Source organism: Haemorhous mexicanus, chromosome 1 (genome assembly GCF_027477595.1).
Source record: "Haemorhous mexicanus isolate bHaeMex1 chromosome 1, bHaeMex1.pri, whole genome shotgun sequence".
NCBI classification, from domain to species: domain Eukaryota; kingdom Metazoa; phylum Chordata; class Aves; order Passeriformes; family Fringillidae; genus Haemorhous; species Haemorhous mexicanus.
In genome coordinates, this window is record NC_082341.1 from 73,857,104 (window position 1) to 73,993,895 (window position 136,792).

General features: G+C 38.9%; 2 protein-coding genes across 4 annotated transcripts; one reads left to right on the forward strand and one right to left on the reverse strand.

Moving 5' to 3' along the window:
• Positions 1–38,286: 38,286 nt before the first annotated feature.
• On the reverse strand, positions 38,287–51,785 carry C1H5orf22 (chromosome 1 C5orf22 homolog). The gene is made up of 9 exons (XM_059854330.1): positions 51,642–51,785; positions 49,068–49,213; positions 47,046–47,195; positions 44,644–45,103; positions 43,966–44,028; positions 42,838–42,959; positions 41,894–41,960; positions 41,200–41,339; positions 38,287–39,998 (listed from the first exon to the last, which is right to left on the reverse strand). Exons 1-9 carry the CDS (start codon positions 51,726–51,728, stop codon positions 39,866–39,868), a joined length of 1,368 nt encoding a protein of 455 aa, XP_059710313.1. The 5' UTR covers positions 51,729–51,785; the 3' UTR covers positions 38,287–39,865.
• DROSHA (drosha ribonuclease III) lies at positions 51,781–121,624 on the forward strand. 3 transcript variants are annotated; one of them, XM_059854308.1, is made up of 33 exons: positions 51,801–51,847; positions 53,424–53,543; positions 54,679–55,536; positions 58,529–58,621; positions 59,543–59,774; positions 60,325–60,466; positions 62,903–63,057; positions 66,017–66,097; positions 67,805–67,891; positions 67,999–68,085; positions 70,964–71,035; positions 72,581–72,662; positions 73,845–73,919; positions 77,226–77,395; positions 81,987–82,111; positions 84,514–84,613; positions 87,531–87,638; positions 92,086–92,193; positions 94,543–94,681; positions 95,359–95,419; positions 97,311–97,370; positions 99,321–99,420; positions 101,686–101,788; positions 104,793–104,863; positions 105,924–105,968; positions 108,791–108,948; positions 110,467–110,572; positions 114,117–114,258; positions 115,204–115,286; positions 115,400–115,503; positions 117,511–117,603; positions 118,389–118,435; positions 121,374–121,624. In XM_059854308.1, the coding sequence occupies exons 3-33, from the start codon at positions 54,686–54,688 to the stop codon at positions 121,502–121,504; spliced, it is 4,011 nt and encodes a 1,336-aa protein (XP_059710291.1). In that variant the 5' UTR covers positions 51,801–51,847; positions 53,424–53,543; positions 54,679–54,685; the 3' UTR covers positions 121,505–121,624. The 3 variants fall into 3 exon arrangements, with proteins under 3 accessions (XP_059710298.1, XP_059710291.1, XP_059710282.1); XM_059854315.1 differs by lacking the exon at positions 53,424–53,543 and having other exon boundaries at positions 51,781–51,847; XM_059854299.1 differs by lacking the exon at positions 51,801–51,847 and having other exon boundaries at positions 53,403–53,543.
• Positions 121,625–136,792: the final 15,168 nt, after the last annotated feature.

Sequence of the window (136,792 nt, forward strand, 5' to 3'; positions counted from 1 at the left end):
GCATTCTGTCTTTTGCCACCCTTCAGCTGTTTAGTTCTCTTTCTCCACTAACATTTTCTTATTTTCCATAATAGTGAATGTATTTTTTAACAAAAGACTTGTCTCTCAAGGTCAGATACTGAGTAAAATTTGATGCCTTTTCCTCCACATTAGTTTCTCCGAATAAATGATGTGAAAGATGCTTTGAGCATAAAACTAGTATTTCAGACTATTAAATATTAATATTTCATCTCTCTCCCTCTCCCTCTCTCTCTCTCTTCCTTCATTTGACCATGTACAATGAGTTGGAGTCCTTTTTTGCCTTTCCAAGGTTGTAGTATTTGCTTTTTTCTCTGGAAAAGTTTGTTTTTTGAGAGTCTACCATGTGCAACAGTTATTTCCAAATTTGGTCATTGCGTGAATAGACACATACTGGTAACCAGGGTGACCACCAAACCACAGCTGAAATGCGAACAGTAGATTTGTTTCATTATCTTGCTAACAATGATGGCAACACAGAGATTTTCCATCTCATAGAGAGTCATGCCCAATATTTAAATGAGGAGGAGTTGTACAGGAGAGGCTGATCACAGCATGGGGAAGGCTGGCCATCACTCAGTGTGTGGTGAGCAATTGTATTGACCATCACTAGTTTTTCTTGGGTTTTAATACTTTCTCTCTCTTTATCTCCCTTTAAATAGTAGTACTGGTAGTAATAATAATAATATTTCCAAAAATAATTTACTTTTTTTCAGTTTTTAAACTGCTCCTATCTTGACCCATGTATGCTACACTTTTCTGATTCTCCTACCCATCCCACAGCAGGTGAGAGTAGCAGTCAGCTGCATGGTACTTGCTTGCTGGCTGGGGAAAAACCACAACAACCATATATCAAGTTTCTTCCTTACAGCTTACTGCAGATCCAACAAACAGTCACATTGACAATATATAGAGTATCTCAACCTTTGTGATAATCTAATAAATCACTCTTTCGAAGCTGTAAATTAAAAACAGAATTTCTCCCTTCTCTCTACAAGAAGTGCTTGTCTAGGCTAAGAGGAAAGTGTGTATCATTTATATTACAAAGAATTACTGAAAGAAATAAAATACTGAAGTCCAGCTTTTTTTTCTCCTCAACAAGGTCTTCATAACAGTTCTTTTGAATCTAGAATGAAACTGCAGTGTTTCAGTGAAAAAGAGGAGGGTCAAATAAATGCTAAGTGGATAACATGAGTTAAGGACTTCAGACAAAGTAGTAAGCATGTCCTTAAGCCAATCATTCTAGAAGCAGAGCTGTTCATTTTCAAATCTTCTTCTCACATGGATTAAAGACTGAGCAAGCAGGACAACTCTTTTCAGTATGGTGAGTTGGCTGGTGAGGACAACAGGAAGCCTCCTTTTTCCCACTGTGTTCAAAATCCTTCTAAATACATAAACTGCTAATTAATCCTGAGGAGACGCTTTTATTTTTTGCTTTAAACTAACATTGACTGGAGCTTCAGTGAAAGGATAAAGCATCTGTTATCAGATATATCTGTTGAAAAACATGCTGGAAAGAGGGAAAGAATATAATTCTAGTGTATTCATGTCATGGAAGTCAGGGAAAGCATTCTGGATAGAAAAGAACCCTTATTTCCTGAGTATCTGTTTCAGTTTTATTTTCATTTATATGTTTAATAGAGTTATTTGGAGATATTTTATCATGCATTAAAAGTCATTTGACCTGCTGCTCATACTGCAAGACTTTCCATATGCTGTTGCATCTAACTTTCCACGTGCTTTGCACCAGGTGATGAGTGTAGGCATCAAGTATTGCAGGGATTTGGAGACTGAGGTTTTTAACTGAGTTCAGTAGGAGCCTACTGGCTGGACTGCAGAGTAGGTATGAAGAATGCTCTTCCAACAAACTCTTCAACTGAACGAGGTGCCTTCATTCAGTTTTTCCCCAGAATTGTAAGTTTTAGAGATTTTGAACTGCTAAAATAAAACACTTATTTTTCCCATTCTCCAAAAAAGGTGCATCTAATGAAGCACCTTCTGATCTCTTCCTTTATCACAGCATCACTGAACATGCTGATATTTCTTATCTCTCTGCTGGTGGAAGAGCCCTGACACAGGGTAAAGCACCAATTTCTCCACCAGCGTAAGAACTGCTATTATTTCAGAAGAATGTAAGAGAAACCACAGAAAGCTCAGATCTAACATGCTGCTCATTTGACCTAAACATTAGGCAACTAACAGAACAGGAAATAGATTCTGGCCCTGGTGTCCCCTGAAGTACAGAGCCTCATATTTTGAAACTGAAAATCTCAGTCCTACTGTCACACTCTCCTTGCAAATCAACTGCAGACACTGCAATATATTTGCAACTGTTCATTTAACTCTTAGCAGTCTTGCACTTAGCAGTTTCCTACTCTCCAGGGATTAGTCAAACAAGGATTTCTGCTCTCCTTGCCACTGTCATGCTTTTCGAGTTTGTGCTTTTATGCTAAATTGGAACTGGAATATATGTCTTTAAAAACCTGATGTCTAGGCTTGAATCCAATTCATCAGGTGCTTTTAAAGAAGCTCCTGCTTGGAGTTCTAAATGATCTTTTCTTCAATGAGGATGGAAAGACAGGAAATTTCTGGTCCAACTATTACTCTATTGATTTAGATTCCGCCTTGAAGTTGTGGATAGTGGAAGAGGATAACTTCAGCTAACAAAGGCACCTGCAAGTCAAGATTTGTTCAAGAACCTGTCATCTGTGTTCCTAACAAAGAGCAGAGATATGACACAAGTCAATCAGAAGTACTGATTTTAAATATTAATTCTGAGCTATAGCAGTGTCATTTCTTTCCAGGTAAACAATCTTGTCCCCTCTCTTTTCCTTCCGAAACTAGGTGCCTTCTTGCTACAATCTTGCTCATGGGCATTTTAAAAAGAAGTGAGGAAAAAGATATGATTGATTATCAGCAGATGCTTGTGTTTTCCAATTGCTTCTCGTTTTGATGGAGACCTCCAAATATCACACTAAGGGACTATGCTAGACTGAGAAAATTGTCTGGACGAGTCTAGTTAAACCACCACAAGTATTTAATTTTCCTGGTGAACCAAGCAGATGAGCTCTCTAGAGAGGAATGGTCAACTCAGCACAGCAGAGCATTTCATCACAAAGGCTTCTGGGGCATCCTCATAAGCAAGAGGGGGAACTGTGCTAGGCCAGGGGAGAAGGTGTGTTTGCAACAATACTGTTGTATAAATAACTCTATGACCCAGAACTGCGCCGTCATCATGGGCAGTGTCATGGGAAAGCTACATCATTTCCTTCAGGGCTGCAAATCTTCATCTATTCATGTATTTACCAAATACAGACTTTAACAAGCCTTGGACTTCTCTGGGGTTAGGCATTGGCCCAGCAGTCACAGGCCTCTTGATTGCTTTTTCAGGTGTCTTAGTTCGAAGTCTGGTAGTACTAATATGCTCAAGCCTGTGTTGGATTATATCAAAGGGGCTAATAACCTGCTGCTGAGCAAAACCAATAAAATCCATTTCCTTCCTCTCCAAAACACTGAGTAATTTAAGAGATGCCAGTGGGAGGAACTAATGAATTCTTAATTTCGGGTTGTTGCTATAGCAATACACTCAACATTTACACCAATGAGCTGAAAGGAAACCAGGTTTTTTATTCCCTGTACATTGGCCAGCTATCACACAGCAATAGCTCATCCACTGGAGTGTAAACAAAATAATCGTGTTTGCTACCTGAAGAGCTGAGGTCACTTTATAAAAAGCTGAAGAAGGCTAATATGTTTGTAGGTGTTCTTCGGTACAAAACAGCTGGAAACAGTGCATTATGAATATAAACAACAAATAATTCGTTTGTACTTTAGTTACGTAAACTGTACACCAAAGAATGAACGACAGTGGGTGCTAATAATGTGGAAACTTCCAAGAATGCACAAAGGATTCCAGAAACATGACTGACTTTGATTCAGTAGACCTTTTTCATGTTTTACCTTCACTGAGGTAGCTTTACTCTGACAGTTCCTTTGTTATTGGTGAGACAGCTGAAAAACTGCTCACGGTTCTGCGCAGTTGGAAATTCTCATTAATAGAAATGACAATATTCCCTTTAGACTTCTCACCTTACTGAACAACATCTAAACACAATAGTTATGCCTATGACAGGATGCAGTACTGGTGCAACAGAGAAATCTTGTTTTCAATTCCTATTTATCTGGAGAAATATTTCATTGTGACTTGTATTTTATTATGAAACTTGGCCAAAAAGTCAGTGCCAAAATTCAAAACAGTGAAAATTATTAGAAAGATATTAAAATGGAATAAGGTGGAAAAAATTTTTTTATTAGATATTCAAAATAAAGTAGCATATGAGTCTCACCCCTGAATAAAATAAAATTTCTCGGCTTGTTTTTTCAGAATGTACACTGAAGCACTGTTACATCTCTATTGTCATAAGAAGCTTAAATGACAGTAGTTATTTTTGCTGTACACTAATAGATGATACATCACAAACTCTGCTTCAAGATGTTTGTATAGAAGTTCACACAAATACCTTTGGGGATAGAGACCCAATTCTCACACTTCACAGCATTTTTGCATCACCAAGAATAACCACTCTGCCCATTCCTGTTTGAGAGCCTCTGAAACTCTTTCACAATACTAGAAAGAGAGCCTATTTTCAGATTTGCCAGAACAAATCTTGTTTGGTGTAGTAAGTTGGTAGAAAAGGAAAGAAAAACACCATTGTTTTTATACTGGAAGGTAATTAATAGAAAGTGACTCAGTGGTATACCCTTTATAAACCACTTTTTGGAGGGTCAGGAAGAAAAATTTCTCACTGGAATATAGGCAAGTTTCAACCTCATGACCTAATGCTCTAGTGCTATGTTTAAGAAAGGTGTCTGTGGTTTGAAAAAGAGTAAGCCATAGCTCCATTTGATGAGCTGTGTGTTCTAGTTGATATCTCAGACATAGTAATGAGTTGATATCTCAGACATAATATCCAGACAAGGACCCTGGCGGGAGATACTGAGGAACACCTAGGACCTGTACTAGGACCTTTAGCTCTAGGTCTAAACTCTACAAGAGCATCACCATGCCAGGTCTAAATACGAGACCATCAAGTGGCTCTCAGTAGAGCAGCTCTGGGCATGCTTACAGGGATTTTGGTACATGGGGAGCTCACCCACCCACCCAGCTGGCTGTGAGTGCCCTGGGTTAGGCAGCAGTTGAGAAGCCATCCTCTGCCAGGAAAGGAGAAGGGCATGGATACATCTTCTTGGCATGGATGTGCCAGTGAAGACATCATCATCTCAAGTGTACCGCCAGCTTTCCTCATTCGAGGGAGCATTGCTCTCTATAGGATGAGCTCACGGTTTCCCTAAACTAGACCAGTCAGGAAGAACTAAACCACCAGAGACTTCCCATTTGAAGCAATTCCTCTGTTTTTTGCTTAGGTGGGTTAAGACAAGCTCACACAAATAGCTTTGCTAGCAGGTGGGTGTCAGAGTTAAGTGCAAGCCACAGGGCACAGGTCAGCTGTGACAGCAGATGCCAACAACAGCAGGACCCTACCTTCCTCTCTCATGAGGCACAGCCCCACCATGCCCCAGTAAACCAAGGTTAAGGAGGGCTGGTACCATGCCTGGGGCCGAGGGCTGGTTGCAGTCCAGCAATTGCCAGGTTAAGCTGCAGCCATGAGATCTCAAGAGAGAAAACAAAGAGGGAAAAACAAAGCTGGGGTCAGCAATGAAAAGGCAGGGCATGGGCATTCCTTCAAGAAAGCATGGGTGAGGGAGGCTGACAGGCAGCAGAGAGAGTAACAAGGACTGTCTGTGGTCAAATCTCAGGTCTTGAACTAATCTGACCTTCCTTCCCAAACATATACAGCCTGAGGGAGACACATCTTTTTCTTGTTAGAGAAGTGTGATAAATAAGCAGAAGGCAAAAGGACCCTGCTGTGCAGTAGTATCCAATACAGAATGGATTTGATTTACCCAACTATGCTCCTTCCCTGTAAATTTTCTCCCTGATTGCATTTTCAAGAAGCAAGGTGAGAAACTGTTGTGGTTTAACTCCAGTCAGCAACAAGCACCACAGCCTCTCACTCACTCAAACACCCCCCACCACACTCATGGTGGGGAGTAGAATTGGAAAGAAAAGGGAAAATTTTGTGTGTTAAGATAAGAATGCTTTAAAATAAAGTACTACGATTACTACTGTTACAAATGATACTAATATTTTTAATGAAAAGGAGAGAGAAATAAAGATCAAGAAAAACAAGTGATGCACAACACAATTGTTTGCCACCTGCTGACTGATACCCAGCCTGCCCCTGAGCATCAATCGGATCCCTATCTGGATAACTCCCCCAGTTTATACACTATGCATGGCACTCTCTGGTATGGAACATCTCTTTGGCCAGTTGGGGTCAGCTGGGGTCAGCTGGGCTCCTGGCCATGCTCCCTTCCAGCTTCTTGTGCAGCTCCTCACTGGCAGATCATGGGAAACTGAAAATCCCTGACCTGGGGTAAGCTCTACCGAGCAACAGCCAAAGCATCAGTATGTTATCAGCTCTACTGTCAGCCTAGGCGCAAATTACAGCACTATACCAGCTACCAAGAGGAAAATTAGCTCCATCCCAGTTGAAACCAGGACAGAAACTTGCAGTGAGGAGAAAAGGGTTTAATTTCCACCTTGATGGGCCATGCAGAGAAGCATTTTCACATGTGGAAAACTGTTCCCAAAGTGAGAAGAGTTTCAAAGATTAATAGCCAAATTTTCTTGATCACCTGTTCCACTAGGCAGACTCCTGATCTCCCATTTAAGAACACGTTATCTTCTGCATTATCAGATTTCTTCTCACACAGTGAATTCTCATCAGCTCATAGAAGCAATATGTTCCTCATCAAGTCTGTTCATTTTAATGATTTTTAATAGGCTTTGCATCTTTGCCCAAGTCTCATCCCCAGTGCCTCTTCAGCAAGCTGTATCAAGGTAAAAAGGAGTTTCCCTTTCAAATTAATTCAGCTAGCACAGTCTCCTGAAATCTGGAAGTACCAAATCAATTTGGACTCTTTACAACATTCGCAGTATTAGATATGGTGTGTGGTTTGTCAGCAGTGCTCAGACAAGTATTTCCATGACTCTGCATGCAGAATGCAATATTTCTGAAAGCACAGAGGAGCTTCTGCCCTGGTACACTGCCATCCATATAAGCTACTGGAAAAGAAGATAATATGGGACTGTAAAGGACTGTGCTGTTTCACCTGCAGAATGCTTCTGCTGAACTACAACTCATTACAACATGCTCAGACTGTGCCACTTACGTGAAACCCACATCCTGCTCCTGGTTTAGGTATTCATTGTTAGTCTTGCTCTTGCTTCATTTGCTGGAATAATACATTTCTACCCACTTGTGTTTTTCTTCTCTTGAAAAAAACTGTTGAACTTTATATGACCTGATTGAGATAAACACTGTTATACTTCATATAATAGTGCAGAGACACAGGCTAACTTAAGTAAATATGACGTTATACAGAGAAATATTGAAAATCACCCAGTCTTCTGTACCACCAGGTGTCACCGACATGTTTTATGAAAAATCCTTTCCTTAGGATTTTTCCCTCCTGAGAAGCTGAGAGGCCTCAGGAACAAACTGTAAACAATTCTTATCTGCTGCTGTGGAATGCACCAGGTGGATCTGTGATTGGTCTCATCTGGTTGTTTCCCATTAATGGCCAATCAGAGATCACCTGTGCAGACTGTCTCAGTCAGAGACAAGCCTTTGTTATTCATTCCTTTTCTATTCTTAGCTTAGCCTTCTGATGAAATCCCTTCTTCTGTTCTTTTAGTATAGTTTTAATATATTATCTATCATAAAATAATAAATCAAGCTTTCTGATACATGGAGTCAACTTTCTGGTCTCTTCCCTCATCCTGGGACCCTTGTGGACAATACCACAACCAGGAAGCTTATTATCACCAAATTTTCTTCATTTTCAATCTTCTGTCTCTGCACTGGCACCATTGAGTGGAAGGAGCCTTCTAAGGATCTAGTTCCATTTCACTGGTCTCACTCAAATCCTGCCTCATAGTTCTCCTTGGAATCAATGGCTCTCCCATAGACAAGTGGAAATGGAGCTCTTGTCTCACTTCTCCTGAGTAATCTCTTTCAAAGTGCTTATTTGCTGTCTTGTCTTAGTCTCTACATATGAACTTTCAACTACCTTTTCTTTATTTTAATGGTATTTTGCATCGAGAGGCAAGAAGTATTAGTAGCAAAAGAAAAAAGTCTTGATAAAAAGAAGCAAAACAATAGCATCTCTACCCGACTGGCTTCAGCTGTTGTCAGTATCAAAAAACTCTTACCTCCAAAGTATGAGATTTGGTAGAAAAATCAAGCTGTTTGATTCATATTTTGTAAACATGAATTAATAATCTCAATGCCACAGTTACCACTAGCTACAACTCTTGACTAAATGTGAATGAAGATTGATCATGCTCTGTATACCCAGCTCAAATAACTCAACACTGAATTTGTCGAGCAAAAGCATTTGATTAATATTCAAGAGGCTTCAGATGGGTGAAAAAAAACTAGTACAACAACAACAACAACAAACAACAACAAAGCAAAAATGCAAACATTTTGTGTTATCAGCTCCCTCTCTGGTTCCAGCATTCAGTGGGATCAGGCTACTCACAGTGTCAATGACTGCTTATTTGAATATTTTTCTCCTGTGGGGTAACTAGTTATGTAAACATGGCTCTCTTAAGAGAGTAGAGATGCATGGTGAGCTATGACCCAGAAAACACCTTCTACAATTTTCTGGTAGAAGAACCCTTAACCCTTCAGTGCAGTTAAACAGAAAACGTGAATCTTACCAAAACCTGTGTCACCCAGGGTCTTGAGGGGAATTCTGCTCACCACAAACCTTAGGCATAACACTAAACAGGAACTATGGATAAAAAATTGTCCCACATTCACACTTCAAGGGTTCAAACTCTCCTCCCTTTTCTTTTCCAGAATTTTATTAATCAGTGCATTGCTCATTTCATCTTTGGTTATGTAGAAATGGAAAAGAGGGGAGGAGTGGATAATTTTATATATTTTGTTAATGTTACATTGCAGTAGGATGCATGGCAAGGTTTTGATAGTGAGGCGGTGGTGAGATTACAGGGTTCTGTAAGGAGCTGCCAGAAGCTTTCCCTCTTTCTGGTAGAGCTCATGCTTGCTGGCTCCAAGGAAGAGCCACTTGGCCAAGGCCAAGGCCAAGCCCTGCCCATGGTTACACTTCAGGATAATGTACTCAAGAAGGAGGAAAATAACACAGAGTAGCTGCAGCCAGAGAAAAGAGTGAGAATATGTGAGAGGAACAGCTCTGCAGACAGCCAGGTCAATGCAGAAGGAGGGGGAGGGAGGGGTACTGCTGGTGCAAGAGCTGAGATTTCCCTACAGCCCGTGGTGCAGACCGTGGTGAGGCAGCTGTGCCCTGCAGCCCGTGGAAGTCCATGGTGGGTCAGATATCCACTGCAGCCCAGTGGGGACCCCACCTTGCAGCAGGGAAATACTGTGAGGAAACCTCCCCCAGAGGAAGGGCAGAGAGAACATGTGATGAACTAATCAGAGCCCCCATTCCCTGTACTCCTCTCTCACTGAGGAGGATGAGACAGAAAATTCTGAATGCAGTTGAGTTCAGGAAGAAAGGGAAAGTTGGAAGAGAAGGTGTTTTAATATTTAATTTCTCACTATCCTACACTGAATTGATTGATAATAAATTAAATTAATTTCCCTGAAGTTGAGTCTGTTTTGCTACTGATGGTAATTGGTGAATTTTCTCTCTCTGTTCTTATTTCAAACACTTCACAGGAGAATGCAGGAATAGAAGGCATCAAAAAGGACCCCAACCTAAAATCAACATAATCATGTAGTTAATGACCTTACAGAAGGGCAAAGTATTAAAGGCATTTATTTCAGTGGTCTGTCTCCAGGTTTAAAAAAACTGAACCTCCTGTACTGAAAATGTTTTGACTAATCCAGTTTGTTTTGTTTACATTTTCATTATTTGAACAGGAGTCACTCAAACAGTCATTAAACAGCTACCTCTTGAAAATTTTTATCAAAAGAGCTCTAATAACATATCTCAGTGTATTCCTCAGTCTCCTCACTTCCGTTTCATAGCTTCCCTGTCACTTTCTGAGCACAGATGCCACTGTTACTTCATCTAGCTGAAACTCCTGCCAAACCCGTCTCTTGTTCTTGAACTGCTATCCCGGTTATTTTTCACACAGCTGCTTAAAGTTCCTTTCTTGTTATCCATACTGAATTTCCTCTGAATCTATTCAGTTTATTATGGATTACATTAAGCTCATTGCAAATTATGTAAGCCAAACCCCAGGCTCTATTAGGAGTAAGATGACCAGCAGGCTTAGGAAAGCTTTTATCCCCACTCTGCTCACTGGTGAGACTGCCCTGGAAGACTGCAAACCAGTCATGTGCCTCCCTACTCAAAAGGGATATGGAGAAATAGGAAAAGGTCCTTCAGGGAACAAGAATGATGGACAGAGGCTGTGGGCAAGTGTCCTGTAGGGACAGGTGGAGAGAGCTGAATTGGTTAAACTGGTTGAGAGGGAGCTAAGGGACATGTTGTTCTATTTTTAGAGCCGAACCAGGATTATGGGCCCAAATGTCTCCTGGCAGCACCAAATGACACACCAGGAAGCAGCAGTCACAAACTGTTGCCTCACCGGCTCAGATTTGAAAAACCTTTTCGGTGACAGAGTAGTCCAAGCTTTGGAACACCTGGTTAGACATAGCCACAGCTGGTCCAGACTCAGCAGCAGTCCTGACTTTGAGCAGGAGGTTGATCTAGATGACCTCCAGTACTCAGCTTGTGACCTGAGATTTGATCAAGCCATGCCAGCATCAGCCAACAGCTAGAAAGTTTATTTTCAGTTCTAGGGAGCAGGTAATGCTGTGAGCCACAACGACCCCTAACTCATTTTCAGTGATAGACTCAGAATTAGCGAAATGAAACCTCAGAACAGAGACAATAATTAAGGGTAGAAAGATATTCTGACTTACCAAACATCTCAAAAGTTCATCAGCTATTCACTCTTATGTTTATTATAGGTAGGGAGAGAAATGTGTCATTCTCTTTTCATTATTTTTTATTTTAGTTCTTTTAAGTTTTGGCTTGTTATTCATTTGTCTTTGCTAATGGGCTGCCCAGGTTGGTTCCTTTTGATGAAGCTATAAAGGTGGATTAAGTAATTCTTCATAGTTATTTAAGTTCTGTCTTGTTTTCAGCCCAGACAAGCAAACATTTTATTCTTTTGAATAAAAGATATAAACAGGAGAATTTAATTTTTTTTTAATTAGGATGGGTGATTAGATTTACTGGAGAACATACATCAGTCTCTGCTGGCACAGGCTGGACTAATTGACAGAAATTAAGCATTAGACTTCTATCTGGACTAATTGATAGAAATTAAGCATTAGACTTCTATCCTTTACAATAAATTCTTTAGCTTTTGGTTAGATTTCAGCCCTGACATACCATTGTCACTTTCATCTCACTGATAACATACACAGTGAATCAAAAATGGACTTATTTTGCAACTTCCAAACAATAGGATGGTATTGGAAAAGCCTTTTTAAAAGTAAATAGTTTCCAATAAGTAAGGCTCAATTTCAAACCCCTTGACTAAATGTTCAGATAATGGATTATAAAATGAGAGATTAGCAGTGGTCAGGTTTTCCACTAAGCTAAGATAGCCAAGCTAAAGAAAATATACTCAGCACCTCCCAAGGATAAGTGAGTATTTAGTAAATACTCTAAATGACACATGAGAAATGTGATTCACCAGCACAAATCAAAACTGAATTTTTCAGCAACATTTTTATGGAGCAGTAATTCAAATGTTTTTTAACTTTTTTCAAAGTTCTATTGGACTGGGAGTGGAGTCATCTCAAAGCACATAGAAGCCTAATTGTTACTGCATTTTTGAAGAAAATATGCAAAGTGTACTTCTGCACCTTTAGCTATAAAATAGCTACCTAATTGTTGGGTTAAATTTAGTTTATCTCAGGTATGAGGTCCCCAGAACATTAAGACACTACTGAAATATATATATATATGTGTGTGTGTGTGTGTGTGTGTGTGTGTATATATATATATACATATATATATATATATATAAAAGAAAATTTCATAATACTTAATTTCATATATATGAAATTTTCCAAGATCAAAGCTGACGGAAAGCATGAGGAGACAGAATCAAATGACAAAAGCACCTTTTGCTCCTGTCTTGTACAGATGTTGTTCACCCACCCCTGCCCAGAGTGCCTCACCAATTAAATTGTCATTTCATGTTGTTTTCCTGCTGTGATTTGGCATTGCACTTTTCTGCTAGAGTGGTTTTTCCTATTTGGCCCAAATGTGAGCCTTTTGTCTGAGATCCATTTTATAGAATGAGCTCAATTCTATAGACAGCTGGTTGATTATTGCCCTCATGAGTGGGGCTAATCATGAAGCAGTTATTGGTCTGGATTTACTGTCTTGCAAAGAGATTTATAGAGGAAGGAGATCAGCATTGTAACAGTTATTTTCCACTATATTGAGAGAGTTGGTTCCCTGTCCCCAGCTGCCTTTTCCCTCCTAAATATGCTTCCATGGTAACATACACAGAGCTGCTGCAATGGTGAAGTTAATCTCAAAGTTTGGCTTTCACAGTTGCTAATATTCTGAACCAAATCTTACTTGAAATCCTAGAAGCACACAGAAAAAAATAATATTTGGCAATCTTCATGTTACTTTTGCTTCCTGATCTATTTTGAATTATCTTCTATTTCAGGTAGTATTTTAAAAAGGACCGCTGTACAAAAGAGACTCGTATTTGAAAAAAAAATACAATTAATATAAACTTAAAGGTAAATACTCTAAGGGAAATTAGGATAATTCATGCTTTACAGCTGATGCACCATAGAAATGTCATAAGTATTCCAAGGGAGGGGTGGCAGTTGAGTAGGTGGATAATATATTGATAGAGAAGCTCTTGGTATCCTGGGTGCTGGGCACAGTCAAATTCCAGAGCACCTTCTGATAACGCTTGTGGAAAATGTCAGCCAACATATGTTGTTCATATCAGAGTTGTTCCTTTTTACTGGGAGGACAGCAACAAGCTCTTTATTGAATAGATTTGATAATAGGTGAGCTATATGATTTTGCTATTGAGAATAGAATTTTCTGTGTGATATGTCATCAGTATTGATGCAGAACATCCAGAAAGAACTGGCTAGAATCATAAGTACTAAAAGTATCGTACATCTTTAATCCCTGTCAGTGCAAAATTTAATTTGTTCACTATTTACACACTTTATTTACTTGACAGGATTTGAAGGTGAAGTTTATGAACAATTGCAACTGTCTTCCAACTAAGGAACTATACTTCTGGTACTGTTATGAACACTTATATTATGCAAAATGTGTTTTAGGTTTGCTCAAAATCTTCTTAATTCTAGAGAATCTCAGGTTAGCATAAATGTAGCTGGGTGAGTTTAGTCACATAGAACACAGGGCACATGCTGTTAGTGAATATTCACAAAAATACTTGAAGAAATTTCCAAACACCTAATAGGAACTCTGATGCAAAGTAAGGATCTTCAGAGGGGCATTTAGTACCTTCTTTAACAAAAAACTTTTTCCTTATTGTCTTACTGCAGATGGATTCCAAAACAAGCATCAAATAGGAACTGTGTCCAACAGATTTTTTCACTGTACCTCCATTTTTAACATTCTAAACAAGAGCCACAGCAAGCCAGTGGTCCTGCTGAAGGTAGGATATGATCAGTTTGTGTAGGAATTATAAATAAAGATTAATTGGAATTGCATGAGCAATCTGATTTTTGTTACTCTAAATTTAAAATTGCCTTTTGTTATATAAATCTGGTCCCTTCCTAATCTGCAAGTGTGAGAGAGAACAGTGCTTGTCTGTTTTGGTTGCAAAGACTACCTTTCCAAACATGAACAGCTGCTATTTTGTCCTGGCCTGAAAAGCTGAGCTTTGGGCTGCATGAGCATTTTCCATTACATCAGCATGACATTAACCTGCAAGTAAAGTCATAGCTAAGGGTCACATCTGCAAACAGATGAGACATACACATAAATGGACATTTCTGTTTGCAGCCAAGCTGAATGTCAATTAGGCGGTTGCCTGTGTAGAAAGGCAAGTGAGCAAATGATAGAAAGTTTTCAGCACATTTTCCCTCCCCAGAGAGAAACTCTGAATGAAGCACTAAATATACTAACAGATGAAAATTGCTAATGCTTTATCATGTCCATCCTTCCATTGGCAGTGAATGGAATCAGCTGGGAATGGTTATTGCCATTCATACTGCTGCTCATGTGCTTTGTTCTCTGCCAACACCTTAGGTGAGTCAGACTCTCTGCTTCCATGGTTAGGAAAGTGGAATTTTGGAGCCCTTTGAGAGTTTTGCTTGTAGTAAAATACTGACATATTCAGCCTAAAGTCATTCTTCACCATTATTGTTGCTACTAAGATGCTTTGTAAACAGTTTAAACTGATGTGACAGACTTCTGTATTATACAGAAATGTATTAAAAATATATTTTATTGGGTGAAAACAATGGAAGGAATCATAATGAAGACTAAGGCATAGTAACAAGTAGGGTCAGTTTAGTTTTAGGTAGTAAAAGAATGGCATTAAAAATAAAATATTATCCCTGACCTAGCATATAGGAACAAATGAGGGTTTTTACTGAGCTAACTTCAGTTTAAAACTGTTAGAAATGTATATATGCAATCCTTTAAAATCAATATGCTACCTTATTCTTTTCTTTTTAAAATGCAACTGAAGAAGGACAGACAGTAGGGAAGAAAATTATGAAAGACTTCAGGATGGTTGACAGAAGCAACTGTATTTTTTAAAAATCTGTTATATCCGATGCAGTACAGATCAAATGATGGTAATAAAGGATATGGGACATTGCTCTCCCAAAGTTTCAGTAAAAGGGTCCTATATTTTATCAGCAAGTGATCTTTCTCTTCATTTTCATGTTTTAGCAACAGTGAAAAAGGCTGTAGAATAACTGCACATTAGCTGTACACACAATAGTAACTTTCTATGAGCAGCAACTATATAATCTTAACTGAGCCTATAGAGTCAATGGGTTTTCTACATGTAGCCTTACAAACTACTTGTAAAGACTGAAGTCCAATTATTCAAAGAATCAATGTCCTCCTCATATATTCCTTATTCCTTAAATTCACCATATATTGCCTTCTTGATAGTCTGGTATCAAGCTTTACAATTACAGGCAACTAATGTCAAACATATTTAATGGCTGAGCAGAAAATAATTTTTTTTTGCATTTTGATACATGATACTATTAGTGGATTTTCATGATCTTTGGTAGAAGAAACTGAATTTCCCAGTACAATGTAGAATTATAGTAACCACATCAAATAATAACTGTCTAAAAATGAAAAAATATGCATCACACACATGCTCATTTCATTTTTACAGCTCTGATTAATTCTTGTCCCTGTCCTTCCATTTATTTGTCAAATAAAATTGTATGCCTATTATAAAAAAGGATATATCCATTTACTGTTGGTAAATCTGTGTCAACTATATAAAATTGCATAATAAATGAAAGTAAAATTATCCTTGTAAAGTCATTATGAATTTCAGTAGGGACAAAAAATATATTTTACATATATATAATACATTTATTTCTCCCCTTTTGCTTCCTTCTTTCCTCCTTTTCAACCTTTGCTCTAGCAGCAGAGCTAAAAAATACTTTTCAGAGCAGATGAGAGCAGACATTGTAGTTTGCTGAACTATTTGATGTAATACACCAAAATGGATAAAATAAGAAGAGAAACATGCAATTTAACACATTTCTGCCCAGCAAGGTGTCACAGAAAAAGCTTGGAGGCTTATCAGCAATGGGAGTTGGATTTTCTATAATTATCTCATAGACAATATCATTGTGGTAGTAAAATGATCCATGTCCAATGACTTTCAATGTTTTAAAGGAATAGGAATATATCAACAAAATTTTACTTTGAGTCCATAAATGATAACAAAAACCCTTTTGTGAAGTCTTGTAATCATTTTGCAATAGTTCTTTTTGTTCAGCCAGACTGAAGTATTACAAGCATACATTAATGCTATTTATAAAGTAAACTTTTAATAGGCAATACTCCTTTAAGGAACAGCTCCAACAGATATCTCCAAGTGGCCCTTTGCAAAAAAAAAAAAAAAAAAAAAAAAAAAAAATCGGGAGAATTGGGAAAAAGTCCACAAAGTTTACTCACTGGAAGGATATTTACTGGAAAATGAGAGATGGCAACCCATGAGTTTTCTACTTTTTTGCTATGAGAAGTGATGCGTGACTTTCTGATCACTAGGCTTGAAAATTTAGTCCTATTAAGAGAGCCTTAAACCTTTTGGAGGAACACAACAAGGAAGATGGTCAATCAGGCATATTTTTTCTCATAGTGGGACATAAAACTGATAGAACCTCATCTCAGAATATTTCTCAATATCTTTCTGCAAAATCGGGGCTGTTTAACATCCGTCCTCTGGTTGTTTTCTTAGTTGAGCTTCCTGATGATTCTAAATACTAGAAGTAAACAGAGGTTTTAGTGGAGTGGTTTTGTGACAGTTCAAAAGCAGAGCAATTACTTTTCAGCAGTTTGGGCACTCTGGAATGCAGGCTCAGAATATCAAAGAGTCAATAGTATCTGGAAATTTGAGTCTGAGGATTTTGGAAGAGCTGCGAAGCTGTAACTTGGGCTGACAGCACTACATTTAGGAAGTGAAATTACTTGCCTTTTTATTCCACTGCAGTAAAACAGTCTGTTTTGTTCAGCTTGCATCAGCATGCACCAAGCACAGTATTTAATCTCGAGATAATCAAGAATTATTATCTAATATAAAAAACCTTTGGCAGTCATTAAATTTTTTTTTTTAATTGCACACTTATGTATGTGTGTGTTTTCAGTGCCTACAATTCATTTGAAAAAGCAACCCACATGGAGAGGCAACAAACAGTCACTGAAATTATTGATAAGGAAATACAACAGCAACCAGTTCCCTCATCCTGATTTTAAAATCAGATCCATAATTTTGTGTATCAAACTTCTCTTGTGGATCAGTCAACTCATGAGTTTCCCACATGGGGATTTAGAGCAACAGCCCAGATGTGCTGAAGCCAAGATCCTCCCACTCCCCAAGCTGGCACGGAAAGATGTTAGGATGGCATTTTCCCCCGATTCTGGCTGTTTTCCCTCTGAATTATAAGGAGAAAGCATGTCATTCCCACTCTGAGAAAGCAGAGAAACTGTAGGGGGATAGAATATAAGAAAATAAAGATAGTGTAGAAAGTAATTTTACCCCTAAGGAGTTGCAGCTGGGCCAGTTATCAAAGATTAGGAACAGGCCTGACTTTAACAGCCACAGCTGTAACCAGTGAGAAGAAGAGTGCTATAAAAGAGTGGGTTAGGTGGTTGAGAGGGGAACTGGAGTCAGCTGGCTCTTTTGTGAAGAAAAAAGAATCAGCGCTTGGAGGAGAAGCTTGAGAGAAAACACCAAGAAGATATGAAGCTTTTTTGCAATAAAGACAACAGTATGGAACTCCTGCAATAAGATGATAACAGGAAACAAAGCAGCCAACCACAGCCATCTGAGTGTGCTTTCCTATAGAATGATGAGTTGCATATTATGGTCCATGTGAGTATTATCCAGGCAGGAGGAAGGAAAAGATGGTGAGCTAGGACAGCTGACTTGCTTAGGAAGATTTAACAAGGCTTCTAACTGCTGAGAATGGAAGGTGTCACAAAAAAAGGATTTGCTCTGTCTCCTGAAAATCCTTTTCAGTGGGATGCAGGTCAGCACCTTTTCCCCTATAGTTATCACCGTGGCCTTTCCTTTATTCAGGGCTCCCAATGTCCTGGTGAGATGATGGTGTGGTGGGGGCCAGGCCAGGCTTGGCAGTCATGGAGGCCAGTGGCTGGGACAGGAGCAGGGCTTGGGGCTCCGAGGCAGCTCCCAAGCATGAAGTGCTTTCCCTGCCTCAGGAAGTCCAGCCACTGGTGCAGTCACCTCTGTCTTGCTGCTGGTCCCTACAGGATGAGTGCCTGCAGGAGTTTCCAGTGTGCAGCTCAGTGAGGGATAGGAAATTTGATTGTACTGTGTACTTTGTAAAGCCAAGCCTTGTGTCGAGCTAGAGCATTAAACAGTTCCAAGGGACTGAGATAGAGGAAGAACAGCTTTCTACTTAACTAAGAACCTAAAGAAAGCAGACTTGAACAAGCTGTTTTGCAATGTACAGTGTGTCAGCCAGACCTGCACTCACCACCCTGTAACAGGCACAAGGCAAGGGTGCACATCCAGAATGATCCCAGATGTAAGCAAATGGGTCCTCTCCTGCTGTGGATGTCTTGCCATCTCCTGGGATGTGCTGCAGCAGTGGGGAGGAGCGCCAGCTGGAAATACTAGGGTGCCTCAGCTATGAACTCATAATTCACAGGTAGGGCTGTGCCCAGCAGTGCATCTCAACACAAAACACAGAGCTTGTATTCTTTTCAAAACAAGGCTTGTTTATTTTAGTTGCCACCAAAAAAAAAAAAAGAAAAATCCACAATGCCACAACAAAAAGGCACAAGCATCCCAAAAAACAAAACAAGAAACTAAAACAAAACTAACTGAAACTACCCCTGAAATAAAGGAAAACAACAGAATCCCCACGCCAAAACAAACCAACCATACTATAAAGCCCACAAAAACCACACCACAAAAACCTCCATATAAAATATACCTCCCCACCCTGCAATATCTCTGTATCTTTCTGTTTTCTTAGATAACTGATAATTTTGAGGTAGACAGTTTAGGGAATGTGTGCACTTCTGCTTCTAACCTTGTTTACCAGCTTGGTGCCACAAAATCCACTGGAGATTTGTGTAGTCTGCACTAAGCCTCAGCAACCACTCAGCAAGAGACTTGTGTGAAGGATGTCAAAACTCCAGTGGTGCCTTTGGGGTAGGAAGAACATGCAAAGTCTCACAACAAGATTAATATTTCATATATTTAGTTGCAGCTTCTGGGTGGCACTTCAGAAGAACTCATCAATTCATTTGCTGATGTATTCATTTTAATCTCTCCTCCTGCTTTTCAGTCTGTGTGATAAGGAGTAAATCACCCATAGCCCTGCATGACTATTGACATCTGACTGAACCTGAAATAATTAGCTTTTGTGAATGGACCTATGTTGCAATGTGAACAGGTATACAGATTCTAAGTATAATGCAGGCAAGAGAATTTAGCTCGTAGAACTAAACTCCAGCAAATGTTGGTCTCAATGAGAGTTCACCACCACCACCAGCTTGTCAATATCAACCAGAAAAACTTTGACTGCCAGGAGTAAAAGAAGTAGTTGGAATCACCCCTGCCACAGTGCAGTGAAGATGCTCAGTAACAAAGCTGCTTTTGCAACAAAGGCAGCTTTTGTTCCTAGATCTTCATGTTTACTGAAAGGTTGTTATGATGCACACAAGAAACAATTCATTTTGCAGAGACTGAAAAGTGAGCTATTGGTGGGGTCTCCATTTCTCTGTTTAGACTAATCTATAATGTGAATTCCTAAGGTTCACTTGGAACATATAGTCAAGGTAAATATGTAGAAGTAGCTTGGAGAACCAACCCCATTATTTATGTTTGAACTTACCAGACTTTAAAGTAAAGTCCATCTTACTTGCACCTAATTTCTTTCCCCTGCAATGCAGCCTTTCTGGTTTTATAGTTTCCCAGACACAGCTGCACTTCTGTAACTGCTCTGTGACAATCAATTTTTATTTTTGTTCATTGTGAGAGAAGCTTTCTGCTTGCCTGGTATGTCAAAATCTTCTTCATAGGCTTGAAGAATTACCAAGTACTCCTTATCTATTCTGAGAGTAATGGTTTTCTTGGTATCTCAGCTGAGCATGTTTAAGCCACAGCAAGGCAATTCTTTTGAATCTCTTAGATAAATGGCTAGCCCAAATTCTGTAGATGTTTGAAGAAAATTCTCATAGTTTTGCATTCAGAGTGGTGTTTGAAGTTTGAGTATAAAGTGTTTTCCTTACCCCTGTGTCTCTTTTCATCAAGCTCTACAAGTAACAACAGACAGGGAAGAATAATAATGAAAATTCAGTTTCCTGAAGGTTTAGTATAAAGCTTTTCTTGAACAATGTAAGGTATTTTGAAATGAAGATAAATTTTAAAAAAACCCAAAATAACCACAAATGACAAAAAACCAACTGCCTTTTGTTTCTAGCTGTGTCAGGCAGCTATAAGGTACATTTACTTACATATATAGAAGTTTTAGATCAACAAAGAAAGAGTGGCTGGGAGCTGTGATATATAGGTTAGCCAGAGTAAATTCACATCCTTCTGAAGTTATAAGGCAGCTGAAATGTTACCTGTTGACTATGACTATGTGATTCAGAGGCTCAAAGGACTATAAGCTGAAGACTCCAAGTTATTTTATCTCCAGTGATTTTCAGCTATCAAACTGTAGCTTTGCTACAGTGCAGTTTTGTGGTCCACGTGTCTGTGCCTTTGGAAGCTGAGCAGACAGACAGAAGCTAATAATGACAAAGAACACCACAATTTTCTGGTTTATTAATATCTGTGTGTTTATAATACAGGTTGCCTGGATGAATCTTACAGATGTACATCTGATGAAATAACTCAGAGTAAGCATTTACACAGTGGGTTTAGCTGGGCTGGAGTGCATTTTCCCCACAGTAGATGGTATGAAGCTGTTTTTTGGATTTGTGCTAAAAACAGAGTTGCTAATCTCGATGTGTTTTTGTTCTTGCTGATCAGGGCTTACACAGAGCCAAGGCCTTTTCCACTTTTCACCCCACCTCACCAGTGAAGAGTCTGAGGGTGCAAAAGGGTTGGAAGGGGACACAGCTGGGACAGCTGACCCTAATGATCCAAGGGATATTCTAGACCATATGTTGTCATGCTCAAAATATAAAGCTGGGGAAAGAAGAGGAAAGGAGGGCATATTTGGAGTTCTGGTGTTTGTCTTCCTAAGTCACTACTACCAGAGGGGAATCCCTGCTTTCCTGGAGATGGCTGAACACCTGTCTGTCCAAAGGAAGTGTTAAATGAGCTCATTGTTTTGCTTTGTTTGTGTATGTGGCTTTTGCTTTGCCTATTAAACTGTCTTTATCTCAACCTACAAGTTTTCTCACTCTTATCTCACTGGTTTTCTCTCCCATCCCACTGGTGGGACAGTGAGACGGCAACAGCATGGTGCCGAGTTGCTGGTTGGGTTTGAACCATAACACTGTTGGCACAAACACAACCCCTAGCAGAGCCCTGAAGGTCACTGGCTCCACTGTTACCATGGGACTGAGAGCTTTTAGCCTTGAGAAATTGTATCTAATGGAAGCCATAAATCTCCAGTAAAGCTGAATCTGGTTTGCACTATACACCACTGCTCACAATCTTTTCCCAGGTCTTGTCTTCTGTGTTATTACCCCCACTCGAGCATTTAACCAAAGTAGCAGTTAGTATTTAACTAGAGGGTTTGGCACTTTTTTATCATATCCCTCAGCATTAAAATAATGTTTGCATTACAATTATCATCTGTTATTAGGTTTGCTAGGTCACTAATATAACAGTTTTACATAGTCTTCTCAATAGGGGTTATTTTGATGTACTAAAACAAACTCTTTTTGAATGGAAGACATAAGAATCCACAATTCTAGGACATTAATTGTGTAGCATTTACTGATTTTTTAGATCATTATGAATTAATTTATTACAGTAAAGTAATTTTGGTAGAGGTTTTAAATTCTACCTATCACACACATTAAATATAACACCGTACAGAAAAGTTAAACATGACAACCTGACTTTAATGCTACTAAAACTAAGAAAACAGATTATTATAGCTGTACAGGAAGTGTATTCAAATGTATGAGCACACAGGTTTAGCTGAATTTGAAGCCATTGTGTTAATTTGTGGTTTAGAAGTATTGTAGTCTATAGTTGATCTGGGTGTTGAAGTAAAGATAAATCTTAACAGATGTTATTTCTTGTGGTAAACTGACAGCTCTACATCCAGCTCCACTGGACTTCTAACTTACTGTACAGAGGTGTGACATTTAAACAATTCTTAAGAGCTTGTTACATTTCACTGAGGCACTCTGAACTGTCAAGAAAGTCCTACAAGGATATCTAGATTTTCAGACTAGAGCTGCCAAAAACCTCTTGGCTGGTAGAATTTGCAGTAGCACAATGCATCACTGTGAAGCCCAATCAATTGATTCTTAAGCAACCATTATTGGGAAGTAGGGAGTCTGTTCATTAGTGGAACTGAGAGAGGTTCTAACAGAGAGCACTTTACTGCCAGTTTTCAGAGCTGCAAGAGGAATATGCAGAAGGAAATTGGGCCTTCAGAATCTTGATTCCTCGTCATTACAGCTACGCCCTCAGAAATGCAAAGAAAACAGAGGACCAGTTTTGATGACTTGCCAAAGGTTGCCTTTTACAGCCATTCATGCCTCGGATAGCTTAATCATATCATGTGCTTTTCTTCAAATGTCAGTTTGGCAAAAGTCTAGTCACTAGGCTCTTATACCTATATTTAGCCTTGATTTATCAGAAGTTGCTGCTGGAAAAAAACCCAGACTTCTAAAAAATGCACAACTATGAACACACTCACAGCACTGCTCTCTTCTAGTGGTGGGAGGTACATGTCCTTCTTTCACAGCCCTACACAAAAATGGACTCGATACCACTCCTCAAGGGTTGTCAGGGTATATGAGAAGTAACTATATTCTACTTTCATCTCTTCAAAGGTTAGTTCTTCTGATGCAGTTATAAAACCTCCTTCCTGACTTCAAAGCCCCATTGCAATCAGGTTTTGACTCTGAACCTTCAGAAGTATGGTACAGAAAACTAGAGTTTAAGATAAGAACTCCTTACCAAAGACTGTAACAGTAAAATTCAAATTTAAAATGTCAGTACTGGTTCTTAAAGACTTTATTTTTAAGTTGTTGATATGGCTTCTTTTCTACCACCTCTGCTCAGAAACCTGAGAATACAAAGGGCAAGATGATGGAACTTTCCACGTTTAACGAATAATTGGATCAATTGTCAGTCGTGCTCTTCTTCTCCAGCCTTGGCAGGGAGCTTCAGCTCAGGCAAAAGAATATCTAGATCTAAGGTGTTCTGCAAGAAGACATCACCCCAGGATTTTTCTTTTTTCCATGAAGCTCTAGAAATTACTAGTGCTTTTGGATGTTATGTTGACAGCATGAACGAAACTGCAGCATTTGATTACGCTTTTGAGAGGGTGACACATCACAGCGTCAGACAGGAAGTTAGAAACAAAAATTACCATACCCTATTTCAGTACATTTGAGATACTTGGTGAATAGACTTTTGGGGTGAGCCTTTTTCCCTTGCTTGCCACGACATGCCATGTAAATACACTTGGAAAAGACTGCAACAACATTTTAATGTTGAAAATTTTAGTTAACTGATCTGTTAAGTTCTCAGTCCAAACATGCTTCAACTTTTCAAGGTCAGATAAACTTGCACTTATAGATGATAAATTTTAAGCTCATTTGTGACATTTTGACAACCATGATAATTTCTTCAGGTCATATCTTCCAGTCAATATATCATGAGATTTGCAGAATTTACACAATTGCCACATGACATGTAGCACACATTTCATTAATATTTCAGATTCTCAGAGACCAGCAAGGGATCCTATTAATTACAAGTGCCCCAGGACCTGGAAAAGAAGCTCTAATATATCCATTATCTCTGCAAATCTGTGTTTTAGATATAATCTATTATTTCTGCTATATTTTTCCTCTGTTCATAGTTTTGGTTTATATCTGTTTCATGCTGCAGTTTTCTATGCTTTTATGCCAAGCGGTATTATGTTTAAATAGATCTGCAGTTTATTATTTATTTAAGCAATCTTGGAAAGATTAATATTTTTTCTTACGTTCAGCAACATATCCTGCACCCTCCTTGTGTCTCTGTAAAAGACTGCTTGAAATGTGAGAACTTGGTGAGAACTGAACACTTTCTTCCCTTTGCTTTTAATTATACTTTTCAGTACATACCCAGAGGTAGATGTAAAATAAGATTACAAGGGGATGCAAGTATGTTTAGAGTCATTTGTTTTGCTAGAAATTGGACAAGCTCAATGGATTGTAATATCACAATTTCCTTTTCAATGCAGATTGTGTGCAATGGTGAAATACATACATTACATCTGATGATCTGAAAAGTGTTAAGCAATTGTCATGGCATTGACAAATCACCACACAGCACAACATCAAATACAACTGCTAGGGGCCTGTATTTTCCTGCAGAAATAATAAAGAGGTTTCAGACTCATCTATTCAACAAGCCTCAGGTTCTCATTTCCGAGTAGTTTCTTTCAGTAAGAAGTCAGCCCATCCATTACTGAAGTATATTGACCTACAGTTATTTCTTCTCCATTAGAAAAACAAATCAACAGAATGACCTGTCTCAGTCTGTTCACACTGAAGTACTGTAGTGTAGAGTCTTTCTTCTGAATAAATAAATTGTACTGACTAGATTAGAACCTCTTGCTTCAGGCTCCTGACATCAGACCCAGTAAAGGCAACACAACTCTTTCTGTCAAGGAGATGATGGGTGAGAAGTTATGTTCCAATATGCATAAATACATCAATTTATTATTTTCTAGAAATAGGCTCTTAAACTTATGCCATCATCTTCTCAGCACAAAAAAAAATGAGGACAAGTTCATCCTCAGCTGCCCTTGAGGATTACTGCTAATTTTGTTTCTCATGAGTATATGTGATTCTGCTATAAATCAAATGACAGCACAGTTGGGAATTGAAGGATGATCTGTACATCTCAAGGAAATGCACTGGCTACAAAATGGTGCCACTACTTCTGCCAAGAGGTTTGAAGTGACACTTGATTAAATTAGCTTCAGGCAGGAGTTCTACTTCCTCCAAAGCAACTAATGATGCTAAGTCCATAACTGAACAGCTACAAGCAAAACACTACAAAGCACAGTAATTTTAAAGGGAATGCATATCTTGCAAAACAGATGACCTGTAACTTAATGATCTTGTTAATTGAAGTCAGAGATCTATTATTCTGTATTTTAAGGTGTGCTGAAGAACTCATACTCCAGCCCATCAAAATCACATCTATGTTTACTGCTCAAAGATCTCCACATTAAGGCAGATAACACTGTAAAAAGAAAGGGATTATGCAGTCTCTTCACTGCATGTATCAACTGATTAAGAAAATTTATAAATGTTATCAGGGCCATGAATGGACGCACAGTGTTACTGTGTTGTTGACAGAAGCAGCAAATTTAATGAGTTATGCTTTTACTCAATGTATTCTTATGACTTTGGGAAGTCCATAGCATTTCTGGACTTGTTTGGCTTGGGGGTTCTACTCAAGAGAGTAACACAGTCACTACTCCTTAATGTACACTGTGACTAACAATTTTCTTTCCTTTAAAAGAACATGTAGGCATAAAACAAGGTACAGAAACTTAAAGATTCAGATATTTCTGCTATAAGCACACATGTTGAACCACAATGTGAATATTTAATCAAAGCCATCAATTTAGTCTGTGACCAAGTAAATGCCCTGATTATATTGAGAAAGTCTGCCCTGAAGTTTCTAGTTATGAAGCACAATTCACAAATTTAGATGAATTACAGTTCTGACAACTTTGGTTATTTCTTTAGTTATGTCACCACTTTTTATCAAGAGCCAAAAATGTGCAATAAGTTTCAATTACAGGTGTCTGTCCTAGCCAGGAAGAATTTTGAGGTGTGATTGTAAATAATTATTTTTGTAATAAATAATGATGTATGGAAAGAACTGGATGGCAGGTGGCAAAAAATCAATTCCTCTCAACATCATTTCACATATATTTTAGCTTCCTTCAGATTTAAACCCTGATTTACAAAGTTAAACATTTGCAAAGTTAAGACAATGAAAAAAGAAACTTTGCAGACATTTTTATTTTACAAGACAAACACAAGCAAAGACATGTTTTAGAATTATAACTGAAATACACTGAAATAGAACCAAAAGGCAATTTTTTCCCTTGCCCTTCCAAACTAATAACAGCAGCATCCCAGAGGTATGTTTTCTGTTGCAAGAAAACATTCAGATAGATTCCGCAGAGAATAAATAACCTTTTTCAAACTGGGGTGTTCATCTCTGACATAAGACCTGTCCCATGCCATGGGCAATAGTCTGCCTTTAGTGTCTGCTTTATAGTTTTGCCAGGGCTTGCAACTTAGTTTTGTTCAGTCTTTGAAGAATCTTCTGCAAGAGGTGATTTATTTCCCCCCTGATTCAGATGTCACTATTTAAAATGCATTCTGGTGAACTTTAAATGAAAGCATAACAAATTAAACAAGAGCAGGCCCTAGGCTTTTATAATATAAACAGCTGGAGAACTAACTAATATTTTTCCAATTAAAACAACTCTAGCTCATTAAGTGTGAGGGAAAATTAATTTCAGATCTTCAAATACAACAGGCTACTAAACAGCCAGTTAACTTTTGAGTCATGTCTTGTCCTCCAAAGTGAATGTTAATACCACTTTATTACTTGAACATTATATCTAAGAAAGAACAATCCAGTTCAGACCTAGTAATTTTTTTAATGAGGCCACTTACAGGCCACTGCTAATGCCACATATGTTACATTCCTATGTTCCATGTACCTACTGCCTGCACTGTTGACTTTGAGTTTTAAGTTCTGTGCAATAACCAAAAAAATGATTATGCTGCAATAGTGAGAGTGATGGATACAGATAGTAAAAGTTACATTTCCTTTCACTTTCATATAAGTAAACTAACCATTTTCCAAGTTTTATGCATCACTTACTGCTTTCAGTCCTGCACATTGCAGTTGGTAGACCTCTCAACATGCCCAGAGTACACATCTTAAAAAAATGCACTCAGGGATAAGAAATGCAGGTTGAAATACAGCTTGAAGTGCAGCATGGTTTCTAGTCAGCTGAACCAAGTGCTTTACTGGAAGGAGTAGAATTAAAATGGCTGAAAAATTTTCTAAAATGTACTCAGAAAAAAAATAAATCCCAGAAGTACAAGTAAGGAGTTGATAATTTGCGAAAAAACTTTTAAACAGAAAGGTACCATGGGCAGAGTTTCAGCTCAGACAGACTACTATAAAGTAGAGAGTAGCTCCTTGTGGACAGAGGATAAAACTAGATGAAGAAATGTGACACTTCATCTGTGACTGTAGGCTAAAGATCTGCACAGCCAAACTCAGGGTTTGTGGAGACAGTTTCTGAACTCCGTAATTTCTCCTTACTTATGAAAGAGTCATACAACATCCTGAATTGGAAGGGACCCAAAAAGATAATCAATTCCAACTCCTGAAATGAAGACAGAATATTAACTGAAGAGGGAAACTTCTTAGATTTGAGAGAGGAAGATATTTACAGTAATGAACGGGCGTGCACAGAAATGTTGAGATTCCAGAAATATATAACATGTTATCTTTAAGAGCAACAGCTACTGCTTAACTGTTAAAGGAAGATAATTTTTATCACACATGTTTCATGGATATGCAACAGTGGACAGATATATTTTGAAAAAGAACTTTTTAAGAAGAAAGTAATGAAGAAAACCCTGCTCACCAAAGATAACTGCAGCCAGTTATCATAGCCCTCCTGACAGGTTGGATACTGGGAGATCTGAGCCTGAACAGGGATATTTTTTGAGAAACTTTTCCCCAGGCATAGTAAGACAAAAACAACTTCAAAAGATTTTGGTTTAACCCTCCTTCGTTTCATTTTTTGTTTCAGGAAACAAGAATCGCAGGGTCAGAAATCATTAATCTCAATTGAGGCTGCAAAGATAGAGATGGGGACCACCCTGAGGGTTCAACACTGTAGCATGGCACTTGGGAACTCCCTCTAGCCTGGGAAATAGCCTTCAGTTCCAGGATGTCTGTCTGCTTTTCCTTTGGAGCTAGTGACACTATGCCCAGACTCAACCCCTATCCACATGGCAGCAAATTCTGATTTAGCCAACATGACTCCTACTTGCTGCCCTGTTCCAAAACTCAGAAAGCATATCACATTTTGAGACAGCATGTACAACCATATAGAGAACAAAATCCATAAAGCTGTGTTGTCCAGAACAAGAACTATGATAATTTATACCTTGGAGAAATCAAAGTTCACTGTTGAATTTAATGCCAATTAAATAGACAATTCATGTGCAGCAGCAGCTTTTACAAAAAGAAGAGTGAAAATAGCCCATTTTTAGTTTTTCTCTGCAGTGCACTCTTCTTTCTCTATTTCTAGAGCCCAAAAACACATCTTAAAAATGTTATTCCCTTCTATATATTTCTGGAAAGAAAACCCACCTCTATTTTCAGTCTTATATTTAATTGCTATAGCCTTTTACTGGGTGCTATACCTTTTCAAACAAGCAACACAGATCTGAATTTCTCTTGTGAAAATCTAATCCTACTCTATCAAGTTTATGGGTTCCAGTAACATTTTCATACTTGTTCTGTGTCAAAATGTAATGGTGGTTTTAAATTGCTTTTACTTGAAACTGAGGAACAATTGGTAAGCATTAAAGGCACTTTTCTCTTTATCCTGAAGAATAATTTATCTTGGTACAGTACTGTAGAATTGAAAAATGCCAGCTTCATTCAACCTGTCTCCACAGGAGAGATTCAGTACAGATGGATTTCAAAATAACAATGAAAATTAAATGAATGTTAAAGAGCAATTCACTTTTTGTGTGCAATCTCAAGCTACTCTACACTCTTAATATTCCTATTTGAATGTAATTTGCTGCAGTTATTCTAGTATAATTTTATTCTCATAAGCATTCAGACAAGAACCTCTTGAACAGTGAACAAAGATAACAAGAACTGTTTAACCTGGAATGTTAAAATTGTATCTGAAGACATTGTGTCTGTTCCTGCGGGGACAATTGCCTCAATAAGTGGGTACCAGGAGAAATGTTTCCTAGCAAAATGTTTTTACATCATGACAGTTCTTTCCCAATTCTTGAGCCATTTCAGCTAAACACAGTCTGAACCAGTACTTACACATATTTTAAAAAATAAGAAAGCTACCATATTTCCTGGTAAGTTTCCTTGTCTGTTTTGGTGGGCTCAAAACTCTCAAAGTTTTACACAGATGCACCAGGATGGATTAGTACAAGACAAAATTTCTTGGGACAATGAGGAATCTCCTGGGATCCTTCAAAGAATTCTGGTATACTTAGTGAGAGACAATGCTTTCTAAAACCTTCCTGAAATTTCACTCAGAATAATCTCCCTTAAATGTATTTCACTGACATTTACATCCAGAGGGAAACAAGCAATGAGAGGAAACAGGATGAATATACATTTTCTCAAGGTAAGCATCCTAATTTTAAAAAAAATTGAAGAAATTCCAGGTCCCCTAGAAAAGTCTGTAAGACCTAGTAAGTAAAGACTTGAACGTGCAATATATTTTTGCAGACCTGTGGAGGTTTCTGTCTGATCTGAAATAGATATTCTTACCCTTACCATTATTACTTCACTGACATTTCCATTCATAGCTTAGGAGTACCTCCTGGACAGCTGTCAGCAGAGGGAAGTAAGACTTGGAACTCACATGGGATCTTCCCTTGAACTTTTAGTCCACAAACATCCCCTATTCCTTTCCCCCATGGCTGCTCTCAATCCCTTCTCCGCCCAGCCTACATCTTTTCTTGGCATTGCCCCAACACACATGTAGGACCTGGCACTTGATCCTGTTGAACCAGCTCTTGTTAGTAATAGGCTAACTCCCCAAGAAACATTGGGTTAGAGGACCTAAGAGTTCTCCCTCAACTCTTTCAGGGCTCAGTGAAACAACTTGATTCTTTCCGTTCGGTGTTTGGGATCTCTTTGTTCCTGAAAGCTAATGTAGGGAGAGTCTGAAGTCAGACTGGGCTTCCAGGTTGTGTTACTCTGCTATAAACTGTACACTAAAGTGCTTCTGCCTGAGAAGACGGGCATCAAGTACCATTTAACCTCATCAGTAATCAGAAGATTTCATATGCCAAGTCTCTGCATGATTTAAGTTCTCTTACTTCAGAAATAGTGGCCAATCCCCCTAACTAGTGAGCAGTAGAAGAGTATGTGCCATTGTTCAAGGACATGAAAAGCAGGCAGAGCAATTTATGACCAACAATGATGAAGTAGTACAGGAAATAAAACCTCATTTAGGTATAATTAATATGAGACAGATCTCAGTGACAAGAACACAATGCACACATTTTGCAAACAATAGCTCATTTTTTCTTTCTACCAGGAATTTAGTGGTACATGACATCGAGTGTCTCAACTATCAAATACAGGAAAAAACTTTTGTGAAACAGTCTCATGTTAATTTCCCTCATGGAATAGAATGATAAAATACAATGGGTTAGGAAAAGCCTTTAAAAGCCTTAGTTCAACATCCCTGGAAAGACCAGGACACCTTCAACTTTTTCAGTTTGCTCAGAGCCACATCCAGTCTGACCTTTAACTTTTCCTGGTAGGGGACACCTAAGTATCAGGGTCTTTGCTGTCCCTCACTGCACTCACCCAGAGAGGCAGCTGACTTTCAAGCAGCTCCTGAGACCCACACCACAGCTTCTTCACCCTCTTCTGCTTTTCCCTTCTCACTGTGTCACACGTCCTCCTCATCAGCTACCTCTTGTTACAGCCACTAAAAACCACTTCTGCCTCATGTAACTCCCAATTCACACACTGAACTCCCTGGACCCTCAATTATATGATTTACCCAGCAGAAGCAGAGCTTGGGGCATCTCCTTTGAAAGGTCTATCACCATCCTTAACATGCTATTTCCTTTTCATCAGAGAAATGTTAAACTATATACACATTTAATGAAGTGTAAAAAAACTAAAAAGAGATCTATAACTAGTTACACTGAGCTGGGGAAACAGAAAGAAAAAAAATTAAACCCCCTGGTGAAGCAGCTGTTGCCCTTACAGCAGGTGCTTTAATGACTGCAATTGCTTAGTACCCAGACATTGCTAAGTGGCACACTGAGCACTGCAAGCAAAAGTAAATGAAGCATTAAGGTAGCCATTGAAAAGCCTTTCATTTCCTCAAGTCAGCAAAGAGGTAGAAGATCGCATAAAACCAAAGTAATTTTATTTACAGATCTGGAAGCTTCCAGGTGGTCAAAATAGGAAAGCCTGACATAAATTAGCACAACAATTTATTACTCCAGGAGATTAAAAAAAAGGCTGGCTATTTTTTTTTTTTTTGTGATCTCCTCCCAAATTTTGCATCTCAGTGTGCAATTTAAAACTAGTGGAAATGAAATTTGCTGTACATAATATTACTGATTACTTAATTTTTGTAGGAGGCAATGTCCAGCCCTTTTAAATTTCTTGAAGTCCTATGTTCCACTTTGCAAGGCAAATTGGTGAGACAACCTTTAGCAGCTGTTTTATTTTCCAATAAAATAGTCTTCTAAAGTAAAAAAATGGCTCAATTTGCAAAAGGATCATGCTGGTTCATTTAACCCATAGAAAATAACTTGTCTTCAGTAAAGGGCTGATTCAGATGGTTTTGCCTTTGCTGCTGCTGTTGTTAAGATGCCCAAGATTCTCCTCAGACTGTCAGACAATTTATTCTCAATCTCCAGCAATGTGAAACTCATCAATTTCAGATTACCTGGAAAACACTGTGCAAGAGTCCACAGTGTTTTCTATCATCTCTCTATCCAGTTGTTAGGAAAAACCTCCAAACCTAGTAAAAGTATATTCACAGATAAGTGTTATCAAAGCATGTATTTTTCACAGGCTCAGTGTTGCATGGAAATGCCTTACCTTGGGCAACCTGTGTTTCAGAGAACAGCTTTGTCCATTGCATGTGTTGTTGCTGATTTGACCTTAACTGTGTTTTCCCACTGCAGATGTTCTGGAGCTGTCTTTGGTTCCAAAAACTCTGGATCCATGAATTTCCTATTCACCTCTGCTAATCCACCCCAGAATTTCCTGGAAGAAGATCTACAGAGCCAGCCAGCACTCATCAGGGGAAAGGGAAGAGGGAGAACAATAGTCACATTCAGTCCCACCATATGGTGGTGATAGATGTCTCATTTCTTTAGAAGGCTACACATTTTTGAGAACTTCTCTAGCTCTGCTATAGACCAATTTGTTTCTCTTGGTCTTCCATCTATGGATGAACAGGGCTTAAAGTGTTAATTTGCATCCTTTCACATTGTGGTTTATTACATAGGTAGGTCTGTTATTGTCTTTTCCTTCCAGGACTGGACAATCACCACCAACATCCTTTGTTGTCCTGAAATCTTCCTCAGTTTATGATGTAGTTAAAACTTCCAGACTAAAGCTGGGATTATTTTTCTGCCCCATCAAATACCAATTGATTTGTGTGTCAGACTATATAGAATTCTTGCTCCTGGGAAAACATAGAAAATTGTTTTGTCCAGAAATATCTTCTCAGGCGTATGCTTTTCAACTGGAAAATCAGTTTTCCCAACATGCCAAATACAAACAACACATTGTTTTCCTTTTGTGTTTCATTTTATGTTCTTATCATCTAAAGAAAATAAATGTTTTCCTTCTCTATAGCTATCATTGTTTAAAAAGAAATACATATACAACTTGACCTTTACCAGCAGACTGATTGCATCTAACATTATACCAGCCTCAGGAAATACATAATTCTGAAAATCAAAATTGTACCATCAAAGCATAGCCACAGCATTGGTCCTACTGGCCATGGGGAGAACTCTAAGAGCATAAACAAATTTGAGATAATGTCAAAGGTACTTAGTCGTCATCTTTCATAAACAACTTAAAAGATCCTGTGTTTTCACTTCTAAATCACAAATACAAAGAATCACAGACACAAAAATTTTGCCTTAACAAACATGAAACATAATGGAATTATGTTTCCCTCTTCCTTTTCTCCTTTACTCAGTGGAGCACTCACTGTGATTGTGAAGGTTCAGTGAAGTATAGGTTGATGAAGATTGATGTATGCTTAAAATTAGTCTTAATAAAAGATGCACTGCTGTGCACTGCATCATTACAGATTGTGAGTACAGTTACAGGTACACACTGATGTACTCATCAGGGATTGCATTCTACAGATTCCAGCTATGGAATTTAGCTACAACATCTTCTAGAAGCAGAGACCAATAAGCTGTTGATAACTCTTTAAAATGCTTTCTCTGGCCAAGTATCTAAAGACATTGATGACATACTTGTCATACCTACCCTATGTTTACAAGTTAAATTGCATATTTACTTGTCTTAATTGATTAGTAATATGCCATACAGTACAATGATGATTTTCTTTGTATACCTAGGTATGAAAAGTGCTGCCACTTGCCCATGACAGAATGGGAAGGAGAATCTGGAAAAAAAAATTAAAATCCTGTGTTTAGATAAAAACAGTTTAATAATTATAGCAAAAGAAAATATAATGATGTTAATAATAATAATGATCATGACAGCAACAATAATACCAAAGGAGAAGAAGAGAGATAAAACCCAATTGAAACAAATTATACACAATCCAATTGCTCAACACCTGCTTGCTGATACCCAGCCTGTCCCTGAGCATCAATCAGACTCTTTTCTGTGTAATGCCTCCAGTTTGTATCCTAGGCATGGCATTCTGTGTTATGGAACAGCCCTTTGGCCATTTCAGGTCAGCTGTCCCAGGAATACTCTTGTTCTTAGCTACTGTTAGGATTTTTTTTTTTTTAATATATTTTTCTTCTGAAGTATGCAAGTTGTAACATTTTAATCTTATTTCAATTAATATACTAAATTTTTCAGATGAAAATACTTATATTCATACATTTCTTTAATCATACAAAAATTTAGACCCCACATTGAAGCAAATATATTTAAAACATACACAATATTGACCAACCCACTATGAAAAATTTTTACAGATTAATAAAATTACAGATGAAAATGTCAGAGTTTCATTTTTGCCAGTGAATCAACAAAGAGGTGAATTTTTCTAGTTACCTAAACAATAATTACCAATTATTAATTATAAAATTAGGCACCAAAAATAAGACTGCAAACTACAAAAGGGAGAAGTGGAAATTTGAGGAAGTATCTTTGGCAGGTTGGGAAAAGATGTAAGACACAAAAAAAAAGGGATTATAGATCACATTTATATTTGGAATTTTCTCCTAAAAAATCTTTAAGCAAGCAGACTCTTCTGTTTCCAGACACTTTCCAAACATTTATTGACCTGCGACAGGCATTTACCAGGATTTCCTCAGAAACATGATGAATCACAAGCAACAGCAAAAACAAACATACTAGTGGGAATTCATCCCCAATAGCATTCAGTGCTTCAAAAGTGTTTCTTCTCCATTAAGCCAGTCCCAGGTATTTTGTTCACTGAATGGTCTTTCGTTTCAGCTGTTGGACCTAATTATGAGGATATTTTGGCAACAGGCTTAAGCAGCATGGCTGTATAAATAGATTCTTAGTAAGACTTCTTGTCTGATTATTTTAGTGTTACTTACTCTACATTGTGCACAAAGTTATGGTTTAAAGAATGAGGCATTTAGGGCATAGAGGTGTTTTGTGCCTTATGTGTTTTTAAAGTTTAGTATTGATGTGTTGTCTAGAACGAGAAAATAACAAGAGAATTAAAGGCTTAGAAGGAAAAAAAGGAGAGAATCAAGACAAGGAAGCAGATTTTAAAACTCCAAGAATGAGTATCTGGGAGGGGAGGGAACAGAGTCTTGTTACTAAAATTGCTAGGCTCCTTGAAACCTGAGAAACAGAGAAAAGGGAACTACTATATTCTTGAACTGTCTAATGATACATGGTGTTACTTGTTAGAAAAGAAGCAGCATCCATAGCCTCCTCAAAGGCAGAACTTTTAATCTGCAGATTTCATTCTGTCAAATTTCCCATTAAAAAAAACAGAGTACCATATGTACTTTACAAGTGTGTTTCTATTACTGAAACTTATAAACAAGGAAACTAAAAGTCATATATGTGAAGTGTTTCTGTCTGACATGATATTGTTACATTCACTGACACTTTTGGACTATCTGGGAAATGGAAGTCACTAATGCATCAGCTTTTGACTTGAACTTCTAATGAGCTTTTATGAGCTAGCTTTGAGCAGTGCCATATTAACTGAAGTAAAATAGCACCTAGAAGTATGGAAAACAAAAGCATCCATATTCTGACTTTAGTTACAGACTTATCTAAAATGCCACTTAAAAAGAAAAAAAAAATCAGGATTTACTGCTGGTCTCATTTTAATGACTGGCCTAGAGCTAAGGTAGGGAGTAACTCAGAGAAGCTAGTGGTCTTACTGGAACAAGGGGCATCTGAGTCTGGGCAACTGGAATTACAAAAATGATATCAGACATTCAGTGTTAGTAGGAATTGGGTAGCTGGTAACGTGTGCTTAGAGTGAGAAAATAAATAAAGTTGAAGTAAAAAGAAGAAAGTCCCAAGGCAGGCTTTGATGCATTGAAGTCAGGGATTTGAGTTAGCTTGGCCATCAGTATTCAGAGCTGAGCAAAATCAAGCAGCGGGGAAGGACCACCTGGTGCAGGGCACAGTGTTCCAGAAGGCTTTTGTACACCTTGGAGTCTTATTAAATTTGTGTTGTCCAAAACATGTTTAGAAGCAATTACAAGAAAGGCTGGAAGAAATGCTGGGTAGCAAGCAGAGTACAAAGGATATAAACACTAGAAAATAATGTAGTACAGTGATATTCAGTATAATATTTGTATTAGTAACTCTGCTGGCAGATATTTATTGACTGTACATTGTGACACCACACATTAAATAAATGTAAGATTTAGTATTGCCTAGGGCAGGCAAGAGATGGACTTATTTTAGACTTGTTTTGGGAGACCTTGCCCTAAGTTTGCAATGGACCTCATTCTGTAAAGCAGTGAAAGACAAACACAAATTAGTACTTGTTTGTTTTGGCAAGGACCTTGAGTAAAACGGTGTGCTAACAATTCTGCTAAAGGCATGAAATCCCTAGGAATGCAGCCCAGCAGACAGTGCAATCCCCTGTGGTAGAAGAGATGCAAAACCATCGGGACATTCATGGAAGCTGCTGAAAATACATAACTAGCATTTAGCAAGGGAAGACTGGAATGATTTTTCTCTCTCCAGTAAGATGGCTCCTTGTTAAAAAAATTGTTTAAGCTCAAAGGAAATTGCAATAAAACTGTAAAAAAAAAATACCCTACCACTACACAAAACCAGACCAAAATTCAGACCAGAGCCACTTGAATGTTTGGGACTACAGTGAGTAAGCTTTCCTTTGCAGATGAGAGCTCCCTTCTCTGAGAGGGGGCGGAGCTGGGAGTCCCTTTAAGTCTGCGGGGACGTGAGCACCAGTGAAGGGACCCAGCACCTTCCAGAGCTGTGCTTGTGACAGAGAAGCAGGGCAGACAGTGGTCCACAGCCTCAAAGGCAAGTGAGGAATAAAAATAGCTTTTGGGGCTGATAAGATTCTCTGTTGGGGTCGCTGTAGACCTAAGACAGACTGCCTCTCTCCCAGGACTGGTCTGTGGCTGAACCTGATGCCAGTGAGGGAATTTGTGCCAAAGTAGGAGCTGGGACTGGGTTTACTGGGTCCCTGACTATCTACACTGGGGGGTGGGAGCTGCACCTCTGCTGTGATGACAGAGGATTTCCTCTTGCAAGAGAAATTGAAAGCTGAAGGCAGAAAATTAATGTCTTTCAGCCTTCCTCCTGGGAGTGGGTGGGACTTACAAAAGGTTTGTGGCACTGATGGGGACAACAGGGGCCATCAAACAGGACAGGAGGGGACCTTCCAGTGCTCTTCCTTGGATGTTCCTTGGATAAGGAGAAAGGACCCATATTCTGGGTCTCCTAGAAATAGTTATAGAACTGTTTTGACTGGAAAATACCTCTAAGATCATAGAGTCAAATAATTGAGAGCACTACCAAGTTCACCACTAAACCATAGCCCTAAGTGCCACATATGCAGATCTTTTAGATACCTCTAGGGAAGGGTCTCTTCCCCCAAGACTCATCTTGCTGGAGAATCATCTTCTTCTTCCTCAGTAGCAGCAGAAAGAAGATATTTATGGAGTTGACTCCACAGTCCAGCTCTGACCAAGTCTAGGGTGACTGACTCACAGCATCATTACCAACAGACAGGAAGGGACAGAGCTGCCACAGACACTGAGACAGAAGCCTGAAGGAGGGGAAGAAATGGTAACAGAGAAAACAGAGAACACAGTAACCTCCACCATTTGACTCATCACCTGCTCATTCTTCTTGGAAAAGCTCATTTTGTTCCACAGTGACAAGCTGGGAATCCACAGAGCGGCTGGGGTGCAGAGCTGATGATGCACAGGGAAGGCAGAGGCTGCTCAGCATATCTGGTTTAAGGCCCTATTTCATTCTGCACATAAATGTGTGCAACTGCTCAGGCTGATGGTGCATCTTGGAAGCTGAGTCACAATTACAACAGAACTATCTCCACCAATGGGGAGTATCTGCACCTGCCCTCCAAAGTGGGCATCCTTACTCCTCCATGCTGCCAAAGGGAGCAGCAGAGCAGGCAGAGGCACGTAGAGAAATAGACAAGAGACAATATGAAGCTGCCGACTTAGACAGTGCTGCTATGCTTGTGCTAATATCCTCAGGTGGGTTTATTCCTAATGGGCCTTCACGTCCCATCCTTGCAGCGCTGATTAGAGGAGTGATGCACTGCCATTTCACTGCCTTGTTCTGCATAATACATTATTCTGAAATAAGCTGAGAAGAAAATGAGGCAGACACAGGAAATGCAGGATTTGTGCATCTGGTTAATAAAGAAGCCATATAGGGCAAAAGCAAGAAATAAGAGGCACCTGTTTCTGGCTTGGCTTGATTACTTTTCACCAAAGTAAAAAACAACCTTGCAAATGTCCTTAATGTAGAAATTAATGTCTTTGTTATTATGCAAGACTGGGATTTTACGGCATATACAGAGCCTGTGTTAGTCAGAGATTTCAGATGATAACAATTTGACATTCATAAACAAAAACTATGCTTGAAAGGAAGATTTCTTAATTAACTTGGAAAACAAATAGACAATTCAGGATGCTATCTTGATTCTGTAAAACTGTGGTAAACATGTGTGCATGAACCAGCATAGGCAGTGCACAGGAACAACACAAGACCACAGATAAAATGCAAAGAAATAAGTTTAATTTCATTACCTCACTAAACAAGGCACCCCAGAGCAGCATCCAGGCAGAGATGCAGGCACTGCTGGGTTTGGTCCATACTAAAGGTTCCCCCACTTGGATCCCTCAGCCCTGGCTGGCAGGCAGCATTTTGCCCTCCCTTGCCCAGGCTTTCCCCAAGGAAAATGGGTTCTCACCTGCCCACACAGGAGGGGCTCAGCCATGCCCCACATGGGTTTTTTGTTTTCTACAACCTTATGAAAAGCCCAGCAGGAGGGATCTTTAACTTGAAAAAAACGCAATCCTTTCACAAGCAGCACAAAATCTGACTGTACTTCATTGCTGTATGGGATGTATGGCTGTTGATATTGGCTCCAAGGCTCCTTGTGACAGACACATCACAAAACCACAAATAAAACGGATCCACGGTCATGGAATTTATTCTACTAGAACAAATATTTTAAATGAATGATATATTTACAATCTACAATATAGTCATTTTGACCAACAACAGAAGTAGTAAAAAACTCTAAAAGTGCACAAAATCTCTGTAAAGCAAAGAGTAAAGTTAGCAAATGAACTCTGTTATTTTAGAAGAAATTAGAAGCAAAATTTATTCATAATAAAAGGCCATATTCTAGGTAGCATTTCCTTTCCTGTTTCAGTTTCACTCCCAATAAATCCTGTGGGGTTTTTTCCTCTGAAAGTGCCAGTTTTCTCTGCAGCTGTATTAATTTCTAAATTAAGTAGTTCTAAAACTGTTATTTCCTAAATAGCAATACTGAAATGAGTGAAAACCTGGTACAGAATGTTTTGCTCCTGACTTCAGTGAAGCAAAATCTTTGTTTCTGAAGAAGCCATAAATTCCTTACAGGATTTAAAACACAAAAGCATGCATATGCATGCATACTTTTTATCCTCAAAATAATGTGAAAGTGAAAATACCAAGCCCAATGTCTGTACATTTGGGATATTATCTAAGCCACCAATAAAATACCCTAAGGCAAAATAAGACATTAGCGAAACAGAAAATAAACATAAATGATATTCTGTGGATGGGGTAGAAGCCATGAGCTGCTCTAGAGAAATAAGAAGGTCATCTCAGCACAACAGATAGAAAAGATCACAATATAGACCAACAGTTTTAAGGGCATTTTTAAGACCAGTTTATAAAAGACATATTACAACTCAGGAGCAAATCTGTTACCAAATTACAAAAAACATACATAATAGAAAACCATTTTAAGAAATTATATATATGTATATATTTTTTTTTTTTACAGACATAAAGAAATGGGACAAAACCCCCCAATTTATAGACAAAAACTCGTTTCTCTTGCACCAATTTTAAGAAACAAGACAGTAAAAATAAGAATTACAGCACTAATCTGAACAAAGCCAAGCAGGTAACAGTTCAGATACAGCTGAGGTGGAGAAAGCAATGCAACTCAAACCCTAGATGGGTCAGCTTGGGTTCTAGTGCCACCTGCTGAAATAACAGCAGTCTTTCCCTTGCAATCACAGCTAATGAACAACTTAAATTAATCCTCTGCATTAGACAGCAACAGATGAGGAAAGGTCACGAAGAAGACGAAGTGCTTGAGTAATCTAAGTGCACATCCAGTGTGCCATACACTGAACGCAGTAAATCGAGAACCTTCTCTTGAATGATGTCAACCTGCTCTGAAGGGCAGTAGTCATCCAAACTTGATCTATAAAGAAAAAAAAAAAAAAAAAACCAAAAGAAAAGAAGCAACAGATATTACAACCATAACCACAGTGTGTACTCCTGCAATGCTCCGTGGCTGGGCTGAAGCCTCTTTCAAATTGTGGCAAGTTTTGCCTCCCAGTATCCCTTCCAAGCATAGTGCTATGCTTCTTATCACTACATTTTAAGTTTAATAGAAAGTCTGCAGCAGATCAGGAGCACAATCTAATTTTTCCTGTTCTACTCTGTTCCTGAATCTGGTACAGAACACACTGGCAGTCAAAGGTCAAGCAAATTATCTAATTAAAGGACACATGAAAAATTTAGATTGAAAAATTGAAATGCTACTGTAGGTAAAGTAGGCAGGAAAACTTGAAAAACATCTTCACCATACCTGGCATATAGCATTTTTTACAGTGTCTATTAATGAACTTCAAAGAGATACTAGTAAAAACTGGGTTCCTGAATTTTTTATCTGTTAAGATTTACAGAGATGATTCTGGTTTCTCCACAGCAGTGGATAATAACTCTGCAATTGGCCCAGGGAATAGAGTTTTATTTTATTGCAGGCATTAGCCATACTAGTTCTTGTTGTCAAAACCAGTTTCATATCAGCTTCTGCTATTGTTGCTGGCACTTTAAGAGCACAATTTGTATTTCCGACTGATTAAATTGCAATAATTTGTCAAGAGGTACACTGTGGTCTTCAAATTAGATTTTTTTCAGGCCATTTCTTTGGTTCTCCCAGGTCCCTGGCCTCAAACTTCACTCTGTTATTCTAAATAAAACCCTTACAGGCTTGGAAGCCTAACTTTTAACCCATAATAAAGTTTTACTAGAACTTTGAAGAATATAAACGCCTTTCAGTCTACTAGACGAAAACTTGTTCCAGCAAAAGTTTCACTGAAAAAAGAAATCCTATCTGTAGTCCAATGAACCCTAGAGCAAGAAAGTAAGGAAGGTGGGATTTCAGCCCAAGCCAGCTTTGCTCTAATTAGCTCAAGTAGAGATGTATGAACTCCAGTGACAGCTATCAATCCCAACATAAATAAGGCCTCATCACAGGCTTTACATAACCTGTGCTGAAGCACTGTAAGGCTTCCACTTTAACAGACCTTAAGACAGGACTAGTGCTATATTGACAGGATCATTTATCTTCATAAGCACAGTCTGGACATTAAGTGAAAGTATCTGAACAGTCTTACCGAGCAACTGTCACCAGTATGGGCTTGGGCAGATCTGTCAGTAGAACTTTAATGGATTGTATGAGGCCTTCAATCTCATCTTCAGTGCTAACATGGTGAGGAAGCTCCACATAATCACAGGTCAGACCAGCTTGATGGACCTGTGGGTAAATTAAAAAGAGATTTAATTTCTGTTGATGAATTATAGATACAGCTTATGCATGTAGAAAGTCTTTAGGATACCATTCCTAGCCCATCTGGTAACTTGCACCTCTTAAACAAGTAAAATTCTGGAGATTGTATGGATTATTTTGTTATCTCCAGTACCCTGTACCTCTTCTTATGAATTCATAGTATGCTGCAGTCCTTGAAGATGATACAGCTCTGATACGTTATAAAAAGGTACCTTATTTTAAGTTCTACAAAGGAGACCAACAGACCGGTGAAATTTAGCCTCCGTTCACAGGATGCAGCCAAAGACATCACAGTCCTGGGAGATCACACTAAAGTTGCCTAAATATAGACAGACGAGCAGACTAGAATTTTAGCAGCTTTGAAAGGAAAAGCTGGTCTAAGACATAAAACCTGAGGAAAATTACCAAAATCGCAGGAAGTCCTGAATCAAGAAGCAAGTCTGAAAGGAAGTATGACTCTCTCCCTCTCTGTTGAAGCTACGCTTTTGACATCTGTCTGCTTTTTGCTTTTTGACACCTACCATTTCATAGTCTGGGCTTTCCATCCTGGTTTTCAAACTGTGAACTAATTGAACAAGTGGCTTCATTCTGGAGTTAAAACAAAACCAAAATTTTATTACAAGCAGTTGGAAACATTTATATACCTTAAATAATTAGGAAAAAAAAAAAGTCGAGGAAAAAAGAGGGAAGTAGAAATGATGGCCTAGGAAATTTGAAAAGGAAACCTTGCACCTGCAAAAATGGAAATTGTCAGTATTATCGTACTGTTTCACCAGGTCTTTCTTATAAAGGCCCTATATTTATACCTGCCTCTGGCAAGTCTTCCTTGTGCATCTTTTAGGGTATATCTGCAGAGAAGCTGTTGCAGCTCAAAAGTCATATGAACTTTTTGGAAATACTTCTTGTCATTGCTACAGGGGTCATACAGTAACTGCTGCATTTGATGTGGAAAATGAGTGATTTTCCTGTCAAGGAAAAGCTCAGACTCTCCCTGTCTCTTTTCACCTGAAAACCTTTCATGTGAAAACATCTAGCTTAAAACGAGAGTGACACAGTTCAGATGTTTAGTGGAGACTGTTGCTTAGGTACAGCTCCATTAACTTCCATTTTTCCAAAGAAAGCAGAACCTTTGGGAGCACCAAAGAACTGCTTCTCCATGTCCTCCTTGGTTTGTTGCCTTTTTTGAGAGCTGCGCTACACACTGATAACCAAATTTTAGTCACCAAATATGCCTCCATCCATAGATAACAAAACTTGCATGAAGCTGTACAAGACTGAACTTCCAAAGCTTACAGTAGTGCTGAAGACAGCAGACTCCCTTTCCTTTTGTTTTGTCTCTTTTTCCTCTAGAACTAAAGGAAAAAGTGTGTACTTGCATAGATCCTATCCTTTTCTGTAATTAAAATGCTGGCTAATCAGTTCTCAAACTTCTATTTGCAATTTAGGCCTTTTAGAAACCTCCTACCCAGGATATGAAGCCCATTTCTGTAGGGTTTCTTCGTCATCACTGTCACACAAATCCGCAAATGCTGCTTCCAGGTCTTCCAGCTGATGAACACGGTTTTCAACACAATCCAGCAAGTCTTCCTTTAAATAAGCATACACAAAAGTATGTTAGGAAAAAAAAGAGGTAAGAACATCATGACTTATCCTATGATTTAATTTCTGTAATGACTGATCTACTGGAGGTGGGGAATCAGAAACAACCAATTCAGTCCTACAGCACATCTTTTCAAGAGGATCATAACAAATGCCTGCAGAAACTGTTAAACTTTCAGAATAAATACTCTCACTTTGTTCTGGTTTTCCCATTACAAATTTTAAAAAGCCACCTTTTAAATCTGTACCTGTTTTTATTCCTGATTAACTAAGAAATATAAAAATCAATCTGCCAATATTCAACATATCTTTATTTCTTTATTCACACATATTAATTAGGTTTCATTTATTTGTGACAATTAAATGTGTTGAATGTCTCTGTATTAGTGTTCAGATGACATTCTGAAAGCCCGTATTTCCATGTTTTTGAAGCACACAGCACATAAAATGAAAAGTACATTACAGTACCTTTTGGCAGTACCTAAAGTACTGCAAATACCATAACACCATCCTTTCCACATCTGAACAAAAAGGTAAAATACCAATTACACATTCATCACAGCTCTGACTATCAAGAGCAACAAGGGAATGGGAGAGCCTGGAGGGAGGAATAAACAAAAAGAAAAAAGAACCAGCCACCAAAAAAACCAAAAAAGAAACACCCCACCAAACCTAAGCCCTCTTAAACCACAAAAAGAACAAGTTTGCTGGTGACTTACTAGGTTTTCATTCCTTCCATGCCAATTACCATTTTATTTACAGAAACACTTTCTTACACTCATACTAAATATTTATGCAATTCACATGTTTAATCAAAACACTTAATAGAAAAAAAAAATCTAAGATGCTGCTGATTAGCATTCAGCTGCACAGCTTAATGTGAGACCACTTCATTAAGCACCTTTGATAGGTTCCTTCCTGTTGTCGTAACTCATTTTCATTGGGTAAATAAAAAGAATCATTCCTTCATACTGTCCACAAGGAAGCATCATACCTCTGTTGCATTTTTATGTGGCTTCTTGAAATTGTACAACTCTTGCAAAAGCTCATATTCTGTCTTTGAAAAAGAAAAAAAAAAGAGGAAGAAAATGACTCTTCAAATGAGAAACCCAATCCTCAAAGCCTTCAAAAAGATCATTTCCCTACTCTAGTATGGCAGACAATAATGAGCATAACAGCCTCTCATCAGGACAAGCTACCACTCTTTGGACAATCAAAACAACTGTGCCTTTTGAAAGGCAGTCTCCTGATACCATCATGGCTTTCTAAGCACAGGTTAGAGAGGGTAAAAAGACAATAAAGGCTCTCATCTCCCCCGATGAATCTTGCTGCAGGTATATTTGGAAGGTAATCTCTGGAAACCCAACCATAGCTTTTATGTCCCAAGTAAAAAGCAGAAGTTGAGTATACCCCTGAGCTTGAACATACACTCAGTACTGATACCAAATGTAAGAAACTCCCCTTATTTGGTGGCTGAAATTTTTTAGCACATACACTCCCGTAGAAATATTTCTTTAAAATGGAAATATCTCTTTAAAATATTACCATGAATCATTAACCATGGTCAGCTAATCTGCTAATTTAGCTTAGATGAGAGTTTATCCATAGACATAAATATTAAGGCTGGGACTCTTCTGTGAGGGATACAAGGCAACTCAATTTCCATACTTACCTGTGTGTACATTTCTTTAAATGGATTTTTAACTGAAAAAAAATCTAAGTCGATGTCCAAAACATATGCATCCCCCTTCTGGAGTACTTGGAGGACATCTTTAGCAATGTCCCTTATTGGGCATTCACTGTTTTTAAGACAGCTTGAAGCTGAGCCCTCTGCGAAAGTTTCTGCCCCATTAAGGGCACCTGCATTTTGTATTTCCTTTTCCTTCACACTCGGGATGATGTGATCAAAGTCAGCAGGAGCCACTGAAGAGGCAGAAGTGGCACTTGCTGTGTCATCTGTATTTAGCTTCAGTCTTTTAGCAGATGCTACTTCGCCACTTCCTTCATGGCTGTTTGATGATTCAGTAGGACTGATGAGAATGACGTGCAAATTTAAAGGCTTCTGGTTTTCTAGCTGATCAGCAGGAACATAAAGACCATCACTTAAGAAGTAATTATCCGTGCCTGTAACCCTACAATTGACAATAACTCCCAGTTAATACACATCTTAGCAAAGAGCTTAGGAAAAAGCATTTTATACTTTAGGGATCCACAGAAGAATGAATAGATGCATGATGGCTAATAAAAGCAATAAAACTGTGTAGACAAAATTATTTATTTTAATCCTCGAGTTTAAATTATATTAAAGTTATTTCTACTTATTTATTGTGGAATATATTAAAATTCACTCTATATTTATTATGATAGCCCTATAAGGTTTTAATGGATAAGAAAAAGATAATGCATTACGTGCTACTAAGATTAATTTGAAATTGAATTGCACTTTAAAGACAACATCCAGAACTGACAAGATATTATCAATACTATGGCACATAAGATTGCAAACTTATGGATATTTTGTCTTGGTATTATAATTTTCGGAGAAAATTATGATAGTTGGGTTTGTGAAGTGCCCTGAAATGCATAAATATTGACTTAGTGTAAGTACAATATTATAAATTCATAAGCAGAATTTAACTTTTTTTTATCCCAAACACATTCCCTAAGTGATAAACATGGTAACTAGAGGATAAATAGCTAACTATCAATTGAATCCACTTTAAAAAATCCACAAAACAACTAACCAACCAAAAGCAACACTAAAACTTCTGCTTACAGTGAAAATTTAAAGAACAGAATTTTCAACCTGTATTGCAGTACATTAAGCCCTAATCATCATAAACTCAAATTACAAATAAGAATAAGAAGTGTGAACTGCTCGCTTGTGGTAAGGCCTTATTTGAATACAGGGTATCACCATCAATCAACCACAAAGATAAATCATTTCCTAAGCAGGAGAAATTTGAAGTTCAGTTCCCCAGTGTCTTGTGGATGGATCACCCTCAGTTTGTCAAGGTCAGGGGCTGGATTACAACCCCATCTTGTTGACTAGGCAATCACAGCACATCTCAGAAATTCTGCAGGGTTCACCATGAGCTCATAGTACTTTAGTGTCCACTAATCGTGAGGCTGTATCTGTTGCCTATCCATCTCTTCTCATCAAAACTTCTAGACAGTTGTATTTATAAGGACTCTTTCCCTTTCTTCATTCATGGTTTTGGCAAGCCTAGAACCTGAAGAAAATGTACCCAACAGTCTTCAAAAGGAAGTCTGAAATGCTGTTTTCATGCCTGCTAAGGCCACCAGTGAGAAAGCTATTTGACCATCGTGAATTATTCCTATATATTGGCTGATTAAATGTAACAGAAAGCACTAGTTTTTTTAGAAAAAACATTTAGGTTCCCTTTAGGGTTCAGATTCAGAATTGTAGAGCTTTAAGTGTTTTATTTAAGGTGGTAAAACAAAGCATTTCTCTGCTGTTTTCTGTTAAACTTGCTTCACAAGATTTATTTTGCTATGCTCACAAGAGACATGATTTGCAAATATCCCCTAAAGCTGCACAAAATCACAACACTGTGAATATGGTGAATGCAAAATCATTATGGACTGCATCCTGCAGAATGATGAGGGGCTCTGATTCAAACTTGAATCACAGAATAATTAAGATTCAAAGAGACAACTGGAAGTTTCTAGTCAATCATCTGATCAAAGCAGAACTGACTTCAAAGCTAGATGAGGCTGCTCAGGTGAATTGTCCTTTGTCAAAAGCTGGGGAATTCACTACCTGAATGCCTGTTTCAGCGCTTAACTAAATTAACTTCAAAAAACCAAAAAAACTCCAAACAAACGAAAAAACCCACCCCACACTAGAAAAAGTCATGGCTGATACCAAATAACAATTTTACTAGTTAGACCAACGTCTAAAATGATACAAGTGTAACTGCATTAGGTTCTAAGGAAATTAAAAATACAAATTAAATGTTCATCTTTATCCAAGAAAACAAACAAAAAAATCCAATGAAAAGCTACAGAGATGGCTTTTATATTACTAGTAAATGTCAAAAGACAATTTACCTGATCGTTGTTGTTGATACATCTTTCCCAACTAGAAAACTGTGTTTCCCTTCCGAGATCTGCTGAGCCCAGCGTGGGTGAAGCCACAGTACTTGAGAAATATGGCCAGCATAAACAGCAGGCATAATCCAGTTTTCAATACTTAATTCACTGTAATCAGTAGAGAAAGACAGAAGATAGCAATGTTACTTTCCCTATAAATAAAAATGGTCAAGAACACCACAAGGCTCCCATGCAAATCACCTAAAACTAGTACTCCATGTAAGGGTAACATCAACAAAGAAACAAAGAGAGGGAAATCTTTACCCATAAGACAAACCAAGAATGTCTGTAATAGGTATAAAAAAAGTTTGGATGTAGAGTGGAATTGGCTTCACTCGTAGCTTTGATTATAAACTCCTTAGTGGTGGACCTGGCAGTGTTAGGTTAATGGCTGGACTCGGTAATCTTAGAGGCCTTTTCAACCTTACTGATTCTGTGATTCTGTGCCCTTTACCTCTTGATACATCAGACAGATGAAAGTGCAAGGAACATCATCAACATTGTTGTAAATAACTTCAAACTGACCTCATGAGAGTGCTTTATTGTAAACTGCTCCAAGTGTATTTTAAATACCATCCCAATAATTAAAGTGAGTGAATCTACTTCCACAGGATTAGCATCTTTCCTCATTATCAAGACCCTATTTTTTTAGGTGTATGATGCCAACTGTATCCTGGGCTGCTGCAAAAGAAGCATGATGAGCAGGTCACAGGAGGGGATTCTTCCCCCCTATTCTGCTCTTGTGAAACCACACATCTGCACTGCTGCATCCAGCTCTGGGCTCCCCACATAACAATTACATGGACCTGTTCATGGTCCAGAGAAGGCCACCAAGATGATCAGAGGGCTGGAATACCTCTCCTATGAGGACAGGTTGAGAGAGTTGGGGTTGTTCAGCCTGGAGGCTGCACAGAGACCTTATAGTACCTTCCAATACCTCAAAAGGCATTACAAGAAAGCTGGAGAGGGACTTTTTAAAGGGCATGCAGGGACAGGACAAGGGTTTGAACTGACAGAGTGTGTGTTTAGATTAGATAATAGGAAGAAATTCTTCACTGTGAGTGTGGTGAGACACACCACATGGGCTGTCCAAGCAGTTGTAGGCGACCCATGGCCACAATTGTTCAAGGCCAGGTGGGATGGGGACCTAAGCAACCTGGTCTAGTGGAAAGTGTCCCTGCTCATGGAGGGGGAATTGGAACTAGATGATCTTTAAGGTTCCTTCCAACCCAAAGCATTCAATGATTTTGTGAGAGTCCACAAAACCTTTTAGTCATCCAATAAAGAGAACAAAATATTGACTCCGGCTAAGGCAATTCAAGTACACCAAATGCATCAGCTTGTAATTGCTGTAAGTCACCATTATACTGAAGCAAACAGTATTTTAAATACTGTTTATTTATTTTAAAATTTTATTTTAAAATATTTATTTTAAAATAAATATTTATTTATTTTAAAAGAGAAGAGCGAGACAACAGCAGAGATCATAGCAGCTTATTACCTACCTACCTTAGAAGGTGGGGGAAAATAGTGGTCTTTATGATTGTAATAGGAACATCTCGCTCTACTTCACATATTCACCATGCCAACAAAGGATGTGCTATTTCAATCTCAAAGTCAGTTTTTCAGTGTGACGAGAGAACTGTTGTTGCTGTTTTATAACTACAGCTTTTCAGACAAAGCATCCATGCAGAGTGCTTTCCTGTTACCCAGAGGAACCACTTGGGATAATACCATCATACACTATTGAGCCAATACACAAAGCAAACTCATACATCTTAACCAGCTTGATATGCAAGGTAACTTTTGCCATGAAAAAATAAAGTTTCAGCAAAAGTGAAAAGACAGAAGATACAACTTGAATCTGACTTATATCTCTTTTGTTCATCCTTCCTACGCAGTCACAGCAATATTCACTGTGAACCAAAGGCAGCAAGAATTAGAATTAAAGTCTACTCTGAAGCAGTACCCATGACATACCTAAAAAGAGCTTCTTTGTCAAACACGGTGTCCGCAGGCATATTCACAGGAATAAGAAGGTCTGGATGGGAATCAAGATGAACAAAACTGATGTTACTGGCAGGAAGATGCTTTGAACCAATGGCACGATAGATGAAAGGCAGCACCTAAAGCAACACAAATAAAAACATTTTAATGACAGCCTGTGGGCTGAAAAATGCAACAGCTTTAGCAGCAAAACCACCAGTACCACTTTTATTCCTTTAGAATTTGGATTAGAGGGAGGAGGAGACAGAAAACAATACAAAGGGGAAATAACTCCAGTGGCAAGACAATTCATGAACAGTAATCATTATAAGCCCAAGAGTTCCAGATGAAAAACTGCTGAAGAGTCACAGCTTTACACCCTTTTTCCCTCTTTATAGGAAGTCTTGTTTGCAGTAGCTCTTCTCACTAGCCATTCAACTCAATTCCTAGAAGTTTGAGGAGTTTTTTTCAATTTACAACTAAGACCCAGGAATGCCTTTCCTCTTCTGCAGATCATTGCCTTCTTTCTCCATGATATAAGGCTTCCTCACCATGCACTGGTGCTATTGAAATAAAAAGAGTTTGCTCCTTATAAGTTAACTGATACAGATTGAAAACTGACCCCACCATGGTTTAAATTTTAGCTGACCATTAAATCTATTCCTCTTGAAGAATTAATTCCTAATCCCTCCATGACTGTTCGCAATAGAGACTACCTTTCTCAACTGCCCAACTTTATTCCCTGCTGAAGTTCTTCACTCACAAGTGTGAAAAATGGATGAGGCAACCCACCAATTTACAGCACAGCAAACCACTGAACTGCAATAACGTAGGGTGGTAAAAATGAGAAAACTGATGGCTGATTCCTCTTGGAGTTGCACTACACAGAGTCTCTTCCACAGTTAGAAGGCATCAACTGCCTTGGCTACCAGAGCAAATCCAACAAGGATTGTGAAGCACAGCCCTATTATACAGGGAATGTGAAGAGTGTAAGATGCAAAAAAGATTATGTGTGACCTCTGCATTACAACAGCAACTGAGCTACTTTTTTTGGCATAAAACTAATTAAGATGACAAACCCTGCATACTGCATAGGTATAACTGTAAAACATATGTATATTATTGCAATAGTAGATAAAACAAAACTAAAACCATCATGGTTCCCTGACCCATGGCTTTTACTTCTTCGTAAAAAAGAAGCAATCTGGCCTACTAAACAACCTACAGTATTTTCAATTAAAATTGAAGCTTCACCTCAGGTAAGTGCAACTACCAATTGCAAGAGACAAGAGAGACTACATTCTCTAACCTTGCATGTTCTCCTGATTTGGATTACAAACAAAATTTCCTTATTGACAGTTGTTAGTATTAATTAGTACATGATGCAGCTACTGACAACTTGCTTGGGAGGAACATCACTGTCAGCAAGGCTGATATAAAATTTTCTGTGAAGTTCTTACACTTTGGGACAAAAAGCCACTTACGTTTTATGCAAGATAGACCAATTCACCCACATTCCTACATTGAAAACATTTTAAATTAAAGATATAGTATTAATAGAACTTTAGGCTAATTAAAAACAGAAATATAGAGACTAAATAAAGAAGGATCATTAAGAGGCATTATGTCAGAATTCCTACCACAGTGACACTCTAAGTCCTTGGCTACCATGAAAAACCAGCTATCACAGCATCACATATTCAGTGAGTCTTGGCAGAAATTGGAGTCTTGGATTGTATTAAGCGACTTAAAAATTTGTCAAATTATTGTCTTTAATAAACTTTACTACACTAATATTTTACCTTTGCAAAGATTCTAGTAAAGAATATGTTATTTTAGGATTAAAGCCTCAGTTCATGCTATTATAAAAAACCCCATGAGAAACCAGATGCAGCAGTTCAAAAGCAATTCCTCCTTCACTCCCTTTTTCAATGACTCCACGAAAAAAAGCAAAGCTCCAGATTTTTAACACTTCTCATCAAGTGGGAGTCAATCTAGCTGGGATGGGATATTTATATTTACTTATCCTCTGCTGACATGTCATACACTAGGTAGGGTTGAATTTCCAAGCACCCCACTAATAGCCAGCAAATTATAACAGCAGTGTAACGTAGGCATCTCCTTTAAATCGCAGCAATTATTGATACAAGGAAGAAAAAAGCATTCGGCAATGATTGCTTTAAAAGATGGCAAAATGCGATCATGGCAATAAGTAGCTCAGTCGCTGAATCGGGAACGAAAATCAGATCAGCTGGGGGCTGAAGTTCTTTGATGTCTCAGCAGCGGAAGGGAAGGCAGCTCTAGGGTTTGTGTGCGGCTGAGGAGGAGAGGGCCATTCCCAAGGAAGCGCCCGGAGAACCCGCACACAAGACGGGCAAGAGCATCTCCCGGGGAGACCGCCAGTGACCGCACCGGCCATCTCTCTTATCATCTATCTGCCCCACCGATCATCCGCGCCGCGCAGAAACACACCAACAAACTCACACAAACAGAAACAAACGAAACCCCTCCCCATGCCGCACCCGAGGGAGTCCCCATCCCGCCGGCAGCCCAGCGCGGGGTACTCACGTCCTGGTGGTCCTCCACCACCCACACGGGCAGGGCCGGGTAATGCCGCCGGGAGGCCCCGCCGGGCCGCGGCTCCGCTCCGCTCATGCCGTCGCTCCCCTCGGGCGGGCGGCGCTTCCGCCCGCAGCGCCTCCCACCGCTTTCCTGTTCCGGAGCCGGGGCGCTGCGGGCGGCGCTGGCCTCGGCGGCGGCGGCGAGGGCGCCAGGTGGGCTCGGCGTGCCGGGCTGCCCGCCGAGGGGCTGCGGGGCCGCCTCTGGGCCGCTCCGCGCTGCTCGCGGGGCTCCGCAGGGGGCGCGGCCGGGGCGTGGCGGGGGCGCGGGTCCCGGCGTCGGGAGCGCGGCGGGGCTGGCGGGGCCGTGCGGCCGAGCAGAGCCCGGAGCGGGGAGCGGGAAGCGGGGCCCGGCCGGGGGTGGCTCAGCGGCTCCGTGCCCCCGCCCCCCGGGCCGTCGGGGGGCGGCGGTGGGGTGAGGCTGGGTGGCACTGGATGGGTCAGGTTGGAAGGGACCACAGTGGGTCATCTGGTTCAATATTCCTGCTCCAGCAGGGTCATTCCAGAGCACATGGCACAGGATTGTGTCCAGACAGTTCTTGAATATCTCCAGTGAGGGAAACTCTGCTGCCTCTCTGTGGAATCCGTTCGGTGCGCGGGCACCCGCACACTTAAAGAAGTTCTTCCTCATGTTCAGGTGGAATTTCCTGTGCATCAGTTTCTGCCCATTCACTCCCGTGCTGTTGTATGGCACCGCCGAGAAGAGCCTGCCTCCCTCCTCTTTGGTACCTCTCTTAGACACTTAGAGACATTGATGATGTCACCTCTCAGTGCTCTCTTCTCCATCTGTCAGTGCCCCGTTGCTGTCAGCAGTGCATCTGCAGGGAGAGGCGAGTTTATTCAGTGTTTTTTAGGGGACCAGTGCTGCTTTAGAAGGGAATGGCTCCCGTCAGTGCAATAAAATTCCTCTTTAGGTGTCAGGGGAAGGAGAGGTTGTCCTTTTCAGTGTTTTCGAACTTAGTTAACTTTAAATGAAAGTTTAATGTGACTTGCGTTTGCATCAGAGGGAGCTTTAAAATAATTTGGGCATGTAAAATAGTTTCTTGTCTTTTTGAATCTTTTTTTCCAGTTGTGGTTCTGTGCATCCCTGAAGGACTGAAATTAAAGTGGTAGAACAAGAGCAGTTCTCTGGTGTCAGGGGGGATGTGAGAGCTGATAAACCAGACCGTTTATTTGCATGCTGTGACATGTTAGAAAGAAGCACACCTAAAGACAAGGCACTGTGGTACAGCCTGTTTAAATAAAACGTGTATGTGAACATTAGCAAAGTCTAGAACAGTCTTCTATTGCAAGCCTGAGTTGTGTAAGAGCGCAGCAGGAGAACCAAAGCAAAATTAATTTAGCATCTGATGGATTATAGTTAGTAATATCAAAGGGGTGCTCTATTGCCACACAAAATTGACATTGACTTTCTTTTTTTCTCTCCTGGTTCGTTGTGGCTTTTTCTTTTTTTTTTTTTTTTTTTTTGAGAGCCCTTACAATATTGGAGGGTACTGAGGAGGTACAGGCTGACTGGAAGGAACAAGCAAGTGGCTTTATGCCGTCATGGCTGCTGTCTCCTCACTGTGTGGGATTCTCACTCACATTGGCCCTTGGCTGTTCTGGAGAGGGAATGATCACCACCAATTCCAGTGTTTCCACTAAGCCCTACATGTGTAAGGAAGGTCCTCTTGATTCTTCCTCTTTGATATCAGTCCTTTGTCCCTGTGTTTCTTTTCCTTTCTCCCTCCAGTTCACCAGAAGCTGTCTACTTTCTCTCAGCAAGTGCTGCATCTTTTACTGCAGTGTCACCGGAATGCGGCTGAGAGTAGTGCTCTGAGCAGTCCAGGTTGGCCATGTTGCACTGCAGCAGGTGGGAGAATATTCTCTGCATGTACTTCAGCATCAGCAAAGCCTCAGTGAAAGGGAGCCTTTGTTTCCTTTTTCTGGTGATCTTTTCAATTGTGTGTGTCTCTCCTTTCTTTCTCACTTTCCCTTACGGAAAGCAGGATTTGACTTCTGGAGGTGCTTAGATCATTTTTTTTCACCTCTACTTCCATTCCACCCATAGATTTTCTTTAGTGTTTTTCCCCTTTTTTCAGGTTTTGAAACTTAACATTGTTATTAAAGAATCAGTTTAAACTTTAATGAAAAACAGTGCTTTCATTTATAAATGTTAATGCCTTAAATACATGCCTAGTTTTCAGCAACACTTAAGCCTACTTTTAAGGAGCAATAGCTTCTTGAGGGTAACAAGGCCGAGGAGGCAGTTGAGGTATTTCTTGGGAATCATTTATTTCAATGGAAATTAAGGAATAGCACAGTTTACATGATTTTTTTTTTTCATGACCTGTAAGATGTGTAACCTGCTTTTCCACAAAAATATACCTACCTCACTTAAAACACTTTGAAGAATGTGTTGAATTCAGTCCTTTAGTGCACTGGGGACTCAATAGTGAGTGTCAGTTGCTAGTATTTAATTTAAAATGTACATGATTTGTTGGGCAAATTGGGCAGGTGGCATGCAATGAGGTGTTAGTCAAGTCATTCTGCCTAAAGTTTAGAATTGTGTTCTAGAGAGAGCTCTTTGTTATGCAACTTTGGATGACCACTGCAGTATTTAGTAATGAGGGGTTTCTTTGGTGTGGGGTATCCAAAAGTTTTATATCAAAGTGTCTAAGTACTAGTGGAGGTGCTTGTATCCTTCACCTGTCATCATAACAATAATTTTTTGAAATTACATTGCCCTAACTCGTAAAGCATGACCCAGCTTGGGTTCCGGCTTGAAGGCAGTAAGTGCTTTCATAGATTAGAGGCTTGAAGGAATCAGAAGGGGCATAAATGGCCTGCACTAAAGGTCTGAGGAGCACAAAGCTCCTAGTGAAAGTGGATATCATTTACTGCTTCTGTTAAAGGAAACTGCAGTTTCAGCACTTCAGGAGTGCAGATGCATTGAGGACCTCTTACAAAAATTGTGTGACTCTGGATTTTTATTCTCCTCAATAAAGGTGAGCCATGTCTTTCCATTCTGGGCGAGGATGTCCCCGTGGCCAGGGGGGACCAGGAGCAAGAACTTCAACACAGACCTACCGCCCTCAGAACCTGCGGCAGCTCCACCCGCAGCAGCCCTCCGTGCAGTACCAGTATGAGCAGCAAACTGCCCCTCCGACAACCTACTCCAACCCTCCAACCACCGGTTACATGCCTCCCAGGCCAGACTTTGTGCCCTATCCTCCTCCAGTGCCCCCTTCCACACAAAATCCCATCAGCCAGTGTCCCATGAGGCCACCGTTTCCAAACCACCAGATGAGGCAGAGCTTCCCAGTGCCTCCATGTTTCCCTCCCACTCCTCCACCAGTGCCAAACCCTAGCAACACTCCCGTGCCAGGAACACCTGCTGGACAAAGCACCTTTCCTTACATGATGCCTCCCCCCACAGTACCACACCCTCCCCCCCCTCCAGTCATGCCACAGCAAGTCAGCTACCAGCCCGTGTACTCGGCGGGGTACTCGCAGCAGTCCTTCCCGCCGCCCAGCTTCAACAGCTACCAGCACGGCTCCGGCTCCTTCCCGAGCAGCACTGCCAGCGGCAGCGCCGGCAGCAGCCACTTCCGGCACACGGGGCAGTACCAGGGAGAGAAGTCCCAAAGTGACCGGCGCTCCCCGGACAGGAGCAAGCACTACGATGAGCACCGACACCGCGAGCACGGGCACATTCACGGCGACAGGCATCGCTCCGCTAACCACGGGGATCGTCGGGATCGCGGCCGCAGCCCGGATAGGAGGAGGCAGGAGAGCAGTCGGCACCGGACGGATTATGACAGAGGAAGGATATCGCCTCATCACAGAAGTTATGAGCGAAACAGGTAACTGTTATCTGCCTGCAGGGGTAGATGTCATCATCAGTATGTGTTTGCATCAAGGTTCTTCCCTTACCCTTGTTTGTCCCTCTCGCTCAGGAAGTAGCCAGTAGTCAGGTCTCATGGAAAAGTTACTGGTTAGACACCTTTCAGGTACAGTTGTGAGCTGGCAGACTTGTTGCTCTTGTCCATGGAGACAGTTTTCAGACAAGAGCTTCGTTGCTTCCCAGAGTGGATTGCTGAGTAGTGCTCAACATACTTACCTTAGAAATTTATGCACATGTGGCAGGAAAATAGAGTTGGCACTCTAAGACTATAGAAAGTTGAGTCTTACAGACAATTAAGCACCAGCACTTCAAATTTCAAAATTTAGGTACCAGAGTTAGGGTGCCAGGTGTTACTTTCTTTCAGTAAGCCTTGTATTTGCAGAGAATACTGACTTGGTGAGATTTATAGTCTGATAGTGCCCCATAGCTAATACTTGGCAGTAAGGTGTTTTAGTGAAGAGCATGTTGTGTTCAGGGTGAAGACCTCAGCAAGCCAGCCTCAAGAGAGGACTGAGGTGAAAATGAGCATGGGTGAGTCATAGGCTTCCCTGATGTCATTCAGATGTCAGAGCGGGCACTACTTCTTTTGGGATTTATCATGAAATGTCTGTCCCTCTTCTTCATGGACACAAAGGGCTTGGAAATTATGGCCTGACCTGATGTAATCTGCTGTGCTGCCTTTTTGAAGCAACCACCGTCAGTTAAATATTTCTCATGTCTTAGATTTGTTCTGTTTGTAGTCTTTATATTTCTAATGTGCTTTGCCAAAGTATTCAAAGAGCTATTGGAAAGTTAAGTATTTATCAGAGTTCCTGGATCACATGCTCTTAATTTTAAAAGCTCAGAATTTTTTCATACCACTTGTGGAACATGAATTTATACATAAAGCCTGTGTAAATGAAGCCTCTTTGATTTAGATATGGAGAGACTTAATTACAGAATCTTAGGTGCCTACATTCAAAAAAATAACCCAAGCCTCACATTCAGTAGGTTTACTTTGATTTTCAAAAAAGAAATTTCCTAAAACTGAATGCAACTGGCATTAAGGCATTGGCCTTTTCTGTTTAACGTGCTTGTGGAGTTTTCTGCTTTTTTTTCTGCATAATTTCAAGCTTCAGTTTTAAGTCTGGAAAATGCATGTTTTCAGTAGCTTCTTTCTCAAAAACTTTTGTATTGCTGCTTTAGGCCAACAGCTTCCAGACCTACTTTATAATGTATCTACTTATTTTGTTTCAGAACTGTTTGCCAGACTTGGGGTTGATTTTTTTGTGCAGCATCTGTCTCTCAAGCAAATCAGATGGCGTAGAGTATGCTCTCTCTGAAGACTGAATCTATGCCTGAACAAGGCACCAACAAATGGGGCTGGGGAAAAACAATAGATAATTTATCTGAACTTTTTGCTTTGTAAATTTGCATTGTTTCATATTATGAGCATGGAAACAAACATTATATATATATATATAAAATTTTGACTCATTCTGTTAACCCACCAAGCCGCTTGAGGCAGCTGTTTATAATTCCTAGTGTATCAGCAGACTAGAAGTTTTAACACATGCACAATGACTTACCAGCTGTTAGGGGAGTATAAAAGCTGCCTGTGATCTTTCCTGCCTGATAAATACAGTAATTTCATAGAATCATTTAGGTTGGAAAATGTCCTTAAGATCATCAAGTCTTACTTGTAACCTAATGCAGCTAACTCCTCCACTTAATTGTGTCCTTGGGTGTCACATCTACATCTCTTTAAAGTGCCTTCAGGGATGATGATACCACCACTTTCCTGGGGAGCTGTTCCATTGCTCGATAACCCTTTGGGTGAAGAAATTTTTCCTGCTATCCAAATAAAATCTCCCCTAGAGCAACATGAAGCTGTTTCCTTTTATTCTGTCGCTTGTTACCTGGCAGAAGAGGCTGACCCTCCACCTGGCTACATCCCCTTTTCAGGCAGCAGTAGGGAGCAACAAGGTCTTCCCTGAGCCTCTTTTCTCCAGGACATACAACCCCAGGTCCCTCAACTGCTCCTTTTAGGGCTCACTCTCTAGACCCTTCACCAGCTCCACTGCCCTTCTTTGGACTCGCTTCAGATCCTCAATGTCCTTCCAGCTGTGAGGGTCCCAGAAGTGGACACAGCATTCACCAGTGCTGAGTACAGGGGGACAATCAGTGCCCTGCTCCTGCTGGCCACACTATTGCTGATACAGGCCATGATGCCCTTGGCCTTTCTGGCCACTTGGGCCTGTGCTGGCTCATGTTCAGCTGCCTGTGACCAACATCCTCATTTGTTCTGCTGCGCAACTTTCTAGCCACTCTTCCCAAAGACTTCAGTTAATTTAAAGCTCTTTGACCCAAGAAATGTGTTTGGGTTGTGAGATTCTTTATGTGCACATGCAAGCTGAGTCTTGGAGATGAGAGTCATAGTTTCAGCATTGTGCAGATTGTCTCTATCTCTCTGGTTTTTGTGTCTGCTTGAAGTTGCTGTAAGGAAGAGAGGGCTTGCCTCAAACACTTGTATGACTGCTGTGCATGCAAAACTATTGTGCTTGAAATAAGTTTTTTTTCCTTCCTTGAGGCATTTAGAATGGTTAGATATGATGATCTTAGATAGATTGTATCAATAGATACAATAATCTTACCCTTTGCCATTTGTAACAGGAGAAGAGGAAAAATGGTAATAAGTCCTGTGGGGAATTCATAGATGTCGCCTCTGCATGGTGTGAATTAACTCTCCTATTGAGATAGATGGCTTTGTGACAAAGGAGGAGGACATGGATGCTTGACTGTCTTTTACAAGTTTCTTGAAGGTCATTGTTAAGAACATCTGGGGTTTTAGCAGTCAGCATGTGGATGTCATTTTGCATACATGATCTTCGGCTGCTTTTGTGTTCCTTTTCTGGTGCAGACTGTATGAAATGCCAGATTTCTAATTTAACTTATTTTTTGAACTTTTCAAGGGAGCGGGAGAGGGAGAGGCATCGGCACCGTGACAGCAGAAGATCACCATCACCAGACAGATCCTACAAAAAGGATTACAAGAGAGCAGGAAGGTAAGGAAGGCTGCATGTGGTCTCATGAGCATTTGAGGCTCTGTGCATCCACTCACACGAGGTTTTATGTATGCATCTGACACCCAGAAAAAATGAGTGTCTTAAATTTATAATCATCTACTGATACATGCCATTTGTCTCAGACCTTGTAGAGTTAGAAACAGGATTAATTTCTGGAGAGAGAGAGAGAGAGAGTTTCACTGCTGTGTCCTAAAGACTTTCGCTTAAGTCTTTTAGTCTGTAAAGTACCAAAATTATTTAAAGTCACTCTATCTTTAGATTATCTTTTAGAGGCTTTTCTTATATTGCTGTTCTTTCTGAATGATGGATAGTTGAAAATATTGCAACATTATTGGTTTTGTAGGCAGAGGAGATTAAAAAAAAAGTAGGTAGTTTCCTTATTCTTCTTTCAAAAGCATTACTCTTGTGGTGCACCTTGTGTTGTTCAGAGGTGTATTAGAGTAACAGAAGTGTGGGTTCTGTATAATCCTTTTAATAAAACTCAAGTTTTTTTGTCATACCAATAGTTTGTGGACTGTGCTTTGAAACTTCTTACTGTAACTTCTTGTTGTGATAATGTGACTTAGTTTTTACCAATCAGTTCCTAACTTAAAATAAAAGAAGTTCACCTAGAATGCAAGTAAGAATTTTAATTTAAAATGACATGTATTTTTAATTTTAATTCTTGAATATGGCTTAAAATAAAAGGCACATCAAATTTTAAGTCATTTCTATAGTAGTTCACAACTACAAATTACTCTTGTACTCTTTATGGTGCAAGAGTAAAAAACTTTAAAAGCTGGAAAGGCAACTGGATTTTGCTGCAATTTATATGATAGAATGACTTACCAATCTGAAGCAAACTGTTTCTCATTTTAAAATAATAAAGAGAATTGCTTTTGTTTTCTTTCTCCCACTAAGCCGGTCTCCAAGCAGAGAGAGAAAGAGAACCCGGTGGGAGGAGGACAGAGAAAGGTGGTCTGAGAACCAGAGCTCCAGTAAAGAGAAAAATTATACTGCTGTCAAAGACAAAGAATCAGAAGAGAATGCATCTGAAAAAAATGAAGAGGAAGATGAGGAATTGCTTAAACCAGTCTGGGTTCGCTGTACCCATTCTGAAAGCTATTATTCCAATGACCCTATGGATCAAGTGGTATGTCAGTGAGAACTCCAAAATGACTGCAGACAGTCCTTTATAATATGAGCCCTTCAGCAGGATCATCATTTTGTGTCATTTAATTCTTCTCTCTTCCCAATCATCTCAGTCCTTTAACTCTGTTAGGGACTTAATTTGTTGCTATTCTCTGTTTTCATCAGTTCCTTCTGTCTGTTAGCATTCAGATAAGTGGTGCATAGAAGAGGTGTACTTTTTTCTTTTTTTGTCTTCAGGATTGAAAGATCTATTTTTCCCTGTTATACACTGTGTTTAACCTGTGAGCAAAGATGCCTCAAGCACTGTATATTCCTGCAAGCTTGGAGAAGTGCTATACCAGCAAATGAGATAATTTCTCTGCTAGTTTACCTGGTGAAGAAATGCAATAATATGCTAAAGTGTTATTAGGTATTCCCATGTTTCACTGAAATATCTGTCTTTCCCACCTTTTTGGTTTTTTTCATGAAATGCTGATAGATGTAGACTTCTTGTGCTATTTTACACTGTCCTTTTTTTGTTCTGTTCTTATTCTAATTTTTTTTATTAACAGGGGGACTCTACTGTGGTAGGAACAAGCAAGCTCCGGGATCTGTATGAAAAGTTTGATGAGGAGTTAGGAAAGCGACAGGCAAAGGCCAAAGCAGCCAGGCCACCATGGGAGCCACCAAAAACCAAGCTAGATGAAGATTTAGGTAGGCTGAAATGATGACAAAACTCTGAAATGCACTAATCTGTAGTTAGCCTGTTTTGGCAGTTGTGTGTATATAATAACGTTGGTAAGTCATTTTAAATCCTCTGTATTTTATATCCATGAGAGTTTTACTGTAGCTTTTGATGGAAGCAGGGCTAGATTCTTTACCCGGAAAGCCTAGGGGGAAATAGAGAATATTGAGCACTACCAAATGCTATTTTATTCCATGGCATAAAACACCCTGAGTGTGATCAGATAGTCCAGAGAATGGCAAATGAGAGGCTTTAAGGAGCTCCTGGTTTTACATTTCTAAAGAGCAAGCAAGAGTAGTGGTGATAGACTCTGTGCTGTAAAAGCAAACATCTGAGTTTTTCTTCACTATTGCATTTTTGTTGTGTAACTCTGCTTAGTATGATCAGACATCTGCAAAACTATTAGTTTTCATAACATACATTATCTGCATTAGCTTGTTCCACCTATATGGATCTTCTGACAGTGAAATACAGTGAAGATCCTATATGGATCTTCTGACAGTGAAAATCCAGCAGCATCAAGTACTGGGGAAATACTGGTTGAATTAGCGGGGCAGAGGTTTTTATAGCAATTTGTCTCCTCAGAAGTCAGTGAAAGCTATTTTTCTTGGTTTGTTTTGTGAAAATTGTTGTTCTTTTCATACTTCCAGCATTTCAGTGTTTCATAGTGTGTTTTTTAGTCAGTTGCTTTAGTTCAAGAAATTTGTAGGTACGGTAATTTAGATACTCTGTTGGGTTTATTTTTTAAATATTGCTTCATGTTGGCCAGGTTAGCTGCTTCAAACTCTCAGGTCTCATCTAAGTAGCTCATTAAAAAGTCCCATATCGAAAATTCCAGAGCTGAAATACAGGCATAATTACATGGTTACATGCGGATAGTATAAAAGGATGCAATGAAGAGGAAAGAAAAAAACTAAATACAGATGAAATAAAATGTGAACTTACTTTTGTAGAGGAGTTCTTCACATTTTTTTGAGGAGTGAATTTGCATATATTTAAACTCCTTCAAGAATGTCTAGCAAAGTTAACTGTAGGGTTTTTTTGGAGGTGTTTTTTCACGTGTGGATGAATCAAGGACATGGCTGCTACACTCAACATACCTGTGTAAAGCCCTCATTCCTTAGATCTCTGAGGAAGAAAGCCTGCTGCTCCAGGCTAAAATATAATAGGGCCAAGAGCAACTTCTGCATTTTCTTTTTCCACTCTTTCTGGAGAACCCTAAGGCTCTATGTCTTCACTATTCCCCTGGGCTAACTTGGTGTCCGTGCCAGCTTCTCCTACAGCCATGTAGTGTCTAGTAGTTTGTGTTATTTTGTACTTCAGTAAAGGCTGTCTCTGTTCTGGCTTGTGTTAGCAGCAATCACGTGTTGCAGTGGGAAAGCAATGTGCTTCAGGAGCACTTTTAGATCATGAAAGGCTGATGATGGAAGAAATTCTTTACTGTGAGGGCAGTAAGGCACTGGAACAGGTTGCCCAGAGAAGTTATGGATGTCCTATCCCTAGCAATGTTCAAAGCCAGGCTAGATGGGGCACTTTGCAACCTGGTCTAGTGGGAGGTGTCCCTCTCCGTGGCAAAGGAATTGGAATTACATAGTCTTTAAGGCTCCTCCCAATATGATTGTCTAATTTCAATACATTACATTGAAAAGTTCTATGTGAGTCTTTTGAAATTCTAGCTTACTCTTACAGGTTCCATGCATATTTTGCACCTGAAAATAGACTTCAGTATTAACCAGATGTATATAGAGAACTTTTGAAACTTGAATTATTTGTAGGAATACGCGTGCACACTTTGTGAGGAAACTCTTATTTCAGCTGATCATAGATGACCTATGTAAAACATGTGTTCCAAGGACGTATTTTAATAACACCTTGTGCCAAGTTATGAACTGTGTAAAAATGCATCTTGAAAAAAAAAAAGGGGAATCATTTTCCTAGTGATGTTCTCTCCTTTTCTCTCTCTCCTTTTTCTTTCAGCTAAGGAGAGTCTTAAATTCAGTAAAAATGTGTTCTTTGAAATCCTAGTTTCACAGTATTTGAATAGTAATATATTTGCTCGTATGTCAAAACTTAAAAAATGGAAGAAACTTTACATTTTATTCCAAGAATATAATAAGCTTTACTTGCATACTGGTAAATGTCTTGGCTATGAAGGCATTTATTTAAATTGGAGCTGAGGATATCTGTGGAAATGAGTGACTAGAATTATGTGCATAAGAAAGGGAATCACTCCACAGTTCCACAGAGGATTAGAGATACTGAGATCAAGGTTTTTGTGTGGGTTTTTTGGTTGTTTTTTTAATGTTAACTCCAGACTGTAATTCATGATAGAGAGTACATTGCTATGGAGAAGAGAGCATGTGGAAGTGTTTTTCAGCCATCTTTATTTCTTCTGTGTGAATCAGAGAGCTCCAGTGAGTCAGAGTGTGACTCCGAGGATGACAGCAGCTGCTCCAGCAGTTCAGATTCGGATGTTATTGACGTCATTGCAGAAATTAAGCGTAAAAAAGCACACCCTGATCGTCTCCACGAGGAATTGTGGTACAATGATCCAGGACAGGTAGGGTGGGAGGGAAAAGTACTGGATGTCCAAAGGTCATTCTCCTAGTACATTGAAAATTTTGTTGTCAAGCATGCAGAGTGACTTCTATTTCAAAATGCTTTCTTTACCCCTGTTTTCCCTTTCCTCTCATCTTCTTCAAAGCACTTCTCTTTTGATTTCAAGAGCATGGTTCTAGCTAATTAATCCTGGGGATTATTTAGTTGGAACAGTGTTAATAAAAACTGAATGCTAACAATGTGCTAATGCTGTCCTTTTAGCCTTGAGATAAAGGTACACAACTGGAGAAAAGGCAATATGTTTACATCCTTTACAAATTTTTCACCTTAAGCTCTCAGCTCATAATGATAAATAATGTTTTAAATATGCAGTTAATGCTTCTAATTTCTTGTCTAATGGTTCTTTTGTAATTGCATGGAGATTGTAGTTCTCATTAAATGTAATTGCTGAGCTCATGAAGTGCTGTTTTGAATGTAGACATTGCATAGAAGACTAGTTTTTGTTTGCAAATCCACCATCTTCATCTTTCTTACTTAAGTATTTTACAATCTATTCTCTCATTTCATGTGGCACCTCAGTAAATTTATTTTTCCGTCACTTTGTGTGATGTATGAGTTTAGCATGCAGCGAATCATAATGTGAAGAGATACTGGAATGCATATTGCCACTGTGGTAATTCAAAAGTCTGTTGAATATTCTATTACAGATTCATATTTATGCTTCTAGTTAAAAAAATGATTGAGCATAGCTAGCTGTTTTTATTTGTATGGAAAACAAAATTAGCAAACTGTTTAGATATTTAACAGAAAAAATTGTGTAGCTCTTGGGCACACTTCAAAGTAATGTTCTATGAAGAATATTAACAGTAAAAAAAAGTGAAATAACTGTAGAAGAAATAGGTCCAGGAATGTTTGGTATATGAATTTCCTGCTAAAAACGTACTTTAACAAAAAACTTTATTGAGACTGACTCTTTATCTTTTTTGAAAAGGCTAAAATCAATCATGGTGAGCCTGTCAGTGCTGTACTACTTCTGTGTAGATTTTATTTGAAAACATTTTATGAAGTTTTCATAGGTATTTATCTGCTTTCTGTCAATAAATAAAACAGGAATGACTGCAGTGCGCTCTGACATGTACAGGTACACCATCTGACATGGAACTAGATTTGTGGGATGGATCTTCCCAACTCTTCAATCTGAGAAGCTTGTTTGTTAATTTGGATGATCTCCAGCAGTTGCCAGAAAATAAATTGTTAAATTCAATGCCACCACGGTGGCTCTTGCCTTACAAATGCGATCTGCTTGTTTGTGTTGCTCTGTTGGTCAGAGAAGGCATTGCCTATGTAAATTTGTGATCTTTCACCATCATTTTCCCATCAATTCATGATTGCTCTCTGCAATCTCTGCATTTTTTTTCTATGAGCAGTGTTGTTAGGGACAAGATAGATATGTGTCTGATTGCTTCTCAAGTCTTGGGCTTTACAGGTGCTTCACATCTCTCTCAGTTTTGGCATCTGTGTTTAAAATAACAGAGGCCATATTCGTGCTGAACAGTTCCAAGAATTAAGGATGAGATTTTCAGAAGTATGTGATAATTATTTAAATAGCCTCAGTAGATGGTGAGTTTTGGAGCACTGATGAGCAATTAGCTATTGACTGCTTTTTTAGTTCTCTTCTGTCTTGTTGCTGTACAAGCCAGTGAGAAAGTATGCCTCTGCCTATGAGCATGATTCTATTTCTTTGAACCTGTTCTTTCCTCAAGGGTCTCAGAGTATGGGAAAAACTGAAAACTGTGTGAACAACAAGCTGTCACGTCGCTCCTTTGTTAAGACTGTGTGACTAAGTTTCCAAAGGAGTGGGAAGTGTCCTGCTTCTTCTATTCCTTTGCACATTTGCATTGTGCAAGTCTGAAGAAACTGAGCTTAGCATCAAAACTTAAAGGTTGCATCCCTATCCCAGCTGCCTAAAGCTAACAATGACAGTGGTTTTGTGATTCTTGCTTCCTGTGGTATCTTCACATTATATCTATCATGTCATGATGCCATTTAGCCCCACCGTGGATGCTGTTTGTGTTTTCAGACTGCTTGTAATAACATGGAAAGTTCTGCTGGTTTTTCTATTGCATTGCAAGTTTATTGTTTGTTTGGTTGGTTTTTTTCTGTAAGGCTAAAAGAAGCTTTGCTTAAAAACTGGGGTTGGGAACTTAATTTGTTTTTCTGCTTTGTTTCTGGACTTCTTATGTTGGATTCCTGCAATGAGCATAATGTAAGAGCAGTAAGCTTAAGGCTGTTGCAGTAGTTGATAGTCTGCATTGATCTTTGTCCTAAAAGTGAAAAGAAAGACACCAGCTTTATGATGCATTGCATTGGCCCTTTTTGGTGTAGGCACTTGATGCGCCCATACAGAATACTCAAGTGGGTATTTTTTCCTCTTTTATTTTTTTTACTGATCTATTCGGAGAATGGATTTGAAGTGTTCCCATCAGTTCTTTAAAGCACCAAGTAAAATATTTGAATGGCCTGCGTTTTAGAGGACAGCCTTGTTCCTTGGCAGAGGGCTTAGTCGAGGATGGGTTTTCCATCAGAGAACTCAGTGGAACTGTTTGAATATGGAGAATTCAGCATGTAAATATTGACACATGCATGTTTAGGACCTGAATTTTGTTTCAGGCAGTCAGCAGGCTGTTTGTGTGTATAAGCAATGGAAAAGAGGAATATTATAGCAGGGTAGTAGAATTCTGCTGAGAATGTTTTTCTATCTTGTGCTTCTGAAACAGTGATGAAGTTCTGATGCTGCTGTGCATTAGTCTGCAGTGTTTTTGGTTTTATTGGCTTAAGAACATCCACTTAATCTAAGCATGACAGGCTTTTAGAAGCATCAGCACTCAGGGCATTAAAACCAACATACTTTTCCAAAACCACTTTTCAATAAAACCAGAATCCTATTTTGTTTTTGACAGATGAATGATGGACCTTTGTGCAAATGCAGTGCTAAAGCCCGGCGAACAGGCATAAGACATGGCATTTATCCTGGTGAAGAGGTATTAGTAATTCTAAGGATTGCAATTATGAATACAAACTTGCAGCTGTATACTCCTGCTTGGGTTGATTTGAGGGGGTTTTCCCATGATTTATGAGCTGAGTGAAAGAACATCTTGTGCAACTTTAAATCTCTTAGTATGCATAACCTCATATTTAAAATGCAATACTGGTAATGGAATCCACCTGGAAACGATTGAAAACTTTTGCCTGTGTTTCTTTAGTTTTAGGATTGTTTAGGGTTTCTTTTTAAGTTTCTAAAACATGATTGTGTTAATAGAACTTGTGATCAAAGATCTGCTATCTTCAAGTGGATGAATGTGTTGTGAAGGGCCCACTTTGTGAAGCTGATTGCTTTAAAAGAAAAGTAAATAGTAATTCTGCTGCTGAAAGAAGCCAAAGGCTTTTCAGGAGGCATTCTTGCCTTAGCATGTAGGCTTTACTGTTTATCTTCATACTTTTTCTTGAAAAATTTTATTTTTCAGTTGGACTTCTTACATACATTTACTAAAACAACTGTTTATTTGTCTGCAGTTAAGGAGTAATGAACATTTCTGTGAATTATTTGAGTTCAGAAAATTCGCTTTGGTCTGAAGCTTACTATAACTTTCTCCAGTTCAGGATCTATTCCTCCCCATGTTGCATCTAGGGTTCTTCTTGCAGAAAAGGAAGAAACTTTAGGAGGAGAAAACTACTATGTATAAAACTTGCTGCATGAGGGCAGCTGCTCCCTGGAGCAATGCCATCTGGGAATCCCACGTTTTACAAAATCTCCTTGGATATAATATTTTTCACAGTGTTCTGTAGGTGAAGCTGCCTACTTTTGAACTAGCTTATTTGCAGCTGCCTTGTTGCAGCTGTGAGAAGCTTTTTTTGGGGTTGAAGAACCACCTTCCTTACTGGCAGAGCAGTGTAGTGGTGTAGCTGTCTTGCCATCACCACAGGCCAGCTTTTGTCCTGCAGTTCATAGTAGTACCCTGCTCACTGCAGTGGCTTTGTTAGTTTTCCCAGTGTATTCCAAACAGGCTAGTGGCAGCCTCTGAACTGCAATTTGTATGTAGGGCATATGAAAAAGTGGTTTTGTCTGACTGTTGAGGGGTTTAGGTCTTTACACAGGACTGCTTCAGAACAAGCTGGAAGGAAACATCAAATCACAGGTGTCTGGCTGCCTTTGGACCTCAAAGTCAAGCATTACAACCTGGGAGATAAGAGTGGTGTTACCAGTGCCACCTCTGTGGTGATAGACTAATCCCCTGTCTTCAGGCCTCAGATTTCCCCCAAGCAAATGAGCTGATACCTATCTGTCTTGATGATGTACCTTGAGATCTTCTCATGATGTCCAGGCTCCTCTTTGTGAGCTTTTAAAATGTGTTTCCTGAAGCAGAGTTATATAGGAGGGGAAATCAGTCTGGAATGTAAACAGCTAACTGTTGTGTGTAAGAGAGATGGAGAGTTAAATGCAAAATGAAAAAAAGAAAAAGACAAAACCCACTTTTTTTTGCTTTTGTATAGCTTTAAAAATATTTCTTAATGTGAAAACAGAGATAAGACCACACTTTCATCCTTCCCAGAATGCTTAATTATGACTACCTGCTTTTATTTAATTTTTCTTAATGCATATTTCATGGCTATTAGAAATGCTTTATTCTCTCTTTTAATCTAAATTTGCCTTGACTCTACACATAATTCTACTTATCTCTTTCTTTAAGCCCATTAAACCATGTCGTCCCATGACCAACAATGCTGGAAGACTATACCACTACCGAATTACTGTGTCACCTCCCACAAATTTCTTAGTAAGTACTTTATAAATAATTTGAACTAGGATTCTGATTTTGTTTTCTGTGACAGAAGTCATACTGCTTCTTGCTTACTCCCTGATGGTTTTGTTTGCTTTTTTAAGACAGACAGACCTACTGTTATTGAGTATGATGACCATGAATATATCTTTGAAGGCTTCTCCATGTTTGCACATGCCCCTCTGACAAACGTAAGTGTGGTCACTGCTACATACTTTCAAGTTTCATAGAGGGGATTTCTTTAGAAGGTGCTTATTCTGCCTTGAAGCAAAACATTGCTAAAACAACAATACATGTGTGCTACAAACATCTTACCAGCACTGGGCACAGAGGAAAATAGTTGTGCTAATTAATCTCAGGTTTTGTCTTGACTGATTGTAGTAGGCAGCATCTTTGAACTGTGACTGAAGCTGTGATGTGCATCAAAGTAATGTTTTTATGTGTTTCACAGTTTGGAAGTGAATTAAACCATGGAAAAACTTTTCAAGACTGCTAATTGGATTTAAATTGGCTGAGTGGGTTTATTAAGTTGGCAAAGTTTAAAAAATAGCAATAACAACAAAAAAAGGTTTTCCTTAAAAGTGACAAATGAAATTTTTCAGAGATCCATTCTAAAGGGTTTCTCTCTTAAAACTTACCTAGATGTATCCAATACTTTGTAACAGCTGTTCAGCTTCTTCAGGATCTAGCAAGTTACAATTTTTTACTAAAAGTTGTAGATATGTACAGGTGTTTAATTTTGTCTTTTGAAAGCACACCTAACAAGAAAAGCACATGATTGGTACCTGACTGCCTTGCTTTTCCAGTATAAGCTGAGTTAGCCTAACATGAATGGAAAATATGCAGAGTCTTAATTTCTGTACACTTGAAGATTTGTTATCTTGGTAATTTCAAGGTTGTCTCAAAAAGTTCAGTGTGTGTTAGTTTCTATGATTTTTATGCCTATTACTAGCTACATCACCAGTGCCACAACTCAGTGTAAGAATGGTTATGAACACAAGATGGAACAGTTTGCTTACATAATGGATATGATAACACTTCACTTCTGGTGGTCAGAGGAAGGGAGTCTTGTTGAGAAGTCAGTAAGAGAGTGGAGTTCAGCCTCTGGCATGGCAATGGGAAGCACTGCTGCCCAGTAGCATTAACTCAGCCTCGGGGTTCAAGGCAAATTTATCTCAAGGCCCTATGTTTTCACTTTGCAAATGAGCAAAAAGGAGCAGGTTTTTTTTACTCACATTAAATAATAAAGAGTCCCCCTTATCTTTCAAATTTTTGTGTCTACTTTATGACAGGAAGGTAGAGAATTATGGAAATCTTCAATATACAGGCAACAAGGAAAACTCTTCTTTGATATCAGTAGTTGGCAAAGCTGTTAAGCTTACTGTAAAATGCATGTTTACATGCACTTTCAGATAGGGGAAGTGATCAGCTACAAATTATTCTTTTTGACAGAGTTGAATACAAAGCCATACTGTGGTGCCAATTCCTGTTAATAACAGATATAAAGCCCTTTGGAAGGAATCCCTTGATGTCATAAGATGATTTTGGCATACAACATAAAATCTGCTCTTTGAGGGACACTTCAGAATATATTTGATAAAATGGAGGTAGCAGAAGGTAGTAAAAATGGAGATCTGAACACTAACATCTTTGCATTAATCAAATTTCTGTAGTATGGAATCGTAAGTTTGCATAGTTAGGATTATTACTGAGTTACCACTGTTATTACTGAGTAATAACTGAGCAGTTCAAGTATTAGGGAAAATGATTAGTACAGTCATAGAAAAAATTATTTTCTTATTATAAATACCAAACCAATTTTATAGTACCAACCATGTGGTCCTTTAATGTGTATTTGCTTGTGTACATGGAACTCCAATCCAAGGAGATCTTAGTTGTGGTCACTTCTCTAAAGTATTCAACTTCTAGTTCATGTTTTAAACTAGAAGTTTATGTGTTAGAAAGTCAGTAAACAATCCCTGTGCTTTTTTTAAAGCCTCACTGATTTCAGTGTGACAGGTTTTCATCTGCTCAGATTCTAAATGGTATATTTAGCTTCCAAGGTTTTGGGAGGGTTTTGTATTCACATTTAATACTGTATCAATTGTAAGAAATGCAGTTTTGTTTGGTGCAGCTTCGTAATTTATCATGCAGATATCAATAGATTTTTGTAGTCAAAATAGTCAAAAGTTTAACAGTTGGCTCTAAGAAGATGGAAGCAGAATATTGCACTTAATCTATGTACATTGATTTCATTGCAACCCCAGCACAGTTCAGATATTTATTTGTGTGCTTATAAATGTAAAGTAACCTTGGGTTGCTTCACTTTCAGAGATCATGGAATTGTTCTAACATTCTTTCATACCTTTGAGACTAGTGAGTAGTAAAATTTGGTAAGAGCTGTAGATGTGTAAGGGAAAATTAGGCATTTTTGTAGTCTTTTAGGAATTTTGCTTTTTTCCTCAGAAAATCCCACTAAAAAAAATAAAACACCTTCAGCAAATTATGGACTCTAAAAAGGTGAAAAAAAGGAATTAAATGTCTGTCTTGCTAGCTAGTTGGATGAAATGGAGAATATTTGCGGCATGAATTTAGTATAAAACTGCAATTTATAACATTTCACTAAAACTGCATTTTAAGACAGTACAGCTGACACAATTGGCAGTGTGCTAAAAACACCTTGCTTTCAGATCACTCTGTCAATCTGACATGATGTGTCACAGACAAATTCACTTGTGAGAGAAGATCCAAGTGAGAGAAGATAGAGGTTTACTGGGGTTTACAAGTGTACTTTTTCTCTGAAAGAAAATTTCATCTCCAGTAGATGGCATTATTTAACTTTCCTTCACCATCCCTCCTGTCAGCACTGTGTTTTATTGTTGAGGTGGAGGCTGGAGCTGGCACTCCCTTTACATGTGCTTGTGTTCTTGTCTTTGCATGGTCCCCCAGAGCAGCTATTTTAGTAAGGGCCCTTTTCAGCAGACAATAGTACCTTTGCATACAAAATTGTATCAACTATACATTTGATGCTGTATAGTTTTTAATGCTGAATTTCTCTTTTCCTTACAGATTCCTCTATGCAAAGTAATCAGGTTTAACATTGACTATACAATTCATTTCATTGAGGAGATGATGCCTGAGGTAAGATGGAAAATAAGTCTGAAAGTCACAGTGGGTTGTGAGTTGTTGGTATGTTTAATGGGTTAAACTCTTTAGTGTCCCACCTTGTGAGGTCTGAAGAGACTGGCTCTGTTCTGAACGAGTGGCTGAAACAGAACTTGAACTTATAGGTACTAGCCTAAATCCATCTACCTGGGCCATCAGATATTAAAATCAAGCAATAAGAAGTGCTTATATCATAGGTTCCTTTCATTTTAAGTTATATGCAATATCTGTAAATTGAAGTAGACATTACCCTTCTCTTACATCTGACAAAAATAAGGCATGTGGACGTACTCCTTTGCCAGGACCGCATAAGACAGTGGTGGAGCTGAAACTTAATCAAAAGTTTGAAGCTCTGAAGATTGCTTATCAGTACTTAATATAAGCTGTTGCCAAAACAAATTTCCTGTGGTTACAAACAAAGCACATAGAGTTCATAATCTGTTTGTGGTGGGGTTTTTTATTACTAATTAATGCCTGGTGGAGCCAGTTTGCGAAGTAAATTGCTGCAGTGGAACAGTGTGTATAGGTACAGAAGCACCCCTGCATATTAACTACAGAGATTGGATAAATATTTAATTTAGTAATATATATTTACATTTTTCTTTCCAGTTTTCTCCTGTTTTGTTGCTCAACAGCATCTAAATTTGTGCAACAGCCCTGAAATGCCTCAGAAAGAATAATGTGATGAAACAATTAATTTCTTGTTAGTGAATGTACTATGTTGTCTGCAGATCTTGAACAGAAACAACAAATGGCCACTAAGCAAAATAGGAAAGTCACCATTTGGGAGGGCTTCTGGATGAATGCCTGCAGCATTGTTTGCAGACTATCTTTACTAATGATTTTTGAAAGATATTGTGGTGTTGAGTTTGGAATTTACGGCCAATATCATACATGCACAATTTATATCAAGCTGGCCTGATTCTGTTTGTTCAGGAAAGTTTGTGTGTTCGTTCGCTGAAGTAGCCACTTCCTCACTTGATGAAAAGAATCTGGTTTTGGGGTTTTTTTTCCCCATTTCATCTTTTTTCTTTATCTTCTGTTGGCTATTTAGGTCATAATCCTCAATTTGTGTTGTACTCATACTTGCTATAGAAGTGATTGTGATACCGATAATCACAGATTGTGATTTATAAATATATATTATGAGCATATGGGAAAAAGTGAACTATGAGAAGAAATGTGTCATCTGCTTAGCTTGCTCAGGTGAAAAGGGGTTTTAGTGCTTGGCACATTATTGCAGATTTATAATTTTTGCCAATACTGTTGATTTGGACATTGAGTGAAAAGAGTTCAGTACCATTCTTTCTTGACAGTGCTTTCAGAAGAGACCACTCTGCTACCTTAGAGTAGATGATCACAAATATATCAATACTGTTTCCAGAACCCAGTATCTAGTGGTTGGCAGATATGAAGACACTGGTTTTTTTCACTGTGTTTTATTTAACTATAGATAAATGGCATTATTTGTATTGCAGTATTATATATTTATAATTTTATTCTCCTTTTTTGTTTCCCCAGAATTTTTGTGTGAGAGGCCTTGAACTGTTCTCTTCATATCTATTCAAAGATATTTTGGAGTTGTATGACTGGAATCTTAAAGGTAGTGTTCTCTTTGAGAGGGTCCTCAAAATAGCAGTGTAACTGCTGTTTTCCATGAGAGGGACAAATTTAATCTATTCTTCAAGAAGCTGAAATTAGAGTTCAGTAGTGTGAGCTGTAGCAATGAAAATGCACAAACCTGGCACTGTATTCTCACAAATAAACTGAATTTCTACCTTGATCCAGAACTTTTATATTTAGTCAAACAGTAAATATTACTCCATGTTGAATATTACAGAGTATCATATGTGTGGTATTTTGAAAGTCAAGGTGTCAGGTAGAGTATTCTCTTATTTTACAAGCTAACAACAAGTTGCTCATACAGTATTTCTCTGCAGTCAACTCAGAAAGCAGTGTCATACAGACAGCTGTGGAGAGTTAAGGTTATCATTATAGGTGAATGTTTTTGTCTTTTGACAAGATGAAAATGCGTGTTTCTGTGAAGACTGCAACAAAGGAGAATACTTCCCATGGTCTAAAGGGGAAATGAGAGTATTAGAGAAATTGCATTTCAGTATCTGGAGGGTGTCTTGACTTTGTCTGTGGAGTTGCACTCTGCACTTTATGCAATTAAACAGAGTAGCACACAGGTTTAATAGATTTTGTGCAGCCTTTGGTTTGATACTAAATATATTCTAATATCAGTATTGTCTCTCCTGTCACTGCTTCTGATTGTTCTTTCTTTTTTTAACACCAGGTACTTACAGGTTTAGTTTTTATTTTATTGCAAAGCTTTATATGATGAGTAGGAAAATAGAAAAAAAGACCCACAAAACAGTACTGTGGAAATTTTCATGTTCTCTTTGTTGTGGTGGACAAAAACCACCCCACTAATGGGGAGGAGATAAACTTGTGCTTGTACCTGTAAGGCTTAAGTGTAATAATTAATTGATTATATAAACCAATCTTTTTTTATTACTGTTTTATTTAAAAGTACTGGGGTTTTTTGTTAGGTTCTCATTATTTTTAAATTATTTGGATTTCTGTTGAATTGTCTGTGTGAAAACTTTCACCACAAGTTGCTTCTCTGTTCTTTTTTTTTTGGTTACCTTTTGGATTGAGACTTAACCCCTATCCAGTATAATCACCGTTCATTGATTTTATCTGCAGCAAAGTTCCCTCTCTCCTCCTTTTACAAATATATTGCTGTTCATAAATTTTCTGTATTTTTTTTGTATTTAAGGTCCTTCACTTGAAAATGATTCTGTTTCTTGTCCCAGATATCACTTCATGCCGCGGTTTGTGAGATTTCTCCCAGGTAATGTTCGTATTACATAGCTTTATACAAATTAAATCTAAAAATCTTATTTTAAAAACCCAAAACAAAACAGAAAACAACCCTATCCCCCATAAGAAAAACCTCCACAAAAAACCCTTTATTGCAAGTCAAATAGTTCAGTCAGTGCAGAGATCTGGTGCTGCTTCCTGAGGTGCTTGCTGGCAGTGTGGATGGTTTACTCAGAACAGGAATTCAGATGGACAGGCTGAGTCTTGCTTCCAGCTTTTGTGTCTGTAGTCACTTTAGGCAGTGCTGGGTCCTCCTTGGCAGGCTCAGTGATGGAGCTGTGACATTTGAGGAGTGTTATTATCTAATCTTGCACATTTCATGTGCCCCCAGCTCTTCAGGGTACCATGTGGTTAGATCACAATTCTTGGTGAGCAAGGATCAGCATCATTGGCACTCCTGAGCACGTTTTTCTGATTGTTTCTTTATCCTAATGCAAGCTTAGACCTTGTAGCAAATAGTGAGAGACAAAAGCCATCCTTCCAACACAGTTCAACCCTGGCCTGCCAGCCAAGGACAAGATTCCATGTGGAGCATTGCTCTTGTTTTGGGCGGACAGCTTACGTAGGCATTTAACGCATCCTAAGACACCAGGACAGACTTTCAGTTGATGTAAATGTCATGGCTCCATGGAAAACATGTCCTGCTGAGATCCTGCCAGTGATTGCTCCAGGAGGGTTGTGTGGACAGAAGGATGTGTTTCAGATGTGGGATTTAGGGTGCAGATGAAACATGCAACAACCTTCATCAAGAGGGCTGTGACCTGGAGGTGCTTTCTGATCTGGGCTTTGAAATTTTATTGGGATATTAATTATAGTGTTTACTATAGTAAAAAGGCAAATGAGTTTTGGCTTTTTACTGTGGAGAGTACTGATGGCTAGATGCCTGTATTTCTAATTGTTGTTCCTTCCTGGATACACAGTACTCAATCAGAAGCAGAGCTCTGAGGCTTGCTAGCAAACATTGATTTGGTTTTGCTGAAGCAATTTGCAAAATAAGCCATCAAGCCACATGTGGCTGATTAACTTGACCTCATCACAAAATGAGAACAAGTTTGTCCTGCCTAGTTTGTGTAGCTTGAGGGTGCTTTCCTGTTAAGGATTTTTATATTCTGATTTATTTTTTTTTTAATTTTAGATTAGAAGTCAGCTCTTTCTGTGCTGTTGGGTTGTTTACTGATAGGGAGAGATAAGTCTCTGTAATATGTATTCCTGTGTGCTGCTTCTTCTTTAAGGTCCCCAGCCTTCTAACTCTTTTTTAAAAATGTCTTTCTCCTGATGTTTCTGCATGTGTAGTTGCCTTTTAACATCTTTTTGACAGTTTTTTTTTTAATCAAGCTTTCATTTTTTATTGATTATTTTTTGAAGTATCCTTGAAGATTTTTAATTTTCAGAGAGTGGAAATCTATTTCCTTCAGGTATGTTTGCAGAACACTTCTTAAGTCTAATCAAAGAAGATGTTGGTGCATCAGATCTCCACACATGCATCAGCTCTCTCTTTAAAGATAGGATTGAATTGCTGATTTCCCATCCCTTCTACTTTTTCTTTTTTACTTTCCTAACATTGTCTAAAAATAATGAGGTTTGGGATGTCAGGTTTTCTATGTGGATTTACTGAGAGACAGGCCTTGGAGTAGCTCTGACCTAGTCATATCTGAGATGCATAGCATGCAGAACAGTTGCTGTGTTGTATTCATTTTCATAGGTTTTATGATGGCAAATATATTCAGAGAGTAAAAGCCTAGAAAAAGCGCATTTGGGTCCCAAGTACTGCATATTCTGATTTAGAAAGGGTGTCTGACTTTCACTTAGCACAGCTGTCTATAGCAACCTGTACATAATCTTCCACAGATAAGGATACACTTATATTTTAGTGATTGGTGGGTGGGGGCTACCTCTTGCATAAGAGTATAATCCAGTTGTTGACAAAGAATGGTCTTGTAAGTGGAGTCCCCCTTTAATTTGAAGGAAAACTTTGCACATTTAAAAATCTGTCCCTGTAGCCACTTAGAAGTATTGTCTATTTCCAGTGAGGTTTGGGGTGTATTTTCCCCACTTAAGATTCCGTCTTGGAGTTTGAGTGAGTTAGCTGTTCTGAGAGGCCAAGTTACACCATTGCCTGTCATCATTTCCATGCAGTAGTGCTGTACTCCCAGCAGAAGTCAGAGAAGGGCTTGGTTCCTCACATACCTTGTAGAGGACTTAGAGCAGCTCTGCAGGGCTTTTCCATCCTGCCTGGGATCACACTTCTTGTGCTGTGGTGTGTCATCCCCCATACTGCTCTAAGGTTTTACTTCTGGTTTGTCACCATTTCTCTTTTGTGGGTGTAGTGATAGAGAGAATATACTCAGTGGCTGGACTTGATTGTTTCTGCTCCCTCAGGGAAATCAGCATTTGTATTCTGTGGGGCTGAAACTCAGAGATTCTTCCATACCTGCAAATTAGCACTGTTATTAAAGGAGGGAATTAGAGAGATGTATGTCAAAATTAAAGCATTGTGGGAACATGCAGTGACTTTTTACTGACATGAGCAGATATACTGGATTTGAATAGTCAGTGATCTGAGTGATCACTGAGTGGTGATTTGTCAGAACCATCACTCACTTTCCCTGTTTGCATATTCACATCTGTACCTGGCTACCTGAAGCCTGTCAGATGATGGTGTTTTCTTTTGTTACAAGCAGCCTTTGTTGTGCATTTTTCCTGAGGTCTCAGAGGTGTTTAGTAATTTTCACATGCCCTTGATTCATTTAGTGACAGAAGACAGCATGAGGCTCTTTAGTCTTCATTACTGCAGTTATGGCATGTAAACACTACAGATGAGTTTAAAGTGCAGGGATAGCTTACTACATTCTTCCAGAAGTATCCTGTAAAATTTTGAGTGTACTTTAAAAAAGCTGCCTAACATCTAAAGGCTTTTTAACTGCTGTTGTGAAAAGAATGATAAAATTGTGAAAAGGAAGATATCACTGGACAGCATAACTGATTGTACTGCTTACTCATTTTCAAGTTTATTCAGGCAAGTAAAAAACTTCAAGTTTACAGTAGGATGGAACTGTTAGTCTTGCCACCATTACTGAAACTGCTTTAGTTTAGCAATTGTATTTATGTGTGAGCAGTATTCATCAGTAAAACATTTGCCTTCGTATTTGTCAAATCACCTAAGTGTTTTTTATTTTATTTTGCTCATACAAATGCTTTGTGTTCTGCATATTTTCTTTTATGCTCCTGCTTTAGGAGTGAATCTCTGAAATGTGTTTTTTTTATTTATGGTTTTAAGATGGAGGAAAAGAAGTACTCTCAATGCATCAGATTCTGCTCTACTTGTTACGATGCAGTAAAGCTCTGGTGCCTGAAGAGGAGATTGCCAACATGCTTCAGTGGGAAGAACTGGAATGGCAGAAATATGCAGAAGAATGCAAAGGGATGATCGTTACCAGCCCTGGCATGGTAGAACAAATAAATAATATTTTGGTTTTTTGAACAATCCAGTGACATGTACATTTCTTTTTTCAGAGAGTTTGTTACAGGCTAAATCAGAACAGGAAAAGGTGACCAGTGGCAGTTGCAGATTGCAATAGGAGCAGTTTATTGACTGGTTCCAACCCTGAATTGTCCCCTCTGCTGCTGTACTAAAGGGTGTATTTTCAGATGGGCACTGTTTCAATGTTCATGTTAAAAGGAAGAGCTATATTTTATGTGTGTAAAACTCTCCTATTTTCTCAGACAGTCTTTATGTGCATGATCTCATTCTCTTTTCCCAGACGCAGCCCCAGAGAAAACGTAACTATTTGCTATTTACTTTCCTCTTCCGCTTTTGACCCCCTGTTGACAGCTCTGTTTAATGTGTGCTGTCCTAACACTGTCTTGAATATGGAAAAGGTGTTTTCTGCCTATGTAGTTTTTTCCACATTGTTTCTGTGTTGCTCTCACTCACACTGAGGAATTTTGTGTACATTAATTAATGCATGTAATAATTTTCAGTGCCTAGTTTGAAACCCCTGTGGCCTTATTATTTTTGGAACAATTGGTATTTTAAAACACTCTTCTCTGAACACAGCTCCTTTCAACTCCGGTGCGTATGTGAATGTGAGTCAGCCCATTAGTCTGACTTTCCCTTTTAAGAAATGTGGGTCACAAGAATAGATGAATGTCCACTAAAAACTGCAGGATTGTATTTGTATAGTTTGCAAAAGGGTATCTTAGAGGCATATTTTAGACCTAATATTTGAGACTGACATGCAGCTTTCTCAGTAGTAATACCTTTCTTTTTCTGACTTCATTTTCCTCCTTAGCTCATAGCTCAAATTCTTAGTTTCTGAAGAAAAAGTGTAACTTGGTACCATGCCTAAGAAGGAATCTAGTTTTTCAGCTGAAAAACCTGTCCCCAAACTGCAGCCAGGATGACACGCTAAATACATTTTTCCAGTTCATATTTTTAAGTATGGCAGCATAACATTAGTAAACTACTTAATAAGCTAATAATAACTTGAATCAGATAATTTTCCCCTTGATTTCATTCTGAGTGAAGTAAAACTTTTGAAACAACAAGAAAATTAGGCTGTTTCTGGAAACACGAAATACAAAAATACACGTGAACTCTCACTATGGAAAATTCTACCTCAGCTGCTTTAAATGGTTGCTAAACCAGAATCCCATAATAGAAATTGTTAGAAAACCTGAACAGCCTTAACTTTCCTTTGGTTTCTGTGATACAAGGTACATGCCTGTCCACAAGCTGTCAGCATCTGAATGCTATGCACTGCCATAACTTCAGTTATTTTGCTGAAGATGTGCTGATTTCAGCTAGCTGAAAGCTCCCTTTTTTGTTTAGTGTGGGGGAGCGCCTGTGTGTTCTTGCTTGTGTCACAGAACTCTAAATGTCTGTATGTACAGAGCAGTGGGAGTTGTGAGCCGTAGCGTTAATTCTGAGATCTTGTGTGATTTTTTTACTGGCAAACCTTACATTCTACAATGCAGTGTCTTTAGAGATGTGTGGGCATCAAAATACGAAGCATAAAAGAAACCTGTAGCGCTTTGAAGTGTAGTGTTGTAATGGCATCATTAGGACGTGTCTTTTCTCTCAAGATTGCAATGACGTTCTTCTTAGTTTGTGGATTTTTCCTGTACATTGCAGCATACTGGACTGATTATGAATGTAAGTGAAAAACAGAGTATGAAACTATTACCTATGCATTGTACAATATTAGTAGATAAAACAGTTCTGTTGGAGAGACAATATGAAACTGTTCTAGAAAATGACAGCTCTTCAATTCAATTATATCCGCTTGAGACAACAAAGTAAAAACACTGAATTTTGTTGTGTTGCACAGCATCTCTTCAGAAATAATAATTCCTCTTGTGATCAAATCTAGGTTTTATGTTTGTGTTTTATTTTTTTTTTCAGTGTGAGGTGTATATATGTGCAATATGGAGAAGGGAAAAAACTTATAATAGGATATGAATCCCACTTAAACAACTAACAGTATTTCAGCATTATTTAAACGGATTTGCTTATTCATGGTGTTTCATCAGTTCAATGAAACTTTGTGTTGGAGTAGATTTAGAAGTTCACAAATTTTAGTCATCTTTCATACTTCACTCTTCCTAAAATATTGATGGTTTTCTCATTACTACATAGATATATGTGTATATTAATATACTTCTGTACTACATCTGCACGCTATTTCATGTTTTGTTCTAATATCATCAGAGCCTTGATTGATGAGATTTGGAGTAGGAAACAAAAATAACAGGCCTCTGTTCTGTTAGAATTTCTTTGGTTTTGATGTGACTTTAAAGGCAAGGTTGTGATTATTGGATAGTCTATCAAAGCACTTTTAAATGAGCACAGAGATAAAGCTCTGGAAGAATAACATCTAATTTCCTTGCATCCTGTCTGCTGGTGTGCAATTTATACTTGATGTTTCTGCATGTTGCTGTTTGTTCATTTAACCTTCAGAAAGGGCACTGGAGAGGAGGGTAGTGTTCATGATGAAATAAAAAAGCATAACCCAGCTACACCCCTCTCATAGCTGTCAGTGAGAGAACAGTTGTGATTAGGTCTTGGAGAAGTTCTTTTGTCCTGGTTGCTGTCAGCTGTCTGTGAACAGCTGTGTAACTGATTGACAACTGCAAGGCACTGTCATGGAAATGAAGGGGAGTCTGGTTTTGAGTAGTCCTGAGGTCACACATTTAACACAGACCCCGCTACATGCATAGTGAAAGATGTCCTTTTTGCACTTATGAGTAGTTCATTGCCTCTGTTGAAGTATCTAAATTGTGTCTGTATTTTTTTAATTGTATTGATTATAATTGGTGTGTTGAGTACAATTACTGTTTAATATTCTGTTAATTATATTTTGCTGACCTTGTTCTCAGAGGAGTGGTGTATCAAGTCTGCTTTTGTAAGGGGTACAGAGATGGGAGAAGTTCCTCAGTTTAATATTAAGAGTGGGGAAAACCAACAAACAACTTATGTGGAGACAAAAACTTCTCAGGCTGGTGTTGTGCAATCTCCAAAAAAATATGAAAAACAGCCCCCTAAAAAATAAACTTAACTTAATCCTTAAAAATCAGGACTTTTAAGCTCTTGTTTAGGGAACAACATTCTGTCTGGTACAAATCTTGCCCATTATTTTCTTTAGGGCTTTTATAGTTCTAATCCTTTTATCCTTTTTTATAAGAAGGGCTATGGGGAAGAGGGGAAGACCTTTTTTTGTTGTTGTTGTTTTTTTTTGTGAAACCATCAGCTTTAACTAACTAAGTTAACTATTAACTAACATAAATTTTTTTTCCTCTGGGTTTTTTTTTTTTTTTGCTTGGGAGATGTAACTTTATGTTCAGTCATCTTGTCTAAAGGGAAGCTGATAAACATTTTTCCCTTGGAAAATATTTCTTTATCTGAAAGTCAAACATTTAAGTAAGTTTGGTTTTTTTAGAATAGATTGAACTGTGGCCATATATAGAATTGACTTTGCTTTTCCGTGCAGAATATTATTCCTGCAAACAGTTCTACCAAGGTGGTTTGGAGGGCAAAAGCTTTGCTCTTGACATAGTTTTTATTGTTTTGTGAAGAGAATGGTGGGAGCTGTTTCTGTAACACTGAAGCTTATCTTTGAGTGCATCTTTACAGTGCTAAATGAGAAGTTCTGAGATGCAGGTAACTAGAAGTAATGCCCTTTTTCTGAAACTCAAGACAAGCAAAATATATTGGCCTCATCCAGCTGATTGCAAAGCAGGGAGAAAGCAGGCACATTACAAAGCAGCTTGACAGGTAATGGAGAAGTTGTTTACTTGGAGACAAACTGTGCACCTTCAGCTGAGTTTTTAAATATGCTGGGTAAGTGATCAAAAGCTCTGTGAGCAGCATGTCTGCTACAGTGACATGCAATTACTTACTCTCAGCGTTCATAGAGCTGAAGCAGAAGTTGCCTTCTTTTGCACTGTCCTTCTCAACAATGAAAAGAACTTCTGTTTTGAACTGTTAAAAGGGCAAAAGTCTCCTCATTATACAAGACTGTATTCCTCCTTGTACACATCAGCCTAGGAGCCTTTTCTGAGAGTAGTGTGACAAATTTTTTGATGCTGTTTAGTCAGTGTGATTGAATGGATCAGTAATGCCTTCATTTGCTTTGGGAAATCATGAACTAAAATTAGAGAGGTAACCTGATCTTAGCAAACTGCTCAGTCATGTGGGGTTTTGGACGCCAGAATGCTAATCCTAATTTGTATTTCTGGTGTGATGCTTGACCAGGGAAAGTTGTTTTAAGTTCTTGGAAATAGTAAAAGTAAATTTCCAGATGTTTAAAATTAAAAAGTCGTTTTGTTGTTTTTTTTCTTTGACTGTCAGGTCAATTAACTCTGTTTCGGTTATTGTTTTTGCCAAATGTTTATAATAGTATTAATGATTAGTTTAATGTGCATCTTACTAAGTTTCGAATGTTGTTGCTTTGTGTTTCCTGTATACTGTGGGCTTGAGGCAGTAAATTTTCCATGGAGCTGCTGTCAATTTAGTTGTATTTTGTTTTTTGTCTCCTAGAAGCCCAGCTCAGTTCGTATTGATCAACTAGACCGCGAACAATTCAATCCTGATGTAATTACTTTCCCTATTATTGTGCACTTTGGGATACGACCTGCTCAACTCAGTTATGCTGGAGATCCTCAGTAAGATGCTTTTCCTTCTTTCTTTTGTTCAGGAACTCATTACTGTTGTCATTTGTGCCTTAAATAGGGCTTGCTTACGTGCTTAGTTGAGTGCGGTATTAAGCTTAGCGCTTATGGTATCAGACACAAGCTCCTGCAAGTTAGAAAATATGAGGAGTAACATTTTCTCTGGAATACTTCAGGATCTGCTGAAGTAAATGTGCATGCATGTCCGGTATAAAACTTCTTAACCTGACAACAGCTCTTCTGGGTCCAGCAAAAAGTGGTTCCTCAAGCTCCACATTATTTCTCTGAGAGGCCGGTGGCGGGTTTTCAGAGAGAGAATAGCGTAACAGGAAGGCAGAGAAGGAGAAGTAGTTACCCAAGCTTCCTAATGTCTGTAGCATGTAGACTTCTGAGCTAGAGGATGTATTTAGGTCATTTTGTTAAACAGCCCCGAATGGATGTTTTAAAATTTCTCAAATCACTGTTAGAGTTTTCTTATGCTACTGACAGGGAGAAGATTTCAGGTAATCCCTTCACCAGTACTGCTGTGCACCATATGCAAAAGTAATGATTTTTATTTCAGAGGTGCTGCTTGATTGTTTAATTAGATGTTCTTCAGGTCTCATATCTAATAAGGGATAATATAGCCATTTTCTCTTTGATTACTTCATGATGTTTGTTGCATACTTGCATACTGCTATATCCTACTTAATCATCTCTTTCTGTGCTTTGAAGGATCATGTCTACATAGTGTTTCTTAGCTTGGAAGCTCTTTTCTGTGCTTTTTATATCCTGTTAGAGTTTGGGGGGAATGTAGAGAAGGAGTGGAGAGGGAATCAGGACTTCAGAGAGACCAAGAAATATTGTTTCACTGTGTATTGATGAAGAGACGCAAAAGTGATGATTGGATTTTGTTACCAGTTCTTTTCTGAACCTCTGACTATTTCAGGGAATTCTTCCAGTGCCTGGGACATCTGCTTTCTGCATGATGACAGTATAAAGCCTGTCCCTGGTGTATGTGGAGTTAACGTTGTCTTTTTCCTCAATGCAGTAGTTTAAGAATGGTATTCCCCAATTTAGTACTCCCACTAATGAGAGAACTACAAGCCACTCCCTTCCCCTTCCACTGAGAAAAATCTATGGATTGACCATTTCAGATGTGTTTGTAGACTGAAAAAATATCAGTATCTCCAGAGGCAGAGAGTATACATTCAAGAATGCTACAGAGAAATAGCTAGGGAAAAAATGCCAATAAGAAAAGATTTGTTTATGTGTCTGTGAATGTGGGATGCTGAGAAGATTATGAAATAGTAAAAGAGCTGCTGCTTCATTGACTGCTAAGCCACTAACATGAAAACTTCCTAATAAAACCACTGCTCTATGTTGTTGCTGGGGAAGATTGTCTTTTATAATGTAAATACGAGTAAAAATTAACATGGATGAACTTCTTTCCTCTGGCCTCTAATTCCCTGCTTCCTATTCAAAGTCTGATTTATGGTTGTCCTGAATACAAAGGTTACATTTTGAAGGTAGGTAGCATTGTTTCCTAAGGACACAGGGTCCCTGTCACGATTCTCTTTGTTGCTCCTCCCATTGTAACTTTTGAACCTGTCAGTCAATTGAAGCTGAGTATAATGTTGGTATGTGGTCTTCAAATGGAATAAGTTCCTTTGAATTTGGTGGAAATTTGTGCTAGATCACTGAGGGACTCCCACCAAGGAAAACATTGTAATTGGGGTTCATGTGTAATTAGACATTGCCAAAATAAGAAAAGGCTAGATGTGGTTGGAGAAAAGCAGAAAACTTAAATATGTGCCAATCACAGAAATAACTTGAATTGCTCTTTCCATTCAGCAGAAATCCATAGGGAACAAAACTTCAATTTCACTTTTCACAGAGTAACTTCATGTTGCATGTGGCTTGTAGAGCTCTTCCTCTTGTGCTTCACTGAAATGTTTGAGCTGGTGTAAGGACAGACACTTCCTGGGGAAGGGTGCAACTCCTTTGCAGTGAGTGATAGGTAAACCATGTGGAGAAGAAGGAGTTTTCACCTTCCTGAATTGAGTTAAGGGGCAGGTACATCTTTTCAGCATGCAGAGGTGGCCCTTTGGAGAGGATGGGTGGGTATCTGGGAGACCTGGGGTCTGCCTGGATCTTTGCTGTTCTTTACCTCACTCTGAGCACCAGTGCCTCCTGTCTGCTTCCTGGCCCACCCTGCTGGAGCAGCTACCCAAGCACTGTCACCTCTCAGAAAGTGCATTGAGATTATTGTATTTCTGTAGCAAAGAGGTGCTTGTAGACATTCTTTGTGTACGTTGTCTGCATTATTAGCTGCTGGTGTGTTCCTAATGACAAACAGGGAGAGAGAGACTTCTGTTCACTGACCGAAATACTTGTTTTCTGGTTTTGTCTTTCAGATACCAAAAGCTGTGGAAGAGTTATGTGAAGCTGCGTCACCTACTGGCTAATAGTCCCAAAGTCAAACAGGCGGATAAACAGAAATTATCACAAAGAGAGGTATTCTGGACCTTCCTAGGACTGATAATAGAGCAGTGTAATTCGGGATGGAATAAAGCTATATGACTGCCCTGTTTATGGAAAGAATAGAAATCCTTTACAAAACGTTTTCTTTCCAGGCTCTTAACACAGATTTTATTTTTATCTATGCTTGTTATTGAATGGAGGTTTTTTCCTTTTTTCAGCTGTCAAACTGCTGCAAGTTTTTTACCCAATTACAGAAATTATTGTTATGGAACCATAACTTCTTTATGGCTGTTGCCATTAATGCTTTCAAGAATTAGCATAGAGAAGGACTTTTTATTTCATAATGTACTTTTAACTGGCTCATAATTTTAAACATTTCTCTTCTGAAATAAAAACTGCCACGCTTGTGTGCATAAACCATAATTTATTAGGTGGTATAGTGACATTGCTTAGGATCTTTGACTGGAAATCATCTGGTTGTTGTATGATAGACAAGATATTTTTCTCATTTTGGTTTTTTTTCTGCAAAGTGATGAGCGATCAGCATTTCCTAGCTGCAAATGCTCAACCAATTGGGAATTAAAAGCAGAAAAACAAAGACTTCTAAATATAGCCTAAACCAACCTATTTCTATAAACCCATGGACTGAAGCTTTGAATTTGTCTAGTGCCTGTCTATGGGGCACTCTTAATTTGACAACCTGTGTAAAGAATACACAGAGGAGAGATTAACTTCTCGAGTACAGGATGGTATTTAATTAAGTGGTATTGTATTTTTATTTATTCATTAGAAACACTAATTATTCATAAAATCATTGACTGCCTTGGGAAGGGTGCTTGAGAGTTATGGAGTGTGATTCCTGAGACTTCCCCAGGTTATTGGGGGAGTCTCAGAAATTGCACTCTTGGAATTACTTTTAGTTGCAGAAAGTGTTTAATACACATGACATTGCACCTGATTTTTTTCATTGTTGCAAAGCATAGTATCCTGTTGTGTGAGCAACAGTGTTAGTAAACATTTTATTTATGCTGATATTAAATAAGCCCTTGGCTTCCTTACTTGTAAATGGAAAAAAAAAAACAAAAAACCCCACAACATTGTGACTGAACTGTGCCACAGTTGTAAAGGAAAAAAATGATTTGTCCTTACAGGAGTGATTTTGTTTGCCACAACTACACACAGAGCAAGTAGAAGATCATTATTTTATGGGCATATTTTCATTAGGGGGTAATGGATACCTCATTTGTAAAATTGTAGTGGATTGTTTGTAGGGGGGTGATCATGTTTTGTTCCAGAAGATAAAATGTTTCTTTGTTATTTAGCATTTGCTATGGACTGCTGATTTTTATTTCTAGACTGTATTATCTAGGATAATGAGTTTTACAAGTAGTTTGCTAAGAGGAAGACATGCAGGACTGAAGCAGAAACTTTATGTGAGGATAATCTATATATTTGTCAGTAGAGGTGTCAGTAACTCAGAAGGAGCTGTAGGACTGTACCTGACTGGTACTTGGGCTTTTATAGATTATGAATCATATATTACAGAGTGCTTCTGAGCCAGTCAGACTGAAATACAGCCAGGTCTGGCAAACACTGTAGCACCTTTCTCAGGAAAACTCAATGACACACCTTTGACAATGCACAAGGGGGGCAGTGCTGGCAGCATCTCTGTTCCCTCTGCCATCAGTCATCCACCACTGTGAGGCTGTACAATGGTATTATTTGTGACAAGGTCATGCCTGGGGCTTTGTTCCTCTAACCTAACTTTGAGCATTTACAGCAGGTGCATAAATTAGGACCTGAAGGCTCACTTTGAAGTCAGTGGAGGGAGAAATGCATTTTTGAAGCCATTTATCCCCTTCACTGAATATAAAAGGAGCCAGGGCTATCTAGCGTCCTACCCTAGACACTGCTTTACTGAGGTGTCTGAGGTTTGATGAATCTCTGTCTGGGCAGATGCACCTGTTGGAACTATTCTGTGAGCCTCTGCAAATCAGAAAACAGAGCCTGTTCCTGCCCAGCCTGCTCACAGGTTTCAAACTGGGAGCTGGGAAGAGACAGCTTTGAGCAAGTGCCCTGTAATGAAAAGGAGAAGGAGAGGCAGGATAAGTTGCAGCTTTGAAGAGCTTTGTGTTCTGAAGAAGGCAGAGCACTGAGGGGTTAGTTCATGTTGGCGTGGGGAGCTTGCACCCCCCAGGTCTTTATAGTATTGGAACCAACAGATTCTAATCCAGGGCTGATTTATTTGATCTGTTTTTCTTTCATTTCCGTTTTACAGAAAATATTTTCTTTCAATGGTACTGTCAAAATCTTTTAATGATTCTGACCCTGTCATGGTTTTTAGAGACAAATTGTTTGCACACCACCAAAATAGCCAGTGGTCAAGGTAAAACATATTTTTAATAATTTTTATTGAAATAAAATGGTGGATTTCAATCAGCATAGTCTCCAGGACTGGTGAATGCTGACCCCTTTCCCAGACTAGGCAGAGTGACGTAGCTGAACAGGAACTGTTGCAAAGTAGCCAAGATGACAAAGCAAAGCCTGTTTTGCTCCTCCTGAATGTTCAGACCAGGAGTACTCACAGTGATGGAAATGAATGAAGAGGTTGTTTTGTGCATCTGGTAAAGAAGGTGCTTTCATTATAAGGACTTTACCTTTCTTTCTCATGTGTCATCTTGGATGTATGAGTTGGACTGGTTTGTTTGGTCATTTGCAGAAAAGAAAATGTAGTCACTTTTGTTCTCTCCTTGGTCTACCAAAATCCCTTGCCTACACTGTATTCCAACACATCTGCCACTCTTTGGGAGTTATCAGATCTGTGCCAGCCTTAGAAACTGCTGACCAAAACTGAGCCCCTCACATGGGTATTGTGAACGTGCTGGTGTGTGCATTGCTGTGCTTTGTTGTAGCAAGCTCTTCACAGGAGCTCTGGTCTCTCCCTGCTTAGGAAGCACTGCAGAAAATCCGCCAGAAGAACACAATGAGACGGGAAGTGACTGTGGAGTTGAGCAGCCAGGGCTTCTGGAAAACAGGGATACGCTCTGACGTCTGCCAGGTGACTGAACCGCGGAGATGTATTTTCTTTCTTGGTAGCTGCCATTTACTTTGGCAAGGATTTCTTCTAGACTGAGGAATCAAGTAGAAATTATTACCTCAGTAATATCTGTTGGTCTAGGGAGCTATTCTAGTGTTCTGTCCACCCCTTCTATACACACAAAAAAGGTAATTTAAAATTTTCTGCCCGGGTTGATTAGTGCAAGGGAGACAGGTTGGGAATGGCCACTTTGAGGCTGGAGGTTTGTCAAATGTTGAGTCTAGTGTAGAACTCTTAATCCATCAGGTTTTATATATTTTAAATTAATTATATTTTTATTATATTGTATTGATATTATAGTTTTATTTTATTATATTCACTATAATTTTCTATTTAGATAGCTTTTAAAAACACCCCAAGTTTTACAGTAAAGCATGAATAAATATCTTTTTACTTGAAAGAAATAAAAAAAAACCTAAAACCCCACCACAGTTACCTTTTGAGGTGAGCCTCAGTAGAACGGTATCTTTCAGATACTCTGTTTCATATGCATGACATTGCCAAGGAACATATCTCTGTCCGATCCTATTCTGAAGCAGTTCACAGCAACCAGCTTTGTGATACGATAAGAATAAATGCAATTTTTATTTAATTTTTTATTAGTAAAATTTGAGTAGCAGTAACAGCCAAATAATTATGCTAGAGATATACTTGCATTATTTTTTTAGCTGTTGTTTTGGTGATGTTATTTAAGAGTTAAATGCATGCAACTTCATATTAGCTTAACAATGTGAAGTATAAATTAGGGGGTTTTCTAGGCAAGGGTATAGGTATAAATTCCATTATAATTGTAGAAGTCTGGTCAGGCCTAAGGGGGAAATTCTAGAGTGAGAGAGATACTAGTAACTAAAATTGCTTTTCTTCCATCTGAAACAATTCATGTGGTTCCACTGTTGCTTCTGAAGTAGAAGGAGAATAGGGACACAATATCTCCTCACACAGCTCAGGAACATCACAGCCATTCCCTAATTTTTTTATTGTGAACTGTATGTATTTTTACGGCTTAAGTAAACAGAGTAAGTTTCCAATTTAGGCACTTCAAAACTGCTCTGCTAGTCATAATATCTTTTGTGATTCATCTCCTAATGTCTTGAATATTCCTGTTTTATTATGTTGAAGGACAGCAAAACACCAAAGAATGATAAAAGTAAAGCTGTTTCACAGTTTTTGTGCCCATCTGCAGCTGTAACATCTAAATCAGCCGGTTCTGGTATGAAGGTCCTTTGATTTGATTTCTTTGAGAGGCCAAGAATAGGCAACTGTTTGTCTGTAAAATGAAAGATTGCTGCTGTTGCTACATGCTTTTTCCCAGATTAAAGAAGACTAAAACTAAATACGCATAAATCAGCTCTGGGGGCAGAGCTCAAGTGCAGTGATTTAAAATTTCTGCTTTTAAAGGCATTGCAGTTTAGAAGATGGAAACTCTTTTAGGTCACTTGTGATAGCTTATAGTTGCTCTGAGTTCCATGTAGCCCTAATGACTCTGGTCTTTGCTGTCTTAGAAATGAACTGCTTGAAAGGGGAGAAAAAATGGTGAATGGAATGTTCAAAAAAAGTGTAAAATGTCTGAGTTCTGACAGGCTCACTTGAAGTTACCCAGTATATCAAGTGCAGTACTTGGCCCCTGAGCTGGGCAGCACGTAGTACACAGTGTGGCAGGATCTGGCCATGCTGAGAAGACTCTGTTCCCCCTCTCCACCCACACCATTGTTGCTGGTGAGCCCTCAGTAGCACTGTAGAGTGTTGAGCATTTCATGCATTCCAAAATATTTCAGCTCACCTGCTTCCCCTTAGTAGCTTCGGGTCAGGATCGCCTGCTGTCCTGGGGCATGAGGGCACTATCTGAGGGCCCTTGAGAGAGTCTCTGCCTTGCTGTGCTAGCTGCAGCAAGAAAAGGACATGGAAAATATTTGAAATCATACATATTTTAAAAACATCTTCTACAGAGGTAAATACATAAAACATTAGAAACATGGAATAGCCATAGTCCAAGATGACGGATGTTGATTGAATCAATCATCAATCAACCAATCAAATAGTTAGTGCCAGGAAAGCAGCATTTTGTCAATATAACTTCAAGAGTGAAATTAAAGTCTTTCTTTGTGCTCCCAGGGGTCTGTCAATTCTTTTTTTCACTGCACTTCAGCTGATAAAAGTCTGGAACTTGGTATCTCAGTCCTCAAATGCAGGGACACATGTATTGGTGTAAAGAATGTTAAATGTTGCTAGAGGAGACTCTTTCTGTCTAGTACGGTGGAGCGTAGAGGCAGGGAAGCACCGTTGTCCTGGGAAACAGTTTCAGGTTTGGTTGTTTTGGTGTTTTTCAATTAATTCCTTCCATGAGGGAACACACAGGAAGCACACCTGTACAGTTTATATGGATAATTTGTAAGATGTTCTTACAAATTCCCCGAAAAAACTGTAAATGAGTGACATGATAATAAAATAAAACTTCCTAATAACACTTCCTAATTCTGTTTGGAGTGGTTTTATATTTCTCTGCCATTTGGAGATCCAGGGAGTCTTTTTCTTGCGTATTAGCTGGTTATTTCATCTGAGAGAAAAGGTCCAGGGAAGAGTTCCTAGTCAACAGCCAGCTGTATGTGAGCCAGCGTGTGCCCAAGTGGCCAGAAAGGCCAAGGGCATCCTGGCCTGGATCAGCACTTGTGTGGCCAGCAGGAGCAGGGCAGGGATTGTCCTCTGTCCTCAGTACTCTGTACTGGTGGAGCTGCACCTTGAATCCTGTGTCCAGTTTTGGGCTCCTCACTACAAGAAGGACATTGAGGGACCTGGAGCGTGTCCAGAGAAGGATGATGTGAGCTGGTGAAAGGTCTGGAGCACAGGTCTGATGAGAAGTGGCTGAAGGAGCTGGGAGAAAAGAAGGCTCAGGGGAGACTTTATCACTCTCTACAGCTGCCTGAAAGGAGGGTGTAGTCAGGTGGGAGATGGTGTATTCTCCCAGACAGCAAGTGACAGGACAAAAGGAAATGGTCTCAAGTTGTACCAAGCGGGTTCAAGATTGAATATTAGGAATAATTTCTTTGCAGATAAGGTGATCAAGCATTGTAACAGGTTGCCCACGAAAGTGGTGAAGTCACCATCCCTGAAGGTATTTATAAAGGTCTGTGGGACCTGGTTTAGTTGGTGGAGTTTACTTTAGCAGTTGGACTCAGTCATCTTAAGGGTCTTTTCCAATCTAAATGATTCTGTGATTACCTTCCAACCCTGTGTTTAGTTCTCAGGAATTTCATGGTCTTTTACTTAAACAGAAAGTCTTGCCATTAGTTAGTCTTAATTTTTGATCTTTTAACACTCCTCAGTTTGTATTTTCTGCTGTTCTGTCATTAGTGACCTGCAGAAATCTGTAACAGCATTTATTCTGTAAATTATACATCATCTACTTCATGTGCTTGTTTTTCCTGTTTCTCTCCATGCTATACACTCATTTCCTCTAATCATACACAATCCTTTTTCTGAATTAATTATGACAGCTATAGGATTTTAATGCACTTAAAACACACTTTTATTTTGACTATATTCATGTCATGTCAGTAATAGGAACCGGTAGAAAAAACTAGTTCACAGATGGTCGCATGCATAAAAGTCTTCAAATCCTGCATTTCTCCTGTTTCTCTCTTCATTCTTATGCAATAATTGTGATGTTGATATCATACTTGCTATAGTACTCTACTGATAAACTATACTAAGTTTATCAGTAGAGTACTCTGAAGTCAGTATTAGTGGAGAATTCTTTAGAAACACTGAGAGAGAGGGGGAGTGCCATTGTTGCAAAATAGAGTTGTTGTTTTTTTCAATTTTATTGACATTTTCCCCAACAGAAAAACTCTGTCTGTTACTTAGACAAGCAGCAACTTTTCTGATATTTTTTAGCACATTAAATGTGCCAGACTACAGCATTTCAAAAATCCCATAATTCTTCCTCAAAAGGAAGTGAAGCAAGGCACAACTGTGCTTGAAAATATAGTACCTGCTGTTGTTTGGTGAAAGCTGGCTAAAGTGGTGTAAAGTGTTTCTTCCTTAATGTAATGAGGCAGAGGGAAAGTGGTGTTTCTTCATTTTTGAAGCAGGGTGTTAAATGAAAAGGTACAAACATATACCATTGTATTCAGTCATAGCTTCTTGAAATTTGCTGTTGCTTAAGTTGAAGACTGGGTTTATGTATTTATTCATTTGGTGTGGGCGGGGCTGTGGAGATAAAAACATATGATTAATTAGGTGCTTTGATAAGTGAAGGATCGGAAACTGATTTTTTGTTTCCTCATTTAAACCAAAACAGTAAACAGTAAACTAGCCAACAATTGGGAAGTGTTTGCATTTTTAGCTTAGTCAGCTGAACTCTCTGTACACTAAAGCTGAATGATTTTGCTAATTGCATTTGTTTTTTCAGCACGCAATGATGCTTCCTGTCCTCACCCACCATGTCCGCTACCACCAGTGTCTGATGCACTTGGACAAACTGATAGGCTACACTTTTCGAGATAGGTGCTTACTGCAGGTAGGATATGAAAAGAAAACCCCAACATCTTGCTGGTTTCTCTCCATGATGTTACTGAGCTCATCCATAGTGTTGAAATGCATGGCATTGTCACAGCTTGGATGGACCTGATTACTTGTACTGCAGATCTTTCGAAAGTTTCAGTTTTCCCAAGAGACTTCTAAATGGTATCTGTTGTTCACATAGATATTACACCTACCTTTGCTCCCATGGTAGGTCTGGATTTGCTTGTAATGTGTAGAAAGTCAAAAATGCAGTTACTGTAAAGACTGTTAAATACTCATTTCTGGGTAAGTTCCTTTTTTCAGGTGTTTATGGAGAATGCAATGTTATTCTGCAGACAAGTGGATGTGCCCTGCTTCTTGTTTTTATAGCCAGTTGTTCCAAAAGAGAATAGTTAGAACATTGCCCTTTTTTTTTCATTTGTAGCTAGTGAATAGAAATTTCCAAACTTCTGTTTAGCTCTTGATTTCTGCAAGCACATGATGAAATTTTTTTTTATTAACAAGCAAGAGCAGGAACTGGAGAGGAGAAGTTCTTGTTTTAGATGCATCCATGTCACATAATGAGCCTTTTATGTTAGTGCATATTTGGAAATGATTACCTCTGAGACTGATTCTTTGCATGGTGGCCCCTTTCCTCTTAGACTTTTTCTGAATTTACTGAAGGAAAATGGGGACTTCTGTTCAGAACTTCCTTCTAAAGTAAGCGTCATCTCTCTCCAATGACTGGACTAAATTCAAAACATGGCAGCTTTTGTATTTCTTTACAGATTCTATTCCCTAATTATTTTGAGGAAATGTCTTTTCTCACAGCTTTTCTGGTTTCTAGGATTTATTTTCCAGGCCTTTTCCTGCTGCAAGTTACATTAAACATTGAGCATTTTCTAGGATTTGGTTGTTGGCAGGTTGTCTTTATTTTAATGTCAAAGATAAAAATGCAATGATGGAAATTTTCAAAATGTTGAGGCCAAACACACAAACCAACAAGTAAATTCTAATCAGAAAGAGATGAGAGCATAAAAATCAAGTGTTAGTCATGTTTGGTTATAACAAATGTGTTTTTTAATGCTTTGTCCCTACTCTCATTTATTTAAAACCTAAAAATTCTTTCCATAACAGGAAGAGTTTTAAAAAATGTATATAGTATCAGTAATCTGCTTGAGCATAGGCAATGTTAGATGTATAATTCTGCATTGATTGTTATCTATTTTATCATGGTATATTCTTTTTAAAGTACAGTCAGGTTAAAAAAAGATTACACTGAATTATCTATTCAGAAAAGCTGTAATGTGTAATCTGGTCCAGATGGAGCAGAATTTGAGAATGTGCAATTACAACAAACTTAGTAATACTATCAAGAAATTAAAAAGGACTTGGAGGAAGTTCTTATTGTTGATTAAATGTAATTTTACTCTTTTAAGTTTTGTGCTTAGAAAGCAACAGACAATGTTTGAATTAATTACTGAATGTCTTTGCTCACAGCCTGCAGCACCAGTCCTGCATGTGTGTCAGAGGTAACTTTCTGCAGCTTGCATTTTCCGGTGTTTCCTCTTTTTTATACACAAGTTTTGTGTACACACATACTTTTATACATGCACAATATTTTGATCTGTGTATGTGTAAAGAAGGAGAAAATGTGTGAGTTTGCCGGATGGAGTTCTGAAAACAAGCTGTAGTTCTATTTACTGCTGCCATTTCTGCAGTGGTGGTGTCAGCAGCAGAGTAAGCTTTTGGTAATCCTTGGTGGTACAAAAGCAAACCAGAGGACCAATCCTGTCATTCCTCTTCCATTTTAAATCCTCTATAGTCATGAGGGAAAGAGCTCTTCTGTGATTAACTCGGCCAAAAATAATGTACTTGTTGTTTTATTTTTTGAGCTAGGAGAGTTTTGTAGATACTTAAGTAATGTAAATATGGATGGCTGAGGAGCTCTTTTAATTGCTTTTTTTTTAGTATGAATATTTATATTTCAGTATTAGAGTGAATATATTTTTAAATAAGCAAATGTATTGAAATCAGGTCAGCAAAGCTGGTAAGCAAAAGTCTTAAGGCAAATTGACAGTTCATGCTTTTTCTCTTCTAAACTAATTTTTCTTTAAAGAAAAAAATGATGAAAGTTAATTAGTTAAATTGATGATTGAGCATAAATGTTGCTTCTTTCTGACATCTGAAATAGCTCACCCTACATTTAAATTACTGGAACCAAGTTTCTGATTGACTGCATCACTTTGTAACCTTTCTTCAAACTGAAAAATAACTATTGCTAGCTACCAGGCTAAGATAATGTTTTTCTTTCATTTGCAAAAATACATTTAACCCTTTTTTTTTTTCCCTGTATGTGTTATAGCTCGCCATGACTCACCCAAGTCATCATTTAAATTTTGGGATGAATCCAGATCATGCCAGAAATTCCTTATCCAACTGTGGGATACGGCAGCCCAAGTATGGAGATAGAAAAGTTCACCATATACACATGAGAAAAAAAGGTATGCTATTTACACCACTAACATTTTTCTCTTCCCTCACATTTAATCAGTAAGAATACCCTTTGTTCCATTATCATTTCCTTGGCCATTTTTCTTTTGAGAGATGCCTTCAGTAGAGGATTTCAATGATTATATGCAGACACTGGCGAGGTCTTTCTAAAAGACTGGATTTTGCAAATCAGTCAGCAAGTAAAGAGCTGAGAACAAGCAAGGATAATAAATGGGAGGATGTATTTGCTTAGATTTTTGGCAAGTACTGTTTTCTTAATTTGCTGCTCAACATGGTGAACGAACTGGAATATATTTTGTAAATGTGTCTTACTAATGTGAACATGTGGTCTGTCTGCTGCAAAATATTCCTCACCCCTTTAAAGTATATTCAGTGATAATGAAGTAAATTATTTGTTGCTTATGTAATGTTTAGAATGTCCTTTTCAAGGAAAGCTGGTATTTATCTGGCTCCTTGAGTGCAAAAATTCAATACTGTTGTAATGGGACTGTGGTCAGTTAGGCAGAGAGCATTGGTAAGGATTATACTTTATGTAATGAGCCCTGTAAATAACAGGATAATCTTGTGTACAGCAATTACAATGTAACATTTTGAGTAATTGTTTTCTACATTTATTCAGAGTGAATTAGTGGCTGTTTACTTAATAGTGCATTGTTTATGTTTTTAGGGATAAACACCCTGATAAATATTATGTCGCGTTTGGGACAGGATGATCCAGCTCCTTCCAGGTAATGAAAACAATTGTTTGCAAGTAGGGAAGCTGCTGCAGTGGGAGATATTTAATAGAAACAACCAGCTTACCATCAGCAACAGCTTTGGCAAATAGTTGAAGTGAAAAGTCATTTTGAATTGACTTTTATATTATGAAGGTGTGCTGAACCTCCATTAGCAGTGACATAGTAAATGTTTGGTCATGCCTGCAGAAAGCGTCTGAGGAAGGTTTTAACAGATAATTCTATCATTTTTGTTGATCCTTGAAATGAGGAGGACTAAAAGGCTATCTTTTTGCTTTCTGCAGAATAAAAAATAAGATTTGTTGTTGTTGTTAACAGTGCTATAAAATTGGATTCTTCATCACGTTTTCTCACAGTAGCACCTTCCTGGCATGGCACCTTGTTAACAGGAGTGTGGTGCTGAGCATGGGCTTTGCTGATTTACTATTCCAATTTAAAGACAGATGCAAAACCCATTAATGTTTTAATGCAACAATCTGTAAATGACCACTAAGAATTCTGTGTGCATAAATATAGTTTAAGATGTGGTTTACAGCCACAGGCACCATATTGAGCTGAAGCTGAATACACAAAGCTAATGCAAGAAACAGTTGCATGTGAAATCTCTTAAATGCATGAACTAGATGGCAGTGTCTAATTTAGTCAGCTAGTGCTCTAGTTGGACTCAAGAGCCATCATTTTGAAAGAAGCTTGGGAATAGGAGAAATTTAATTCTGCATAAATTGTTGTGGCACAGTTCCCTAAATGCTGTTTCAGCCAGACCATGCCCTTTCCTCTTCAAGCTTTTTTGAGTCCTCTAAAGATAACCTGGCTAAATTGCATTAATTCTTATGAAATAACACAAAAATGTAAAGTCCCATTTCTGAGAGAGGTGTGTTTTTAGTTATGTTGCCACACAGAGGTGTTGTAGATTTGCTCACACATTACTGTTTTATACAGTAGAAGTATTTGAATGCTTTCAGCCCATGACAAAGGCCTGCTATTTCAGAAATTACACTAATTATATAATTGTTGGAGGAGTGAAAATTACAATAAAAGCTGCCAAATACTTGACAAGGATCTTCTGGATTAAAAAAAAATAAATCCTTTGACAATTGCCTTGATTCTGTTACAATCATGTGTGCAATCAAAAATGGTGCTGCTTACTTGCTTTGGTGTCTGGTGTAAAAATTTGTATGTATTCAAAGACAAGCTCACATTCTTTTTCAGCTTCTTTTAGTCCTTTGAATATAAGCAGGCAGACAGCTTGAAGGAAATGAAACTTCATGGAAAACAAAGGTAAATCAGGAGCAGTGATGAAAGAAAACAGGAAATAAAAAATTCTAATAACTTAATGGCATCTTTGGATGCATCTCCTGGTACAGCCATTCTTTTGAGCTCAGAGGAAGTTACAGAAAACAAGGCATTCAAAGGTGCTATGAAAGATCCAAGTTCCTATTCCCTCTGCCGTAGCAATGATCTGCTGCAGGGTCATCCTGCCCTGCAGGTGTTGATGTTAATTAGGTAGAGCTCCCTAGTGTCATGCACAAGGCTTGGAACAGGCTGTTTGTTTCAATCATCTGGTGCCCTCTGATGGACAGAGAAACCTGACTTCAGTGCCAGGCAGCAGTCCTGTTTCCTTTTTCCATTTTGTGAAGCTTTGACAATAACTCAGAACAGAACATACAGAAATTTCGAAGGTGGTGGTGTCCTGAGTTTCATGATTCACATAGTTATTACTCTGTTTTGGAAAGGATTGTAATCCAGAGAGGGTGTGGGAGGCTGCAAAAATTAGTATTGTGACTGATTAGCAATCAACTCTGATTTTTTTCTGTTTTAATTGTGTTGTGTAAATAACTAGTATGTGTTACTTAGGTTATGGTGAACTTTAAAATGCCTTTTTCAGGATTAACCACAATGAGCGTTTAGAATTTCTGGGAGATGCTGTGGTGGAGTTCTTAACAAGGTAAATGGGGAATTCTTCAACAGTTCTCACCTTTGTATGTTATTATTATAGTGTTGTGTTTATTGAACTTTCCAGTGTCTACTTTCATTGTGAATGTTTGCAGTCCTGCCTGATATTTAGACCTGCACACCTGCAGACAACTCTCTTGATAGTTCTTCCAGTGGTCATGATAAAACAAGAAACATTACAAAATAGAAAGTTAGAGTTTCTGTTTCATGGAGTGCAATTGATTTGGGTTAGAGATTATTCAGCTATAGACAAGTTGAACTTTTTACCCTTTTTTTAAAGGAAAAATATTTTTCCTGGCATGCTGTTTTTTCCATGGGTTCTTTTTGTCTAGTTGCAAGGGAGAAGCATTTATGGGTAATGTTGAATGTGTTGCAGTTCTTGAATTTCCACTAATTAGCTTCCATAACAACTCAAATAGTTAAGCACAAATGCAATCTATTCAAAAGTAATGAAAAAAACTCCATGCTTCATCAAAAATTTCTCCAATTCTGGCCTGAGTATTCTGAAATCAGTGAACAATACAGGCATATTATTAGTCACCTCCATTGTTCTACCTTACCTTACTAGAGGCAAACAGGTTGCACAGTATAAAGATTATAATCTATTTTCACCTGCTTTGTTCTACTGTTTTAAATAGAGATGTAGTTTTGTTTACTGCTAATTTGCTCTTTAAGCCAGTTTGTTACACGAACAACTAAACTGCCTTTATATCTCTGTTCTCTACTAGCCATTAGCTATGTTATATTAAAAACAATTAGCCTATAAAGGTCTCCACTGCCCTTAAAACTCATGGCCTTTTCTCTCATACAACAGTATAGGCTGATAAGATGGAAGACTTGCTGATTAAAATGTCTAGCATTTTTCATTGTCATTGTTCATCAACCATCAGTTCACTTTCTGAGCTAACTTTTGTCTCCATTCAGAAAAAAATGAGCTCCATTTTTGTTCAATAGAGCATGTAAGCACCTATTTAAGTCTTATTTTTTTTTCTACCTCTCTTAAGTTCAGGTGTCTGCTGTTGAGAATTATGATGCTTGATTGGATTGCCTCTAAGTTTTATAGCAGTTTTTGTCCTTAAATAATCTTGCATCCATCTGCATTTTTCTCCCTGTGTAGTGGCTTAATAAAATATTTTAATAATTAGTGTGATACAGTGCCTTAATTGGGGAATGTTGAAAACCCTCTGTGTGTTAACTTTTTTCGACATGTGTGGGTTAGATAGTCATAGATGAAAGAATCCAAAATCATTTATTCATTACTCAGATCTTGATGGGATCAGTGAATTACTTGTTTTGTTTTGTTTCTATTTTATGAAGTACATTGCTAGCATGATGACAAATACCATTAAAGGTTGTTAAAAGCCTGTGATTTTTACTTCTTTTTTTTTTTAGTTTTTTTGGTTGTTTGTGGTATAATGACTTCACACATTTGATAAATCCAGGCTGTTGAGTTCTGTTCTTTGTTTCCATTAGCATCTGTTAAAGTACTTTAAGAAACATGTATAAACAGGTAGGTATCCTGTTGGCAGCAGCAGCACCTGAAAGCACTGTGTACGCACAGCCAGCGTTTCTCAAGGCTGAGGCTTCCCTTGTGCCTTATTCCTCAGCATCCTCTAGGTGTCAGCTGTGCCGAGCCCTCTGCTGCTGCTGATAGAAACCTGAGATAGGGAACTGCAGGCTGGGAACTGCAGGGATTTAGACATTATGTGCTACCCAGCAGAGAAGCTCTTCCTGCTCTGCTGCCAGTGCTATCCTGTCAGATAGGACTGGCCATTGTTTGAGTGTTTTTATCTTTACCTTACTTAAAGCTGAGCTCCACTTGGGAAGGGACCTGCCCGTATTACCCACTAGGGTCTGAAGGAAGGGCACAGTTCTCTGCAAGTGTTTGTGGTTCCTCTTTAATCACATGCTAACAGCATCTGGTTTGCTTTTGTTTTGCCAGTGTCCACTTATACTACCTGTTTCCCACTCTGGAGGAAGGAGGATTAGCTACGTACCGCACTGCCATCGTACAGAACCAGCACCTGGCCATGCTGGCTAAGGTACAGCTCTCTGTGTCTCTGTGTTGGACATCCGAGGGTCTGAACTGCTTCTTGAAGGAGCTGCCTGCTTTGAACATCACTTTCTTTGCTGTGTTTTGTGTACAAGATTGGGGATGCAGGAACCCTTTTCAGTTTTAAAGTAGATTTTAAATATAAAGGAAAATTTCGTGTTTTCTCCAAAGCATGCTTTTGAGAAAAATGATTATGAAAAGGCATAAAGATGAGTTTTTAGCCTTTGTTGGAGGTGTGCCTATACTTGCCTTTAATTTACACAAGTTATGAAGCTGACAATAGAACTTCAGTGAAGAAAAAGAATCACACTTATAAATGTTGTTTATAAGAGAATTTTCTGATAGAATATGTAGGGAGAACGACCAACAGGAGTTAAAAAATATGGGGGGGAAGATGACATCTGCTTCATAATCTGTGCAGTCATTTTCAGGTCCACTGTAGACTGTCACAATGGTCAGCAGTATATTAAACAGGGTTTTGGAGAAGAGTCGTGCTATCTCCTAGTAAAAATTAAGATGCCTTAGAATTTTATTTAATTTAGTTCTGTGAATGAGGGACCTTTTTATATTTCTATATATGATACTGGTGCATGGTATTATGATACCATGTTGATTCAATCTCTTCATAAATAGGTAGGTAGTTCCCTTATTCATTCTTGATTTTGTTAGCTTTTTTTTTAAGAAACAGCCTGAGTCTTACTGATGTAATTGATTATGCCACGCATGTGCACACACTGTCCACTGTGTACTGCTGATAGTTTTCAAGAGGCTCTTTTAATCTTTCCTCTCTGTAATCACACAGTGCCCTAAACAAGCTTATCCAGTCTTGGGATTTTGGCAAAAACTGCAGGATTTCTAACATATCATCTTTTTGCTCAGCTCTCAGGAGAGGCATAGGGTAGGCAGTGAACAGAATAATTTTCTTCTACGTCTTTCTTTATTAATTTAGATTAGCATGAATTGATTGAAACATTTCATATCAGAGGCTTGTTTACAAATATGGTATTGCCTGACATTAGAATTAATGATACTATTTTTAAACCTGCATCAGGAAAGCTCATATATTCTTCAGGTCTGTTTACAGCCTTTATCATTGCACAAGAACAATTTTTCAAAATTTTTTATTGCATTATTTTAAAAACTGTAGATGCAGCTGTAAATATTAGATCTCTGTATATTCCAAATTTTTCTCTCATGAGTCTTATATGATGTTCCTGGTTTCTTCCCCTGCAGTGTCATGTGTTGCATTCAGTTCACTTAATATAATTCTCAACTTCTCAATGTCTCTTGAACTTGTGGAATGCTATTCATAGTTAAGAAGCAAATGATGAGTATAAGAAGTTGAAATTTTATATAAAACAATTAATATTCTGCTCCTATGTTGACTCTAGCAAGTGCTGGCTGTGCATTATGAAGTGTGATGGAACTCTGTCAGTTGTAATTCACAGTGTTCTGGAGCAGCGAACAGGCTACCATTCACTGAAAATGGAAAACTCTTTTTGGCAATTGAAACGTGTCTAAACCATGCATCTCAAACAACTTAGTCTCCAGCTTTACCTCTTAAATATACCCTGGGAGAATGAAGTTAAAAGTTAACAAGAAATTAATCAGTAGAAACTTACACCCAGTTGGGAAGAGCCTGTTCTCCTACAAACTTTGCAAGATGCATAAATCTCGTATTTAAAAAATCCCAATAATGGTTTTGTGTCAAAAAGACAAATAAAGAGAATCTAGGGGCTCTTGCCTGCATTTCTATAGCGGAATTATCATATATTATAGAAAGTATCTGGCTTACTGTCTGAGATTTTGACTGGCAAGCAGAACTATAGTTCAGGCAACAGAAGAGTGTTAATGATGCACTTTTGAAAGGATGAAGGAAGCTAGGTGGCACTGCAGATTAAAATATGAGCCTTCTCTTGCAGTGCCCAGAGGCTACCACCTGTTGATGGTCTTGGAGGAAAAAGCCAGATGTTCAATGGATTATGTCTACTAGAGTTCATATTCCACTGTTCTGCTTTAGTTTCTTTTGGTTTGATAATTCTAGTTTTTCCATCACACTCCAGTTTTTACCTCTGATAAACAAAGGAAATTTGTTCATTTTAGCCTGTGTCTAAACTGAAACTTTGGAGAAAAACTTCATAGTTTCTTCAAAGCTAGTAGCTGCATGATGGCAGTGTAATTGAACTTTAGTGACTGAACTGGTTCTCTTGTACTTTTGAAGCCATGGTTTTCACTCTTTCTACATATTTTGCAGAAGCTGGAACTAGAACGATTCATGCTCTATGCTCATGGTCCAGACCTCTGCAGGGAGTCAGATCTCCGCCATGCCATGGCCAACTGCTTTGAAGCCCTAATAGGTAATGTGTTTGCATTTGTGTGTGCAGGCAGCTACATTTTGTACCTGTGTGCTGTGTTGCCTGTGATGGAGGAGATGTGGGCCTGTTGAGCAGTGCTAGTAGGAGTAGGCAACAGAAAAGCTTCTTGCATCATCTTTGTCCCTTCCCCTCTCCTGCACATATGCCACATGTATAAGCACAATGAGTGTGTGGTACAACCATGAAAATATCATCTTTCGTATCCTGGCTTGCACACACTGATGGTGAAGCCGTCTCATGTCACTGCACAACTCCACCTCTCCTGTGCCAGCATGGCCTGACACTTGCCCCCTGTGGGAGCAGGGGAGCAGTTCAGTCACTGTGGCCTGGCAGAAGATAAGCAGGTTCACTGCTTCCAGTAGTGCTTGAACAGACCTGCAGCCTCAGCCCTGAATTTTAAACTGCAGCTTGCTTTCTGAATGCATCAGACACTCCCAACTGAGTCACCAGACTACTTTCTCTGGGCCCTGGTAGCCTTCTGTGAATTTGCAAAGTAAATACCTCTTGGTCTTTGCATTTTTCTTACAGGTAAAAAGCATGGCAATATGGCTGGTGTAATAAAGCTACCCTCTAGCTGAGGGTGAAGGAGAGTTGTATCAAATTTGCTGTTGGGCACTAAGATGCAGATTAGTGAGTGGCTGCATTGGTCTATAGGTTTATATTGCAGAGGAAATCAGGGCCTGACCCCAGTTACCATGCCAGGAGGGTGAAAATCTCATTGGTTACATCTGCACAAGCTCTATTTTAAATAGCAAATTTTTATGAACCTTTACTTGCTTGAGTACACAAAGCAAGTTAGTCTCACTGGTTTGCCTTCATGTTCATTGAGATGTACCATACAAGTTACAAGCTATGGGAATGGTTTAGCCCTGATGCAGGTCTTTATGTACTACACAAGCTCCTAAAGCATTTTGTCCTGCTTTGAAAAATAGATCATAGTTGGCTTAGTTGTCAATAGTTCTGTGCATTCTGCCTTGGGCCAGATTGCATTTCCTCTTATCAAGACATAAGAGTTTTCTTTTTAACTCTGTTTTGCTTTCCATGAATGCTTTGATCTTTAATTTAAAAATAAAAAGCAAACAGGAGAGGAACACTAGATATGTATCTGTGTCTTTGTTCATAGGCTTCAGCTTGTCTGGGATGTAGTGATGAGAACTATTTGGCAAGCATTGAGATTTGCTGAGAGAGCAGGCTTGCTGTTTAACCTCCAATACAAAGCTGTTCAGCAAGTTAATTGAGCAATAAGATTTTTTTCAGTGCTGTAGCTAAAATGTGGAAGCTTGTTAAGGGGCTATAAAAGTATATGTAGGGTCTGGAGCTCCTACTTGAGGCTCTTCTGCAAAGTCTGGTGTTTCATCACAAAGTCCCTGTAATGAATATAAAAAACAGAAGTATGAGCAGGCTGCCTAGGAATTGTTTAAAATTTTGTACTCTCATAATATTCCTCTTCAGGACTAGTCTTATAAACCCCCAAACTGTTCTTCAAAGAGTCCAAAGAAAGTAGTTGACCTAGTGAGGAATCAAAGGGGAAGGGAAAGGCAAGGCAAATCATGTTCTTCCTGTGTGTGGGAACATGCACTCCTTTTCTCTGTGTTCTTGATGTAGCTGTGTATTCCATTTGCTTTTATGCTTACAATAACAAGTTTGAGATTTTCAGAAGTTCTCCTGTAAAATGTATTAGAGGACAAAATGTTGATACTAATTTAAGAAGTGCCTGAGCAGATACAGAGTATATAGGGTATACACGAAAATATGTAAAGTTTTGCAGAGCTTGTTACTGATGGACATGTGGAGAGAGCTAGTGAGGGCTGTGTGTGAAGTTTAAAAAAAAAAAAACAAACATGATCTTCAGAAACTGAGACGTGCAGAGATGCCCTTTCCAGCTCAGACAATAAATTATTGTGATAGCAATAAGGAAGGAGGCTCAAGGAAGACCTTGAGCTTTGCAATAGTCCCGACACATTGTTTATATGCAGAGTGTAATCTGATTGCAAGTATAGAATATATGGTAATTGTTTGCTAATTATTGAAATGTATTTCATGGGTTTCCCTATCTGCCAATCTTGTTGTGGTTTATGCCCAGCCAGCAGCCAAGCCCCGTGCAGCGCTCGCTCACTCCTGCACCAGTGGGATTGAGGGGGAATCAGAAGGATAAAAGCTAGAAAAGTCGTGGGTTGAGATAAAGACAGTTTCATAGGGAAAACAAAAGCTGTGCACACAAGTGAAACAGAACAAATCATTTCACTGCTTCCTATGGACAGGCAGCTGTTCAGCCATCTCCAGGAAAGCAGGGCCCTGTCACATATAATGGTAACGTGGGAAGACAAATACCATCACTCCCAACATACCCCTTTCCTTCTTCTTCCCTGCAATTTATATACCGAGCATGATGTCATACAGTCTGGAATATCCCTTTGGTCAGGGATATTCCTGTTTGGGTCACCTATCCTGACTGTGTCTCTTCCCAACATCCCAAGCACCCCTTAATCTCTTCTCCAGTGTGGCAATACGAAAAGCAGAAAAGACCTTGACTCTGTGTGAGCCCTACTCAGCAATAACAACAACATCTCTGTTTTATCAACCTCTGTCCAGCAAAAGTGGAAAACATATCACTGTACTAGTCACTGTGAAGGAAATGAACTCTATCCCAGCTGAAACCAGCACAATTGTCTAGTTAGCTGTTTACTGGAAAGTACTTATGGAATTATAGGTTAATTTGTGTAAACTTCGCTCTTTGGATGTATCATTTTCTATCACTGATATAATTATTTCAGGTTTTTCTTTGCATTTTATGACTCTTGATTTACGCTGGTGTTTAACGTGCTTTAAATTTCTCCAAAAAACAGGTGTTGCTACAGAAAGCATGCTTTTAAAAATGAATGTGTTGGAGATGAAGAAGTCCAAGATCTTTGACTTTCTCATGCTTAGTAATTTTCTAAGTGCTAATTGCATTTTTGACCTTTGACATATTGGTCCCCTCATGTAGGAGCTGTTTATCTAGAGGGAAGCCTAGAAGAAGCAAAACAATTATTTGGACGTTTGCTCTTCAATGAAAAGGTATTTTTGTACTTGCATGATTTGATTTCCAGTTCAAAAATAGCTTGATGTGCTTTTGTCTCCATTGTTTTACTTAAGGATCACAAATGAACAAAAATACTGTTTAATGCAGTTCCTGGAACTTGAATTAGGACAGCAAGCCATACTGATCCAGGCAAAAAAGTTGTGGTATTTTCTCAGGTGTACTTTGGGTTGCTTGGCTTAGGTCGGGAAAGGGTGGCTGGTGTGGGAAACCTGACAGCTTCCATTCAAAGTGCTGCTCTGAAAACATAAATGGGTGCTGCAGATCCAGGTGTTTGGCTCTGAGAGAATGATGCACTTGATCACCTATTCTGTTTCATCAATTAAATCATCCTACCCTAAAAGCTTTAAACATATATTTGGAAGAAAAAAAAAAAAAAAAGGAGGGTGTTTCATTCAGCATTTACCCAACTGCTCAATTACAATGTGCAAGAAGAGATCAGGCTGTATCTTAGATGGCTGTTAGTTAGAACATGTTCTGTATGAAGGTGAAGGAAAGTACTCACTGCTGGGACAGCACACGTGGCAGTGGTGAGAGGATGAATTGTATATTATTTTCCTCCCTTTAAGTCTGTGAAATGACAAAGCTTATTAGAAATAAAAGTATTTGGAAGGTCTGTTTATTTTTTGCTGCTTGGTGGCTGTAGTAAAGAAAGACTTTATGAAATTGAAGAAAATCAGTGGGCTTTTTTTTTCTTTTTCAGTCTCTTCCTTTGGAGAGTCAAACTTGCTACTGAGGAGTACTTGCAAATGAAGTTAGTCCTGAGGCTTAAACATGTCTTTTTCTTCCTTTAACCACTTTTTATGTGGTTCAAGGATTTTTCCACCTCTTTGACACAAGCTAATTGGGAGAACTACAGGCAGTTTGAACAGCAAATACACGATTTTAAAAATTAGTTTGCCAGCACTATTGAATTTGCAATAAGCAGAGTCAGCATCTGAAATAGTTCAGTATTTCAAGTAATGACATTTTATTTAGTACTGTGGAATTTGTTAAATGACTCCCTTGAGCATTAAAGGCATCTCTCAATGTTTGCAGGACCTGCGGGATGTATGGCTTAATTATCCACTACACCCACTCCAAGTAAGTGTATCCCTTTTCGTAATAAATTTCACTGTTCTGTTTTATTTTCAGGGATGCTTTTCCATAAGTTTTCATTGTGATGACATCTCAGAAATTGTGCTAAAGAGTAGCCAAAGGAATATATATATGTTCTCCTTTTTGTTTGGCTTGTGATTTGTTTGGTTGTTTTTTTTATAAAAGTAGTGAGTTTTTGCCTCTCTGAGAATTAATCATTCACCTTTCCTTGGCTCATGTTAGTTCTATAACTGTGCCTATAGAGTAAATCAAATGAGAGGTAATGTTTTGACAGCTTCTTGTTTGTTTTCTCAAAGTTGGAGGAAAAGGTTGCAAAACAATCTATGAACATATTTTCTTAACCTGAAATTAGGACTGAAACCTTAATAGTAGGAAGGCACATTAAGTGAATGCCATAAAAGTTTTGACTTGATTCTATTTTGATTTTGTGTGTTTGTGCCCATGCAATGACAGTGTTGTTTCAGTGATTCCAGTAATTTTAATACCATGCTAACACTAAAATTATTATTATTATTATTATATATATAACTTATCCTCCATGTATCAAAGGATACAAGTTCACAAGCTGTCAGTTTATGATTCTGGAAGTTGGGAGATTTATGTCCCAGTGTATTCTCCCTTACTAAATTCTTGGGCAGACATAGAGCAAGTCTTAAAGCCTCTCTGCACTGTGCCTCCTTGTCTTCAGTGCAAGCAGGAGTGTGCAAGGTTGCTGCAAGAAGAGCAGTGAATGCACAGACAAAATCTTCAGTAACAAATCAGTGCCTGTGAAGAATTTTTACAATCACATCCCTCTGCATATAAATACAAAGTACTCTTAATGGAAGATAACATTTTGAGATTCAGCACTGGCTGTCCTGTGTGGTGGCACATGCAGCTCCAAAGAAGATTGTTCTTACTGGGAATTTATTTTTTTTCTCTTACTTTATTTTAACCTTTTCATCCCTGCTTTCACAAAGAAGACTTGCACTCTGCTTAGAAATTAGCAACAGTCAGTGTAAAAAGCTTATAATTTCTTACTACTACCTTGACTTGTGTGATTAAAATTGTTTTCTTCCACATCCCAAAACCAGCTTAGGGGGTTTTGCCAGTAGGTGAAACACAGGCAGCTTGGGCTGGCCTTTTGGCACAGCTAGCCTGAGAAACATAGTTTTTAAAAATTACTAAAAATCACTGTAACAATATGCCAAATGAGATCCCAATCAGTAATAAAAACAAACAAACAAAAAAAACCAAACAAAAACCCCAAAAACAGCAAAACAAAAACACCCTGTGTAAGATAACAGAGTTATAGGTCTACAGTTCTGTGTATTTGGCAGTAGCCAAGTCTGTAGAAATGGTCTAAAAAATAATTAGGGGTCATCATGTGCATACATATGGACTCTGGAAAGAGTCAACATGTAGAGACAAGTCCTGCCTCACAGATGTATGGGAAGTTTTAAGAGACAAAAGAGCATGTGGTCATGCAGATGATTCTGTCTGCCGGCTTTCCTGAGAGGCTGTTGGAAAGATGGTCAGGAAAGGCTTTTAAAATTTTTACCTTTTTTTTAAGAAGCAATAAAAAAAAGCCACTCCAATGAAAAATCTCAGTCTCTACCAGATAAAAAGGAATGGCTGAAACATAAGAAAGAGAGAACAGGAGTGAAATGACCACGTCTTGCAAGGAATGGTGATCACTGGCAGATTTCCCTTGGGATCTTTGCTGAAGTACAGGCTGTTCTCGTTGACAGCCTAGGGAACAGGATGAGCAGTGAGGTGGCAGTTTGTTGACAGTACCAAATTATTTCAAGTAGCAGGGACAACAGCAGCCTGAAGAATTGCACTCTGGTTGTGAGAATGCAATGGTGACTCACTGTGGAGATTTAAAAAGCAGTGTAGGTAAACAGAAAGGGCTGTGCATGATGAAGGAAAAAGCAGTCTCAGCTCCACATGCAGCTGAACTCCAAAATGACAGTTATCACCCAAGTATGGAATTTTGGTGCAAGGGTACGTAGCTCTATGAAAGTGTGAATTGAACACTCTGTACAGAAAAAAGACAAATTGAATGTAATCAATTAATAGAAAAGGAGCAGACAGCAAACCGAAAATTATCTCAATGCCAGTTTAAAAAGCTGTGGTTATTCTTACTTTTCTTTAGGCATCCTTCCAGATAATTCCTCCTCTAAAGCATTTTTATACCAAAGAGATGCTCAGAATGGGTGGAGGAAATGCTTAAGCCATTTCCCAGCTCCACAAAGACATTTAATAGTGTCATCACAATAAGGACATCAGACAAGAAATTGATAAGAAAATATATTGACCCAAAGCAATAATTTTAATTTTCTTGTGTTAGAGTGCCCTTTTGAATTTCATATTTAAAATATTTATTCTTGATTTTTGATGCTTAAGGAAAGTGGAAGAAATTGGATTTTGTCTCGTCTTAACATGCCGTCAGTCTGCCAGCCTTATTCTAATAATTTTTGAATGGGTTGCTCAGTTGCAAACAATGTGATAATGTTAGAAAATGCAGAAATATACAATTGTACATATTTTGTGAAAGTTTGTATTATGCTACAAGCCATGCACATGTAGAGGCATGCAAGTGAAGGGTATAAATGCCTCAGCTGTTAAAGAAGCATACATCAGAGCTCATCTTTTCCTTGACTGGTAATTACTCAAGACCAAAAGGCAGAGGAAATGTCAGTTCAGCTGTCCATGGAACTTGTTCATTGTATTCTTTGCCCTTGATTTAAAGAATGCTTGCTTTTCTCTGAAAATTTCTGCAGCAGTCTGAGTTTGTCATTACTTACACTTCATTTTTCTTGCAGCTGCAGGAGTCCAATACTGACAGGCAGCTCATCGAGACCTCTCCTGTTCTTCAAAAGCTTACAGAGTTTGAGGAGGCAATTGGAGTCATCTTTACTCATGTTCGACTTCTAGCACGTGCATTCACTCTGAGGACAGTAGGCTTTAACCATCTGACTCTGTGAGTACATAGCAAGAGTCCTCATGTAGCTTTGTTGGCCCTTCTGTTAGAGTATTCCAGATTGCCTAGTTTGTGAGCAAACTATGTTATATTTATTTCCTGGAATAGAGCAGCTATGTTCAGAAGCCTGCCTGCTCAGTGTGCCAACTCTGACAGTAGTCAGTAGCAAATACCTTGGGAAAGGCTGTAGAAGGTGTTAGAGACCTATCCTGGTGTTTATTTTGAGCTTTTTGCATGACTGATATCTGTACATCACTCCTGAGACCACAGCAAAGCATACCTGGAGGTACATTTGGGCAGAGAAAAGAAGTAAAATGATGCTCTTTGGTCCAAGCACAGCCCTTGTGTTCTGGTGCTTGCAAAGCTGCCGGGCCCTGTTTCCAAGCAAACAGAATCATAGAATATGCTGCATTGGAAGGGACCCAATGGGATCATCAAGTCCAACTCCTGGCCCTGCATAGAACAGGAATTATACCATGTGCCTGAGAGTGTTGTCCACACACTTCCTGAACTCAGACAGACTTGGTGGTGTGACCACTTCCCTGGGGAGCCTTTCTAGTGTTAAACCACCCCCGGGGTAGAAAACTTCTTCCTGATATCCAACCTAAACCTCTCCTGACTCAGCTCCATGCTGTTTCCTTGAGCCCTGTCTCTGGTCATGAAAGTGAAAAGATCCGTACCCGCCCCTCCATTCCCCTCTGCAGCGAGGTCTCCCCTCAGTCCCCTCCAGGCTGAACAAAGTGACCTCTGCTGCTCCTCATATGGCTTCCCCTCAAGACCTTTCACCATCACAGTTGCTCACCTTTGAGCACTGGAGGTGAGGCTGCCCCAGTGCAGAGCAGGGCAGGACAATCCCCTCCCTTGCCTGGCTGGCCATAATATGCATGATGCCCCCAGGATACACTTGGCCCTCCTGGCTGCCAGGGCACAGCTGACTCATCTTTAACTTGCCATTGACCAGTTCCCCCAGGTCCATTTCCAGAGTGCAGCTCTCCAACATCTCATTCCCCACTTTATACACACAACTGGGCTTGTCCCAGGCAGAGAATCTGGCACTTGCCCTTGTTAAACTTCATATCAGTGCTTACCTTCTCCAGGATCTTGAATGAGTTTAAACCCTGATCCTTTTCTTTCTTGTGAATGGACATTTTCTCTGTTGAAGTATTGCATTCATTAGTTCATTTTCTTAAAACAAGTTTGAGATAGAGATCTTATCCCAAAACACATTTGATGTTAACTGCTCTTCTCCTTCATTTAGTTGTGATCTGTAATCTAATGATTGCATTTATTTGTAGCTATCCCGATTTGCTTTTTGCCTGTAAGTTGGTGTTTCTACAGTAATGAGCTGTGTTTTCATCTCACCTGATTAACACTGAAAAATTGTCTTAAATGTGTTTGGAAATGAGCAAGGCTCACTTTCAGATCACTCTTCATTTTAATTTGTGTGTGCATGCTGGTTTTGGTTTTTTTCCTCATGAGTGCTTATTGATTTTGCTGCACTGATGTCTCATTTTTCAGAGGCCACAACCAGAGGATGGAATTCCTGGGTGACTCCATAATGCAGTTGGTAGCCACAGAGTATTTATTCATACATTTCCCCGATCATCATGAAGGGCACTTAACGGTGAGGCTGCCATCAATCATATTCTCCATAAGAGCAAGAGTGGGATGGAGACTGAAATTATCGGAACAGCCAGCGAATTGTTCTGAGTTTGATTAATAGAAGAAGCCTCAGCAACCACTGCTCTTAATAAGGCTTTGTTAATTTTAAGTCATGAGCACTGCAATGAATAGAAAATGGTGATTTATGAGCCCACTGCAATAATTTCTGTTCAGTTGTGAAGTGGATCAAAAATTTTAAAGATGTCAGTGATGAAATGGAGGACTGAGACTAGTTCTTGTTTAAAGATGGGTGTCTTAAACCATTTATTTAAATAGATGTATTATGTGACATTTTTTTATTCCTGTCTTCTAATGTGTAGAACATGCATACAGGCAGGGTGATACTTCCTGATAAAAAGTTTTTACAATTTATTTTAGTCTGGTTTTCCTCTTGTCTTCAATCTGGACTTCCTGAGGTAGCTTTTGAATTTATTTTTAATGTAGTTATAGTCACTTGTTGATTGCTATAGCCTTTTAGCCTCTCTTACCTGGGCTTTGAACAACTAAGTTTGGGGACCTTTCAACAATTTAACACAGTATAAGTGTGATAGTATAAGTAGTTTTTTCCTGATTGATGCATTTAGCTCTGCAGCTGGTGAGTTGAGGCTTTGTCTGAAAGTAACCAATGTTCTTTGGCTTACTAAATTTTCTTCGTTTACTTGATCAGCAAAGCAATCCATATATCATACATATATCAGGAATATTAGTCAAGTTTTCTAGTTAAAGTTAGGAACTAGCCTAATTTTAGAGTGGCTCCCTCAGATCAATAAAGGCATGACAATGCTGTATCTCTAGGAGGCAATGTGTATGGCTCTTGAATCTTTTGGGCTAAAGCTGTTCACAAGAGGAAGAAAAAAGTACATGCTGTGACTAAAAGTTACTTGAGTTCTTCTTCACTATTTCTCAAGTTTCAGTTATATTTGTATGGATTATTCTGCACCATTGAGGACACAGAATATAAAGCCTGGTGGGGTTTTTTGCTCTCTACATGACTATTAAGAATGTAGACATCCATGGTCTTATATCTCTTGCACGAACTATTTGGCCAGAAGGATATGGGATGTTGCTGTTAATGGGTGTAAATGCTCAGAACAATGATTAGAATGTCTTTTTGTTGCTTAATGTAATGATTAGTGAGTTGGAAAGTACAAGTTGCACGCTTCAGTTTTTAGGCAAAACTGCAAAGTTAGAGTGGAGTGGATGCTGAAAAACACATAAAAATATGAAGGAGCGGGGAATGCCTAAAATAAAATTTGAACTGTGTTCATGTGTAGAGAAAAAGAAAATTATCTTAAAATGTTTTTAAATTTTATGACAAATGAAAAGAGACATCTGAGAAAGGAGGCTGATAAAGTGGAATCTGAAGAGAAACTGCAAACACTAAGCTCTTTCTCCTGTTATCTGGGAACATACTTAAATTTGAAGTAATAATAGAACATCAACTAAATGGTGTCTGGTGTGTTGAGGGCAATTTTGGTCAAGGATTCTACTTGATTGGCAATGCAGTGGCTTCCCAGGGTGGAGTGATTGCTTGTGGAGAGATGTCTGTAAAATAACTATGCTTAAGAAAAAGAAAGGAGAACATAATCTCATCTCCATACTTGGAGATAGCCAAATAATGTACCAGAAGAGAAGTGGACATTTTGTTCAATGTTGGAAGATACAGCTTCTTCAGTACTGAGTTATGGATACATTCTCCTGGTACAGTCGTGAGTAGTGGTATGTTGGGTGAAGATGGAAGAATTAGGAAAAAACTGCTTTGTAATTAAAGCCAGGCTCCAGTTGAGCATATCATGTATCACAGCATCTGCAGTGATCTGTGCATTCCCAGTGTAGAGACTAACTCTAAAAAAGCTGCTGGGAAGGCACAGGGACTGTGTCTTCTCTGTATCATTAAGAGGAATTGAGTTTCTTGCCTGATCACACTTGTAGGGGAGGCAAATTCTAATATAGAGCAAGTTGATAACCACAGTGCTAATAGGATAACTGGGCTTTTTTTCTATCTCTAATTCACTAGGTAGTGTATGTGTTGCTCTTTGTTTTATGATACTACTAATCATGATTATGGATCCCATCAAAATAAATAGTCTGCAAACAAAATAAAATAAATCCTTCTTCTTCCATTACAAGAAACAGATTTTTGTCATGGGACACTGCAGTTCTGTCTCATAGGTTGCATATTAGGATACTGTATTTATATATTGTTGGGGAAAGTACAGTTTATTTATCTTAAGGACATAAAAGGAAAGAATTTTGTAAAGGAACAAGTGGTAAATGCGTTTAAACAAAGGTTAGGGAGAGAGGTAATAATACTGTGTGCAGTTTGCCTAGTTTACGAAGATCAGGTTATGAGTATCTGCTTCATACATCATTGACAAACAAATTATGAACATACTGTTCTTTGTTTATCTGTTGAGAGAGATGAAGTAGCAAGTGCAGCAAATAAATCTTGATTTTTCATAAGCTCAGTTGACGTGCTGGAGCCAGGTAGCATATAACTTGTATCTAATAAGCTGAGCAAATGTGATATGGAAGACAAAAAAAGGAAAAAAATGTGTGTGCAGCATCTCAACTCTAGATTGCACATAAACTGTGGAAAATAGGGACATTCTTTACTTCTCACTCCTACCTCCTACAGTAGCTGTAACTTCTTTAATGCTGTTCCGTTTAAAGCAAAAAAGCAAACAAGCAGGAAAGATGCTGACCTCTCCACAGGTTTAGAAATTCTCCCTAAAATTCCAGAATACTTCTTTAAGCTGTGTGGGAGCTCTGTGTCTTTGTTAGATCTCTATGTTTAAGTAATCTGTCTGGAGCCAAGGTTAAGTATTTTCATGACACATCCTTGACCTTGTCATATATGGAACACGTTAGGGCAGATCCGTGTCCGGGATGCATTGGCTCAGCTGTGCAGAGCAAATATTGCATACCGGCTGTCCATCTGTGTAATTTTTTCTTTGGCCAAAGGAATGGAGCAGCTTCCTCATCTGCTAATTCTGAAACACTGAACTATCTTGCTTTAATGTGTATTTGTTTCAGTCACCACCTATTTGTTTATTAGTTGGTGGACACTGGGGGCTGTTCCACAAATTCCAGTATATTGTTTACTTATGCTTTATGTGGGAAAGTGTATACAACTGTGTGTTACTTAAACTGGAAAACTGCAGATTAGCAGAGAAAGTACAGGACTCATGAAGGCATGGTGCATAATTGCAAGGAAGATCACAAGCCAGCATTTTAATGCATGACATATATACAGAAGTAATGTGTCCATAGAATAAGTAAAGATTGGTGAGAAGAATTGAAACAGAAATAAAAATCACCAGTAGAAAGAGTGGCATAGCGTGTCTCTATAGAAATTACTTGAGATGTCCTGAATCAAAATGTCAGTAAACTGAGAGAAGTGAGAAACTTCAAGGATAAAAGTAACTTTTTCTCCCAGCTCTCCTAGGTTTTGTAGTTTCTTATTGGCAATTGTTACTATGGAATGGAACTTCTTTCTTTTGCAGCTGTTGAGAAGTTCTTTGGTGAACAACAGGACACAGGCCAAGGTGGCAGAAGAGCTGGGCATGCAAGAGTTTGCCATCACTAATGACAAGACAAAAAGACCTGTAACTCTTCGAACTAAGACCTTGGCTGATCTCTTGGAATGTGAGTTAATTTGGTTATAATAACTTCGTACTTAATGACTTCCTTTTCCTTGGGGCTTGTTTAAGAAAGCCATTAGAAATCCCCTAAATCGCTATTAAAAATGTATGTTCAGATTTCCAAATGATTTATGCCTATACCTTTGAAAGCCACATTTTTGAAGACTAACCTAGATTTTTGAAGTCTGTATAAAAGCATGAAGGAGGCATAATTGCAGATAGAAATTTGAAGGCTTAGAAATTGAGGGGTCGAGATGACCAGGTCAAAAGCGTGTCTTCAAAGTTAAAGCTTGTACTCTGAGTTGAGCTATTTAACAGCAGTCTCAGTGTTTAATTAGTATGTTCTTGGCACTGTTGGAAGAAACATTTCCTTCAGCAGGTAAATATTTCTGTGGTGCATTTGAGGAGGTTGTAAAATGGTCACTCCACAGGAGGAAATTAAATTATTTTTAGTCAATTTTTGGAAGTTTGTGCTGCCTTCTTTCCCATGAAATGGAAACAGCAATAAATATTCTGCAAAGAAAGTTAATCCCTGTCTTGTACATTTTGATGTATTTTGCAAGCCATTCAGACCACTTGGCTTTTGCAAAATCCTGTGAACAAATGGAAATAGCACACAAACAGGAGTGATTTATATCTAAATTATTTTATGGTACCCAGTAGTGATTTATTTGTAAGTATTCATGGTCTCCTGGTTAAAATGTGAGATTAGAAGCAGAGTGTTGTTGCTAGCACTTTAAATGACTGGGTGGATTTGGGTAAATCGCTTAATCTCTTGGTCAACTTGACTTTTTTGTTTTCCTGAGTATGCAGGATAATACCCTCATCAGATCACTGCTCTGAAACACAATTGAATATGGCTTCAAAGTATTCAGTGATACTTGTTTCTAAAAGTGCAAGCCAGTAATGCTCTCCTTGGAAGAGTGACAGTACCTTTTTTTCCCCCCAGCCTTTATTGCTGCCCTGTACATTGATAAAGATTTGGAATACGTTCACACTTTCATGAATGTTTGCTTTTTTCCACGGCTAAAGGTAAGATCAGTCAGTTTCCTACTTTCCTGCCACTGTGTTTTAACACATTGTGGCATTTGAGACCCTTACTGCAATCTCTCAATCATAAAAGCAACCTTGTGGACTTCCTGCAGGAGTTTATTTTAAATCAAGATTGGAATGATCCGAAATCTCAGCTCCAGCAGTGCTGCTTGACTCTCAGGACAGAAGGAAAAGAGCCGGACATTCCTCTCTACAAGTAAGAACAGGCTCCTTATGGATACCAGCTAATTATAAATCTTGCTTGTATATGGAGCAAGATGTGATCAGTCACCCTGCATTTTCCCCATGGTTTGCTTTTCTTGTCGTTATCCAAGCCCTATAGTCTTTCTTTGTCTGAAAGAACAAAGCCTTAGGTGTTTTCTAAGCCTTAGGTGTTTAAGCCATTACAGGGCAGAGTTACTAAGAGTTACTGTTACTTTACAGTTGTAAGGGAAACATAGAGTTTTTATTTTGGAGTGGGGTATTTAATTGGCACAATTCTATATTTGTTTTTCTTTTAATGTAAGGAATGGCAGTATTAAATTAAAATAATTAAAGAAATGGCTGTTTTGTTATCAGGTCAAGATATCTCCGTTCTATTCTCACTAAGATATGAAGTTTCTGGATATTATTTTGCAAAACTAATAATGCCTTATGTTACACCTGCCGATTATAGGCACTATTTCTCATCCACAGTCAGGCACTGAAGGGCAGCACAAGTTTTGGACATTTTTTGCTGTGTGGTTCAGCTGACAAATGTTCCCGTGTTCAATGACAAAGAGCTCAGGGCAGTGAACCTTTTAACTTGTCCTCGGTTAGCTACCTGAAGCTGGATGGGATAGATCTCCCTTTCACTTGCTGTTGCTAAATAGTGTAATAGCTGCTTCAAAAAGATAATAAATAATAAACCTTTGGCTGTATATTGGTCCATATCCATTCAATTTATGTAGGAAAGGGTGCAATGTTAGCCCCAAAAGAAGAGATAAAGGCTATGAAAATTCAAGGCTTGTGTTGTTTGGATTATTATATCAAAAAGATATAAAGAATGAAAGTATAAGTGCATCTGTCACAGGTACTGAAGCAAGGTTTCCAATGCAGTGTAGCAGCAGTTCAGTGACAGTGACACACACTGCACTTAGAAGTGCCATCCCCTTAACTCTGCAGCCAGTGCTCTGCAGATCTGACTCTTCTGTCTCTTTGTGTAAGGGTTCAGGGCTTTGTCTTGGCTGAGGGGAATGAATTCAATAAAAAACAATTTCCCATTTTTGTAAAAACCACTTAATATCAAGTACCAAATGTTTGTTTTGTTTTGCTGTGATGATAAATTGATTTTTATAGTACAGCTCAGACCTAGTAATACGCTGTTATCTTCCTATTATCTTGTTAAATTCCTTTTCTTGAGGTTATCTGTTTCACTGCAGTCAGTACTATTGCTTTTAAATTTAGGGTAGGTTTTATTTGCTCTTGTCACAGTGCACAGAGAGATAGAGTACTTTAGTTAGATACTTTAAAAATTGATGTGAAATTTGTGCTCCTTTTAAAAAGAAACAAGGTAGCAGACAGAACTTGATCTGAAAGTGGGGAGAGCTTTGGGACAGCGGCAAGAAACTGCAAAAGAAGCAATTCATTGCACATCTGGGGAATTACCTTTTCCCTTTCAGATGGTTGTTGATGTGTGTCCTAGACTTCAGGTCAAATGGAAAGTTTGTTTTGTGACAAACTAACTTTTCAAAGCTGATGAAAAATTTCTTTGTACTGTGATAATTCAGTGCAGAGAACTACCATGTCTAATACAAAGTCCTTATAAAACCTTGCTGCCTGCAAAACTCTCAGGGACTAAATTTCTAGTGCACACATAATTGTATGGGTGCGTTTACTTGCAATTGAACAGCTATGCATAATTTAATACTTGATTACAAGTGTTTTCACAGTGTTTGAACAGTTCATGTTACAGTTTGCATTTTTACCTTTAGGTTAAATAAAGTTTTAGTTTTCACATGGTGCTCCTGAGTGAGCCTGGAGTAATAAACGTGATCAGTATAAATACTGTTCTGGTAATCTCTGGGTTCAAGTGATCTATACAGACATCCTTCAACCCTTGCTCTAGGTTTTGCATTAATTGCACTATATGTATTGACCAGACTGAAAGCTTAGTGAGCTATGTGCCCCAAACAGATTCTGTATTTTAATACTCCCTGCTTGAATAAAATATTTCTTTTTTCAGGACCCTGCAGACAGTAGGACCTTCTCATGCCAGGACATACACAGTAGCTGTCTACTTCAAAGGAGAAAGAATAGGATGTGGTAAAGGTCCAAGGTATAGTAAAAAATTAATCACATGGTGTTAGAGTGTGGTGGTGTCCAAAATAACTAGCCATGGAGATAGACTGTTGGTATGGTCTGCCACAGGAAAGGAAAGCTGTAGAGCCTTCTTTAAACTTCTCTCTTTCAGGAATACCTGGAGGGTTCAATGTTGGTATAGTTTTGGATCTTAAGCTTTTTTTGGTGAATTTGCCTTCCAGGTGGCTGGCAATGCTAACTTTGTGGCTCTTGGAGTAGTAACTGCAGAACAGCTTCCAGGAAATAGTGTCTTTATCTTTGTATTTGCTGTTGGATTACCATGCAACTTACACTGGCAGGTTAAGAGTGCCACAATATTATGCTTTTTTTTTCCTGAGGTTACTACTTCTAGGCATTTTGGAATGGTTCTAAGAGTTCAAAGACTTCAACCATGAACCCCAAAACCCTCACTTTATGCTACCAAATCTGGCGGTGGTTATAAAAATATCATTGCTTTTTTTTAACATTCACACATCTGTGATTTTGTTCCTTTTTTTCTCTCAAGTAAAAGCAAATGCTTTAGTGAAGAATGGACTGGAATATTTTGTTAATATAAATGGTCTAAGTTAAGAATTATTCTACTGGAGCTGTAGTACTATTGCTCACATATTTATGGAATGGCTGTTATATCCTACACTCTGGGACTTACAAGCTGCTGGTTTTCCAAAAAGTTTCATTACAAAAGTGTAACTAGTGGTCCATTTTGTCAGGAACTTTAACAGCTTTGATCTCATGTAACATGTTTTTGTTTGGCTTTCACAGTATTCAGCAAGCAGAAATGGGAGCTGCAATGGACGCACTTGAAAAATGTAAGATACCTGGGCAACAGAGAATTCATAGTTTATTTACTTGTTCTTTAGTAAGGCAAGGTGCAGATTTTGTGGGGGATAAGTTTTGCATAGAACACATATGTTAAGTGCTGTCAGCTTCTAAGCAGCAGGTTTTTCTCTTAGTACTTTCAAGACAGTTTTGTAGCAGTTGAAGTTAATACGATCCCAACAGGTATTTGTTAACAGGAGCTGATCTGCTACAGAGAATGCAGCTTCCAGGGAACCCTGTGCAATAAAGTTTCGTTGAGGTTTTCCATGCTTATGCATGCAGTGGAATAAGACTACACAGTCTCTGTTGCTTGCCCTTTGTTTCAGGGGAGGAGCCAAGTGTGACCTTAGAAAATAAAATTTGATACCAGATTATCAGTAGACTAGGTTAAAATCTAAGAGGCAGATCCCCAACAATTCAAATTGATACTTATCTGTCAAGAAGGACTAATATCAGCTGCAGATCCAGGGATCTGTGTATACATCTCTTTAAATTACATGCTGCATAGCCAGCATGGGAGCAGTCCTTCATTGAAATATAGTCTCAGATATGAATGAGGATGGGAAAGCTTCTTGTATTAAATAACTTTGGTCAGTTGGGTTAAAGTGCCAGGTGTGGGTGACCTGCAAGCAAATAGATTACAAGCATTTTGTGCAGCAGAAATTCTCTATTGAGAAGAACATGGGAAGTCCATATTTTTGCATTTCATTCAAAGGAAACACATGCAGTTCCTCAGATGTCAAAGGTTTTTAATCTGTTATCTCTGCATCTGGAAATTCAAGAGCTTAAATATTTCAGAAGGCAAAACATATCTGTGTAGTTCAGATATGTTTTTATATCCATCTGCTAAGCATATACTTCTCACCACCAGTAAATTTGACAAGTAGAAAAACGTAACTTCCCTTCTCCGCTGAGTATCTGCAAGATGTTACTGAAGTTTTCTTTGAATTTTCTTGTGACAGTATCACCACTCAAGAGAGCTGTGAGTTTCATGGCCTATCAATCCAAGGACTTCACAGCTATCTTCTGACATATATATTTGTTTAAATACCATAGAACTCTAGATGTCTGTGCTCCTGCTGCCCTTCAATTCAAAACAGAGCCAGCTTTCAAGTTAGTTTCTCTGTGCCTTGCCAGTCAAGTTGTAATTGTCTTTCAGGATGGAGGTTACACAGCCCTTAAGGGCCCCTTAAGGTCCCTGTTGTATTATGTATATGATGGTGCAGTATAGTTGTTTGGTTTGGTTTGTTTGTTGGGCTTTTCAATGCATAAGTAGTTAACTTCAAGCAAAAGTGGTTTTCATATACCTATTTATATGATAGCTCTGATGAATTTGTTATATGAGTTTCCTTCTTACCATCCTAAACGTATTAGAACAGGTTGCTACCAAGCTGAGTTCTTAAAGAATCATGTTACAGGCAGAGCTGAAAATCTGATTTTCATTTTATGGAGCACATGAGCAACAAAATATCCCAGAACTCCATTAAACAAAGCACTAGTGCTTTTAAAAACAACAGCAATTTAAAACCAATTTGGTTTAGATTGCTTTCTGGTTTAAATAAATATACTCTCCTATGCTCAAGTTGTAAATAACTGATGAATAAACCTTTTATTCCTGTAGTATATATAATAAATGGCACAAATTTCACTGGCCAGTAAAACAAAGCAGTACAAAGTTATTCTGCTCTACCACAAACTCCTGCAGTTTATGTGGCTTCTGCACCGCATTCTCTAGCTGAGAATCCGTGCTGCCTGGGACCCAGAAAAGGAAGAAAAAGCTTGGTGCCAAGGAGGAAAAAGCTTGATGCCAAGGTGCTCCTCCCTGGGAAGCCTCAGCTGAATTCTCTCTCAATAGCCAGAGAGAGAGAGAGCAGTCCTTTGCTGAGGCATGTATCAAATTTATGGCTTTAAAGATCAGTGTGGTAACCTTTTGCATTCATCTCATACTGATTAGGTAGCCAGTGCTGATCCCAGAGCTCTGTGTGATCCCAGCAGGATTCATCACCAACTGCAGCCTGTCACATACTCTGCCACCCCTTTGCTTTCTGACTGGCTGGAGGGTGCAGGTCTCCACAGCACAGACACATGTGGATGTCAGCACCCTGGTCATGCAGAAAACATCACATTCTGTGAGCCGTGCACTTAAGTGAGAGCAATTCTGTTCACTTACATAAGCTGTTCTTGCAGTCTCAGTACTAATGTGTACCTACACATCAGCCCATGGACAAATGCCTAAAAGCAGAAGCATCCATCTCCTCAGCTCTTTCTCCATCACCTCAGCCTTGTCCAGTCTGTTTCAGGCAGTCTCCACTCATCCATGCTCTGAGACTGTGCTAAGGCTGCCTTCTGGTACATAGCCAAGCATTAACTTTTTCAGGAACAGACTCAACTGCATTCCAACTTGCTGCACTACTACTTTCCCATTAGGATCCCTGCCATAGTGTGGGGCATATAGTTGATTCTGCATGGTCTAAAACAATAATAAAAATAACGGAAACATCTGTGCAATGCTGGAAACCACTTTCTCATACTTCTCGGAGTGAGAGCAAGACAAAAACCCTGACAGCATTGACAATAGTTTCACATTCATTTTTCACTATCAGCCACCTGTTGCTAAGGGAACAGAATGTAAAATCAGGTAATACCTGACCATGTTGCTATACCAGGATTTTATATTTTGTTTTTGTGAGTATATTATATTTGGCAGTGCTTTGTGGCAGGAGGAACAGATGTAAAGAAATCTTGAAGAAACCTAAGTCTTATGAAACAGTCCTGGTTTACTAGGTATTATAAGAAATAAATGAGTAAAAATGGGAACAACATTGTTCCCCCCTACCTCTAATAGCATAAAAGTTTAAAACAAAACGAGCTGAGGCTTTCTCTGTTACCAGTTTGTTTATTAATGTAAAATATTTCTCCTTGTGTCAGATAACTTTCCCCAGATGGCCCATCAGAAACGGTTCATTGAACGGAAGTACAGACAAGAGTTGAAAGAATTGAGGTGGGAAAGAGAGCATCAAGAGAGAGAGTCAGAGGAGACTGAAGAAGCAAGGAAATAAAAGGAGGGCACAGAAGCAGTGGCGTATTTACTTACCTAATAACTCTGACTGTGGCCTATGGAGACCTAACCTAGTTTCTTGCAGATGAATGAAGAGTGCCTGTTGATATCAAAAAGAAAATTGTAATATCTTCCTTTAAAAGTGTGCGCAAATATAGTATTTTAGTTTGGTTTTAAGTTTGGCTTTTTCATAAGATTTGGGTTTAAATCCTTTTAATTTTTATGAAAAGTTGTTGATTATTTTTATTCTTTTTACTGTCTTGTATGAAGTAATAAAGTATTAATTTCCAAAAGCTAATAGGAAGAAAGGCTGTTTAACAATTGTCTCCTATGTCTAAGTGCTGTGTTGCCAGTGACCAACCAAGTTATTGCATGAACTCTGCTGTGAGGGGGACGAAAGTATTATGAAAAACTGATTCAGCTGAGCACTTAAGCATGTACCTAACTTAAGTTTTGCAGCTAAATTTACTTCTTGAATCTGCTAAACCAGAGCTTTAAAGTTCAGGCCCTTTTTACAGAAAATGGTGCAGTAATTAAAAGGAGATACTCAGTTTTGCTTTGAACAGTGGATGTCACATCTGAAGTGTGGTGCAGATGTGTGTGGAAGATTGAGTAGTTTTTTTAAAAATCACTGTTATACGACTTGAAGGAGAAGATAATTATGAAGCAAGGGAATGGCAGTTTTTGTAGAGAATGTACATGTAGTTTACATTAACAAGTTTCGTTTCTTTCTGAGCTTCTTGTTCTGTCAGGCTGGTGTCTATTCTAATGGATTTCTTTGACAGGAAGATACCAGTGTGGCCATTACTGTGAAATGGTATATTAGAAACTCTATATGGGTGCTCTTCCAGAGAGATTCATTGAAAACAGTTTTTGTCAAAAGAAGGGCAGAATTTATCCTCAAAGTGGTGTGCAGTTTTAAGTCACCCAGTTTCCTTGGGTTCTTTTGGTGTCTGTGGCTTGTATTAGACAGACAGATATTTCTTCTATAAAAGCTCTGAACAGCACCAGAAATTAAAAATCCGCTGTGTCTGTTGGTATTTTTTCCCACTGGTTATCAGTGTTGTTTGTTCTTTTAATTTTGCTGCTTCAAGCCATTCATTTCCATTAAGCTGGTTCTCAGTTCATACAGTCCCTTGGTAGGTATTGTGGAGTCATTTTTCATCTTTCTTTTCTGATAAGCGAAACAGATTGAACCCTTTTTTTCCTTCGCTGCGTGTTTTCTTCCTGAAATAAGAAAATATCCTTTTTGGCCAGTCTTTTAAGCATGTCCCACATGTCCCACAGTTGTATGTGTTAAAGTATGGGGCAGCATGGATGCACAAGTCTGGCCCAAGGAATTTGTGCCGACTCATGGAAGAAAACTTCTGCCTGACGGCCACTCTGCGCTGAGCAGCTTCTTTAGCGATTGTCTGAAGCACCTCTCTGTAGGTGTGGGATGGACATCAGGAGAAGCACTCCCTTGCAAAAGTGCCAAAGTAGACGCCAAATGAAGCTGAAAAATTCAGGCTGCACAAATGTCTTCCCAAAGTTTCACTTGTGAGCTAATCGATATGTGTATTTTCAGAAACATACCTTTCTACACTTGCAATGTGAGATGCACTTAAATAAGGGGGGTTTTTTACATTTGAGCCCACAACACTACCTCACTTCTTCCAGCTCTATGATTTGCCTTTTCCTAATGGATTGATGCTTAAAATCCATTTCAGAGGATGAGAGAAAAGAAAAAAACACATTCTCTAATTTCGAGAGTGATAATAATGGAGGGAATAAAAAAAAGGTAAAGGCAAGGAGCTGTTCTCTGCTGAATGCTGCTGCCATTTGACTTTTCAGAAGTGATTGTAACTTCTTTTACTTCCGTCAGTAAATAAAAAACTGGAATGCTTCTCAAGAGTAAGAAGCTTGAAAAGCACCAGCAAGTCCCCTGTCCACAAGACTTTTGTAGTTCAAATTCTTTTTTATAATTGCCCATCTGCTTCTAGCAGTAAGATGAAATGGTGCAGTGCTAGAGGGTCAAGTGTAATTGTGTAAACCATTATTTTATTTTTCCCTCTTAACTGTGACCGGTTTCATATGTTTAATGAATAGTAAATTACTTCATTTTCAGGTGTATGATTGCTTAGCAAATTTCAGCATATTTGACGTGACCAAAGAGCCCCAGTGGAATTGTTAGTTCATAGTTTTAACATTACTTTCATTATTCCTATATACAATTTCACTTTTCAGCTGTAAGAAGACTGCAGTCTTATAAGTATTTTCATTAAATTAGATGGAATTTATCAGATAGGCTGTTTTGAGGGAGGAACCCAGGACTGTTTTTTTTTTCTTCCTTGACCCAGAAATTGCTTGGAAAAAACAAACTTTTAAAATAATTCCTGCGTTCCAGTTAATGCAGTTAATGAGTTTTAGGCTTTCCTCAATAAAGTGTTGGTGGTAACTGTGTTTTTACAAGTGGGCTATTTTCCCTTTTTTGCTGCATAAGTGTGGGCTAGGAAGATTCCCTGAAGCAGTTTTGTTTTCCTTGTCTTCAGAACAAAAAACAAAAGGTAAAAAAATATCCTGTTTCCTTTATTCAAACCGCAGTGTCTTTCTGTGTGTATGCCCTGTCTGAAAGCAGTGGCTGTGAATGTTCCTGTTGATTTCAGGAGTTGTGTAGAATGTGAAATGTAAGCACAGTCCTTTACAACAGCCACCAAGGAGGGGAAGCCTCTTCAAGTTGCCGTGGTGAAAATTATCATTGCACTCATGCTGATCAGTGGAACAGCTGTAGCTTGTAACTAGGCAGCTTGTGCTGCTCCTTTGTAGGTGTGAGGGGGTCTCTGGTTTACTGGTAAAGTCAGTCCTGTTTTGCTTCAGAGCCTGTTCTCTGAGCTAGAGATTTTCTTGCAAGATCCATTGACTTGAGCTGGGTACAGGTAGATGAATAGAGAACAAGACTGGGATCTGTGTGAATCCAAAAGATCCTGAGAATATTTTTATTGTAAATACGTACAGAGCATTGAATAGAATTGTAGCTGATTTGATTGGGAATTTCAATCGAATTAACATAAAATTCATGACGTTATTTGTAGACCCTAAGTTTGCTTTGTAAGATTTCAGTTTCTGGAAGCTTATTTAACAGCAGTACTAAGAAAACCTTGGTCTCTAAGATTGTTGTAAACATCGTTGCTAATAAAGTTTCCCAGAAAGACTTCAGGCATAGTTGTTACTTGCTAAAACAATTTGGAAAGATCAAAAGGCAAATCCTGATCATCTGTCTCCCTACTTCAAAGACTCTGATTATACAGGCTACATATTTAAATGAAATAAGTGGTTCACTTGTAAAAAGTTTCTTTGTGGTGGAAGTTTGTAAAGCCCGTAAGAGCTCAGGGAGTTGTTCATCTGCATCATTTACCACTGTGCATTGTCTTTGATGAGGATGGTGTTGCAACAGAAATTTCTGTGACTCCTGCATCCACCCTGCTTCTCCTCCTTCCTACCCACTCCCCACATCACAGATTCACATTCTTTCTGGGGCCCTAAGGTTAAATCAGCTGCATGCTCCAGCTGTGCCTATTTCTCTATCCATCAGGGAGCAGACTTACCTTAGAGGCCCTTTTCTTCTCCTGCCTGCTACAGGTGACAAAGGGAGCACCAACTTGCGCCCAGAGTCTTGCTAAGTATATTTCCCTTTGCCTCAGTCATCACTGCATTCCTGAAAAGGATTTCAAAGCCTTTCCTGAATAAGGGTATAAGTGATTTGCCTGTGACTTACAATACAATCGTACCTGGAAGTGCCGGTCAGGTCGTGTCGTTTCGTTGCTCTTCACAGCACCTTTGTGGAGGGACTATTTATTCTGTTACAAAGAGATGAAAAGGATGAAATTGTCACTGGGGGCCCGGGCTCAGGATGTCTGTGGGAGTCCAGTGGATGACTTAGTCTGTGGTTTTAGTATTGCCCTTGCAAGCCTTCTCTGATTCTCTTGCCACACACCCACACCTGAGAGGGTCTTCAAAGGAGAAAAAAGAACTTGGCTGTGCGGGCTGGGCACTGACACCCTCATTGCCTTTTCCTATGGAGACTTGGAAAGCAACAGTCAAGAAGACTGGGGACTCTACTGTAAGAAATGAGTCCAAACAGTGTGTTGTTTGTATACCTCTTTAGAATAAATTAATAAATAAAACCTTCCACTTTGAGCAGACATTTCAAAAGTCATCTGTTAGCAAGGGCCAGGCTCTTGAGCTGACAAATTGTGACTTTCACTGGTGGCAGAAGCATCAGTGGTCCAGAAGTGCTGCTGCAGTGATGGGTGGGTAAGTGTTTGTCACTGGAGGTAGCTTGTTACTTATTTAAGGGTGGGGATGATGGTCAGAGGAACCCATGGGACCCCACTGATGCAAGCTCAGCCAACATTTCTAAAAAAAAAATAAATTTACTTATTTCTAAAAAAAAATAAAGTTACTTCCCTGCAGGTTTCGTCCTTCAGTCATTTACTCTGTCAGAACAGTTCTGACATGGTGACCAGTTTTTGCTGCCAACTAGAATTACAATTCAAGTATTGCAGCTGTTTCCAGAGGGATACTTGAACTGACAAACAAAAAGCAGACATTTCTCAATCCAGCAGCATTGAAAATGCTTATATTATATTATATTATATTATATTATATTATATTATATTATATTATATTATATTATATTAATTTTTTATATTATAAAAATTAAAATTCTGTAAGGTAAGCTTTTTTAATGATCTCATTGAATAAGTCATTCAAAATTGCTGCTCCTACCTTTTGTTCTTGTGATGAAAAACATTGTCAAAATACATGTCTTTAACTTTACCACTAAGAAAAAATAAATATACCATCTGAAGGAAAAAAACCAGTTCTGTATCCTAAATGTTTAAATTGGCATTCAATGCTGCTGTCTGCTTCCTTCTTTCAAAACCCAAACATTTTAAATGTGTGTTCCACCTGTCAGAATGTGTCACATTTTACAACCAATATCCCATCTCAGTTGATGTCTGTACACTAACAATCAAAATCAATCTGTAAGTTATTGCTTTCTAGTTTTTGAACCAGGGCTTGACCAGACATCCAAAACAGTGTGACACTTCCTACCTTATGAGACCTCAAAACTTTCAGATTACTCAATGGCTTTAGCCCAAAACAGGTGGGCCCAAAGCTTTGCATTACCTTTGCTCCCATTACTTTTATTTTAATTATTATTATTTTTCAATTATTTCATTGTTTATTTGTTCTTAATGTGATCTGTAGCACTACTATCTTCTATTTCAAGGTTCCCTGACCCTTACTTCTGTTTAGTAGATCAATGCTTTGCTCACTGAGACTAGAAAATAAATGACCTTGAACCCTTTGCTCTTGCAAGTCACACCTCAACACTTAAATCAGAAATCAAGTGCCCACAGCAAGAACAAAAACCTTGCTGCACATCCGTGGAAACAAAGCACTGAATCTTTCCAGTACAATTTCAGGGGTTCTGTCAGATGTTTTAAGAGAGGCTGTGAATTCACGAGGCATGCACTGATGTACTTTGTGCAGCTTATGTTGTGAATTTATGCAATTGGATTAAGTTTGGCATCTATTTCAGCTGGAAGCTTATAAATGGACATTTATATGTGTAAGTGAGGAGAGAGAGGTAGGAAAAGGCAGAACAGATGCTGAAAACACTAGAAAAAAAGCTTATTTCAGCACTGACTGCTGAGAAGCAGATTGATTTGGATAGAAAAATGTTAACTACTTTCAAATACAGACTGAAAAATATGAGGTTTCATTGTAACATAAATACAATTCTGTGCCATGTGCTTGGGATAATGATGGCTTTAAAAAGTGCATTCAGAGTTGAGTTTTATGCAAAGCTAGAAAATAAATCTTATTGGTAAGATATAGCAAATCTATTAGAAGTGAGACTATAAAACCTTAGTATCTTAGAGATACTGAGGTGGGATGTGATCTGGTAAAGTTGTGATAGTTTTCGAGATTTTAATTAGGAGCATAGTTGAATATGTGTGTGTTTGCTGTAAATGCAGTTATGCATGTATATATTTATTTACTTAATGATACATCTGAAATTTTCCCTCATTGCAACATGCCACCTTTTTACCAATGAAAGAAAAAAGGCTTCCCTATGGTCTATTTTTAACAAGTGTTTAGATATTGGTTTTATTGAAGTCGTGTCCAGAGATCTTCACTGTGGCTGGGGCTTTTCATGCCAGCTGCTATGAACACAAAATGACAGGCAGTCCCTGACCCAGAAAGAAATAGAAAGGAAGCAATGACTTACTCAAAGTCACCAAACAGGTCAAGGGTAGAAATAAGAACAAAACCTGAATCTGTCAAGTCCCAGCTGAGATTTGTCCTCTCCTCGTACTGCACAGTTACTTATTTACAGCATTTAGCTTTAGATGTTGTAGTTGGTTTATTTACAGCATTAATATGGGTATTTTAAATTTCATGCACAGCAGCCTAGAATGGGGCTTTACCTAATCTCTTTCAGACTGAAAGCTTATAAAAGCAATTTTAAAAAGTGAAAGAAAACTCAGGTCCTGCGTGGTGGGAGTTTCTCTCCACAGCCAGCATGCTCACATTTGCTGATGAGCTCCTGCTGTGGCCGCTCGAGCTCGTAGCTCCAAGGCCACTGCTCAGCGCCTCGGGACAGGGTGTGACAGGCGTCACTCGGTAGGAACAGCAGCATTGTCACCTAGTGCTGGAGCTGAGGTTTGGCCCTGCTATGCACACATACACACAGGAGAAAGCAGGTCTCCCTTCTGGATTCACAGCCTGCTGCTAATGCCTGTAGTTTTTTTAAGTCTGTGTCCTCACCAAATTCATCAGAGGTTAGTGTGACTCTAAGCACAGGATACATTTCCAGCGTGGTGGCAGAAGGAAATAAGCATGCAAACAGCTGTGCTCTCGTCTGTGAAAAGTACTTGGCTGCAAAGTGCCTAAGTTGTTTCCTTGGTTCCTTGAAAATTAATTGTTTGAGAGATTTCTGGGCTGTAGATAGGTAGAGGGGGCTGTGAGTAAACATCACAAAAAGAGAGAAGCATCCCCTCTTCTTAGTCTTGTGCTGCCATGTGTGCTGGTTGCCGCAGGAGGATTGGTGGCTGCTGGCTCCAGGGCAGCAATGGAAGATGGAGGTGTGGGCTGGAGCATGATCCTGGGCTGGGAGTGTTGTGTGCCAGTACCAGGGCTGGTGGGAACACATCCTGTGCCTTTTCAGCTGGTGAGAAGGCAAGCAGAGGAATGAGAATGGGTTCTATCCTGGCCTTGACTGGCAGAAACTGGTGAGATGGCAGGGAGAGCTGGAAGTAGAAGCAGGTTCTCCACTCTACAAGCTGTTGTTAACCCCTGACCAAAGCACTATTTTCTGCAAGGCAGTGAGAAGTAAGGCCGGAGGTCCAGAGGTCTGTACATGACCAGAAGAGCTCAGTTCCATCAGCTGCTGTTTCCATACTGTTTGGTAATGGCCTATCTCATGGATTCCCATGTTCTGAGGGGGATTTTTGTCCAGTTCCATGCGTGCACCCATTGCACAGGCATATGTGTGCACACATGTATGGAGTGAAACACAGGAGAGCAACTCTGTGTGTGTGTGGGTGTGTGCAAACAAGTTTGGGACTGTGCAAGTGTGGAAATGAAGGAGGCCCAGAGGGACAGCTGCATGACTCCTTCCCCTCCCAGGCAGATCTGTCATTTCTGGCTCTCAGATTGGTTTATTTATTCTGTTTAATGATGCTGACCTTTGTTGGATAAGTTGGCCTGTTGCAAGGCTAGGATTTGTGGCCTTTTGGGACTTCAGTTGTTTGGAAGACTGAGGATATTTTTTACTACATCGAGTCCAAAGAGAATGAATTCTGATGACCCAGCTGCCCTGATAACTCATTTGCCCTTTACCTTTTGACAGACAAAGTGACTTCAGACTTAGTCATATGTTAGAGACTGTCTAAATTTGGAGAACATCCTTGTAATAAATGATGTCCTATGGCAAAGAAAAATTCAAAGTTCTATTGAAAGTTCCTATTTTTACAATGCATTGATATGCTTTCTTGGGGAATGCTAATCTTGAATTTTCAGTGTGAGTTTTAGAAAGGACTTACCTGGAAAAGTAGAAAAAAAAATTTTGGATACACTGGGGGGAATATTGCCTCAAAATATATTGTCTTCCTTGAGAGATCTTATGCAGATGTTACTTTCTTGGTCTCTGTATGAACAACCAGTTTCTTTGGAAATTGTCCCCAAATCTTACTTGATTTTGGGCCCCCCAATCTGATTCCAGAATCTATTTTAGCTAAACAAATTCCTCAGGATTAGTACAGAAGTGTTCACACCTGAGATGTTTTACAGCACAACAACCAACAGCTTCATCTGTTTTCCACTCCCTAGAATTTTAGTGGTCATCATCCTGCAACCCTTATGCCTAAGATTAATTTTAAACACACGATTGTCTGTCTCTGTTGAACTGAGCACATCAGCTGGAAGTGGGAAATCATGTTGTTTTCACTTGCCACCAGTGGCAGTGGCTCTGCAAGCTCTGCTGGCAGCTCCGACTTCACTGCCAGCAGCAGGAGGGTCATGCTGGTCACAACCCAGAGACCCACAGGCTGCCCAGGTGGCCCTGGAGCTTGGTTTACTGTCACATAAATAAAAGAGACAAAAATCCTGACCCGTTTGCTTCCTCCTGGCTCCACTGGTCCTTTTGGGAGGAAAGGAGGGAAGGGACACAGAGATTTTAGTGCTTTTCATGGTAAGTTAAGCAGCACTCTTTCTGACTTCTCACAGGAAAGGGATCTGCTGAGTAAGAAAGTGCTAATTTCACATCCTTGTTTTTCACAGTAGAGCTATGCTGTAAGTACCAAGCCCGAGAGGAACAAGAGCATAGTCAAATTAATGAAAAATAGGTTATGATGATAAATTATTCAAGTGGATAAAATTACTTTGGATTTGGAAGACACTGAAACTTAAGGGCCGGGTCCTTCTCTGGTATAAAAAGATTCAGCTTCATTACTTTCAGGGAAACAGAGGGAATTTACATCATTCAGTTCAGGATCTGACTGTGACTGGCAGCATAAGCAGTCATTTAAAACTTAATAGCATATATTTCATCTACTTTGGGTGACAGCCATAAGGTGAATGTTTTAAATTCTGACATGGCATAGCCTTTCTTTTGAGATCAGTGGTGTGATTTTAAAAGGGATGAGATAAAAGCTGTGCCTCTCCAAAGGCACATTTTCTCTGATGTTAAAGGAAACAATGTAGAAATATTCCCACTAAATAAATCATCAGGGACTTTCAGAATAGATCACATCCTTATGTCTTAAAACTTGTAATACAACTGAAGTTGTTCACCTTAACTCAGTTTCTTTTGTTCAGCAATTTTTCCGTACAAGGAGGCGTGTGTATAGAAGGCAAGCCTGAAGGAGACACCCCTTCAGAGGAGGTTCCAGTGAACAGAGACAAAGAAGCTCCTCTTTTGACTCCTGGCATGGCACTGTCAGAAGTTTAATCCTTCTTAATCCCAGTCAGATTTCTGAGGAGGTGATATTGGAGAACAGATGGAAGGCTGTTATTCTGCTAAAGGCTGTTATTCTGCTAAAGCCAGGTACAGAACCGGCAGGCTGTGGGTGCGCCTGGCTCTTCAGAATGGCCTCTGTTTTTTTAAGTGCTTTAGCCAACACAGGGGAGGAAATGTGCTGATTTGACTTCTGCTGCTCTAGGATGAATGTTCAGTGACATCTTCTCTCAGTTTACGGGCATGTCTGCAGACAGAGTGGTGGGGAGCACAACCAGCTGTTAGAGGCCATGTTTGAAGCTATAATTTGCAGTCAGTTGCACCTGTAGAAAAAACAGAATGCTCTGAAATCAAGAACTTCTAGTAAGTTCTTTTATCATACTAAGCTCTAAGGCTGAATCACATCCTACCAAGCAGCAGACACTGAAGTCATAGCTATGGCCCCCCAGGCCCCTGCTGTGATAAGTGCAGAGAGAAAGCCACGTCTCCAGAGACTAGTTCATGGCTTAGGCAGGATGAATCACCCCCTCTTGTCTGAGAAGCAAAGGGTGACACCTCTTTTATCTTTCTGAACAGTCTAACGCCCATAGTTATATGAGTTGAGTCTAGGTTTTAAGCATTTGTGGCATATAGCTATAAGACACAAGTGCTCACATTAAGCCAGCATGGCATGGCCTCCTTAACACTTTGCATAGCCATTGCTGTGAGGAGAGCGCTTCTTTATCCCCAGATGACTCTTTCAACCATCCCCTTATGTGCAGATGTGAAGAGGACTGACAGTTTCTCCAAAGTGAGAGTCTTTTCAAATGTCAAGAAGCTTTATTTTTTAATGTGTTAAACCATATAAATTCCCCAGTTAATATAACTCATAAATGAAATGAGACTAATTAGTAGGAAAGTAATGAGAGAGCATTTACAGAGGTCACATCCTGAGGTCCAGTCACAGCCGTGGAAAATGTGGGAGAGGGGTAAAAACTGCAATCTTCTTAGTTCCTGTAGCACTGGCATTCATAGTTGTTAATTAACCCCAGCAAGGGCAGCTTTAGAATGGCAAAATGAGGAGAAAAATGTTAGGGGATTATGAACTTTGTCTTTCCTTTCTCTCCCCTTTGTCTCCTGTCAGTGTCCCTGGGCAGGCACAAGCTCCTTACTCCCTAGCCAACCTGCCCTGGTATCCATAGCAGGGCTATGGCTCTATCCTTCTTTCTCTTTGTTACAGCCACACTGTAGGAAACTCTGCTTCAAGTGCTTTTTCCAGGAAAAACTCAAGAGCTGCTAGGACACCACAAAGTTCTTTTGGCACAGGTCACGAAGTTATGTAGCTGCCCAACTCCTTTTTTTAAATGAGAGTCTATCACCCATCTGGAAAGGCAGAAAGAAGCACTTCTTGACTTTGGGAATTGGAAGGGTAAGTCTGTTATGGGTTTTTGACACTCACATACAAAGGTATGGAGAGTTGTGTGAGGACTTAAAACAGACTGTGGAATTGGAATACCATCTGTGACAGCAGAAGTGGAAGCTGTTGTACTGACTGCACAGAGAAGGATCCAAATGGCAAATTTATGTTCAGGGTTACTTAAGCTTGAATAGAAGTAAAAGGTCTCTTTCTTAACTCGTCTGAGTCAGTAGGGTCCTTCCCTTGACTTTAATGAGCATCTATATTGAGCTGAAAGTCCAGCCTTGAAACAAAACCTTGGCATCCAGGTAACTGAGATTTGAAAAGCATGAATTTACAGTCTGACAAAACATCAAGGAGATACTGCTGATGAAACAGCATCTATGCTACCTACTAAATCATAATGTGCTTAGTGAAACACAGACGTCTCTAGCAGGAAAATGCCTGTTGAGAACCGTGTTGAACTTGGGTCGTCCATTTGCGCAGCTTTTTACAGTCACCCACACCTGACCAGCTACAGGCTCTCTCAGAACAAGGCAGAATTCAAAACATTTGAGGCAAGTGCAACTGAAGGAGCATGCATTCAGTGCTCACTGCAAAATCGGTGCTCACTGCAAAAGCAGCATCTGTGTCTGCAGAATGATTGAAGGAGCTGGATGGAAAGGGAACAAAATGATGAGAGAAGGAGATGCCATGGCTGAATTCAAACTGCTGAGAAGTCAAATAAGAAAAAAAAAATAGCACTGATGTCAGCTGTCACCAAAAAAAAAAAAAAAAGAAAAAGAAAATGTGAAATAATGAACAAGCAGGCGCCATGACAAAACAGGTATGTTGCAAGCAACACAATTTAATCAATGTGCCAATCTGAAGTTTATCAGGTCATTGTGAAGAAAAATCACCAACAGAGTGCCAGAGAACACTTTCTTCTTTGTTTCCTCTCAAAACTTAAATTGTTTAAATTTGTTTCCTCTCAACTTTAGTGGATGTGTTCTCTTCATCTTTTTATTTTTAGTCCATCTTCTTGAATATGTGCATTAATTGCACCTCAGCTACCTTTGAATTTTTCACTAGCCTAATTACTCTTAGAGTTTTGCTCATGTTTAGGCTGAACTTTTTCTTTCTTTGCTTATGGCCATTACTTCTTTTTCTGTTGTCTTCTGAGACTTGGTGTAATTTCCTTCCTTCATTTACATTGTTACCTTGAAGATATTTACCAGAAATGTTCATTTTCTTCTTGAGGTTTCTCTTTTCCCCTGTGTCGATCCCTTCAGTTCCTTTCTTCTTCCTTCTGTCTCCCTAATTTGTATGCTCTCCACCTCTTATTACCAGTACAGCTAACATTTTGACTAATTTTTAATGTGATTTTTTTTTCACGTACTTAAGATTAATAGCTAAGTAGCAGAACTGACCTTAAGAATCTGTGAGGGATATTTCCATAACATATAGGACATACTGGATAGTGTCTCTTTTTCACACTGCTTTGTGTTTTTAATGTCCATCAGTGGCAAGCTCGAATTGTTAAGCCACAGTTACACACACATACACAAATACATTTCTTTAGCCTTCATTTTTTGCAGGTAGGACTTTCTGTTCCCATTTCTTTAACAGCTCACTGGTGCATATCTTATATTCAAACCGCCCAGACCTGCACAGGTTCTGCATAACTCTTGTACATACATAAGACTTTGCATTTGCACAAGCAGAGTCTGTGCTCAGCTAGGAAAGACTGGAATGGCATTCAGTGGGAGTGTCCTCCTTCAGATGCTTCTGGGATGCCAGTCCAGGTTTACAGGTTTACATACTTACAGTAAGTGTACATATAAGACCGGCATGTAGACATCTAACAGGATTTTCAGAAGTGACTACGCAGGGTGAGCTCCTAATTTCCTGATTTTACTGGTTTACACCTGAATTCCCTCATATGTTTGCTGCCTATAGTTTGCTGGGGTGGGAACTGCCATTTTCTCCATGCAGTGCTGAGAAGAGCAGCAGAGCCCTGCTGTAACCAGTTCCTCAGCAGCACCAACACGACTGTAGCTAACAGCAGCAAGACAAAACCAGAGCAGTGCCCAGGGAACGTGCAGTGGGAGTTAGCATGAACTAGAAGGAGCCAAGTGAAAATACACCACAGAACAGGTTCATCTGATGCTGAGGGAGTGAAGAAATGAGGATCAGAAATATCTTAGCACTTCAAGATGAGTTACTGTCTGTCTGTTCTTTGCAAACAGGCTGATTAAAAATACCACAAACAAAGAAAGGTGTTGGATGTATAAAAAGTGTTAGAATGTATTTTTCCTTGAAATCTTTGTCCTCACATTTGTGTATAAAAATTATCTAATAGACAGAGAGATGCAACCTGAGAATGTGTCTGTGCAGGTAATATGGTGCCAAGGAATGGGAATCTCGAGTCTGTCAGAAAAAGAAATGTGTTTAACAAGGCACAAGCTCAAGAAGATACAGTTCCTTTGCCCTGAACCCCCTGCTGTCACTGGCTGCTGTCAACTGGAGGGTTTGATTTCAACGTTGTAAGAAACCTTAGGCAATCTCACACGGTGCAAGTGAGAAAATGACAGCCCTGTGATGATGCAGCCAGTTTTCCTGATCAGGGTGATTGTATGAGAGCGCTGTACTTAGTTATATCGATTTGTCTCTGAGAGCTCTTTCTGCCACATAAATCTCATCGAAAATCTTTAAAGATCTTGCCCCAGAAGGCCACTATGTTATTTTTCTCTGTAAAAAGAAGCAGAGCCAGGAATTCATTTCTCAAAGTTTTAACTAGAGCAGCCCATTTATGAGGAAGGTGTGAATTCATCTGTTTTACATTTTGAAACATCTAAAAACAGCTCTGCACTTCATGATTAACCTTTACTTCTAAGCAGTACTACAAAGAGCTGTATTTATCTCCTCTCCCTTTCTTTCTTGGATCAAGAGGTTTGAATAAAGAAAATCGCCTTTCTTTTAGATGGGGAATTGGAAAGAGCATTGTGCTTATTGTAACTCAAGCCTTAAGTACAATAGGCACCACATTAAAAAGATACTATTTGTGCCACTTTTGTTAAAAAGACTGATAGTGCTTCCCTTATGGAAGTTTTCTTTAGAATGACTAAAATGATTTTAAAAATAAATAACCATTTTAAATAAGGACCAAGTCTTTCAACTCAGCCAGAGCTAAATAAGCTCAAAACACAAATTCACATTAAGTCTCAATAGCATTATCAATATGTCTGACACATAAAGTGTGTCTTTGTGCCTGGCAGACTCATTTCTTCGAATATATGTAGACAAGTGAATATGAGAAAACACAAGAAGTTTGACCTTTTTTTAACTTGACAAAACCACTTTCTTTAAAGAAGTCACTCTTGAGTTTGAATTATCTCTAGCACAGAAAAACCTGAACATCTACAGGTATGTGAGTTTTAGGCTGTTCAGGTACAGAATATGTTGCATGAAAGGGCTATAAATGTTTCAGTAACACTTAATATTTGGTAAAATCAACTTTTTTTTTCCTCTTTGAGAGCATAGTAAATTATTCCTTCGCTTGCTCTGTTGTTCTGCACAGATGTAGTGATCTGTGCACATACTGTAACAGGACACCAAAGACTTAATTTCCTTCTTCTCTTTTCTTCTAAATAAACTAACTCCAAGAACTTTTACAGCCAGGATATGCCAAAGTGTCATTTATTCATTTAAACTGTGCAGCCTAGTGCAACTTAAATATAATTACCATATATCAGAACAAAGCTAACTTCATAAAGCCATGACATGGCAAGCAACATCTGATTAGACAAACATCTTCCTACAAGTGCAGAACCATTGGCAGCAAAGGAGGTACTGCATGAATACAGGACAATAATAGAAATTAATACCATATTTACAAACTTGCTCCATTGGAGGGGACAGCTACAGGGCTCATTTAATTGAAATTGGCTTAATATAAAAGTATTGGTGTACCCCTCTGCAATAAATGACAAAATTATGTTCTGCTAAGTTTCCTCTTATTTCCTGGAGCATATTCACATTTGTGAGTTCTCTCCAAACCTTCTTGCTCTAGGTACTCTTATTCTGACTTTATAGTAAATGACTTGAAGTGGCTACAGCAAACAGATGAGAAGTCTGATGCAGTAAAGCAGCAGGGTTTCTGAGCCTGAAACCAGCAGTGTCTAACAGTACATTTATTATAGGTCTACATTTAGTCACAAGTACAACTCTCATACCTGAAGCATATCAGCATATCTCCACCAGTGTTGAAGGGTTTTTTAAAGTGACAGACTGATTAGAGTTTGAAGCCATGTTCCAGACTTGAAGAAAACAGTGCATGAATCTTGCCCAGACTGATGTACGTTTCTCACTTTATGCACCAGGACTAGTGCCTTTAATTTCCCTGA

What these genes read in the sequence shown, in the direction of transcription:
- C1H5orf22 (XM_059854330.1), bottom strand. Translation starts at nt 51,728, where the DNA reads ATGAGCGGAGCGGAGCCGCGGCCCGGCGGGGCCTCCCGGCGGCATTAC. An exon ending in GTATCAACAACAACGATCAG is followed by an intron (nt 45,104 to 47,045) that starts GTAAATTGTCTT and finishes TGTCAATTGTAG; the next exon opens with GGTTACAGGCACGGATAATT. An exon ending in TTAAAGAAATGTACACACAG is followed by an intron (nt 44,029 to 44,643) that starts GTAAGTATGGAA and finishes TCTTTTTCAAAG; the next exon opens with ACAGAATATGAGCTTTTGCA.
- DROSHA (XM_059854315.1), top strand. Translation starts at nt 54,686, where the DNA reads ATGTCTTTCCATTCTGGGCGAGGATGTCCCCGTGGCCAGGGGGGACCA. An exon ending in AGAAGTTATGAGCGAAACAG is followed by an intron (nt 55,537 to 58,528) that starts GTAACTGTTATC and finishes GAACTTTTCAAG; the next exon opens with GGAGCGGGAGAGGGAGAGGC. An exon ending in TTGAGGAGATGATGCCTGAG is followed by an intron (nt 71,036 to 72,580) that starts GTAAGATGGAAA and finishes TTGTTTCCCCAG; the next exon opens with AATTTTTGTGTGAGAGGCCT.